Source organism: Bombina bombina, chromosome 2 (genome assembly GCF_027579735.1).
Source record: "Bombina bombina isolate aBomBom1 chromosome 2, aBomBom1.pri, whole genome shotgun sequence".
Taxonomy (NCBI): Eukaryota; Metazoa; Chordata; class Amphibia; order Anura; family Bombinatoridae; genus Bombina; species Bombina bombina.
In genome coordinates this window covers 1156131422-1156275600 of record NC_069500.1, presented here as the reverse complement: position 1 = coordinate 1156275600, position 144179 = coordinate 1156131422, and the positions used below count along the sequence as shown (strand labels likewise).

At 38.8% G+C, this 144179-nt stretch overlaps 1 protein-coding gene across 1 annotated transcript; it reads right to left on the bottom strand.

Annotated features, from left to right (window-relative positions):
• Positions 1 to 32688: 32688 nt before the first annotated feature.
• On the bottom strand, positions 32689 to 125985 carry SAP30 (Sin3A associated protein 30). The gene is made up of 4 exons (XM_053703832.1): positions 125544 to 125985; positions 94140 to 94265; positions 88685 to 88783; positions 32689 to 33859 (listed from the first exon to the last, which is right to left on the bottom strand). Exons 1-4 carry the CDS (start codon positions 125787 to 125789, stop codon positions 33737 to 33739), a joined length of 594 nt encoding a protein of 197 aa, XP_053559807.1. The 5' UTR covers positions 125790 to 125985; the 3' UTR covers positions 32689 to 33736.
• Between the last annotated feature and the right edge of the window lie 18194 nt (positions 125986 to 144179).

Here is a 144179-nt window from a genome sequence, read left to right as displayed (position 1 = left end):
ATCTGATTGGCTGATCCAATCAGCCAATCGGATTGAACTTGAATCTGATTGGCTGATTCAATCAGCCAATCAGATTTTTCCTACCTTAATTCCGATTGGCTGATAGAATCCTATCAGCCAATCGGAATTCGAGGGACGCCATCTTGGATGACGTCCCTTAAAGGAACCTTCATTCGTCGTTAGTCCGTCGGTGAAGAATGATGGCTCCGCGTCGGCTGCTTCAAGATGGTCCCGCTCCGCGCCGGATGGAAGAAGATAGAAGATGCCGCCTGGATGAAGATGTCTGCCGGTCCGGATGTCCTCTTCTGCCTGGATAGGATGAAGACTTTGGACCCTCTGGAGGAGCTCTTCTTGCTGGATAGGATGAAGACTTCGGACACTCTTCTGGACGGATCGGTGATACCCAGCGTGGTGAAGACAAGGTAGGGAGATCTTCAGGGGCTTAGTGTTAGGTTTATTTAAGGGGGGTTTGCGTTATATTAGGGGTATGTGGGTGGTGGGTTGTAATGTTGGGGGGGGGGGTATTGTATGTTTTTTTTTTTTACAGGCAAAAGAGCTGTTTACTTTGGGGCATGCCCCGCAAAAGGCCCTTTTAAGGGCTGGTAAGGTAAAAGAGCTTTACAATTTTTATTTTAGAATAGGGTAGGGCATTTTTTATTTTGGGGGGCTTTGTTATTTTTTCTGGGGGCTTAGAGTAGGTGTAATTAGTTTAAAATTCTTGTAATCTTTTTTTATTTTTTGTAATTTAGTGTTTGTTTTTTTTGTAATTTAGTGTTTGTTTGTTTTTGTAATTTAGTTTAGTTGATATAATTGTAGATAATTGTCGATAGTTTATTTAATTTATTTATTGATAGTGTAGTGTTAGGTTTAATTGTAACTTAGGTTAGGATTTATTTTACAGGTAATTTTGTAATTATTTTAACTAGATAACTATTAAATAGTTATTAACTATTTAATAGCTATTGTACCTGGTTAAAATAAATACAAAGTTGCCTGTAAAATAAATATTAATCCTAAAATAGCTACAATTTAATTATTATTTATATTGTAGCTATATTAGGGTTTATTTTACAGGTAAGTATTTAGCTTTAAATAGGAATAATTTATTTAATAAGATTTATTTTATTTTGTTAGATTTAAATTATATTTAACTTAGGGGAGTGTTAGGGTTAGACTTAGCTTTAGGGGTTAATACATTTATTAGAGTAGCGGCGAGGTCCGGTCGGCAGATTAGGGGTTAATACTTGAAGTTAGGTGTCGGCGATGTTAGGGAGGGCAGATTAGGGGTTAATACTATTTATTATAGGGTTTTTGAGGCGGGAGTGAGGCGGATAAGGGGTTAATAACTTTATTATAGTAGCGGTGAGATCCGGTCGGCAGATTAGGGGTTAATAATTGTAGGTAGGTAGCGGCAACGTTGGGGGTGGGCAGATTAGGGGTTAATAAATATTATGTAGGGGTCCGCGATGTTAGGGGCAGCAGATTAGGGGTACATAGGGATAATGTAGGTGACGGCGGTGTGCAGTCGGCAGATTAGGGGTTAAAAAAATTGAATAGAGTGGCGGCGATGTGGGGGGGGCTCGGTTTAGGGGTACATAGGTAGTTTATGGGTGTTAGTGTACTTTAGAGCACAGTAGTTAAGAGCTTTATGAACCGGCGTTAGCCCAGAAAGCTCTTAACTCCTGGCTTTTCTCTGCGGCTGGAGTCTTGTCGTTAGATTTCTAAGGCTCACTTCAGCGGCGTTAGAAAGATCCCATTGAAAAGATAGGATACGCAATTGGCGTAGGGGGATCTGCGGTATGGAAAAGTCGCGCCTGGAAAGTGAGCGTTAGACCCTTTCATGACTGACTCTAAATACCAGCGGGCGGTAAAAACCAGCGTTAGGACCCCCTAACGCTGGTTTGGACGGCTAACGCAGAACTCTAAATCTAGGCGTATATAAATATATTAAACCTTAGAGCTGCATCCCCAGTCAGATAATATATTTGCAATTTAATAAGCAGTTGGTTATATCAGCTGATATTAGGCAGTATTATTATTCCTACCATTCCCCCATCTCAACGTATTCACTCAGTCTAATCCAAATTTCCATGTGAGCTATGGGACCTACTCAATACTGCAAGGAGTTGAAAATAACTTTTGAGTTCCTGTATCCATTTAGCCACTAATACTACAGAAAAACATAAGAAACATCAGTTCTTGGAAGAAGTGCCGTTACTGCTCATTTATTGCAATGTTCCAGGTCTGTAAAAGTAAAAGTAAGTTACGATGAAAGCTGCAACAAGAAGCCAATCCTACACCAATGCAGCGCCGTTTCAACACAACCAGTATGAATTTGACAGGAGGACAAAGAGGACACACATCTCTGCATATTTATACAACAACATTTCTAAGGATACTAAGGCAATTAGCTAGTAAAAATACTCACCAAATTAAGAAATAAGTGGGTGTGGTTCCAACGGCCTGGGCAGCACTCTCTTTGCTGTTTGACTGAGCATGTGAATCTCCTCCTCGCCTCGACCGGCCTCTTCCCCCTCCCACACACACTGAGTCCAACCCCATCTCTCATCCCGGGCTAAGAGCTCCCCTAGATGGGCCTATCTATGCTGTCAGCTGAGCACTGTAACTACTGACTGCGGCAGCTGAGGCTCAGCTGTGAATGAGTCAGTGACTGTGGCTGTCTGAGCCTGTTAGTCTGTGTGCAGTGCAGTGCTGCTTGCTGCTGGCGGCTCCGACTGCCGCTGCACTCCCTCACACAACTCAAGTACTCAACAGTGCTAAGTTTCTTGCTGTGCTCTCTCTCCACTGCAGCTGTCTGAGCAGCCTCTGCCGGCCGGTGGCTGACCGGGATTTTTCCCGGTATCCCGGCGGCCCAATCCGGCAATGTGTAAAACAGTTTAGTGTTTAAACTTTACCACTCCATAAGCTTCCTTATCTGTGTGAATGCACTGATCCAGGCAGGGTTATAAATCAACAAGCTCTCGGTCCAGAGAGGGAGGGGGGAGAGAGGGAGGGGGGCACCAGTCTGTGGAAGAAAACACTGAATTAATCATGCTGCATATACTTTTACCTGATTTATTCAATACAATATTTGGTTTTATATTCATACATCTACATTAAATATACTGTATACAGTAATTTAGATGTATGAAAATAAAACCAAATATTGTATTGAATAAATCAGGCAAAAGTATAAGCAGCATGATTAATTCAGTGTTTTCTTCCACGGACTGGGGACCCCTCCCTCTCTGGACTGGGAGCTTATTGATTTATAACCCTGCCTGGATTTGTGCATTCACACAGCTAAGAAACGTTATGGAGTGGTAAAGTTTAAACACTAAACATTTTTACATACAAAAGGATGTTAATAAAATATTGAATTTCAGTAACATATTTTATGCATATTATTTGTTTAGGTTTTACATAACAGTCATATATCTTTAAATGTCTTATTGTGTATTTTATTGTATAATTTTTTTTAGACATGTAATTCTACGTATTTTATATTATATAGATATTCAGTTGAAATACCTATTTTATAAATATTTTATGAACAAAAGGCATAATATTTGGCCTTTGTGACACTGCTCTTAACATGTACCCCGAGTCTAAACACCCCTAACCTTACACTTATTAACCCCTAATCTGCCGCCCCGCTATCGCTGGCCCCTGCATTTTATTATTAACCCCTAATCTGCCGCTCCGTACACCGCCGCAACCTACGTTATCCCTATGTACCCCTAATCTGCTGCCCCTAACACCGCCAACCCCTATATTATATTTATTAACCCCTAATCTGCCGCCCCCAACGTCGCTGCCACCTACCTACAATTATTAACCCCTAATCTGCCGACCGGACCTCACCGCTACTATAATAAAGTTATTAACCCCTAATCCGCCTCACTCCCACCTCAAAAACCCTATAATAAATAGTATTAACCCCTAATCTGCCCTCCCTAACATCGCCGACACCTAACTTCAAGTATTAACCCCTAATCTGCCGACCGGACCTCGCCGCTACTCTAATAAATGTATTAACCCCTAAAGCTAAGTCTAACCCTAACCCTAACCCTAACACCCCCCTATAAATATAATTTAAATCTAACTAAATAAAATAAATCTTATTAAATAAATTATTCCTATTTATAGCTAAATACTTACCTGTAAAATAAACCCTAATATAGCTACAATATAAATAATAATTATATTGTAGCCATTTTAGGATTAATATTTATTTTACAGGCAACTTTGTATTTATTTTAACCAGGTACAATAGTTATTAAATAGTTAATAACTATTTAATAGTTACCTAGTTAAAATAATTACAAAATTACCTGTAAAATAAATCCTAACTTAAGTTACAATTAAACCTAACACTACACTATCAATAAATAAATTAAATAAACTATCTACAATTATCTACAATTATATCAACTAAACTAAATTACAAAAAAAAAACAAACACTAAATTACAAAAAATAAAAAAAGATTACAAGAATTTTAAACTAATTACACCTACTCTAAGCCCCCTAAAAAAAAAACAAAGCCCCCCAAAATAAAAAAATGCCCTACCCTATTCTAAAATAAAAATAGAAAAGCTCTTTTACCTTACCAGCCCTTAAAAGGTCCTTTTGCGGGGCATGCCCCAAAGAAAACAGCTCTTTTGCCTGTAAAAAAAAACATACAATACCCCCCCAACATTACAACCCACCACCCACATACCCCAAATCTAACCCAAACCCCCCTTAAATAAACCTAACACTAAGCCCCTGAAGATCCCTCCCTACCTTGTCTTCACCACGCCGGGTATCACCGATCCGTCCAGAAGAGTGTCCGAAGTCTTCATCCTATCCGTCAAGAAGAGCTCCTCCAGAGGGTCCAAAGTCTTCATCCTATCCGGGCAGAAGAGGACATCCTCATCCAGGCGGCATCTTCTATCTTCTTCCATCTGGTGCGGAGCGGGACCATCTTCAAGCAGCCGACGCAGAGCCATCCTTCTTCACCGATGGACTAACGATGAATGAAGGTTCCTTTAAGGGATGTCATCCAAGATGGCGTCCCTCGAATTCCGATTGGCTGATAGGATTCTATCAGCCAATCGGAATTAAGGTAGGAAAAATCTGATTGGCTGATTCAATCAGCCAATCAGATTCAAGTTCAATCCGATTGGCTGATCCAATCAGCCAATCAGATTGAGCTCGCATTCTTTTGGCTGATCGGAACAGCCAATAGAATGCGAGCTCAATCTGATTGGCTGATCCAATCAGCCAATCGGATTGAACTTGAATCTGATTGGCTGATTCAATCAGCCAATCAGATTTTTCCTACCTTAATTCCGATTGGCTGATAGAATCCTATCAGCCAATCGGAATTCGAGGGACGCCATCTTGGATGACGTCCCTTAAAGGAACCTTCATTCGTCGTTAGTCCGTCGGTGAAGAATGATGGCTCCGCGTCGGCTGCTTCAAGATGGTCCCGCTCCGCGCCGGATGGAAGAAGATAGAAGATGCCGCCTGGATGAAGATGTCTGCCGGTCCGGATGTCCTCTTCTGCCTGGATAGGATGAAGACTTTGGACCCTCTGGAGGAGCTCTTCTTGCTGGATAGGATGAAGACTTCGGACACTCTTCTGGACGGATCGGTGATACCCAGCGTGGTGAAGACAAGGTAGGGAGATCTTCAGGGGCTTAGTGTTAGGTTTATTTAAGGGGGGTTTGCGTTATATTAGGGGTATGTGGGTGGTGGGTTGTAATGTTGGGGGGGGGGGTATTGTATGTTTTTTTTTTTTACAGGCAAAAGAGCTGTTTACTTTGGGGCATGCCCCGCAAAAGGCCCTTTTAAGGGCTGGTAAGGTAAAAGAGCTTTACAATTTTTATTTTAGAATAGGGTAGGGCATTTTTTATTTTGGGGGGCTTTGTTATTTTTTCTGGGGGCTTAGAGTAGGTGTAATTAGTTTAAAATTCTTGTAATCTTTTTTTATTTTTTGTAATTTAGTGTTTGTTTTTTTTGTAATTTAGTGTTTGTTTGTTTTTGTAATTTAGTTTAGTTGATATAATTGTAGATAATTGTCGATAGTTTATTTAATTTATTTATTGATAGTGTAGTGTTAGGTTTAATTGTAACTTAGGTTAGGATTTATTTTACAGGTAATTTTGTAATTATTTTAACTAGATAACTATTAAATAGTTATTAACTATTTAATAGCTATTGTACCTGGTTAAAATAAATACAAAGTTGCCTGTAAAATAAATATTAATCCTAAAATAGCTACAATTTAATTATTATTTATATTGTAGCTATATTAGGGTTTATTTTACAGGTAAGTATTTAGCTTTAAATAGGAATAATTTATTTAATAAGATTTATTTTATTTTGTTAGATTTAAATTATATTTAACTTAGGGGAGTGTTAGGGTTAGACTTAGCTTTAGGGGTTAATACATTTATTAGAGTAGCGGCGAGGTCCGGTCGGCAGATTAGGGGTTAATACTTGAAGTTAGGTGTCGGCGATGTTAGGGAGGGCAGATTAGGGGTTAATACTATTTATTATAGGGTTTTTGAGGCGGGAGTGAGGCGGATAAGGGGTTAATAACTTTATTATAGTAGCGGTGAGATCCGGTCGGCAGATTAGGGGTTAATAATTGTAGGTAGGTAGCGGCAACGTTGGGGGTGGGCAGATTAGGGGTTAATAAATATTATGTAGGGGTCCGCGATGTTAGGGGCAGCAGATTAGGGGTACATAGGGATAATGTAGGTGACGGCGGTGTGCAGTCGGCAGATTAGGGGTTAAAAAAATTGAATAGAGTGGCGGCGATGTGGGGGGGGCTCGGTTTAGGGGTACATAGGTAGTTTATGGGTGTTAGTGTACTTTAGAGCACAGTAGTTAAGAGCTTTATGAACCGGCGTTAGCCCAGAAAGCTCTTAACTCCTGGCTTTTCTCTGCGGCTGGAGTCTTGTCGTTAGATTTCTAAGGCTCACTTCAGCGGCGTTAGAAAGATCCCATTGAAAAGATAGGATACGCAATTGGCGTAGGGGGATCTGCGGTATGGAAAAGTCGCGCCTGGAAAGTGAGCGTTAGACCCTTTCATGACTGACTCTAAATACCAGCGGGCGGTAAAAACCAGCGTTAGGACCCCCTAACGCTGGTTTGGACGGCTAACGCAGAACTCTAAATCTAGGCGTATATAAATATATTAAACCTTAGAGCTGCATCCCCAGTCAGATAATATATTTGCAATTTAATAAGCAGTTGGTTATATCAGCTGATATTAGGCAGTATTATTATTCCTACCATTCCCCCATCTCAACGTATTCACTCAGTCTAATCCAAATTTCCATGTGAGCTATGGGACCTACTCAATACTGCAAGGAGTTGAAAATAACTTTTGAGTTCCTGTATCCATTTAGCCACTAATACTACAGAAAAACATAAGAAACATCAGTTCTTGGAAGAAGTGCCGTTACTGCTCATTTATTGCAATGTTCCAGGTCTGTAAAAGTAAAAGTAAGTTACGATGAAAGCTGCAACAAGAAGCCAATCCTACACCAATGCAGCGCCGTTTCAACACAACCAGTATGAATTTGACAGGAGGACAAAGAGGACACACATCTCTGCATATTTATACAACAACATTTCTAAGGATACTAAGGCAATTAGCTAGTAAAAATACTCACCAAATTAAGAAATAAGTGGGTGTGGTTCCAACGGCCTGGGCAGCACTCTCTTTGCTGTTTGACTGAGCATGTGAATCTCCTCCTCGCCTCGACCGGCCTCTTCCCCCTCCCACACACACTGAGTCCAACCCCATCTCTCATCCCGGGCTAAGAGCTCCCCTAGATGGGCCTATCTATGCTGTCAGCTGAGCACTGTAACTACTGACTGCGGCAGCTGAGGCTCAGCTGTGAATGAGTCAGTGACTGTGGCTGTCTGAGCCTGTTAGTCTGTGTGCAGTGCAGTGCTGCTTGCTGCTGGCGGCTCCGACTGCCGCTGCACTCCCTCACACAACTCAAGTACTCAACAGTGCTAAGTTTCTTGCTGTGCTCTCTCTCCACTGCAGCTGTCTGAGCAGCCTCTGCCGGCCGGTGGCTGACCGGGATTTTTCCCGGTATCCCGGCGGCCCAATCCGGCAATGTGTAAAACAGTTTAGTGTTTAAACTTTACCACTCCATAAGCTTCCTTATCTGTGTGAATGCACTGATCCAGGCAGGGTTATAAATCAACAAGCTCTCGGTCCAGAGAGGGAGGGGGGAGAGAGGGAGGGGGGCACCAGTCTGTGGAAGAAAACACTGAATTAATCATGCTGCATATACTTTTACCTGATTTATTCAATACAATATTTGGTTTTATATTCATACATCTACATTAAATATACTGTATACAGTAATTTAGATGTATGAAAATAAAACCAAATATTGTATTGAATAAATCAGGCAAAAGTATAAGCAGCATGATTAATTCAGTGTTTTCTTCCACGGACTGGGGACCCCTCCCTCTCTGGACTGGGAGCTTATTGATTTATAACCCTGCCTGGATTTGTGCATTCACACAGCTAAGAAACGTTATGGAGTGGTAAAGTTTAAACACTAAACATTTTTACATACAAAAGGATGTTAATAAAATATTGAATTTCAGTAACATATTTTATGCATATTATTTGTTTAGGTTTTACATAACAGTCATATATCTTTAAATGTCTTATTGTGTATTTTATTGTATAATTTTTTTTAGACATGTAATTCTACGTATTTTATATTATATAGATATTCAGTTGAAATACCTATTTTATAAATATTTTATGAACAAAAGGCATAATATTTGGCCTTTGTGACACTGCTCTTTCCTGGATTCACTCCTATCTTTCTCACAGGTCTTTCTCTGTGTCATTTGCCAGTGACTCCTCCTCTCCAATGCCTCTGTCTGTTGGAGTACCTCAAGGATCTGTTCTGGGTCCTCTACTCTTCTCCATTTATACTTCTTCGCTGGGTAAACTTATCAACAGTTATGGCTTCAAATATCACCTCTATGCTGATGACACCCAGATCTACCTCTGCACCCCTGCTCTCTCTCCCTCTGTCCTTTCTCATGTCATCGACTGCTTATCTGGTATTTCTTCCTGGATGGACTCTCACTACCTAAAGATTAACATGTCCAAGATTGAGCTCCTTCTACCCCCCCCCCCCCTCAAGCTCTACACCTATTTCTGACTTCTCTATTCCTGTTGACGGCATCACCATTTCCCCATCACCCCAAGTCCGCTGCCTCAGAGTTACACTTGACTCAAATCTATCCTTCGCACCCCATATCCAATCGCTTTCTACATCCTGCTGCAACCATCTACGCAATATTTCCAAGATTTGACCTTTTCTGTGCGCTAACACCACAAAGCAAATAATCCACTCCCTTGTTATTTCCCGACTTGACTACTGCAATAACCTACTTTTTGGCCTTCCTCTTTCCTGCCTCTCCCCCCTTCAATCCATCCTAAATGCCTCTTCCAGGCTGATCCACCTTTCCAGTCGCTCTGTATCTGCTGCACCTCTCTGCAAGTCCCTTCATTGGCTCCCCATTCACAGCAGAATTAAATTCAAAATTCAACACCGCTCCCCTCTACCTATCCTGTCTAATCAACAAGTATACTCCAGCCCGCCCACTAAGATCCAACAATGATCCTGCTCCTTGCACCTGTGACTATCACCTCCTCTCATGCTAGACTGCAGGACTTCTGTCGTGCAGCACCTACCCTCTGGAACACTCTCCCTCGTGCTCTCAGGCTTTGCCCTAATCTTTCTTCCTTTAAATGCTTTCTGAAGACTTTTCTGCTCAGAGAAGTCTACCACCCAACTCAATAATATTTATCTTACCTAACAACATTTCCCTCATCTAACTCTGCATTAACATCTTTCTCAATCTTGCAGTCCTCACCTCCTGTTTCTCAATCTCCTAAGCTTCTAGATTGTAAGTTCCAACGGGAATAGGGCCCTCAATTCCTCCTGTATGTGTTTGTAAATTTTGTCCTGTCTCTTAGAAGTTTTATATTATTGTTTAATTTAAATGAACTGTATCCATGGACAGCGCTGCGGAATATGATGGCGCTTCATAAATAAAGTATAATAATAATAATTGTGAGCTCTATCCCTGTAATACCACCTTAACACTGAAAATTAAAAATGTCCATTCAGAATCAAAGAAAGCTTATTTAAAAAGGAGACTCAGTGACAGACATATATACATCTTGATAAAGCCTGGGGCGAAACACATAGACCACCAGGACACCTTCTGTCACTCAGCATATTTTTAAGAACTCTGCTTGTTCATTGCTCACCCTGTGGAGTTTTATTGAAAACGGATGGAGGCAATATACAATTTATTATCTGCAAAGACTGGTTTACATACAGATCTTCAGATCTCTAATTGAGAGAGGTAAGCTGTTTTGTTAATTGGATCCCAAATTTAGGTATTTGAAAAGAAACGTCTATTACCTAATTGTGACGCTTGTTTACATATAGAGTTTCACAATACCACCACCAAAACTCTTTTCTGGTCCTAAGTTATAAATATTTAATCATACCTGTAGTAAACTATCTACAGTGCAGTACTCCATACCCAGATTGATGAGACATTTTAAATCTAGTTTTTATGGGAGACGTCCCACAGTGTTTTAAATATACTTATTTTTCTTGTGTATATAATAAATAATCACAGATTTGAATTTTACTATTCGAGTTTCTATTGAGATTTATTTTAGGATGCTATCTTTATAAAATCTCTTATATCTGTATACAGGGAGTGCAGAATTATTAGGCAAGTTGTATTTTTGAGGATTAAGTTTATTATTGAACAACAACCATGTTCTCAATGAACCCAAAAAACTCATTAATATCAAAGCTGAATAGTTTTGGAAGTAGTTTTTAGTTTGTTTTTAGTTATAGCTATTTTAGGGGGATATCTGTGTGTGCAGGTGACTATTACTGTGCATAATTATTAGGCAACTTAACAAAAAACAAATATATACCCATTTCAATTATTTATTTTTACCAGTGAAATCAATATAACATCTCAACATTCACAAATATACATTTCTGACATTCAAAAACAAATCAAAAACAAATCAGTGACCAATATAGCCACCTTTCTTTGCAAGGACACTCAAAAGCCTGCCATCCATGGATTCTGTCAGTGTTTTGATCTGTTCACCATCAACATTGCGTGCAGCAGCAACCACAGCCTCCCAGACACTGTTCAGAGTGGTGTACTGTTTTCCCTCCTTGTAAATCTCACATTTGATGATGGACCACAGGTTCTCAATGGGGTTCAGATCAGGTGAACAAGGAGGCCATGTCATTAGATTTTCTTCTTTTATACCCTTTCTTGCCAGCCACGCTGTGGAGTAATTGGACGCGTGTGATGGAGCATTGTCCTGCATGAAAATCATGTTTTTCTTGAAGGATGCAGACTTCTTCCTGTACCACTGCTTGAAGAAGGTGTCTTCCAGAAACTGGCAGTAGGACTGGGAGTTGAGCTTGACTCCATCCTCAACCCGAAAAGGCCCCACAAGCTCATCTTTGATGATACCAGCCCAAACTAGTACTCCACCTCCACCTTGCTGGCGTCTGAGTCGGACTGGAGCTCTCTGCCCTTTACCAATCCAGCCACGGGCCCATCCATCTGGCCCATCAAGACTCACCTCGCCGCTACTCTAATAAATGTATTAACCCCTAAAGCTAAGTCTAACCCTAACCCTAACCCTAACACCCCCCTATAAATATAATTTAAATCTAACTAAATAAAATAAATCTTATTAAATAAATTATTCCTATTTAAAGCTAAATACTTACCTGTAAAATAAACCCTAATATAGCTACAATATAAATAATAATTATATTGTAACTATTTTAGGATTAATATTTATTTTACAGGCAACTTTGTATTTATTTTAACCAGGTACAATAGTTATTAAATAGTTAATAACTATTTAATAGTTACCTAGTTAAAATAATTACAAAATTACCTGTAAAATAAATCCTAACCTAAGTTACAATTAAACCTAACACTACACTATCAATAAATAAATTAAATAAACTATCTACAATTATCTACAATTATATCAACTAAACTAAATTACAAAAACAAACAAACACTAAATTACAAAAAATAAAAAAAAGATTACAAGAATTTTAAACTAATTACACCTACTCTAAGCCCCCTAAAAAAAAAACAAAGCCCCCCAAAATAAAAAAATGCCCTACCCTATTATAAAATAAAAATAGAAAAGCTCTTTTACCTTACCAGCCCTTAAAAGGGCCTTTTGCGGGGCATGCCCCAAAGAAAACAGCTCTTTTGCCTGTAAAAAAAAACATACAATACCCCCCCAACATTACAACCCACCACCCACATACCCCTAATCTAACCCAAACCCCCCTTAAATAAACCTAACACTAAGCCCCTGAAGATCTCCCTACCTTGTCTTCACCACGCCGGGTATCACCGATCCGTCCAGAAGAGTGTCCGAAGTCTTCATCCTATCCGGCAAGAAGAGCTCCTCCAGAGGGTCCAAAGTCTTCATCCTATCCGGGCAGAAGAGGACATCCTCATCCAGGCGGCATCTTCTATCTTCTTCCATCTGGTGCAGAGCGGGACCATCTTCAAGCAGCCGACGCGGAGCCATCCTTCTTCACCGACGGACTAACGATGAATGAAGGTTCCTTTAAGGGATGTCATCCAAGATGGCGTCCCTCGAATTCCGATTGGCTGATAGGATTCTATCAGCCAATCGGAATTAAGGTAGGAAAAATCTGATTGGCTGATTCAATCAGCCAATCAGATTCAAGTTCAATCCGATTGGCTGATCCAATCAGCCAATCAGATTGAGCTCGCATTCTTTTGGCTGATCGGAACAGCCAATAGAATGCGAGCTCAATCTGATTGGCTGATCCAATCAGCCAATCGGATTGAACTTGAATCTGATTGGCTGATTCAATCAGCCAATCAGATTTTTCCTACCTTAATTCCGATTGGCTGATAGAATCCTATCAGCCAATCGGAATTCGAGGGACGCCATCTTGGATGACGTCCCTTAAAGGAACGTTCATTCGTCGTTAGTCCGTCGGTGCAGAATGATGGCTCCGCGTCGGCTGCTTCAAGATGGTCCCGCTCCGCGCCGGATGGAAGAAGATAGAAGATGCTACCTGGATGAAGATGTCTGCCGGTCCGGATGTCCTCTTCTGCCTGGATAGGATGAAGACTTTGGACCCTCTGGAGGAGCTCTTCTTGCCGGATAGGATGAAGACTTCGGACACTCTTTTGGACGGATCGGTGATACCCAGCGTGGTGAAGACAAGGTAGGGAGATCTTCAGGGGCTTAGTGTTAGGTTTATTTAAGGGGGGTTTGCGTTATATTAGGGGTATGTGGGTGGTGGGTTGTAATGTTGGGGGGGGGTATTGTATGTTTTTTTTTTTACAGGCAAAAGAGCTGTTTACTTTGGGGCATGCCCCGCAAAATGCCCTTTTAAGGGCTGGTAAGGTAAAAGAGCTTTACAATTTTTATTTTAGAATAGGGTAGGGCATTTTTTATTTTGGGGGGCTTTGTTATTTTTTCAGGGGGCTTAGAGTAGGTGTAATTAGTTTAAAATTCTTGTAATCTCTTTTTATTTTTTGTAATTTAGTGTTTGTTTTTTTTGTAATTTAGTGTTTGTTTGTTTTTGTAATTTAGTTTAGTTGATATAATTGTAGATAATTGTAGATAGTTTATTTAATTTATTTATTGATAGTGTAGTGTTAGGTTTAATTGTAACTTAGGTTAGGATTTATTTTACAGGTAATTTTGTAATTATTTTAACTAGGTAACTATTAAATAGTTATTAACTATTTAATAGCTATTGTACCTGGTTAAAATAAATACAAAGTTGCCTGTAAAATAAATATTAATCCTAAAATAGCTACAATATAATTATTATTTATATTGTAGCTATATTAGGGTTTATTTTACAGGTAAGTATTTAGCTTTAAATAGGAATAATTTATTTAATAAGATTTATTTTATTTTGTTAGATTTAAATTATATTTAACTTAGGGGGGTGTTAGGGTTAGACTTAGCTTTAGGGGTTAATACATTTATTAGAGTAGCGGCGATGTCCGGTCGGCAGATTAGGGGTTAATACTTGAAGTTAGGTGTCGGCGATGTTAGGGAGGGCAGATTAGGGGTTAATACTATTTATTATAGGGTTTTTGAGGTGGGAGTGAGGCAGATAAGGGGTTAATAACTTTATTATAGTAGCGGTGAGGTCCGGTCGGCAGATTAGGGGTTAATAATTGTAGGTAGGTAGCGGCAACGTTGGGGGTGGGCAGATTAGGGGTTAATAAATATTATGTAGGGGTCCGCGATGTTAGGGGCAGCAGATTAGGGGTACATAGGGATAATGTAGGTGGCGGCGGTGTGCAGTCGGCAGATTAGGGGTTAAAAAAATTGAATAGAGTGGCGGCGATGTGGGGGGGGCTCGGTTTAGGGGTACATAGGTAGTTTATGGGTGTTAGTGTACTTTAGAGCACAGTAGTTAAGAGCTTTATGAACCGGCGTTAGCCCAGAAAGCTCTTAACTCCTGGCTTTTCTCTGCGGCTGGAGTCTTGTCGTTAGATTTCTAAGGCTCACTTCAGCGGCGTTAGAAAGATCCCATTGAAAAGATAGGATACGCAATTGGCGTAGGGGGATCTGCGGTATGGAAAAGTCGCGCCTGGAAAGTGAGCGTTAGACCCTTTCATGACTGACTCTAAATACCAGCGGGCGGTAAAAACCAGCGTTAGGACCCCCTAACGCTGGTTTGGACGGCTAACGCAGAACTCTAAATCTAGGCGTATATAAATATATTAAACCTTAGAGCTGCATCCCCAGTCAGATAATATATTTGCAATTTAATAAGCAGTTGGTTATATCAGCTGATATTAGGCAGTATTATTATTCCTACCATTCCCCCATCTCAACGTATTCACTCAGTCTAATCAAAATTTCCATGTGAGCTATGGGACCTACTCAATACTGCAAGGAGTTGAAAATAACTTTTGAGTTCCTGTATCCATTTAGCCACTAATACTACCGAAAAACATAAGAAACATCAGTTCTTGGAAGAAGTGCCGTTACTGCTCATTTATTGCAATGTTCCAGGTCTGTAAAAGTAAAAGTAAGTTACGATGAAAGCTGCAACAAGAAGCCAATCCTACACCAATGCAGCGCCGTTTCAGCACAACCAGTATGAATTTGACAGGAGGACAAAGAGGACACACATCTCTGCATATTTATAGAACAACATTTCTAAGGATACTAAGGCAATTAGCTAGTAAAAATACTCACCAAATTAAGAAATAAGTCGGTGTGGTTCCAACAGCCTGGGCAGCACTCTCTTTGCTGTTTGACTGAGCATGTGAATCTCCTCCTCGCCTCGACCGGCCTCTTCCCCCTCCCACACACACTGAGTCCAACCCCATCTCTCATCCCGGGCTAAGAGCTCCCCTAGATGGGCCTATCTATGCTGTCAGCTGAGCACTGTAACTACTGACTGCGGCAGCTGAGGCTCAGCTGTGAATGAGTCAGTGACTGTGGCTGTCTGAGCCTGTTAGTCTGTGTGCAGTGCAGTGCTGCTTGCTGCTGGCGGCTCCGACTGCCGCTGCACTCCCTCACACAACTCAAGTACTCAACAGTGCTAAGTTTCTTGCTGTGCTCTCTCTCCACTGCAGCTGTCTGAGCAGCCTCTGCCGGCCGGTGGCTGACCGGGATTTTTCCCGGTATCCCGGCGGCCCAATCCGGCAATGTGTAAAACAGTTTAGTGTTTAAACTTTACCACTCCATAAGCTTCCTTATCTGTGTGAATGCACTGATCCAGGCAGGGTTATAAATCAACAAGCTCTCGGTCCAGAGAGGGAGGGGGGCACCAGTCTGTGGAAGAAAACACTGAATTAATCATGCTGCATATACTTTTACCTGATTTATTCAATACAATATTTGGTTTTATATTCATACATCTACATTACATATATACAGTAATTTAGATGTATGAAAATAAAACCAAATATTGTATTGAATAAATCAGGCAAAAGTATAAGCAGCATGATTAATTCAATGTTTTCTTCCACGGACTGGGGACCCCTCCCTCTCTGGACTGGGAGCTTATTGATTTATAACCCTGCCTGGATTTGTGCATTCACACAGCTAAGAAACGTTATGGAGTGGTAAAGTTTAAACACTAAACATTTTTACATACAAAAGGATGTTAATAAAATATTGAATTTCAGTAACATATTTTATGCATATTATTTGTTTAGGTTTTACATAACAGTCATATATCTTTAAATGTCTTATTGTGTATTTTATTGTATAATTTTTTTTAGACATGTAATTCTACGTTCATTGCAGTATTCTATATTATATAGATATTCAGTTGAAATACCTATTTTATAAATATTTTATGAACAAAAGGCATAATATTTGGCCTTTGTGACACTGCTCTTTCCTGGATTCACTCCTATCTTTCTCACAGGTCTTTCTCTGTGTCATTTGCCGGTGACTCCTCCTCTCCAATGCCTCTGTCTGTTGGAGTACCTCAAGGATCTGTTCTGGGTCCTCTACTCTTCTCCATTTATACTTCTTCGCTGGGTAAACTTATCAACAGTTATGGCTTCAAATATCACCTCTATGCTGATGACACCCAGATCTACCTCTGCACCCCTGCTCTCTCTCCCTCTGTCCTTTCTCATGTCATCGACTGCTTATCTGGTATTTCTTCCTGGATGGACTCTCACTACCTAAAGATTAACATGTCCAAGATTGAGCTCCTTCTACCCCCCCCCCCCTCAAGCTCTACACCTATTTCTGAATTCTCTATTCCTGTTGACGGCATCACCATTTCCCCATCACCCCAAGTCCGCTGCCTCAGAGTTACACTTGACTCAAATCTATTCTTCGCACCCCATATCCAATCGCTTTCTACATCCTGCTGCAACCATCTACGCAATATTTCCAAGATTTGACCTTTTCTGTGCGCTAACACCACAAAGCAAATAATCCACTCCCTTGTTATTTCCCGACTTGACTACTGCAATAACCTACTTTTTGGCCTTCCTCTTTCCTGCCTCTCCCCCCTTCAATCCATCCTAAATGCCTCTGCCAGGCTGATCCACCTTTCCCGTCGCTCTGTATCTGCTGCACCTCTCTGCAAGTCCCTTGATTGGCTTCCCATTCACAGCAGAATTAAATTCAAAATTCAACACCGCTCCCCTCTACCTATCCTGTCTAATCAACAAGTATACTCCAGCCCGCCCACTAAGATCCAACAATGATCCTGCTCCTTGCACCTGTGACTATCACCTCCTCTCATGCTAGACTGCAGGACTTCTGTCGTGCAGCACCTACCCTCTGGAACACTCTCCCTTGTGCTCTCAGGCTTTGCCCTAATCTTTCTTCCTTTAAATGCTTTCTGAAGACTTTTCTGCTCAGAGAAGCCTACCACCCAACTCAATAATATTTATCTTACCTAACAACATTTCCCTCATCTAACGCTGCATTAACATCTTTCTCAATCTTGCAGTCCTCACCTCCTGTTTCTCAATCTCCTAAGCTTCTAGATTGTAAGTTCCAACGAGAATAGGGCCCTCAATTCCTCCTGTATGTGTTTGTAAATTTTGTCCTGTCTCTTAGAAGTTTTATATTATTGTTTAATTTAAATGAACTGTATCCATGGACAGCGCTGCGGAATATGATGGCGCTTCATAAATAAAGTATAATAATAATAATTGTGAGCTCTATCCCTGTAATACCACCTTAACACTGAAAATTAAAAATGTCCATTCAGAATCAAAGAAAGCTTATTTAAAAAGGAGACTCAGTGACAGACATATATACATCTTGATAAAGCCTGGGGCGAAACACATAGACCACCAGGACACCTTCTGTCACTCAGCATATTTTTAAGAACTCTGCTTGTTCATTGCTCACCCTGTGGAGTTTTATTGAAAACGGATGGAGGCAATATACAATTTATTATCTGCAAAGACTGGTTTACATACAGATCTTCAGATCTCTAATTGAGAGAGGTAAGCTGTTTTGTTAATTGGATCCCAATTTTAGGTATTTGAAAAGAAACGTCTATTACCTAATTGTGACGCTTGTTTACATATAGAGTTTCACAATACCACCACCAAAACTCTTTTCTGGTCCTAAGTTATAAATATTTAATCATACCTGTAGTAAACTATCTACAGTGCAGTACTCCATACCCAGATTGATGAGACATTTTAAATCTAGTTTTTATGGGAGACGTCCCACAGTGTTTTAAATATACTTATTTTTCTTGTGTATATAATAAATAATCACAGATTTGAATTTTACTATTCGAGTTTCTATTGAGATTTATTTTAGGATGCTATCTTTATAAAATCTCTTATATCTGTATACAGGGAGTGCAGAATTATTAGGCAAGTTGTATTTTTGAGGATTAATTTTATTATTGAACAACAACCATGTTCTCAATGAACCCAAAAAACTCATTAATATCAAAGCTGAATAGTTTTGGAAGTAGTTTTTAGTTTGTTTTTAGTTATAGCTATTTTAGGGGGATATCTGTGTGTGCAGGTGACTATTACTGTGCATAATTATTAGGCAACTTAACAAAAAACAAATATATACCCATTTCAATTATTTATTTTTACCAGTGAAATCAATATAACATCTCAACATTCACAAATATACATTTCTGACATTCAAAAACAAAACAAAAACAAATCAGTGACCAATATAGCCACCTTTCTTTGCAAGGACACTCAAAAGCCTGCCATCCATGGATTCTGTCAGTGTTTTGATCTGTTCACCATCAACATTGCGTGCAGCAGCAACCACAGCCTCCCAGACACTGCTCAGAGAGGTGTACTGTTTTCCCTCCTTGTAAATCTCACATTTGATGATGGACCACATGTTCTCAATGGGGTTCAGATCAGGTGAACAAGGAGGCCATGTCATTAGATTTTCTTCTTTTATACCCTTTCTTGCCAGCCACGCTGTGGAGTAATTGGACGCGTGTGATGGAGAATTGTCCTGCATGAAAATCATGTTTTTCTTGAAGGATGCAGACTTCTTCCTGTACCACTGCTTGAAGAAGGTGTCTTCTAGAAACTGGCAGTAGGACTGGGAGTTGAGCTTGACTCCATCCTCAACCCGAAAAGGCCCCACAAGCTCATCTTTGATGATACCAGCCCAAACCAGTACTCCACCTCCACCTTGCTGGCGTCTGAGTCGGACTGGAGCTCTCTGCCCTTTACCAATCCAGCCACGGGCCCATCCATCTGGCCCATCAAGACTCACTCTCATTTCATCAGTCCATAAAACCTTAGAAAAATCAGTCTTGAGATATTTCTTGGCCCAGTCTTGACGTTTTAGCTTGGGTGTCTTTTTTAGTGGTGGTCGTCTTTCAGCCTTTCTTACCTTGGCCATGTCTATGAGTATTGCACACCTTGTGCTTTTGGGAACTCCAGTGATGTTGCAGCTCTGAAATATGGCCAAACTGGTGGCAAGTGGCATCTTGGCAGCTGCACGCTTGACTTTTCTCAGTTCATGGGCAGTTATTTTGTGCCTTGGTTTTTCCACACGCTTCTTGCGACCCTGTTGACTATTTTGAATGAAACGCTTGATTGTTCGATGATCACGCTTCAGAAGCTTTGCAATTTTAAGAGTGCTGCATCCCTCTGCAAGATATCTCACTATTTTTGACTTTTCTGAGCCTGTCAAGTCCTTCTTTTGACCCATTTTGCCAAAGGAAAGGAACATCACCTAATATGCTTAATTGGTAGTAGGCTTTCGAGCCTATACAGCTTGGAGTAAGACAACATGCATAAAGAGGATGATGTGGTCAAAATACTCATTTGCCTAATAATTTTGCACTCCCTGTAAATACATTAAGTTATTAGTTGAATCACTATATTTCCATCATTTCACTACCTATAATACAATCAGTATATGCAATACTTTAGATTAAATTCTATCCTAACTTTTTAGAGCTGCCTCACTTGTTCTATTTTGTATCTATTAGTTACTTTCAGAGGGGATTAACTGAGTTGCAGCATGATACTTTATATCTTTAGCGTTCTTTTCCTTAATTTTTTACTTATTTTACTACATAGCAAGTGTCAAAGCCAGCTCTTAAAATATGTTCTATGTTTTACCAAAGGTAGCTGCTACTTGTGGTATACATAAGATACTGCAAAGTTTTACTGCTCCTGCACCGCCTCTTACATGCTCTAGCGCCCCCTGGAAGGCCCAGCTCACACTTTGAAAACCACTGTACTAAAGTGATGATATCTTTTATACGTATATGTAGAATGCAAAAAAGGTGCCAACAAAGAATCTTGAAGTCTTTGGAAACATTACAGATTAAGAAAAAACATAATTTATGCTTACCTGATAAATTTATTTCTCTTGTGGTGTAGCCAGTCCACGGATCATCCAATACTTGTGGGATATTATCCTTCCCAACAGGAAGCTGCAAGAGGATCACCCACAGCAGAGCTGTCTATATAGCTCCTCCCCTAACTGCCACTACCAGTCATTCGACCGAAGACAAGCAAGAGAAAGGAGAAACCATAGGGTGCAGTGGTGACTGTAGTTTAAAAATAAAAAACACCTGCCTTAAAATGACAGGGCGGGCCGTGGACTGGATACACCACAAGAGAAATAAATTTATCAGGTAAGCATAAATTATGTTTTCTCTTGTAAGGTGTATCCAGTCCACGGATCATCCATTACTTGTGGGATACCAATACCAAAGCTATAGGACACGGATGAAGGGAGGGACAAGGCAGGCGCTTAAACGGAAGGCACCACTGCCTGCAAGACCTTTCTCCCAAAAATAGCCTCCGAAGAAGCAGAAGCATAAATTTTATAGAACTTTGAAAAAGTATGAAGCGAAGACCAAGTCGCCGCCTTACAAATCTGTTCAACAGAAGCCTCATTTTTAAAAGCCCATGTGGAAGCTACCGCTCTAGTAGAATGAGCTGTAATCCTTTCAGGAGGCTGCTGGCCAGCAGTCTCATAAGCTAAGCGTATTGTACTCCTTAGCCAAAAAGAAAGAGAGGTTGCCGAAGCCTTTTGGCCTCTCCTCTGTCCAGAGTAGACAACAAACAATGCAGATGTTTGACGAAAATCTTTAGTAGCTTGTAAATAAAACTTTAAAGCACGAACCACGTCAAGATTGTGTAAAAGACGTTCCTTCTTTGAAGAAGGATAAGGACACAGTGACGGTACAACAATCTCCTGATTGATATTTTTATTAGATACTACCTTAGGTAAAAAAACAGGTTTGGTACATAACACTACCTTATCTGCATGAAAAATGAGATAAGGGGAATCACATTGTAAAGCAGATAACTCCGAAACTCTTCGAGCCGAGGAGATAGCTACTAAAAACAGAACCTTCCAGGATAAGAGCTTAATATCTATGGAATGCAAAGGCTCAAACGGAACCCCTTGAAGAACCTTAAGAACTAAATTTAAACTCCAAGGCGGAGCAACAGGTTTAAACACAGGCTTGATTCTGACTAAAGCCTGACAAAACGCCTGCACATCTGGAACCTCAGCCAGACGTTTGTGCAAAAGAATAGACAGAGCAGAAATCTGTCCTTTTAAGGAACTAGCTGACAAACCCTTCTCCAATCCTTCTTGGAGAAAAGATAATATCCTAGGAATCCTGACCTTATTCCATGAGTAACCCTTGGATTCACACCAATGAAGATATTTACACCATATCTTATGATAGATTTTCCTGGTGACAGGCTTTCATGCCTGTATTAAGGTATCAATGACCGACTCGGAGAAACCACGCTTTGATAAAATCAAGCGTTCAATCTCCAAGCAGTCAGCCGCAGAGAAATTAGATTTGGATGGTTGAAAGGACCCTGAAGTAGAAGGTCCTGCCTCAGAGGCAGAGTCCATGGTGGAAATGATGACATGTCCACCAGATCTGCATACCAAGTCCTGCGTGGCCACGCAGGTGCTATCAAAATTACCGATGCTCTCTCCTGTTTGATCTTGGCAATCAGACAAGGGAGCAGAGGAAACGGTGGAAACACATAAGCCAGGTTGAAGGACCAAGGCGCTGCCAGAGCATCTATCAGCACTGCCTTGGGATCCCTGGACCTGGATCCATAACAAGGAAGCTTGGCGTTCTGGCGAGACGCCATGAGATCCAGTTCTGGTTTGCCCCAACGTTGAATCAACTGTGCAAACACCTCCGGATGGAGCTCCCACTCCCCCGGATGAAAAGTCTGACGACTTAGAAAATCTGCCTCCCAGTTCTCTACTCCTGGGATATGGATAGCTGATAGATGGCAAGAGTGAATCATTGAATTATCTTTGAAACCTCTAACATCGCTAGGGAACTCCTTGTTCCCCCTTGATGGTTGATGTAAGCTACAGTCGTGATGTTGTCCGACTGAAATCTGATGAACCTCACTGCCGCTAGCTGAGGCCAAGCCTGAAGAGCATTGAATATCACTCTTAGTTCAAGAATGTTAATTGGAAGGAGTGCCTCCTCCTGAGTCCACGACCCCTGAGCCTTCAGAGAGTTCCAGACTGCACCCCAGCCCCAAAGGTTGGCATCTGTTGTTATCTGGCCTGCGGAAGGTCATACTTTTGGACAGATGGACCCGAGATAGCCACCAGAGAAGAGAATCCCTGGTCTCTTGATCCAGATTTAGTAGAGGGGACAAATCTGTGTAATCCCCATTCCACTGACTGAGCATGCAGAGTTGCAGCGGTCTAAGATGTAGGCGGGCAAACGGAACTATGTCCATTGCCGCTACCATTAAGCCGATTACTTCCATACACTGAGCCACCGAAGGGCGAGAAGTATAATAAAGAACACGGCAGGAATTTAGAAGTTTTGACAAACTGTCCTCTGTCAGGTAAATCCTCATTTCTACAGAATCTATCAGAGTTCCCAGGAAAGAAACTCTTGTGAGAGAGGATAGAGAACTCTTCTTTTCATTCACTTTCCACCCATCGTAAAGATTCTTGGTGCCATAGCTAACCCAATGTGAAGAGCCACAAACTGGTAATGCCTGTCTAGGAAGGCGAACCTGAGAAACCGATGATGATCTTTGTGTATCGGAATGTGAAGATAAGCATCCTTTAAGTCCATGGTAGTCATGTATTGACCCTCCTGGATCATAGGTAGGATGGTTAGAATAGTCTCCATTTTGAAAGATGGGACCCTGAGAAATTTGTTTAGGATCTTGAGATCTAAGATTGGTCTGAAGGTTCCCTCTTTCTTGGGAACCACAAAGAGATTTGAATAGAAGCCTTGCCCCTGTTCCTCCTTTGGAATTGGGTGGATCACTCCCATAACTAAGAGGTCTTGAACACAATGTAAGAATGCCTCTCTCTTTATCTGGTCTGCAGATAATTGTGAGAGGTGAAATCTTCCTTTTGGGGAAGAAGCTTTGAAGTCCAGAAGATATCCCTGGGACACAATTTCCAACGCCCAGGGATCCTGGACATCTCTTGCCCAAGCCTGGGCGAAGAGAGAAAGTCTGCCCCCTACTAGATCCGTTACCGGATCGGGGGCTGATCTTTCATGCTGTCTTAGAGGCAGCAGCAGGCTTCTTGGCCTGCTTACCTTTGTTCCAGGCCTGGTTAGGTCTCCAGACCGGCTTGGACTGGGCAAAATTTCCTTCTTGTTTTGCATTAGAGGGAGTTGATGCCGCGCTCGTCTTAAAGTTTCGAAAAGGCACGAAAATTAGTTTGTTTGGTCCTTAATTTATTAGACCTATCCTGAGGAAGGGCATGACCTTTTCCTCCAGTAAAATCAGAAATGATCTCCTTCAGTCCAGGCCCGAATAGGGTCTGCCCCTTGAAGGGAATGTTGAGAAGCTTAGACTTTGAAGTAACGTCAGCTGACCAGGATTTAAGCCATAGCGCCCTACGCGCCTGTATAGCAAAACCTGAGTTCTTAGCCATTAGTTTGGTTAAATGAACAACGGCATCAGAAACAAATGAATTGGCTAGCTTAAGCGCTTTAAGCTTGTCAAGTATATCATCCAATGGCGTTTCTACCTGTAAGGCCTCTTCCAGAGACTCAAACCAGAAGGCCGCAGCAGCAGTGACCGGGGCAATGCATGCAAGAGGCTGGAGAATAAAACCTTGTTGAATAAACATTTTCTTAAGGTAACCCTCTAACTTTTTAGCCATTGGATCTAGGAAAGTGCAACTGTCCTCGACGGGAATAGTTGTACGCTTAGCTAGGGTAGAAACTGCTCCCTCCACCTTAGGGACCGTTTGCCATAAGTCCCGTGTAGCGGCATCTATTGGAAACATTTTCTTAAAAATAGGAGGGGGAGAGAACGGTACACCTGGTCTATCCCATTCCTTAGTAATAATTTCTGAAAACCTTTTAGGTATTGGAAAAACATCAGTGTAAACAGGCACTGCATAGTATTTATCCTATCTACACAATTTCTCTGGCACTATAATGGTGTCACAGTCATCCAGAGTAACTAAAACCTCCGCGGAGGTGTTCAAGCTTAAATTTAAATGTAGACATATCAGAATCAGGTTGAAGCATCTTCCCTGAGTCAGAAAAATCACCCACAGAAAGAAGCTCTCCTGCCTCAGCTTCTGCATATTGTGAGGGGATATCAGACATAGCTACTAAAGCGTCAGAGAGCTCTGTATTTTTTCTAATCCCAGAGCTGTCTCGCTTTCCTTGTAACCCTGGTAGTTTGGACAATACCGCTGTAAGGGTATGATCCATAACTGCCGCCATGTCTTGTAAAGTAAACGCCATGGGCGCGCTAGATGTACTTGGCGCCACTTGAGCGGGAGTCCCTTGAGCGGGAGTCAAAGGTTCTGACACGTGGGGGCGAGTAAGTCGGCATAACTTCCCCCTTTTGTCAATTTCCTCTGGTGATAAATCTTTTAAAGACAGAATATGATCTTTATAACTTAAAGTAAAATCAGTATATTTGGTACACATTCTAAGAGGGGGTTCCACAATGGCTTCTAAACATAATGAACAAGGAGTTTCCTCTATGTCAGACATGTTTAAACAGATTATCAATGAGACCAGCAAGCTTGGAAAACACTTTGATAAATGTAAACAAGCAAAAAATAAAAACGGTACTGTGCCTTTAATAGAAACAAATTTTGTCAGAAATTGAAAAACAGTGATAAAAAGCAGTAAATCTTACGAAATTTTTACAGTGTGTATAATAGACTAACAGAGCATTGCACCCACTTGCAAATGGATGATTAACCCCTTAGTTTCAAAACCGGATAAAAAAAAACGATATAAACGTTTTTTAACAGTCACAACAAACTGCCACAGCTCTGCTGTGGCCCTACCTGCCCATACAACAACTTTTGGAGGCACAAAAACCCTTTGTAGAGGTCCTAACTGTTCAGGGGACTCCTTCAGGGAAGCTGGAAGTCTCAAGCTGCAAAAACTACTGCACGATTTAGGCCTGAAATTAGGCCCCTCCCAACCTGTACTCACAGTGAGAGGGCCATAAAAAACTATCCCTAGGCAAAATCTAGCCAGCCATGTGGAAAAAACTGGGCCCCAAAAAGTTTTATCACCAATATGTATAAAAAAACGTTTAAACACTTCCAGCAAACGTTTTATGTTTCAGTAATGTCAGAAAGTAATAAGAATATTACCTTTCACAGCAAGCATGATACTAGTCGTTATTAAATCACTGTAATCAGGCTTACCTTAAATAAATCCGGTATTAACAGCATTTTCTAGCATATTCATTTCTCTAGAAAAATTTAATCTGCACATACCTCATAGCAGGAGACCCTGCATGCCATTCCCCCAGCTAAAGTTACCTCATCTCTTCAGTTATGTGTGAGAACAGCAATGGATCTTAGTTACAACCTGCTAAGATCATCAAAAACCACAGGCAGACTCTTCTTCAACTTTCTGCCTGAGGCTAAAACAGTACAACTCCGGTACCATTTGAAAATAATAAACTTTTGATTGAAGATAAACTACATAAATTAACCACATCTCTCTAGCTACTTCCTATCTAGTCGAGAGCTGCAAGAGAATGACTGGTAGTGGCAGTTAGGGGAGGAGCTATATAGAGAGCTCTGCTGTGGGTGATCCTCTTGCAGCTTCCTGTTGGAATATCCCACAAGTAATGGATGATCCATGGGCTGGATACACCTTACAAGAGAAATATATTTTTCAATCACTACTCTGGTTAATGGGAATCTTGTAAATTGTGCAGAATATCTTTAACCCACGATCTGTATGGATTTTACATACAAAATATTCCAATTTCACTGCAAACTGAGCAGCTAAGAACTAACAAACACAATTTGATGTGTATAGATGAATATCCTCACTAAGGGTGGTGGAATCACAGACAAAGAGGACGATTGATCAAGCTCTGTATGGAGCTTGATGCCCCTGTTTCGGGAAACAGAAGTTATGAAGCAGCGGTCTCTATAACTTGTCCGCCTGCTCTGAGGCCGCTGTCGGCATTTATCGATGTGCAGCGGACATGATACGCTACATCGTATCATGTCCGCTCGCACTATGACATATCTACCCCAAAGTGGTTACTGCATCAGATAGATTATGTTAAAAGATTTAAAATTACAATGTTTTGCTTTGCTCCACTCTGAACCAACTAGAGTACAGACTGGTAAAGACAAAATGATTTTATTACAAACACAGAGACTCCTATTTTGCTTTCCGTTTTCTTTTACTACTAATGCAGCTTTTCATAGACAATAAGACATATTACAGGTAAATAACAATAAAAAACAAAGAACCAGATAACATCCAATGTAGAACAAGTATTTAAATGAGCAGATTAAATCAACCAATGAGCAGTGTCATAATGCCCATATACAGTCCAAATAGTCTCTAATCTTTCTCTTTCACTTTTGCTGCTCACAAAGATAAGTACTTTATTTTCACAGTATTTAATTGTTTATTTTTCATAATAAAAATGTTCCCTTTTGTGTTTATTGGGGTAATTTGGAATTGTTTTCCTTTAGGTAAAGCTGCTCTCCTTTTACAGCTTATTTTGTTTTTCGTTTTTTCTACCTGTTCTTTTTTCCAGTTTTGGGTCATTCCACTTCCTTTATCTAACCTTCCGTTTTACTTTTCCAGGGTTAGGTTAACCATTTGTCATTTTACCTACCTACCTTTCTTTCTCCTCAGTCTGAGTTCTTCCTTGTCCCTTCTGATCCGCAATGTCATGCGATAGGCCACGCCACTTTTTCAATCCATTTTTTTCTTTCCCACCCTCTGTGTTACCTCAGAGGCTACGCATCACTGACCAACTCTCCACCTTCATTCCTCAACCATTTCTTACAAGCTTCAAGCTTGTAAGAAATGGTTGTAAGCTTTGCAACATTGTAAGCATGTAATTACATTTTTATTTGCCTTTTTTACACTGCAATTCTGTTTTCTGGCCAATAAGTGTCCCCATTGTTCCTTTTATTTCTGTTTTTTTTCAACGTTTGGCATTTTTTGCATTATACACTTAGACATAAATAAGTTGTTATATTTTTCTCACACAGTTAATTTGTTCAACATTTAACATGTCCCAGTCTGATAATACTATAGAGGACTCTGTTAGTTCATTAAATGACAAACTGTCATCTTTTATTACTAAAATTGATGATAAAATGAACTCTTTAATGACAGTCATAAATTCTGAACAAAATGCTCCTAAAAAATGTAGAGCAAAAACAAAGCATTTTTTCACAATCTAGTGTAAATAAACCTGCTTTGAGGAAATCCACCTCTGACCTTTTGAAAGCTCATAAAAGACCATATAATGACATTTCCTCCTCAGATGATTTTCTCAAATATAAAAGACGTAAAAAGGTCCACTTAAACAAATCTTGTGAAGAGAAAATTTTTCTAGACTCTCTAGGCAAACCTTTTACTAAACCTGACAACTACAACACCCCCATTCTTCTGAATGGTTCCATTCAAGGGAAATTGCTGATTTTATGTGAATTACTTAAGAAATTCTTTAAAGAAATCAGCCCGATCCAAACTCAGAGCTGAATGCCCCGTCCCTCCCTACCTAGTAATTCCACCATTACCCCTGAAATTGATACTGACATTTTAAAGTTTTTAGGTTCTCAAGGAGCCAATCTTAAAAAAGGTTCAGACAGATTACTAAGAGCTTGTCAGGATAAACTCCTGGATACAACTGGCCCTATTGCAAAAATTGTTGACCTCTCTGAAGAATCTATTGCCTCTAACTCTTCTCTTGGCCCTTATGTTATCAGAGAGTGGACTTTAAGGTCTATTGCCTTCTTAGGTAATGCTAATGAAGCCATAGTTGCAGAAAGAAGACACAATATAATACGCAGATTAGACCCCAAATTGTCAAGATTTTGCTTCCTCCCAACGTTCCTCAGATCCCAATGGCCTCCTTTTTGGAGAAACTTACCTTTTTAAAAAGAATAACTATGCTAAGACTTTCAATACTTTATCAAAAACCAAATCCACTATTAAAAAGACACTTTACACAATGCTTTTGACAGGGCCGAGAAAAAAAGGGGCCTATTTCCCGGCCGGTCTTCCTATAATTCCTATAACACCAGGTCCCAATATTATTATTGCAATCAATACCAAACACAAAACCCTACGTTCTTTCGCTCCAGAAGCCGACCCTGGTCTTCAAGATCTTTCCGCACAAGAGGACATTCCAGAAACCCCCACGGTAATTCCTTTTCTTTCCAATCTTCCCCTTTTTTCCCCTCAAAAAATAGGTGGCAGGCCCGCCTGTTTCTTAACAAACTGGCATCGAATCACCTCAGACCCATGGGTTCTCCAAACAGTTGCTGGGGTCTTAATAGAGTTCACATCACCTCCCTTTGAAACCTTACCCTCCCAGACCTATTCAGTTCTCAAAGCAAGACAAGCTCACCATAGACTCAGAGATTTCTTCTCTAGCCTCAAAACAGGCTATAGAACTTGTCATTTTGGACAGAGACAGTTACTTAAGCAACATTTTCCTTGTAAAAAAGAAAAATGGGCAATTTCGTCCCGTCATCAATCTCCGGACCTTGAATGCCTTTGTTCTGTACCAACATTTGAACATGGAAGCCATTCAACTTCTAAGAGATTCTCTTCTAGATCAAGACTGGTTGGTTCGCCTCGATCTTACAGATGCTTATCTAATTGTTCCCATCCATTCTTCTCACAGGAAATATCTCTGTTTTTATTGGAACAACATCCTTTGGCAGTTCACTTGTCTTCCTTTCGGATTATCCTCCGCTCCTTGGATATTCACAAAAATCCTAAAACCGGTCGTTGCCTGGCTGACATGCTCTGTCCTCTCACCTGAATTTAACTATTTCTTTCTTAGAAAACCTTGGATTTTTAATAAACAAAATAAAATCCATCCTGGCTCCCACTCAGAATCTAATTTTCTTGGGTTTTCAAATAGACACCCTCAGTCTTCCCCAATAAAAGATCTCTGCAATAAAAAAGATCTCATCTGTCCTAAAGAAATCTTCTTTCCCTCTGAGACTCTTAGCTCGCATTATTGGTCTCCTTTCATCCTCTATCCAAACTATATTTCCAGCTCCCCTTCATTATCGGGCTCTTCAATGCCTCAAAATGTATTTTCTTCACAAGGGCCTATCATATGCTCATCCCATTTCTTTTTCTCAAGAAGCTCGTCAGGAATTACTTTGGTGGCTAATTCACATGGATGCCTGGAACGGAGGAGCAATCTTCGAGAACTCCCCAGAATTAGTTATAGAGGCAGATGCAAGCAACTCTGGATGGGGAGCCTGATGTGGTTTTCTTATCACCGGTGGCAAATGGACAAATGCGGAGAGACTTCTTCACATCGATTGCAAGGAGCTACTTGCGGGTTCCTTTGCAATCAAGAGCTTTATAAAACATTAAGCTCCTATTTCTGTGATCCTTCGCATGGACAACATTTCCGCCGTGATATACCTGAACAAATTGGGTGGTACCAAATCAAAAACTTTTTCAGAGATCACCAAGGATTTCGTTCATCACTGCTTACAGAACAACATTTCCATTATAGCTGAGTACATTCCAGGTCTTTCCAATTCAGCAGCGGATTGGGGATCCCGCTATCTTCAAGACTCCAGTGATTGGAAATTACTTCCCAACATTTTCCTTTCCCTTGCCTCCCTGAGAGGTCCCTTCACTATAGATCTGTTTGCCTCCAGATCCAATTATCAGAGGAAACCTTTTTTCAGTTAGCGTCCAGATCCAGAAGCTGCAGCTGTAGATGCCTTCCTTCAACTTTGGCCCACTCAAAACGCCTATGCTTATCCCCCCTTTTCCATGATCCCAGCACCCTTGCTCATCTTCGCAGAGCTCAAATTTCCTTTCTACTAATAACTCCCCTTTGGCCGACTCAATGCTGGTACCCCTCGCTCCTGGAATTGTCTTTTCTCCCTCCCCTCCTCATTCCATCCCTCCCCAATTTCCTCCTAAACCCATCCGGGAACACTCGCCCTCTCCACCTACATGGATCCCTCAATCTGGTAGCATGGGCAATTTCAGGGGCCCTTGGGCCTTCAAAGGACTTTCGGAAAGGTCTCAGTCCCTCCTTCAGGAGTCCTGGGCTCCAGGTACCAAAAAATCTTATCTCTCAGCCTGGTCTAAATGGTCTAGCTGGTGTTCACGGAGACACCTGGATCCCATTTCAGCCCCTCTTCCTGAAGTAATGAATTACCTTTCTTCCCTTTTTGATAATGGACTCACTTATAGATCCATTTATTTGGCTCGTTCGGACATTTCTGCTTCTCACGACTTCTTCAATGATATTCCAATCGGTCGTCACCCTTATATTTGTCGTTTATTAAAAGCCATCAGATTAAAAAATACCCCTGCTCCTAAATATTCCTTTTTCTGGGCTGTAGATCTTGCCATCCCTTTCCGTAATAATTGGCCCTCCAATTCTGATCTTTCTCTCAAACAACTCTCTGCTAAATTAGCCACTCTTCTCTGTCTCTTATCCTTTCGCAGAGTTTCCGATGTAAAAGCTATCGATATAAATTCCAAAATGTTTTCCCCCTTTGGTGTCACCTTCTTACTTTCTCGCAGAACTAAATGTCTCTCAAAATCAATCTTTTATCCATTTTTTCCTGATCATCCCAATCTCTGTGTGGCCTCCTGTCTAAGACAATATGAAACCAGAACTTCTTCTTTCAGATCTTCTTCATATCCCCAACTCTTAATTTCTTTTGTTTCTTGAAATCTTCCTCTCTTCAAGATATCCTTTCTGCTGCTGACTGGTCTTCAGAGTCTACTTTCAAACAGTTCTATTTCAAACCTATTTCTAATGCTGCTTCTTCTTTAATACTTTAATCTTTTTGCTTTAAACTAGCAAAATAGGAGTCTCTGTGCTTGTAATAAAATTCAGATGATCCTAGTTTTGTGAAGAATAATCTAGATTTTATTAAAGACACAGACAATTCTTTTCCCTCCCTCCCTTAAGGGCATATATAAAAACGTTTAGCACTGATAAAGTATATATATATATATATATATATATATATGTTATTGTATTTCATCTTCTCTACTCTTATTTTCCAGGTTTTCCAAATATACAACACCCCAATTAGGAAATTCTTATCCTGGTTTTGGATCTTCTTCAAAGCATTGATTCTTCTATCAAGTTTATTCATCACGTTGCTGCCTAATTGTTTATCTCTGTTATACAAAATGTTCGTTTGTCTCATATATGGTTTTTCCAGTTTCTTCATTGGTGGATCCTTCTTCCTGATGTTTCCTTTCCTGTTGAATCTTCTTCCAGTTCGCAGGATTAGGGACTATTTTGACTGTATATGGGCAGTATGACACTGCTCATTGGTTGATTTAATCTGCTCATTTGAATACTTGTTCTTTATTGGCTGTTATCTGGTTCTTTGTTTTTATTGTTATTTACCAGTAATATGTCTTATTGTCTATTAAAAGCTGCATTAGTAGCCAAAGAGAAGGAAAGCAAAATACTCGTCTGTGCCTTTAATAAAATCTAGATTATTCCTTCACAAAGCTAGGATAATCGTAATTAACTACCAACAACAAACCACTAGAGGGTGTGAGAAACACTATGGCTGACATGTTTAGGAGTGACAAAAAGCTTTCCCTGTGCTCTAGGTAAGGGAAGTATCAGGAGGCGGACACATAAAATAAGAACATATACCAGAAGCTAACCCACAGAAACAGGCGTCTCCCCTTTACTCAGTAATGTTAAATTGTTGTCATACTGTTCATAGTCTTGTCATTGAAAATCCTTATAGGGACTGTCTACTTGATTTGTTATTGTTTAAAAAGATAGATAACACCGTTACTACCCATTCCATAGCTTTGCACAACCAAAATTGTTATATTAATATATTTTATAACCTCTAAACCTTTGAAGCCCCTGCAGGCCACCTCTTGTTATGCATTTTATTAGCTTTTAACAGCCAGACAATGCTAGTTCGTGTATGCCATATAGATAACATTGTGCATGTTTTGATAATGGAACTTTTTTTTACATTAAATGCTTTATCTGAAACATGACTTTTGTGGCCCTTTAAAATAACATTAAACTACAAAGTATATATAAATTATGCAACTATGTAAAAAATGATGCAACAACAAAACAAACTAATGTGTTTACGTTTATAATAAATACCAGCTGTCAAACATTTTTATTTTTTTTAATTTTATTAAAGCCATCACTATTTTTTACATTCAGGGTATGTCCAGAGATCTCTGCCACTATCATTTACATGCCAGCAATATTTAAGGGGTGAAAAATCCCAGGATCAGGAAAGTGCAACTTCTAGAATATATTATACAGCAATTTTGATATACTTTCTATACAAAGAAGCAAAATGAATGCTCTACAAAACATATTTACTTATTCTTGGCATGTTGGAATTAAGCTTTGGCTCTCAATAAAACAAAATTTACACAAATGTTATTCAAACAGAGAGATACTTTCCCACATCATTTACAAATGTCTATAATTATAATTATGTTTTATATATAAATACAGCACTGAAACTGTAATTTAAAATAACCCCCTTCATGGTCTGATATTCCATAGATAATCCATAGAAAAACTCTCCATTTAGTCGAGAACTGCGTTATTTGTTGTGCTCAGTATGTCAGCATTTTAGTAGCGCTGTTGGAATCTATTACTTTTATGGAGATGTGAAATCATTTGTTCATGATGTTTTTCCCAATTGCTGTTCCACAAGATGGTGGAGATCTACCTGTTATCTCTTGGTATTTCAGCTTTAAAATAAAGCTATATTGTGTTGAGGTTGATGTTCTTGTTTGCAAGAAAGCTTACATAATGCTAAAAGAAAGCAGCCACGGGACTAAGCGAGCAAATATCAAGTAAACATTACAGCAGCATGCTTTCAATTTTAGATTAACATGAACATCATTTCTGTACATATCTACTGCACATTCTGCAGAATAAGTCATACAACAAATGAGTGCCCTATACCTCATGATTAGGCCATTCTAGGTAACAAATATATTTAATAATGTTATAACAAACATACATAATAGAAAGAGCACTCTAATGTAGCTTTGGGAAGAAAAAAATAAATCTGTGAGACATGACAACAAATACAAGATTCACACACGAAAAAATAATCTAAATTTATGTTGTTAATGTTTTCCCATAGGAAAGCTTGTGGAGATGTAAGATTGTCCATGAAAGTTTATATCACAGGAATTCTAGTGAAGTCCACCATCAGATTTGTGGTCTAGTTTGCTCTTGTCATTCTTGACTGAGTATATGAAATATGTTAGTGTGTCCTTTTCATTCACAGGCAGTGTCCTGAAATGGCAACCGATTATCTATAGAGGAAAACAAAGCCAACAGTGCAGATTTTAGAACACTCATTAGTATGCAAATCAGTTATATAAAAATTCAGAATTATTTTAGATAATTATTACTTTACAAAGCCATAAAGGAGCACTAAAACAATGATTTAATGTGCTAGAACATATTCTTATTGTTCTGCTTCTTGCAGAGAACTACTGCAAAGGGGTAAAAAAACATAGATAAATTTAGCTCCAATTACCATCCATGTTCAGCTCAAGATCAGTCATGTATTGCTGGTCTACAGATGACAAACTCATTTACAGGTGTTTATTAACACATAGTACTCCACAATAGTGCAATAAAAAATACTCTAAGATTAATGACATTTTAACCACACAAAAATTCAATAAGTATTATACAAAGATAGGAGTATATACACATTAGTATTTTTGTTAAATTTAATGTAATTTCAATATCATCAGTGCAAAACAAAGCTACATTAACAGCTAGTTTTTGTAGAATTCAAGTTTGATGCCTCACTAAACCCATAATACTTCAGCTGCTCATAAGAACAATGGTACTTCCTTTATGACACTATATACCAAATGTAAACCTAAATGCCAGGTCATGAGCTTGGGATTTAGCTATACCATAAATATTAACTACACTACTGGATTCCTGTTATCTAATTTATGAACAATACAGAACCATATAAAAGTAACTTTCAGACCAAGTATAATTTAACTGGCAATGTTGCAAATGAACCAAACTTTGGTAATATGAGATAGGCAACATGGTCTTTGATGTGTTCCTTAACCCCTTTAACATTTAGAATGTTTAACGTTACAGACTTCCAGTTGCTTGCATGTCAGGACAGGATATTCCTTCCTTGAGATATGTCTGGTAGCTGTGACATATAGAACTCTATGTACCAGTCCTGAACAGGATTTATTAACGCTATGCTTGGAATACACTTAATCTGTTTGATGGTTCCTCCACCTTTACAGGAAATGGTATTGGTAAGATGTTATGCATAAGACACAGTATAACCACAGCAGAAAGACCACTTTTAAAAAAAAAAAAAAAAAGACACAAGTATCCCTTCATAAAAGAAAAGGTCCTAATTTGGGGAGGGGGATTTCCGGTGGGCGGTAACATCGGAGTGGCGCGCAGCTAGCGTTTGCTCCGTGTATGCTTCGTGTATACGCTAACCGCCAGTCACAGGCTCCAGGCCCAATAGAGCCGAGCAAAGAGTACCAGTTTGGAAGCGCTTTCACCGACCATCGTGAAGCCGTGGCAGGCTACGCTCAGCGGGTACGTGACACAGAGACAACAAAGGCGCTCCACCGAACATATCCCTCAGCCAGTAAAGCTCCTTGGCAGGAGCAACGCTGCTCAGGAAAATGCCCATGAACATGGACATGGTGCTACAAGACTGATGATAACAGAAGATAAAGCCATCCTCTCAGATAAGTACTCACACATCAGACTATGTGCTGTAAAAGCCGCTGCAAGGTTAATTTTCTTCTCTGACTATGAGGATATGAATAGGATGTGTACAGTTTTATTAGTCTGGGAGCAGGGAAGTCTGTGTCTGATATCTGGTAGCAATTGAGAGAACATTAAAGGCCGGAGGTATTCATCTGTCTTATCGGCCTAATTTCTATTATTGCTGGCTGGGAAAAAATAACTAAGACAAAGAACTCAGTTGGAAACGTGATCCTTGGTTTTGGTACTCTATAGGGGGAAGTTATAGTGATGGCCCATATCTGTGTGACTACATAAAGTGAGTCACGGACTCAGGTTTCTGGAATCCAACAGGCTGTTTTTCTTTCCCCTATAGGAAGGTGTTATATATTGCCCCAGTGAAGAAAACTGTTACACACTAATCTGTTTCAACAAACCCTACACTTGCATATTTTGAACTCACTGCGCTGTTGAAAGAAAAAAAGGAAAAGGAAAAAGGAGGGAAGGGAGGAAAAAAAATAAAGAGAAGGAATACAGATATACTAGGAAAAGGAATTCCGGGGGCTAATTGTTCAGCTCAGAAATATAATACACATAAAAGTGCAACTCCATAGGCATTAAGCAAAACCCGAGTTTGAGGGGACTTAACTGCAACTCACCATAATACACTATTCTGAAGAATATACTGTGTGCCTAGTGTGTAAGTCTGGGATAAGTATGTAAGAATCTTGTGCCTTGCCTGAGGCCTGAAGCTCCCAGTGAAGAAACTGGTACTAGCTGGTATTTGGACTGATAGTAGTCACAGATCTTGGTCGTGATAATAGTCTGATTAATAGTTTTACTATACTAACAGGAAGAAAAATCTGAAAGCCTGGTGTGCAAGTTTGGGATTAGCATGCAAGTGGACTGTATTGTGTTAAAATGCTGAACCCAGTGAATTGAGGGGACTTAACTGCAATACACCATAATACACTATTCTGAAGAATATACTGTGTGCCTAGTGTGTAAGTCTGGGATAGGTATGTAAGAATCTTGTGCCATGCTTGAGGCCTGAAGCTCCCAGTGAAGAAACTGGTACTAGCTGGTATTTGGACTGATAGTAGCCACGGATCCTGGTTGTGATAACAGTCTGATTGGGAGTTTCGCTATACTAGCGGGAAGAAAAATCTGAAAGCCTGGTGTGCAAGTCTGGGATTAGCATGCAAGTGGACTGTATTGTGATAAAAATGCTGAACCCAGTGAAGAACTAGGTAGTTGGTGACACTTGGAAAGACTGCTATGTCCTTCTGACAAAGATATATTAACCCAGGACCAACTGTGCTGTATTTGATTAAGCTTTAGAGTTTTGTTATATGTGGCAAAAATACCCATGGTTTCACCTTTGTGAAGAATGTACAGTGTGGCTAGGGTATAAGTCTGGGTCCCTGATCCAGTGGGCTTGTGTTGTGAACAGAATGTAGAGACTGCAGTGAAAAATCTGGTAGTTGGTTCAAGGTGGTTTTTTTCTTTTTTTTTGTGTTTTCTTGGAAGGCTTGATAGGCTAGATTGATAAAATAGAAGAGTGTAAAGTAAATTGAACTCTGTTTTTGTTCTCTTAGTTTTTGTTTTTTAAGATTGAAGGCTTCATAACGTTTAAAAGTAGTTAAGAAGTTAAACTCAAAGGAATAATTTAGCTTAGAAAATTGTATAGCGCTTAACATTACAATCTATCCCTTGTTGGGTACTTGATATATAGATTTTCCTCTCCCTTTTTTTTTTTTTTTTTTTTTTCTTCTCTTCACTCATACACTCCTACACTAATTACTCACTTTTGATTTAAGACACCATCTCACATTTTTTTTTTTTTTTTTTTTTATTCTCTCTGTAGACTTTGGTTTTGTCCCTGATCACTTAGATTTACACCGGCCCAAGTGGCTCATACTCACTATTAACACTTCTCCACATTAGTTTTACTCATACACTTTCCCCTTTCTCCTTGGGGTTTTTTTTTTTTTTTTTTTTTTTCTTTCTTCTTTCCCTTTTACTGTGGTATATTTTTTTTAAAAAAAAAAAAAAAACAAGTGTTTATTAATGGATAAGTTTATCCAGAATTCAAAAGATAAGTCCCCAGCTGTAATGTCGGCTAAAACCAGGGAAAGAAATAAGAACAAGAATACAATCGACCCCATACAAGAGAATTTAGATAGTGTGAACACACCTCATGTTAACATAGATACACAAATGTTAATAACTCAAATTTCTGCTTTATTGATGCCACAGTTTGATAATCTCAGACTAGAAATATCATCGGTATCGAATGAGCTAAAACATTTTAATGCAAGAATAGGAGAAATAGAAAACAGAATATCGAACCTAGAGGATCAACTGACTATTAAAAGTAATAGGATAGAAGAGTTAACCGGACAGATTGTAAAATTACAAGTCAGAGCAGATGTTGCTGAAGACAGATCAAGAAGAAATAATCTAAGGTTCATAGGTATATCTGAAAAATATGTAAATAGAGAGTTAGAAGCACTTATTACCAAAGAAATACCAAGGAAACTGGGCATGCAAAGGGAAGGATTAGAAATCATAGCTGAGCGGATACATAGACTGGGTTCAAGTAAGCAATACTCGGGTGAAGACCCTATGGGTAGATCCCGCAATAGGCCAGTGATAGCAAAATTCTTGAACTATAAGGACAAAACTGAAATCTTAAAATACTTTAAAAAACTCTCAGAACCTCTCCTGCTGGATGACAGGAAAGTCCTTATCTTTCAAGACTTTTCAATGGAAACCTCGAATAAAAGGAAAATAATGTCACAAATGTGCTCGCAATTCATTCAAAAGGGGTTACAGGCATTTGTAGTTTATCCTGCTATCTTAAAAGTAGGAGGTAAGGATGGCTTTAAATCTTTTCAGAATAACGAAGAAGCTAAACAGTATTATGTCACAGTTTGTCAGGATTGATGACATAAAGGAGAACAGCGTTAAAATTTTAACTGGTTTTGATTTATATTTTTTCTTCTCTCTTTTTTTTTTTTTTTTTTTTTTTTTTTTTTCTTTGTCCTCTTATCAGCCTTTCATAAAGTTAAAGATATGTCTAGTCGTGATGGAAATTTTGTGGTTGGTTGCTTGCATAGAATAAAATTAGGAACTTACTAGGTCTTACATCTTGGAATGTTGGTGGTATTGTTTCCCCTATTAAAAGAAAGACAATCTTAAAGCATCTTAAAAAATTAAATACTGATATTGCCTTTCTCCAGGAAGTCAGGTTATCGGCAACAGAATTAGCTAAATTAAAAGTTAATTGGGTAAAAGAAGTAGTCGCCACTCCATGTTTAGAAAGGAAAAAGGGTGTAGCTATACTACTTGGCAAGAATCTAGAATATAAAATTCTTGAAGTTAAAAAAGATGACAATGCACGCTATATTATTATTGAAATAGAAATAAAAAAAAAGATTTATACTTTGTGTAATGTCTATGGTCCAAATAATCTGGACCCGGAATTTTGGAACAAATTGCAGGTATTAATGCTAAAGCATAATGAAAAAAATCTAATAATTGCGGGTGATTTTAATTTAACACCTAGATTCCCACTAGATAGGAAAAGCACAAAAGGTAGGAAAAAGGATTCTAGAATATCGAAGGAAATGAGAATCCTGCATACATTTAAAAAATCACTCAAAGTCCATGATATTTGGAGACTCCAATATCCAGATTTAAAAAGATTTACATGCTTATCAAAATCACTAGAATCACTATCGAGGATTGATTTTTTCCTGATATCCGAGTCTTTATTGTTGGCTAACCCAAAGGCAGATATAAAAGACGTAATCATATCTGATCACGCTCCTATTACACTAGAACTTACCCTAGAGGAAATATTAACTAGAGCTCCTAAAAGAAACTTCTTTCACTTCCCGAAATACATGCTGAAAAATGCATCTTTTGTAGCTATGCTAAGAGAAAAATTCAATATTTTTATAAATTTGAACAGAGAATATCTAGATAGGATAGAGATACTGTGGGAAACAGCTAAATCAGTGTTAAGGGGAGAAATAATAAGCTATATGGCCACATTTAAAAAGAAAAGAAAGAGAAGGGAAGAACAATTAACGAATCAAACTATAAATTCTTATAATAGATACCTATCAAGCACTACAAAAAAGAACTGGTTCAGGTATACCCAGGCAAAACAAGAAAGGGACACATTCTATATACAAGAAACTACTAGAGAAGATCTCAAAAGTAAAGCTAAGTTTATGAAATTTGGTAATAAAACAGGTAGTCTTCTAGCGAAAGTAGTTAAATCTGAAAAAAAAACTAATATAATACCGGTAATAAAAGTGGAAGATACATATATACATGACCCGTTAGAAATAAACGAGATCTTTTACCAAATATACAGCAAATTTTATGGGGCAGCTGAGCTAGACAGCTCAAATAAAAGGCGATTCTGGGATTCAATAACTACTCCTAAAATAACACTGGAAGAAGTTAATACAATTAACCAGCCTATTACGATAGAAGAAGTAGAAACAACAATTAATAAGATTAAACTAAATAAAGCACCCGGGCCGGATCATCTGCCAGCCGAGTTCTATAAAATTTTAAAAAAAGAAATTGCACCATATTTGACCAAATTATATAATTGGTATTACTCCGAGAATCCTAGCATGTCAAAGAACTTCACTAAAGCAAATACAATTCTGATATATAAAAAGGGAAGGGATCCTGAGAAGCCAGACGCATACAGACCTATTTCCCTACTAAATGTGGACTATAAGATCTTAGCAATAATTGTCGCGGAAAGATTAAAAAAATTTTTTGGTAACATCATACATACAAATCAAGTAGGGTTTATGAATAATCGAAGTTCTGTGGTCAATATACGTAAAGCTTGCATTATTATTGAATATTTCAACGATCTGGCAGATAAACACCAAGAGATAGGAGAAGATGCAGCCTTAATAGCCATAGATGCAGAAAAAGCTTTTGATGCGGTACAGTGGGATCATCTTTTTACATCACTGTCTAAGTTTGGTTTCTCGGGCCCCTTTCTAAATTATATCAAAGCAATATACAAAAATCCGATATCTGTTATTTCAGTGAATGGAGTGGAATCTGCAGATATTGCTCTGAAAAGAGGTACAAGACAAGGTTGTCCCTTGTCACCCTTCTTGTTTAATTTGTCCATTGAATCATTAGCCATTAAAATTCGTCAAGAGATGCAAGGGATTGTTTGTAATAATATAGAGGAAAAGATCTTGCTATATGCTGATGACGTTCTGATATTCCTGAGAAATAGCAATCGGAGCATACCACAACTTATGGACATAATAGAGCTATATAGCTCCTTTTCGGGTTATAGAGTTAATTTTAGTAAAACCGAACTCTTATGGCTTAATAAACAAAAAGAATCTAATACTTTGTTCCCCTATAAAGTAGTAGACCAGATTACATATCTTGGAATTAATCTCAGTAAGAACCCTAAGTTGTGGTATGACTTGAATGTTAAACCAATTCTACAGAAAATTACTGACCAGTTAAACGTGTGGAAACATATTCCCTTGGCCCTGTCAGGTAAAATTAGTTTAATCAAAATGATTATTTTTCCGAAGATATTGTATAAAATGCAGAATTTACCTTTACTCATTAAATCCACAGATATTAAAGTGTTCAATAAAAATATTACCGATTTTCTGTGGGGTAAGAAAAGAAAAAAAATCTCTCTCAAAATATTGTCTCTTTTAAAGGAATCTGGAGGATTTGCTCTCCCAGATATAGGGAAATATAACTTAGCATGCCATGTTAAAATCGCAGCGGAATGGCTGCTAGATAAGGAATATTATACAGCAAGGTCATTGGAAGAGGGAATAGTGAAACCCTACTCTCTAAAGGCTCTTTTACATACTAAAGTTGCAGATATTCCCAAAAAGATCAAAAAGATCAGCTCAGTTATGAGTATTATAAATGCGTGGCAGCAGTATTGCAAGAAATTAAAAGTTAATTATACAATATCTAATTATTTAACAATTACTGGCTACCCCCTTTTTCCGGAAGCGTTAAAATCTGCAGTTTTCCATAGGTGGAAAAGCAAGGGATTGATATACATTGGTCAAATGATTAATTTCAACACAGAAAATCCGCACATTAAGACGTTTGAGGAATTAAGAGCTGAATTCGATTTACCCAATAAAATTTTTTTTGCGTACCTACAAATAAGGAGTCTAGCCAATAAGTTATTACACCTCCAAAATAAGGACTGGGACTGGCCCTCACTTATGTTGAATTTTAATTTAAGTAAAGCAGGAGATTTCTCGATTAGAAAATGGTACAATGAAGCTCTGAGACAGGAGGGTAGTTTAAACTTAAATCTTATCGTCAAAAAATGGCAACTGAAGGGGTTTAGAGAATGTAATGAAGATCGTATATATAACAGTATTAATAAAATAAATAAGATCTTCACTGCTACTAATTTTAGAGAAGCACATATCTTCCTACTCAATCAAACATACCTGACACCAAGTGCCATGTCAAGATGGAACAGCCAAATTAAGGATAAATGTGCGAAATGTGGTAACAGTGGGGCCGATATCATACACTATTTTTGGGAATGTACATTAGTTAGGCAGTATTGGAATAAAATAAGTTTTCTACTCTCAAGGATAGTTAAAACAGGGATATCAATCTCCCGAGATACAGTCTTTTTCCTATTTCAGGCAGATTCCAGAATAAAAAATAAATTATTTATCGAACTAGTGATAGGGGTGGCAAGGTTTCTATTGCTGAGAACCTGGATCTCCAAAAAATTACCATCCATAGCAGAAGTGAGTAATTTTATCTTTAAACAAATGACACTAGAACAATGTCTGATAGAACAAGATAAAAGTAAGGAAGTTGAGACTTTCTTTAAAAAGTGGGAAACTTTCATATACTCCCAGGCAATAGATATACAGAAGAAAATTATTTACCCGTTAAGATCAACAGAATATGTTATGAATGCAATACTAAGAGGGGAATTGCCACAGGTATAACAAGTCATTACTTTAGAGAATTGAATGCGATCGTAAACTCGAAGGCTGATAAGAATACACAAATTTTTGCGTATCTAAATTTTTTTTTTTTTTTTTTGTTTTTTTTTTTTTGTTTTTTTAGTTTTATGTGTTGTGTAGCAATCTTTATTAGAAAATAAGTTCACAGATGAGACATATTGGAAGACATAGTTGGGACAGAGAGTGAAGAGTCCAGTTTATCCTAGCTACAGAGTCGATTGTTATGATTTGTTTAATGTATGGTTGCTGGATTTCTCCTTTTGTCTCATGGTATTCCCCTTTCTTTTGAAGGGAACGCCATGACAGATATTTCTTTTATTGTTATTTTATTGAGACTGTTCCCCGTTGTTATTGTCTTCACCTCTTTCTTTTTTCTGTACCCCATCTGTGCTCTCAATAAAAATATTTAGAAAAAAAAAAAAAAAAAGAAAAGGTCCTAATTTTCTTATTAGCATAATTCTCATAACCCTGTTAATTACATGGAGATAGTGAGGGGGAAGAGGCAACTATATCACATCCCTAGCTCTTTAGTGGTGCAGTAGAAGCAGAATATAAAGCTGTAAGAGCACACAACAAACAAAATGTCAAAATTATTTCCATTTTCAAATTTTGCACAATATTTTTATATGCACAGTTTTTGAGTCACCAGCTCCTACTGAGCATGTGTAAAAGCTCACAGGGTATATGTATACTAGTCTGTTTTTAGCTGATGTCGGTCACAAGATACAAATAGCAAATGGGAGAAAAATTACATTTGCCAGAAAAAAAAAAAATCTACTGCTTTTGTGAAATTCAGAGTGTTGTTGCAGTGTCATTGTTTTATGCACGTGTTAAAAATTCTACTGTATTTAGTGATCCTTTAAGGTTTAGAGGCCACAAACCATCTAGCCTTTGCTTTTGAAAACGGTGTAATGTGTCTCTGAACCATGGAGTTATTTTGCAATAAATTTCACTAGGATTACATAGCTATTGTACCTCTAAACCCGGGAAAAACACCACCACAGGTAAAGTAAGAGATACTGTGCCTGTCTGTATACTCATATACTATTGCAAATTGGAGTTTTGGTGATGTGAAACCAGGACTTTTAAATAAATATTTTAGTAAAATATTTTCAGCAAACACATATGGCTAAGATGCTTCTCAACAAATCTAAAGTATACTGCTGTATAATTCAGATTTTTATATCGGATAGTATAAACTGCTACATTAGAAAAACTGAATGTTCTGATCATTTGATTATTTATAGGCAGGTGAGATTCATGACCTTAAAAACGGAATTTATGCTTACCTGATAAATGTATTTATTTCTTGACACGGTGAGTCCACGGATCATCTCTAATTACTATTGGGAATATCACTCCTGGCCAGCAGGAGGCAAAGAGCACCACAGCAAAGCTGTTAAGTATCACTTCCCTTCCCACAACTCTAGTCATTTGACCAAAGGAAAAGGAGAGAAAGGAAGTAACACAAGGTGCAGAGGTGCCTGAAGTTTATAAAACAGAGCCTGTCTAAATAAACAGGGCGGGCCGTGGACTCACCGTGTCAAGAAATAAATAAATGTATCAGGTAAGCATAAATTTCATTTTCTTTCTATTGACACTGTGAGTCCACAGATCATCTCTAATTACTATTAGGACCAAGCTAGAGGACACAGATGATAAGGGAGGGACAAGACAGGGAACCTAAACGGAAGACACCACTGCTTGAAGAACCTTTCTCCCAAAAGAAGCCTCAGCCAAGTATAAAATTTATAGAATTTTGAAAAACTGTGTAGAGAGGACCAAGTTGCAGCCTTGCAAATCGGTTCCACAGAAGCTTAATTTTTGAATGCCCAGAAAGAGGAAACAGCCCTCGTGGAATGAGCCGTGACTCTCTCAGGAGGCTGGTGTCCAGCAGTTTCATAGACCAAGCAAATTATACTCTTCAGCCACAAAGAAAGAGAAGTAGCCGTAGCTTTCTGACCCTTGCATTTCCTAGAGAAAACAACAAAGCAGAAGAAAATCCTTAGTCGTCTGTAAATAGTATTTCAACGCACGCACCATGTCTAGGTTGTGCAGCAGATGTTCTTTACGAGAAAAAGGGTTAGGACAGAAAGAAGGAACAAAAATTCCTTGATTAATGTTCCTATCCTAAACCACTTTAGGGAGAAATCCTAACATAGTACGCAGAACTACCTTATCCAAATGAAAAATAAGGTAAGGGGATTCATACTGCAACACTGAAAGCTCTGAGACTCTACGAGCAGAAGAAATTGCAACAAGAAACAAAACTTTCCAAGATAAAATCTAACACCTAGATTTAGAGTTCTGTGTTAGCCATCAAAACCAGCGTTAGGGGATCCTAACGCTGGTTTTGGCCGCCCGCTGGTATTTAGAGTCAGTCAGGAAAGGGTCTAATGCTCACTTTCCAGGCGCGACTTTTCCATACCGCAGATCCCCTTACGTCAATTGCGTATCCTATCTTTTCAATGGGATCTTTCTAACGCCGGTATTTAGAGTCTTGGCTGAAGTGAGCGTTAGAAATCTAACAACAAGACTCCAGCCACAGCAAAAAGACAGGAGTTAAGAGCTTTCTGGGCTAACGCTGGTTCATAAAGCTCTTAACTACTGTGCTCTAAAGTACACTAACACCCATAAACTACCTAAGTACCCCTAAACAGAGGCCCCCCCCACATCGCCACCACTCTATTAAATTTTTTTAACCCCTAATCTGCCGACCGCACACCGCCGCAACCTAAATTATCCCTATGTACCCCTAATCGGCTGCTCCTAACATCGCCGACCCCTATATTATATTTATTAACTCCTAATCTGCCCCCCCCCAACGACGCCGCTACCTACCTACAATTATTAACTCCTAATCTGCCGACCGGACCTCACCGCTACTATAATAAATGTATTAACCCCTAATCCGCCTCACTCCCGCCTCAAAAACCCTATAATAAATAGTATTAACCCCTAATCTGCCCTCCCTAACATCGCCGACACCTAACTTCAAGTATTAACCCCTAATCTGCCGACCGGACCTCGCCGCTACTTTAATAAATGTATTAACCCCTAAAGCCAAGTCTAACCCTAACACCCCCCTAAATTAACTATAATTTAAATCTAACTAAATAAAATAAATCTTATTAAATAAATTATTCCTATTTAAATCTTATGTAAAATAAACCCTAATATAGCTACAATATAAACAATAATTATATTGTATTTTTATTTATTTATTTTAACCAGGTACAATAGCTATTAAATAGTTATTAACTATTTAATAGTTACCTAGTTAAAATAATTACAAAATTACCTGTAAAATAAATCCTAACCTAAGTTATAATTAAACCTAACACTACACTATCAATAAATTAATTAAATAAACTATCTACAATTATCTACAATTAAATCAACTAAACTAAATTACAAAAAAAAAAACAAACACAGCTCTTTTACCTTACCAGCCCTTAAAAGGGCCTTTTGCGGGGCATGCCCCAAAGAAAACAGCTCTTTTGCATTTAAATAAACATACAATACCCCCCCCCAACATTACAACCCACCACCCACATACCCCTAATCTAACCCAAACCCCCCTTAAAAAACCTAACACTAAGCCCCTGAAGATCTTCCTACCTTGTCTTTACCACGCCGGGTATCACCGATCCGTCCAGAAGAGGGTCTGAAGTCTTCCTCCTATCCGTCAAGAAGAGGTCCAGAAGAGGCTCCGAAGTCTTCATCCTATCCGGCAAGAAGAGGAGATCCAGACCGGCAAACATCTTCATCCAAGCGGCATCTTCTATCTTCTTCCATCCGGCGCGGAGCGGGACCATCTTGAAGCAGCCGACGCGGATCCATCCTCTTCTTCCGACATCCTAAGTCCGAATGAAGGTTCCTTTAAATGATGTCATCCAAGATGGCGTCCCTCGAATTCCGATTGGCTGATAGGATTCTATCAGCCAATCGGAATTAAGGTAGGAAAAATCTGATTGGCTGATTGAACTTGAATCTGATTGGCTGATTCAATCGGATTGGCTGATCCAATCAGCCAATCAGATTGAGCTTGCATTCTATTGGCTGATCGGAACAGCCAATAGAATGCAAGCTCAATCTGATTGGCTGTTTGTAATTTAGTGTTTGTTTGTTTTTGTAATTTAGTTTAGTTGATTTAATTGTAGATAATTGTAGATAGTTTATTTAATTAATTTATTGATAGTGTAGTGTTTAATTGTAACTTAGGTTAGGATTTATTTTACAGGTAATTTTGTAATTATTTTAACTAGGTAGCTATTCAATCGTTCTTAACTATTTAATAGCTATTGTACCTGGTTAAAATAAATACAAAGTTGCCTGTAAAATAAATATTAATCCTAAAATAGCTACAATCTAATTATTATTTATATTGTAGCTATATTAGGGTTTATTTTACAGGTAAGTATTTAGATTTAAATAGGAATAATATATTTAATAAGATTTATTTTATTTAAATTATATTTAATTTAGGGGGGTGTTAGGGTTAGACTTAGCTTTAGGGGTTAATACATTTATTAGAGTAGCGGCGAGGTCCGGTCGGCAGATTAGGGGTTAATACTTGAAGTTAGGTGTCGGCGATGTTAGGGAGGGCAGATTAGGGGTTAATACTATTTATTATAGGGTTAGTGAGGCTGATTAGGGGTTAATACATTTATTATAGTAGCGGTGAGGTCCGGTCGGCAGATTAGGGGTTAATAATTGTAGGTAGGTGGCGGCAACATTGGGGGCGGCAGATTAGGGGTTAATAAATATAATATAGGGGTCGGCGGTGTTAGGGGCAGCAGATTAGGGATACATAGGGATAATGTAGGTTGCGGCGGTGTACGGAGCGGCAGATTAGGGGTTAATAATAATATGCAGGGGTCAGCGATAGCGGGGGCGGCAGATTAGGGGTTAATAAGTGTAAGGCTAGGGGTGTTTAGACTCGGGGTACATGTTAGGGTGTTAGGTGCAGACTTAGGAAGGGTTTCCCCATAGGAAACAATGGGGCTGCGTTAGGAGCTGAACGCTGCTTTTTTGCAGGTGTTAGGTTTTTTTTCAGCTCAAACTGCCCCATTGTTTCCTATGGGGGAATCGTGCACAAGCACGTTTTTGAAGCTGGCCGCATCTGTAAGCACCGCTGGTATTGAGAGTTGCAGTGGCGTTAAATATGCCTGTATGCTCCCTTTTTGGAGCCTAACGCAGCCCTTCTGAGAACTCTCATTACCAGCGTTGTTTAAAAGGTGTGGGGGGGGGGAAAGCACGCGTAGCTAACGCACCCCTTTGGTCACAGAACTCTAAATCTAGGCGTACATATCTAAGGAATGCATAGGCTCAAACGGAGCCTGCTGAAGAACTTTAAGAACAAGGTTAAAACTCTGAGAAATAGTAACAGGTTTGAACACCGGCTGGATTCTGACTAAGGCCTGACAGAAAGATTGCACGTCTGGTACATCCGCAAGACGTTTATGCAACAAAATAGACAAGGCAAATATTTGACCCTTCAAGGTACTCACAGATAAACCCTTCTTCAAACCCTCCTGGAGAAAGGACAGAATTCTAGGAATCCGAACTCTACTCCAAGAGTAGCTTCTGGCTTCATACCAATACAGATATTTACGCCATATCTTATGGTAAATCTTTCTAGTGACAGGCTTACGAGCCTGAATCAAGGTCTCAATAACCGATTCCGAAAACCCGCACTTAGATAGAATTAAGCGTTCAATCTCCAAGCAGTCAGCTTCAGAGAAACGAGATTTAGATGAAGGGCCCTTCAAGTAGAAGGCCCGGGCTGAAGCTAACTGAGGCCAGAAGAGCATTGAAGATTGCCCTCAGATTTAGGATGTTTATGGGGAGAACAGACTCCTCCCGAGTCTATGTCCCCTGAGCCTTTAGAGAGCCCCAGACTGCTCCCCATCCCAGCAGGCTGGCGTCCGATGTCACTATCAACCAGGTGGGTCTGTGGAAGCAGGTTGCCTGTGAGAGATGATCCTGAGACAACCACCAATGAAGAGAATCTCTTGTCGCCTAATCCAGATGTAATCGCAGAGACAGATCTGCATAATCCCTGTTGCATTGCCTGAGCATGCATAACCGCAGAGGTCTAAGATGGAACCGGGCAAACGGAATGATGTCCATGGCAGCTACCATTAGACCAATCACCTCCATACATTTGGTCACTGTCGACCGAGGAGAGGACTGAAGGGCAAGACAAGAGTCGAAGATCTTTGTTCTTCTGACCTCTGTCAGAAATATTTTCATTGATAAGGAATCTATTATTGTTCCCCAAATTCACCTTCCATCCGTGAGAACGCAGAAAATATAACAACAACTCCTTGTGGAAATTTGCTTGCTGAAAGGATGGCGCCTGAACCAGAATGTCGTCCAGATAAGGCGCTACTGCAATGCCTCGCAACCGGAGCTCCGCCAACAAAGATCCTGGGAGCTGTGGCAAGGCCGAATGGAAGAGCCACAAACTGGAAGTGTTTTGTCTGAAATAATCTCAGCCAAACCTGGCACAAACAAAATCTTACCCTTGTAGGGAACTGTCAAAAGCTTAGACTTAGACGACACATCCACAGACTAAGAGGCCCATTTATAAAGGTCCGTACGGAGCTTGTGGGCCCGTGTTTCTGGCGAGTCTTCAGACTCACCAGAAACACAAGTTATGGAGCAGTGGTCTAAAGACCACTACTCCATAACCCTGTCCGCCTGCTCTGATTATGCGGACAGGAATCGCCACAATTCAACCCGATCGAGTACGATCGGGTTGATTGACAGCTCCCTGCTGGCGGCCCATTGGCCGTGAGTCTGCAGGGGGCAGCGTTGCACCAGCAGCGTAAGCTGCTGGTGCAATGCTGAATACGGAGAGCGTATTGCTCTCCGCATTCAGCAATGTCTGGCGGACCTGATCCGCACTGTCGGATCAGGGCCGACAGACATTTAATATTTCGGCCTCCAGGACTTCAACCATAAGGCTCTGCGGGCCAGTACGGCAAAACCAGAAATCTTTGCTCCCAGCTTAATAACCTGTAGGGAAGCATCTGTAATAAAGGAATTGGCCAACTTAGAAGGCTTGATCCTATCCTGGATCTCTTCAAGGGGAGTATCTGTCTGAATAGAATCAGACAAAGCATCAGACCAGTATGCTGCCACGCTGCTGACGGTAGCAATACACATCACAGGTTGCCATTGTAAACCCTGGTGTACATACATCTTTTTAAGTAACCCTTCCAACTTCTTATCCATAGGATCCTTAAAGGAACAGCTATCCTTTATGGGAATAGTGGTTCTCTTAGCCAAAGTGGAAATTGCCCCTTCCACCTTGGGGACCGTCTACCAAGACTCCTTAATAGAGTCAGCTATTGGAAACATTTTCTTAAAAATTGGGGATGGAGAAAAAGGGATACCAGGTCTCTCCCATTCCCGAGCAATAATCTCTGTAGCCCGGTCTGGTACAGGGAAAACCTCCACCATGGAAGGTACATCAAAGTACTTGTTTAGCTTATTAGACTTCTTAGGATTGACTACGACAGTAGTGTCGGAGTCGTCCAGGGTAGCCAAAACGGAGGTGTTCCAGCTTAAATCTGAATGAAACAACTTCAGCATCAGAAGAAGGAATTACACTGTCTGAGTCTGAGATTTCACCCTCAGATGCTACCGAAGTATGTTCCTCTGCAGACTTCTGGGAGGGAACTTTCGGAATAGCCACGACTGTGTCAGAAACCTTATATTTCCTCTTGCACTTTCCCTGCAGCATTTGAAAAGCCAACAGCGCATCAGTTACCGAAGAAGATATGTGGGTAGCAATGTCTTGCAAAGTAACTCCAACTGGAGTGTGAGAGGAAGCGCAGGGCACTGCAAGTGAGGACGATAATGTTTGGGACACTTGAGGAGAAAGCTGCGGCATCTCTTGATCAGCATCTGCCTTAGATAATGGTGGCTCAGAATCAAAAAGTCTGTCCCTGAAATTTAATTTTCTTTCAATACAAGAGGGACAAAAAGGGATTGGTGGTTCCACACTGGAATCAAAACACATCCTACATGTAACGTTTTGCAGGACCTCTTGGTCCATCTTACCCAAAAAACCCAACCAATTAAAGAAACGTTACTGTCACTTTAAATGTTAAAACGTACTTTTTATTTTTAGCCCCAGCAACAGCACAATAAAAAACCTCAGGCCTCAAAGCCTCTTCACCTCAGCACTATTTGCTGAGGTGCCTACCTGTCCTGCCGGAAACCCGGATTAAGCTTACACAAGATCCGGACTTCCCAGTGTAATCACAAATACAATATTAGCTGCTGCAATGGTACTCCGATCCGGAACGTCCAAAGAAGAGAAAACGGAAGGCGCGCAAACCAACTTGCCGCCTCAGAAAAGCTTGCCTTCTAATCATGGGCGTACCCAAACTGCAACCCATCCGCCATTACTGAAAATCCGGTGACGGATCGCAGCAGAGAACTATCCTCATGTTCTCCTAATGTAAAACACCTGTTTGCTTGCTACAAAAAAGTACACACATACACCCGGACTAAAAACTGAGCCACAATAAAGATTTTTAGTCCCCAGTGCCTGCAGCCACTGCATTCCTCAATCCTAGGATTACTGGTATTCCATGTCCCATTTAACTGTTGAAGTGCCATGTATTCCTGAGTCCCCATAAATAAAAATTAGGCACTTACCTGAATATACATCTGCCCGGCAGCAGGGCAGCTAACCTGGTTTGAGAGGGCCTCCTCCCTCACATAGACCTGTGGACAAATAGGAAGACTGAATAATCCTAATCAGGCTTCCAAGATAGGGCAGCAGCAACAACAGTTTGGGAGGCGTGGTGAGGATTATACCCCACAAGTTCCCAATTGCTTAAAAGCCACCACTGCTCTACTGAAGAGACTGAAGTGGACTACGGCTAAACCCCAGGAAAGATCAGAGCCAATCTGCTCTGCTTTAAAATAAAAAAAAATCTTGATTGAAGAAATTTATATCAGACACCTAAACTTTACCATCCACCTTGCAACACAGGCAAATAGAATGACTGGGGGTTGTGAGAAGGGAAGTGATACTTAACAGCTTTGCTGTGGTGCTCTTTGCCTCCTCCTGCTGGCCAGGAGTGATCTTCCCAATAATAATTAGAGATGATCCGTGGACTCACTGTGTCATTAGAAAGAAATTGGGGTTGCTAACAAAGGTTGTCACAATTCTACATATGCTGGGAGTCGTTTTCTACTTGTTATTCCTTGTTATGTCATTTAAATGGCCCTGTTTTTCAATTTAGCTCTCTCCTTGTCAGTCCTGCTAGAATAAAGAACATGTATTAAGGGGGTACTATCTTACAAAATCATGGCGTTCACACTATAGAGAATTGGGATAAGCTGCAATAATGTTTGGGGGAGCCTAGCACCTCCGGTTCCACTTGAATAGAGCAGCAAACCTTTGGCATGAGTGCCTAAGGTGGTCCTACAAATTTACTGAAATTCCACCACAGGGCTGTATGTCATTTCTAGTTGAGATATTTTTATAAATATTTTATACTAAAAAATCTACTAAATTATTATTATTACTACTATTTTACAGTTTAAATACTGAAGAGTTCATTCACTTGGTAAGTAGTTGGTATTTGCAGAGCTCAGGTTCAGAGGAAACAGTGTCCCAATAAATGTGACAACTAAATGAATGAATAAGATTGTCAGAGAGGGGACTGCAACTATAGTGGGCAGATCTAAGTTTTAAGTATCAGCCTGTCATATACAGTATATCTCCCTAACAGGTGGTTTACCACTACACTGCTTGGTTTCACTGGCTGTAATTGCAGTCCTTAAAGGGACAGTCCAGTCAAAAAAAAACTTTAATTTTTCAAATAGGGCATGTAATTTTAAACAACTTTCCAATTTACTTTTATCAACAATTTTGCTTTGTTCTCTTGGTATTCTAGTTGAAAGCAAACCTAGGAAGGTGCATATGATAATTTCTAAGCCCTTGAAGACTGCTCATGTAGGCCATATAGATAGCATTGTGATCACGCCTGTGGCTAGTGGCAGACACTTCACTAATTGGCTAAAATGCAAGTCAATAGATAATGACTAAAAGTCATGTGATTAGGGGCGGTCATAAGATGCTTAGATACAAGTTAGTCACAGAAATAAAAAGTATATTAATATAACAGTGTTGGTTTTGCAAAACTGGGGAATGGGTAATAAAGGGATTATCTATCTTTTTAAACAACAAAAATTCTGGTGTTGACTGTCCCTTTAATACATTATTTTCTCATGATTCCATGAATGAATCAGGAATTGAAGGGACGTGAAACCCATACATTTTCTTTCTGGGTTAAAACAGAGCATATCATTTTAAACAACTTTCTACTTTACTTCTATTTTCCAATGGGATTCATTCTTTTGGTTTTATTTGTTGAAGGAGAAGCAGCTAGCTCAATATATCAGGAAGACAAGAGGCATATATTTGCAACCACCAATCACCAGCTAGCTCCCCATTGTGCATTGCTGCTTCTACCTAGATATGTTTTTCAGCAAATTTTACAAAGAGAATAAAGCAAATTAGATAACAGAAGAATTTGGAAAGGTGTTTAAACAGTGCATGCACTATCTGAATCATGAAAGTTTTTTTTTTGCTGTCCCTTTAAGATTGAATTGATTACATATATTATGCATTTAAAAGAAAAAAACACAATTTATGCTTACCTGATACATTCTTTTCTTTCAGAATGATGAGAGTCCACAAAGCCTTGATATGTAGGATTGAATTCCCACCACTATGAGGAGGCAAAGATCCCCAACAACAAGAGCCTTCAATCCCTCTCACCTCCCAGCACTACTCAGTTTAACATATAGCTGAGCAGAGAAAGAGGAGACAAATAGGTAGGAAAGACAAAAGCAGGGTCTCTATAGGTCTCAAAGAAAACAGGCAAGCATACATTTTGTTTTCTTTCATTTGATGATGAGAGTCCACAAAGCCTTGTGTGGGATTTAAAGGGCCATTATACACCCATTTTTTCTTTGCATAAATGTTTTGTAGATGATCTATTTATAAAGCCCATAAAGTTTGTTTTTTTTAAAAAATGTATAATTTTGCTTATTTTTAAATAACATTGCTCTGATTTTCAGACTCCTAAAAAAAGCCCCAAAGTTTTATTTGAATACCGTCAGCTACCTTCTCCAGCTTGCTCCTTTTTGTGTAAAGGGTCTTTTCATATGCAAAAGAAGGGGGAGGGGGAGGTGTCTTATTTCCCACTTGCAGTGGGCTTTCCAACTGCCTTTTCCACAGAGCTAAACTGAAAGCTTCTAAGTACGTTTTTAAACCATTTTATACTAGATTTTTATATCAGTATCTGTGCATCTTATTCTTTATAGTAGTGTCTATTACATGCAGTTATATGAAAATGAGTGTATACTGTCCCTTTATTACCCAAGCTGTGAGTCAATGACATGGAAAGGGTGGGACAAAATGAGGCAGTTCCTATTTGCTGGACACTATGGCCTGAAGGACTTTTCTGCTAAAAGCCACTTCCAAAGAAGTAAAAACATAAAAACTGTAAAATTTGGAAAATGTATGTAGAGAGAACTATGTTGCAGTTTTGCAAATCTGATCCAATGATGTGTCTTTCTTGAAAGTCCACAAAGTAGCAACTGATCTAGTGGAATGAGCTTTGATGTGCATTGGGGGAGACTTTCCTGTAGAAAGTAGCTCCATCCACTTTAGGAATAGATTACCATAATTCTACATTCTGTTCTGGAATCAGATACATATTTTTAAACCTGGAAGAAGCTCCCCTCCACTGAGTTTACCAGCAAGATCTGTAGCTGGATACAGTAGAGAGTTCATCCAGTTCTGTACAGGTAACTACAGAGGTTATGAGAGGAAGTACCTTCAATTCCACAGGAGGATGCTAAGAGACATGTCCCAGCGACACCTGAGGGGAGTTATGACTTAAATCCCATAGGGAGAAACTGTGCACATAACCTGGTACTCCTGTACCCCATCTTCTAAAGTGGTATGTCCAAGGGGTATTCAATAATACAAGATTGAATAGCTGGGACACCTATATATTCACCTTTACACCAGGGAGGCAAAGTAGTAGTGCTGTGAGGTGGAAGGGATTGAAGGCTCTTGTTGGGGTTCTTTGCCTCCTCCTAGTGGTAGGAATTATATCCCACATGTCAAGGTTTTGTGCACCCTCATCATCATATGAAAGAAATGATCTTTAAAGTTTCATTAATTTCAGCGATATCTGCCACATCTATTTGCAGACACCACCGTCCCGGAAAAGTTCTGTATTAGGCTCTTACTACAGGCTTCAAACAACATATTCCATGGTGCAACCAGCAGAACCAAGGTACACATAGAGTAAGTAGGAAGAACAGTTGCACTCAGGTGAAGGAGATAATTTAAAAAGTTAATATGAAGAAAATTATCCCATAATTCTCATGTGTTTTGCACTTATATGAGAACTTAATCATAAATAAAATGAATACGTTTAAATAAATTTAATACATTTTTCTGTGATGTAAGAGTTAACTTTAAAAAGGAAATGACGTTATCAATTTTATCTACAATTCAGCATCTGCAGGAATGTGTCAGAATAATAGGAAAATAATCTCCATGTTAACTTTTTAATGGTTACTAAATATAATTTTTTAATACTAACTCCTACACGAGAGTGCAACAATTCTTCCAGATGATTCTTTATTGTCCCTTTACAGTTTAAAAAGGTGATGGGCACTTGAATATTTTTTCTTTTGAAGATTATGGCCACTTTGCCCAAAAAATGTTTGCTAACCCTGGCTTTGAATCTCCACTTGGCTATAGGTTGGATCTATCTAATTTACTACATGGCTTTATAAAGGTTTAGGCTCCAGTTCTACCCCCTCTAGTATGACATAATTCCTCTATTGCTATACATGTCTGTTACAGTATAAATAAAAACTAAGGTTGGCTTTTTTTGTTGTTAAATGTGCACATCTTTACTTATCACTGAGTTCTCTATTCTCCTTAGAATATATTACTACTGGGTTCATAGGTACTTTCTCTAATGCGCTAATAGTGCTTGCATTTATATAACCTGCTTATCTTCTTTATCATTTGTTTCACATAGCTGAGTGTTGGCTGATATGCCCAATAATGGACAATGAAGAGCAGGGAAGTGAGAATTCTACTTTTTATGATTTATATAGAATGTACAAGATCAGATCAAGGGGAGTTCACTTCTGAATTGTATGCGTTGATACAATAACCCTTAATCCTGACTGGATACATGGACTCAGTTGCTTGTATTTATAATAATGGTTTACATTGGGTCTTCAGAAGTGCTACATTTTAAAGTGATATTTTGGAGTGCACTCAAGCTCAACACTTGTGATACGAGCGCAATGAGTGCACTAATATCACCTCCTGACCTATCCATTAAAATTATATATTTGGTTAAAATATTTAAGTATCCACTTACAATACAGAATGTGCATTATTCTTTGCACAAGGTTACACAAAATATAATGCACCCTGCTCTATAAATTGTGCTCCGCTTGTAATCTCACTATGTATTTATAATGTTGTTAGATAAGTGCATTTGGATCCTTTGTGAGGATCCAAATGTGGAAGTAGGTGGCTGCTCATGCTGTTCAGCTATTCTCAGAACCGGATTTATTATTGCAAATGATCACCACAATAAATCCGGCTCCCCAAAGAGCCGAACGGCACAAGCCTACCTCTGCATTCGGATCCTCACAAAGGATCCAAACGCACATATCTAAATGTTATAAAATTAAAAACAGAAGCAAATCAGATTTTTTTTTAATTGTATTATCTATATAAATTATGAAAATGAATTCTGACTTTTGAATACCTACCAATATGGGTGTTCATTTTAGAATGTGACACATTTCTCACCTGACTCCAACCTGTTTGACATAACTTCATATTTTACTAATTTATATCCTATTCTCGGTGCCATGGCTACTTATAGTTCTTACTCAAGCTACAAATATGAGTTTGTTAAATTGATAAGAGTATGTGGGGTATTGAAATATATAAATATAATCTTGCTGCCAAAGATATGTAAATTACACCTGTGTGCATACAAAGAAGTGGTTTATGCACAGTCACAAAGTAGTTGGGTCAGCATCTAATGCTTTGTTATGCTAATTAACATTAAATGCCACAGCCCAGATTAACTAAATCACAAACAAAAACCTCTTACTGGATACAGACTGTTTAATTCAGTTTAATAGAGTTAGCTGCAGGGGTGAACAAATGGAATGCAGTAGCGACACGTATATGCCATATCTATATGTGAACACACTCTTGTGACATCCAAGAACTTAACCAAGGAAAACAGGCTAGGAATTTAAACTGCACAATCAAAAAGTCTTATGTTCTTGGATTTATTAGAAAATACAGTGTAAAGCAGTGTGACATTAAAATAAAGAACACATATCTTTTATATGACTAGTTCTGGTGTCCCTAGACTATAATAATAAATTGGAGAGACATATACAAATGCATACATTAGCAAAAGGCAGCGAGCATCATTTTTTTATGGTTACCCTGTTATCAACATGATGTTTGGTTCTTTTGGACCTCATATTGAACCCATGGCAAAAACTACCCTATGAGAGGGAGAGAAAGGATTACATGAGAGCATATGTGTTTTCTGGAGTTAAAAATAGGACATACTTTCCTGGAGTAATGCACCGTTATCGTCTTTGCCAAGGAGATTAAAGGGCTTTAGAGAAGCATTATAAAGTAAAGATCCCTTTTACAGTACAGCAGAAGCATCATTATATTTTAATTGTAATCAAAAGGCAAGATACTTTTATATACAGTATATAAGAGCGCAAAATAATACACTGCATACTGAATGACTATGGAAGTAAGAAGCTAATTTTATTACAAGCACAGAGACTCCTATTTTGCATATCTTTCTTTATACTACTCAATGCAGCCTTTTAAAGTAATGATACAGAAGTGAATAAAAACATTAAAACAATACAGATAAAACATGTAGAACATAAGTAGCCAATGAAATGGGTACTTTAGAGAAAACAGAAAAAATTGACCAATAGGATGTATCATAGCTCCCATAAACTGTCCAATACGAGCCCCAACTTCCTCTTTCTTTTGCTGCTCAATTGCAGATAAGTTATATTTAAATTTGCTCCATATGATTGTTATTATATGTATCTTTGTTCGTATTTATCTAAATAATTTTGCCATTCCTATATCGTTTGATGTTTTATTTTATTGTCACTCTGCGTTTTCTTATTTATTTCTTTTAGTTTTTTCTCTTGACTTTGTTTACTTTTTCGTCTCTTTATTTCCCCCTTGTTTCTAGCAATTCTACCGCCACACTACTCGTTGGTTTCGTTTTGTCTCTTGCGTTGTTACCCTCTTACCTTTCTTTCTTCTTCCAAAAGTATTTTTCTCTGCTGCGTCTCGAGCGGCCGCCCGCCATCTTGTGACGTCACCGCTTCTCTCTCCTTTCTTCCCGCCTCTGTTTTCCCGCCCCCTGACGTCGTCACTCAATAGTTTCACTTTATCTGAGCCTCCCTCACGACGATTGCCTTTAGGATACAACTGCATAAATTTAGTATCCATTTTTCCTCATACACATTATTATTATTGCTACCACTAGATGGTGTTACAGGCTTATTTATTATACTAAGCCCTTTCTTTGGTACACAGTTTTTCCTTTTACAAATGTTTGCTAAGACTACAAAATTTATAACGTTTATTGACTGAAGTTCTTTTCTTTTATAAAAATTTTTTATTTGACACATTTCATTATTTTTACATTTATTTACAAATTATTTTAGCATGTCACAAATTCCTCAATCAAATGAACCCCTTTCTGCACAATCAGTGCAGACTATGATTGATAATTCCATGGGGAAAATGATGTCACACATGACTCAGCTCTTATCCCAACAGCCTATTCCAAAATCTATATTTAAAAGAAAAAGACCATTTTCTGCCTCTGTTTTAGCAAGCAAAAAATTATTATCTAAGTCTCGTCAGACTTTAACTGACTCTGCAATTCCTGGCGGCAAAGGAAGGAAAACATCCGCTAAACCTTCCCCTAATCCCAAGGGGTCACATATGGGATCAAAAATTTCTGAGTCTTTATCTCTGAAAAAATCAAAAAATGTGGTCTTATCCTCCGATTCAGTTTCCTCTACTGAAGAAAATTCTGATTCTAATTTTGAGGATATATCAGATAATTTATCCTCAGATTCTGATTCCCCTAAAGCTAAAAAATGTAAAAAATCTATTAAAAAATCTATTAAAAAATCTAAGTCCTCAAAAAATGGAAATTCTAAATTTTTTGATTGTCTTGGTAACCCAAGATTTTGTGCGGATGATCTTCATCACCCTAGATCCTCCGAATGGTGCCCTTCTTTAGATGTGGCCAATTTTATTGATTTCCAATTAAAATTTCCCCTCAAAAAAGACTCTCGCAACAAAATGAGAGCTGAATGCCCTCGTCCCCTTCTTCCAAAAAATTCCTGTATAACTCCTGAAATTGACCCAAAAATTATTAAATTTATTGGCTCCCCTGGCTATAAAGTCAAGAAGGGCATGGATCGGGCATGGAAAACATGCCAGGATAAACTTTTAGACTCAGTTGGCCCTATTTCCAAACTTTTTGAAATTTCTGAGCAGGCTGTTTTGGAAAATTCCCTTCTTGATCCATTTTTAGTTAGAGAATGGGTTCAAAGAATCCTCTCTTTTGTTGGAAATGCTAATTCAGCAATTATTATAGAACGTAGAAAGAACATTCTACGGAAAATTGATCCCAAGATTTGTGACAATGCTAATAACGAAATTGACTCTGATGTTAATGGTCTTCTTTTTGGGGATATTTTCCTTAAAGACCTCAATAATTATATTAATACTTTTTCAAATCTTAATAAAGTCAGAACTTCAGTTCGTAAAATTTTTTATCCTAATAGTTTTTCCGACAGGGCCGGGAAAGGCAGAGGTCGCTTTCCTGGCCGCACAAACTATCAGACAAGGCCTCAATTCCAACAACAACAGTTTCAAAAAAAAAAAAAAAAAAAAAAAAAAAAAAAACCCCTTCAAGTAAGTCCACTTTTTCCTTCTTCTCTTCCTTCTTTCCCAGAAAATGTTGGTGGCAGACTCTCTGTTTTCGTTCAAAATTGGAATTTAATAACTTCAGACCCTTGGATACTTCAATCAGTTCAAGGTGTCCTGATAGAATTTTCCTCCCCTCCTATTCAGATCTTAAGACCTCGTCCCATTCAATTTTCAATAGAGGATCAAAATCTCGTTCAATCAGAGGTTTTAAGTCTTTTTCAAAAACGGGCTATTCAAAAAACAGAATTTTCTCAAGACTTATTCATCAGCAACCTTTTCCTGGTAAAAAAGAAAAACGGACATTTTCGTCCGGTTATAAACCTAAGAGAACTAAACTCCTTTGTTTCCTACCATCATTTCAAAATGGAAGGAATTCATCTGTTAAGAGACTGTCTCAGGGAAAACGATTGGTTAGTTCGTTTAGACCTCACAGATGCTTACTTGACCGTCCCAATTGCACCGGAACATCGGAAATTCCTAACTTTTCCCTGGAAAGACCAATTGTGGAGCTTTACTTGCCTTCCTTTTGGTCTTTCTTCAGCTCCTTGGATATTTACAAAATTACTAAAACCAGTTATGGCCTGGTTGAGACTCAGAGGAGTCCGTCTAATTATTTACTTAGACGACATTCTGATCATGAACCAAAGTTGTTTGTCTCTACGAGATCAATTATCCCTTACCATTCATCTTCTGGAGAATCTAGGTTTTATTATAAACAAACAGAAATCTGTTTTAACTCCTTCTCAATCTCTAATTTTTCTGGGATTCTCCATAGATACTTCCAAATCTACTCTCAGTCTACCTCCAGACAAAATAAAGAATATCAAGAAAGAAATATCTCGTACCCTCTCAGCTCAATTTGTTCCCATCAGGAATATAGCCAGGATAGTAGGGTTACTTTCATCCTCTATTCAGGCTATATTTCCTGCTCCTCTACATTATCGAGAATTACAACGACTAAAAATTTGCCATTTACAAAAAGGTTTCTCATACTCTCACTTAATTCAACTTTCACCAGAAGCCAAAGAGGAACTCTCCTGGTGGCTCTCTCACATGGAAGCATGGAATGGGAGAGCTATTTTTGGCAATTCCCCAGACCTTATCATCGAATCAGACGCCAGCAGATCCGGTTGGGGTGCTCGATGCGGTCCTTCCATCACAGGAGGAAAGTGGTCTCTCTCAGAAAAGAGATTCCATATAAATTGTCTAGAACTGTTAGCGGGTTCTTTCGCTGTCAAGAGTTTTGTAAAAAACTCTTCTCCAGTTACCATTCTCCTCCGCATGGACAATATCTCTGCAGTTCGTTATCTGAACCGTTTAGGAGGTACGAAATCCAGAGACCTATCCAATATTACCAAAGAATTCATTCACTTGTGTTTAGACAGGAATATTTCTGTGAAGGCAGAATATATTCCGGGTCTTTCAAACACCGCTGCGGATTGGGGTTCCCGTTTTCTGACGGATTTCAGCAACTGGAAACTCGACAGGAAAGTTTTTCTTTCTCTCTCTCATCTCAGAGGTCCTTTCAATTTAGATCTCTTTGCTTCTCGTCTAAATTTTCAAATTCTTCCTTATTACAGTTGGAGACCGGATCCAGAAGCAGCTGCAATAGACGCCTTTCTCCAACTCTGGCCTCCTCAGGGAGCATATGCCTTCCCTCCCTTCTCGATGATTTCGAGAACGATTTCGGTAGTTCGCAGGGACAAAATTTCTCTCCTGATAGTAACTCCACTTTGGCCAACTCAACCGTGGTACCCTTCTCTTCTGGAAATGTCATTCAAACTTCCCATTCTCCTTCCTCATCTTCCTCATTTACTGTCCAACCCAGAAGAAGATTTTCACGAACTCATTCTTCAAGATTCTCTCCGTCTCATAGCTTGGTCAATTTCGGGGATTCCTGCCCTCTCGAAGGACTTTCTGAAGGAGCTAAATCTCTCATGCAAGAATCTTGGGCCCCAGGCACCCGGAAATCTTATTTTTACGCATGGACAAAATGGTCTCGCTGGTGCTTGGCTAGGAACTTGGATCCCCTTTCAGCTGATTTAAATCATATTATCAATTTCTTGTCCTCCCTTTTTGAATCGGGTTTAGCCTACAGATCTATTAATTTATATAGATCTGCTATTTCGGCTAAACACACTTTATTGAATAATTTTCCTATCGGTCAACATCCTCTCATTTGTAGACTTTTAAAAGCCATTAGACTTAAACGTCCTCCTACTCCCAAATACAATTCTTTCTGGGACGTGGAAAAAATTTTCTCTCTTTTTAAATCTTGGCCTTCCAATAACCTTCTTTCCCTAAAACAACTTTCTGCTAAATTAGCTACCTTATTATGTCTCATTTCTTTTCGTAGGGTTTCTGATGTTGGTGCTTTGGACTTTAATTCTAAAGTTTTTTCTCCTGAAGGAGTTACATTTTTTCTTATCTTGAAGAACAAAAACTTTTTCTTCTTCTATTTTCTATCCCTTTTTACCTTCTGAACCTTCCCTTTGTGTGGTTAAATGTCTCAAAGAATATGAATCTAGAACTTTTCCTTTCAGATCTTCATCTTCTAATCAACTCTTTATTTCTTTTGTTCCTCCTCATTCTCCTGTCTCTAATACTTCTATTTCACGCTGGGTGAAGTGGGTTATGAAAGAAGCAGGTATTGATATTTCAATATTTTCTGCTCACTCTGTTAGAGGTTCCGCTGCTTCTAAAGCCTTTCTCAAAGCGGCTCCTTTACAACAAATTTTATTTTCTGCAGATTGGTCCTCGGACTCTATTTTCAAACAGTTTTATTTCAAACCCATTCTTCATCCAGCTAACAATTTACTTATTTAATATTTGCTTTAAACTTGCAAAATAGGAGTCTCTGTGCTTGTAATAAAATTCCGATTATCCTAGCTTGTGAAGGTATAATCTAGATTTTATTAAAGACACAGAGACGAGTATTTTCCCACCTCTACATGTACCCTCCCATTTGTTGTTTTATCATTATTAACATTATGTTTGGTTTCAGTTACCAACTAATCATGAAGACTTATTGAAAAGTGGTTTCATCCCTCTTCATTCGTCTCTACAATCAATCCCTTCAAATCCTCAGAAGTTCTTCTCCAAGTTCAAAGAATCCTGGTTTTCTGCTTCACCTCAAAGTTTTGGATTTAAAAGAAGTCTCCTCAAGTCCTTTTGGATTGCTATTTTTCTGTTGGTTCTCGTTTTCATATTGGAACTGGTTTCTGTTGTTTGTAATCTCTGGATCTTCAGCTTCAAGCAAGAAAGAGGAAGTTGGGGCTCGTATTGGACAGTTTATGGGAGCTATGATACATCCTATTGGTCAATTTTTTCTGTTTTCTCTAAAGTACCCATTTCATTGGCTACTTATGTTCTACATGTTTTATCTGTATTGTTTTAATGTTTTTATTCACTTCTGTATCATTACTTTAAAAGGCTGCATTGAGTAGTATAAAGAAAGATATGCAAAATACTCGTCTCTGTGTCTTTAATAAAATCTAGATTATACCTTCACAAGCTAGGATAATCGGAATTATTAGACAATTGTAATCTACAAGCTGGCAACAAAAACACTGAGCTGCTGACCTTACTATCCGCACTGCATTGGCAACTGAACAATAGATTGTAATCACATCAGAAGCCGTGCTACAGAGATGTTACAACAGTACAATGCAGGAGATGCAGAGGTTTTTTAAAGGAGGGGCCATACTGCAATTATTTCACACCCAGTGAAAACTGTTTACAAACTCTACAGAAAAGGACCGTTATGCGGCAGCAGAGGTGCTGCAAGTCTTTTTATCAACAGGCCACAGTCAAATAAACCAAGTAGAAAAGAAAGCAGATAGGTCATGTGTGCTGCAAGTGTGTGAACTAGTGAGTAGTATAGGAAGATTGGTGCAAAGCTATACAGAACGCACTTTATAAAACTGTGTGCCTTACACTGGGCAAACCAGCTGTAATGTATGTACTATTACTTCTTAAAGGGACAGAAAGCACTATAAAATTGTAATATAACTATGTGTAGTTTAAAAAACTACTTTACAATACACTTTTATTTTGTCCCTTTTCGTATCATTTAAAGGGACACTAAACACCTAGTAATTACAAGACATTTCTAATGCCTAGCTATGTACTAACATACCAGCCACAACAAATAATTTTTAAATAAAATTAACAACTTTTTGCTGCAATTGTTTTTCAATAACCAAACTCCACCAACTGCTTGCCCTATTTGAGCAGACAATACAGGCTTGAGAATGCAAAAGACAAGGCTAGCTTTAAGTTATTAAAAACCTCATTGTTTAGCAAACAATGAAACCAGTTGGGGCAGATATAAAGCAGGGTTAAGCAGCAGGTTGCTTTTCCAACTCTGAGAAAAATCCAAAATTTTCAGATTTAAATTAGAAAAAAGGGGACAAAATAAATAAGGAAAGTTTATGGTTTCATTATGCAGATTTCTTAATGTTATGTCATATGTGTTTTGTATCGTTTTAAAATATAGTGATGCAGGCGCTAAACACTATTTAAAAGGTAGAACAATTTTTAGTTAGGGTTTTTAAAATGTATACTTCTCTGACTGTCTCTGATGAATATAATAGTATTTATGCATTTCTGTATTATTACACTAATAACTGCAAAGTTTGCAATTGGTTAATAATTTATTTGGCATTTGTGTGTATGCCTGTGATCCTGAAGATTAAAAAAATAAAAAAGGTTGTAAAATGTGGACAATTTCTTACATATCTTCCACTTATGAATACATTACAAATGATGCGCTATTTAGCGCATGTTAAACTTCACTAAAAGTATGCTTTTTGCGTGGGTGTTACAAGTTGAAAGAAAAAAAGTCTTGTCACAAGCGCTAATCCAAAGCACGCAAAAAGCCTAACTTCGAACATCACAACATATATAAGATTTTTTTTTATTTTTATAAAAAAAAAAAAATATCTGTACCTAAATATCTATATGATTATATATAGATATATATATAGGAATATCTATTTATACATACTTAGACATATTCCCCTATGTGAAGACCATTGGAATCTGACATCTTTACATAAACAGTTAAACACTAAATATGAATATTGCATAAATATGATTTTACATGTTTTCGGCTAACCTGATAAATTTATTTCTCTTGTCGTGTATCCAGTCCACGGATCATCCATTACTTGTGGGATATTCTCCTTCCCAACAGGAAGTTGCAAGAGGATCACCCACAGCAGAGCTGTTATATAGCTACTCCCCTAACTGCCATATCCAGTCATTCGACCGAAGACAAGCAGAGAAAGGAGAAACCATAGGGTGCAGTGGTGACTGTAGTTTAAAATTAAAAAATACCTGCCTTAAAATGACAGGGCGGGCCGTGGACTGGATACACCACAAGAGAAATACATTTATCAGGTAAGCATAAATTATGTTTTCTCTTGTAAGGTGTATCCAGTCCACGGATCATCCATTACTTGTGGGATACCAATACCAAAGCTAAAGTACACGGATGAAGGGAGGGACAAGGCAGGTACTTAAACGGAAAGGTACCACTGCCTGTAAAACCTTTCTCCCAAAAATAGCCTTTGAAGAAGCAAAAGTATCAAATTTATAGAATTTTGAAAAGGTATGAAGCGAAGACCAAGTTGCCGCCTTGCAAATCTGTTCAACAGAAGCCTCATTTTTAAAGGCCCATGTGGAAGCCACAGCTCTAGTAGAATGAGCTGTAATCCTTTCAGGAGGCTGCTGGCCAGCAGTCTCATAAGCTAAGCGTATTAAACTCCTTAGCCAAAAAGAAAGAGAGGTTGCCGAAGCCTTTTGGCCTCTCCTCTGTCCAGAGAAGACAACAAACAAAGCAGATGTTTGACGAAAATCTTTAGTAGCTTGTAAGTAATACTTTAAAGCACGAACCACGTCAAGATTGTGTAATAGACATTCCTTCTTTGAAGAAGGATTAGGACACAATGATGGAACAACAATCTCCTGATTGATATTCTTATTAGATACCACCTTAGGTAAAAACCCAGGTTTGGTACGCAGAACTACCTTATCTGCATGGAAGATCAGATAAGGAGAATCACATTGTAAGGCAGATAACTCGGACACTCTATGAGCCGAGGAAATAGCTACCAAAAAAAGAACTTTCCAAGATAAAAGTTTGATATCTATGGAATGAAGAGGTTCAAACAGAACCCCCTGAAGAACTTTAAGAACCAAATTTAAGCTCCAAGGTGGAGCAACAGGTTTAAACACAGGCTTGATTCTAACTAAAGCCTGACAAAATGCCTGAACGTCTGGAACATCCGCCAGACGCTTGTGCAAAAGAATAGACAGAGCAGAAATCTGTCCCTTTAAGGAACTAGCTGACAATCCTTTCTCCAATCCTTCTTGGAGAAAAGATAATATCCTGGGAATCCTGACCTTACTCCATGAGTAGCCCTTGGATTCACACCAATAAAGATATTTACGCCATATCTTATGATAGATTTTCCTGACTGACTCGGAGAAACCACGCTTTGATAAAATCAAGCGTTCAATCTACAGGCAGTCAGCCTCACAGAAATTAGATTTGGATGGTTGAAAGGACCTTGAAGTAGAAGGTCCTGTCTCAGCGGCAGAGTCCATGGTGGAAAGGATGACATGTCCACCAGATCTGCATACCAAGTCCTGCGTGGCCACGCAGGCGCTTTCAAGATCACCGATGCTCTCTCCTGCTTGATTTTGGCAATCAGACGAGGGAGCAGAGGAAACGGTGGAAACACATAAGCCAGGTTGAAGGACCAAGGCACTGCTAGAGCATCTATCAGCGTTGCCTTGGGGTCCCTGGACCTGGATCCGTAACAAGGAAGCTTGGCATTCTGGCGAGACGCCATGAGATCCAGTTCTGGTTCGCCCCAACGATGAACCAATTGTGCAAACACCTCCGGATGGAGTTCCCACTCTCCCGGATGAAAAGTCTGTCGACTAAGAAAATCCGCCTCCCAGTTCTCTACACCTGGGATATGGATAGCTGATAGGTGGCAAGAGTGAATCTCTGCCCAGCGAATTATCTTTGAGACTTCTAACATCGCTAGGGAACTCCTTGTTCCCCCTTGATGGTTGATGTAAGCCAGTGTCGTGATGTTGTCCGACTGAAATCTGATAAACCTCATTGTCGCTAGCTGAGGCCAAGCCTGAAGAGCATTGAATATCGCTCTTAGTTCCAGAATGTATATTGGAAGGAGTGACTCCTCCTGAGTCCACGATCCCTGAGCCGTCAGGGAGTTCCAGACTGCACCCCAACCTAGAAGGCTGGCATCTGTTGTTACAATTGTCCAATCTGTCCTGCGAAAGGTCATACCTTTGGACAGATGGACCCGAGATAGCCACCAGAGAAGAGAATCCCTGGTCTCTTGGTCCAGATTCAGTAGAGGGGACAAATCTGTGTAATCCCCATTCCACTGACTGAGCATGCAGAGTTGCAGCGGTCTGAGATGTAGGCGTGCAAACGGCACTATGTCCATTGCCGCTACCATTAAGCCGATTACTTCCATGCACTGAGCCACCGAAGGGCGAGGAATGGAATAAAGAACATGGCAGGAATTTAGAAGTTTTGATAACCTGGACTCCGTCAGGTAAATTTTCATTTCTACAGAATCTATCAGAGTCCCTAGGAAGGAAACTCTTGTGAGGGGGGATAGAGAACTCTTTTTCTCGTTCACCTTCCACCCATGCAACCTCAGAAATGCCAATACTATGTCCGTATGAGACTTGGCAATTTGGCAGTTTGACGCCTGAATCAGGATGTCGTCTAAATAAGGGGCCACTGCTATGCCCCGTGGCCTTAGGACCGCCAGAAGCGACCCCAGAATCTTCGTAAAAATTCTTGGGGCTGTAGCTAACCCAAAGGGAAGAGCTACAAACTGGTAGTGCCTGTCTAGGAAGGCAAACCTGAGAAACCAATGATGATCTTTGTGTATCGGAATGTGCAGATAAGCATCCTTTAAATCCACTGTAGTCATGTATTGACCCTCCTGGATCATAGGTAGGATGGTACGAATAGTCTCCATCTTGAATGATGGAACTCTGAGGAATTTGTTTAAGATCTTTAGATCCAAAATTGGTCTGAAGGTTCCCTCTTTTTTGGGAACCACAAACAGATTTGAGTAAAATCCCTGTCCCTGTTCCTCCTTTGGAACTGGATGGATCACTCCCATAACTAGGAGGTCTTGTACACAGTGTAAGAATGCTTCTCTCTTTATCTGGTTTGCAGATAATTGTGAAAGGTGAAATCTCCCTTTTGGGGGGGAAGCCTTGAAGTCCAGAAGATATCCCTGGGATATAATTTCCAACGCCCAGGGATCCTGGACATCTCTTGCCCACGCCTAGGCGAAGAGCGAAAGTCTGCCCCCTACTAGATCCGTTACCGGATAGGGGGCCGTTCCTTCATGCTGTCTTAGAGGCAGCAGCAGGCTTTTTGGCCTGCTTACCCTTGTTCCAGGTCTGGTTAGGTCTCCAGACCGTCTTGGACTGAGCAAAAGTTCCCTCTTGTTTTGCATTTGAGGAAGTTGATGCCGCACTTGCCCTGAAGTTTCGAAAGGCACGACAATTAGACTGTTTGGCCCTTGATTTGGACCTATCCTGAGGAAGGGCATGACCTTTTCCTCCAGTGATATCAGCAATAATGTCCTTCAAACCATGCCCAAATAGGGTCTGCCCCTTGAAGGGAATGTTAAGCAGCTTAGATTTTGAAGTAACGTCAGCTGACCATGATTTAAGCCATAGCGCTCTGCGCGCCTGGATAGCAAAACCAGAATTCTTAGCCGTTAGTTTAGTCAAATGAACAATGTCATCAGAAACAAAAGAATTGGCTAGCTTAAGTGCTCTAAGCTTGTCAAGTATTTTATCCAATGGAGTCGCTACCTGTAAAGCCTCTTCCAGAGACTCAAACCAGAATGCCGCAGCAGCAGTGACAGGAGCAATGCATGCAAGGGGCTGTAGGATAAAACCTTGTTGAATAAACATTTTCTTAAGGTAACCCTCTAACTTTTTATCCATTGGATCTAAGAAAGCACAACTGTCCTCGACAGGGATAGTGGTACGCTTTGCTAGAGTAGAAACTGCTCCCTCCACCTTAGGAACTGTCTCCCGTGTGGTGGCGTCTATCGGAAACATTTTTCTAAAAACAGGAGGGGGAGAGAACGGCACACCTGGTCTATCCCATTCCTTAGTAATAATTTCTGTAAACCTTTTAGGTATTGGAAAAACATCAGTGCACACCGGCACTGCATAGTATTTATCCAGTCTACACAATTTCTCTGGCACTGCAATTGTATCACAGTCATTCAGAGCAGCTAAAACCTCCCTGAGTGATCTCTGACTTGGACTTCCGACGGAAGTGGTCATGTGAACAGGCGCGCAGCTCAGCGTCTGCAGAGAACCATCGGCGAAAAGCCAAGCTCCAGTATTTGATCCTCTAGGCGGTTGGGATTACACGCTGAGACCAAACACCAAGGAGCGGTACAACGGCAGAGGTCAGGTGTGAGACCGGAAAGTGCAGGAGGAGAGAGAGCGCACATAGCATCAAACAGCACGCTGACCCAGAAGGCCCACTTGGACAACGTGGGCAGAGAATACCGGAGTATCCCTTGGCTATACTAAGCCACTTGGCCATATACAGGCGTCCCAGACAAAAGCATCACTGGCGGGCCCCAGCAGGGAACCTCATAAACCGCCGTCAAGTCAAGGAAGTAAGCGGAACAACAGTGCAGGTACATTGTTGCACAGAGGGTAGAAGGGACAGACTGAAACTTCACGCAGCGCAAATGGCGACCAGGAAAATAAGATAAGTACCTTGTTTGGTGTATGAACGGTATATATAAAGTAAAGGGTAACAGGTACAGACGTGGGAGAAAATACTACAGCAGATCGGGGAATATAAGTAAACGGGGCTAACTGGGTGCAGAATCCTTAAGTCTAGTGAGAGGGATTACCTGCTATATGTAGGGCCCAGGACCTGTGGCTTAGTATTCAACATAAATACCCCCCAAGCTATGGTCTAAGAAACGGACAATATCAAGTTAACTTACTCTATGCTGATATCTTTTTTGGTAGTCTGTCCCTGCTGTTACCCTAACTGGATGTACATCAAAATGATACAAACCGCAGGAAGCATATAAAGAGGCAGAAAACAGTCTTGGATTATACATATAGAAGGGTCTGGACTAATATAGTTAAAGGACTGTACAGAGCAAAAATACACTTCCTCCTCCTAAACCAACATAAAGAAACAAACAGCTCCCTTTGCTATACACTTTGCTGACACTTTTTAACTTGGGTCTGCGGGGAAAAGGGGACAGAAGTGGACTAAACATCCTTTGAAGAGGAATTAAAATTTAAGACAAGTAAATTCCCCACAGGAACTAATATAAGGGAAATAAGTGGTACCCCCAGAGCTGGACATTAAGAGGAGAAATTAAAAGAACTATTAAGGGGCTACAACAACCCCTCCCTTAAAGCTATATTAAGAAGGGTGTCTAAGATATAGCAACAGATATTTTGAACGATCAGAAAACATAATATATAGTGTATAGCTATAAGAAGGATAATAATGTAATAATCTGCATGGGAAAACGCTTATTTTTGTCTATTTGCACTGTTGCTTTTTACTTATCCTTTTCTCTTTAGCGTTCTTTAATTGTTTCTTGCTTATTTTTCCCTCTCTTCAATTGTTTTCCCCTGTTGCTCATATCGAATACGCATCTTCCTAAAAGTTAGACTTACTAGAATAGATTGTGTATAGTAAGGTAAAGACAAGAGAAGGGAGGAATCTTTCTGGTTGAATATATTCTTGAAAAAAACTGTATTTTCACTCGGTAAACCTCCAGTGAACAATAGTGATACAAAGGCTGAGCTGGGGATAGATTAGTTTAAGGCTAAAAATTGTTGTTGTATTTACTTTAATAGATAAAGGCAATAACCTCCTTTTAGGTAAAACAAAATTCCTAAAGTTGAGAGGTCTGATATTACAAGTAAGTGTCACTAAAATGGTTGAACATTGACATGAAATAGGAGCAAAATAATTAAAACTGACAAATTCCCTATAGAACAGTAAATTGGTGAAACTAAGAGATAATTAGATTACAGAGATTTAATTGTTCTAAGCAAAATGGTTGATATATAATCTATAAGACTCACGGTTGGGTTTTTTTTTTTTGTTTTTTTTTTTAACTAATTAACAGGTGACACGTAAGTAAATACACACACTCTTTTGGTATAGAGATAGAAGCACACATAAATCTATACATAGATATACATATGTATATAGATATACACACAGATGGACAAATATATGACTAAAAATAAATTGAACTCACCCACTATGTCATCTAGAAATAGAAATCACGAAAAAAAAAAGTAATAAATATGCACCAGAGACTCAAGATGGGACGGAGGAAAGCACTACACAGGGCACAAATAATAAGGAATTAATTAAACAACTTAATGCACTTTTTTCACCAAAATTTGAATCAATACAAAGCAGCATAAAAGATTTATCTAATGAAGTCAAACATTTTGCAACCAGGCTTAGTCATATGGAACAGAGGATTTCTGATGTGGAAGATAGGGAAATACAAAGAGACCAATTAACTCAAAGTATGTCAAATCAAATAGAAGCAATTAAAGCAAAATTGGAAGACCTCGAAAACCGTAATAGACGGAATAATATCAGACTAATAGGCCTAACGGAAAGTATCACAGAAAGAGAACTTAAAAAGTTCGCAGAGGAGGACTTGCTACATCTGCTGAAAATAGATAAAAATGAGACCACAATGAAGATAGAAAGAATCCATAGAATAGGCCCTGTAAGAACAACAGTTAAAGGAGAACAAGTCAATAGAGTAGTTATTATGAAGGTATTAAACTTTCAGGATAAAATCAAGATATTTAACGCATATAGAAAATTAAATAATGAATTAGTGTATGAAGGGAAAAAATTATTACTATTTAGCGACTACTCAATTGAAATTTCTAATAAAAGGCGGGTCATGGCACCACTATGTACAAAATTAATACAGGCAGGGTGGAAAGCTAGGCTACTATACCCAGCTAAAATAAATATACAAACGAAGGAAGGAAACAAACTATTTACAGAAGAAGCAGAAGTCAAACTATTTTTAGAAGGAGATAACGATGCAAACAATAGACAGGGAGAAGAAGGACAGTAAAGGGGAGGGAAATCGCAGGTACAGACCCTATCAGCAAAATGTATATAACAGGAGGGTTTTAAGTCTGGCACCCAAGAATTTTAGAATAAAATTTGTTAATAGTCTCATGTTGGGAAAGGCGAAGACAAAAAGGTCTGAGGAAGTATATCCGGGCCTACGTTTTAATATGAATAGAATAAAATGTCTCTTAAAATTATATCATGGAATATAGGGGGAATTACGTCCCCTATTAAAAGGAAAGCTATACTGAAACATGCAAGGAAATTAGGCGCCCAAATAATTTTTCTCCAAGAAACACATCTAAAAAAAGAGGAAGCAATTAAATTAAAGGGAGGGTGGATTAATGAAGTAATTTTTACTCCATGTAGTAAAAGGAAAAGGGGAGTTGCAATTTTATTTAAAAAGTCCCTAGAATACACTATAAATAAAAGTATTATAGACCATGACGAAAGGTTTATTATTGTATCAGTGAGTATTAATACGAAAGAATATATTTTATGTAATGTATATGGACCTAATAATCAGGACCCAGGCTTCTGGAAGGAGATAAGAGACCACCTAATCCCATACGCCAACAATTTATTGATACTTGGAGGCGATTTCAATCTCACACCAAATACACTTTTAGATAGACAAAAAGAGATAGAAATACGACAACCTAGAAATAAGGCAGGTGAAGAGAGTATGAGGGCAAAAAGGGAAAGCAAAATTCTTAAAAATCTGAAGAATGACTTGAATATTATAGATATATGGAGATTAATGAACCCTGATGGTAGGGAGTTTACATGTCTCTCCAGGTCAACACATTCTCTGTCAAGAATAGACTTCTTTTTGACATCAGTTAAGTTGATAAATGTAGTTCAAGAAGTCAAAATCGAACAGATCACCCTATCTGATCACGCTCCCATAAGTATTATACTTAACGCACTCCCAATAAAACAACCAGGCGCATTCTTTTTCCCAAAATACCTCCTAAATAATCTTAAATTTACTCACTTTTTAAAAGAAAAATGGAGAGAATATGAAAGATTCAATATTGAGTACAGAGATAAAACTAACATTTTTTGGAATACTGCTAAAGCAGTACTAAGGGGGGGAATTATTTCTTTTGTAAGTAATTTAAAGAAGAAGCTAAACCTCAGGAAACAACAAATAAATAAAACTCTAATGAATGCATATTCAAAATTTTTGGATAATAGAACCAGGATTAACTGGGAGAAATATATCAAGGCAAAGCAGAATAGAGATGACTTCCTTACTGAGAATGAAGTCAAAGAAAATATGAAAAGGAACTCAAAATTTTATAGATTTGGTAATAGAGCTGGGAGATTCCTGGCACAAATAGATAAAAACCAAAAGAATACCATATTCATCTCCAAAATAAGAGAGGGTGGCAGGGAGATAAACAAACTTGAGGAAATTCAGAATTTATTTTACGAATATTTTTCTAATCTTTACTCACCATACCCCATAGATGAAGAGAGAAAGAAACGGTTCTGGGAAACTATAGAAGTTCCCAAAATTGAAACGGAACAATTGAATAAACTAAATGAAATTATTACAATAGAAGAAATCGCACAAACAATTAAAAATTTAGCAAATAACAAAGCTGCTGGTCCTGATGGACTCCCCTCAGAATTCTACAAAATATTAACAGAAGAAATTACACCGACATTAACAAATCTATATAATAAATACTGGACAGGTAAAAATATGCCACCGAAGGAATTTGCTGAATCTAATATAATAATTATACCAAAACCAGGGAAAGATCCCCAATTGTTAGAATCATATAGACCAATATCACTTTTGAATATTGACTATAAAATAATAACCAGCATTATAGCTAAAAGATTTCAGCAAATACTAGAGGGGGTAGTCCATCAGGACCAAACAGGTTTTATGAAAGGGAGATCATCTAGTATAAACCTGAGGAAGTTATACCTAACAATAGCAGACGTATGGTATAATAAGAAATATACTAAAAAAGCAATAGAATCAGACTTGGCAATAATAGCACTTGATGCACACAAAGCATTTGACTCCATAGTATGGGACCATATTTTCACAACATTAAGTAAATTCGGATTTTATGGAAACTGTTATAATATGATTGAGTTATTATATAAAAAATCGCAAGCATCCCTAATTATAAATAAGAATAAAACAGCAGGTTTCCCCCTTTTGAGAGGAACACGGCAAGGTTGCCCTTTATCCCCCTTAATATTTAACCTAGCCCTCGAACCACTCCTTATGAGTTTTAAAACAAGGATACCAGGAATAAGTATTCAGAATAAAGAAGTCAAAATAGCAGCATACGCAGATGACCTATTATTATTCACTAAACAATCACCTAAAACCTTCCAACAAATCTGCCAGATAGTAGAACAATTTGGATCATTTTCCGGTTACCAAATTAATAAAAATAAATCAGAGGTACTGTGGCTACACAAAAACAAAGAGTCAGATAGACAAACTTTTAAAGAGATAAAACAATCCTTCGTTTATCTTGGACTAAAATTTTCCGAGGACCCAGAAGACATATACTCCTTAAACTTGAAGGAAGCGGTCAGGAAATTCGCAGACACTCTTAAAAAGTGGGAGACTCTCCCTCTATCTTTATATGGCAAAATTAATTTATTAAAAATGGTAGCACTACCCCGACTATTATATATTTTTCAAAATCTCCCTTTGCTATTGAAAAACCTAGAAAAAAAGAAAATCAATTCAGCTATTAAAACATTCTTGTGGGGTAAGAAGAAAGCGAAAATAAGTCTTAGAACATTATCATTACCAAAACAAATCATGGGAATGGCCTTACCCGACATAGAATTATACAATCTGGTGACTACAGGAAAAATAGCAATAGACTGGATGATAGACATAGGACACTTCTCTATATTAGAGATAGAAAAGCAATTAAGCAAACCCCTCTTTCTAAAAAATATACTACATATGGAAATTAATAAACTACCTCTCTACTTTAGGAGAATAAAGGTATTTAAAGACTCAATAATAGCATGGCATAAAATTTGTAACAAATTAAATTTGAAATTTGCAGTATCTAGATATCTCACAATTAAGGGAAATCAAAATTTTCAATTAGGGTTCTCAACAGATGTTGGCTCAAGATGGGAAGAACATGGATTAATTAGGGTGACACAAATGATAAATAAGGAACAAAATAACCGAATACACACTTTTATGCATACATACAATTAAGAGATTATTGTTCAAAACTTATAAATCAATATGGGACAGACTGGGACTACCCAGTCCTATTACCAGTATTTAACGCATATAAGAATAAGAAATACTCTATTTCACTTTTATACAATATTATAAAACAGACAGAATATGAAGCTCCAATAACTAAACTCACACTTAAATGGAGAACTATGCACTTTCCCAATCTTACATCAGACATTATTTTAAAAAGCACCAAGGCGGTAGAAAGAGCTACACTAGCAATGTCCCTACGTGAACAACATGTTAAAATATTATGGATGACTTACATAACACCTGAAATAATGTCTAAATGGGGAAATGAGCATAATAAATATGTGTGAGAAATGCAAAAAGGACAAGGCTAATTTAATTCACTGCTTATGGCTATGCCCCAAATTACAAAGATTTTGGAGAATGGTTTCATTCTGGGCTAACAAAATTTGCAAAATGCAGTTGTTACTACAAGCAGAACATGTTATATTCTTAAGTTTTAAGAAAACAGAAGTAATAGAATGTAAAACATTTATAGTAATGCTTATAATTCTAAGTAGAAATTTGATTTTAAAAGGGTGGAAAAGCGAAAGGGCACCCTCACTTAAAATATTGAAAAAACATAATTTATGCTTACCTGATAAATTCCTTTCTTCTGTAGTGTGATCAGTCCACGGGTCATCATTACTTCTGGGATATTACTCCTCCCCAACAGGAAGTGCAAGAGGATTCACCCAGCAGAGCTGCATATAGCTCCTCCCCTCTACGTCACTCCCAGTCATTCGACCAAGGACCAACGAGAAAGGAAAAGCCAAGGGTGAAGTGGTGACTGGAGTATAAATTAAAAAATATTTACCTGCCTTAAAAACAGGGCGGGCCGTGGACTGATCACACTACAGAAGAAAGGAATTTATCAGGTAAGCATAAATTATGTTTTCTTCTGTTAAGTGTGATCAGTCCACGGGTCATCATTACTTCTGGGATACCAATACCAAAGCAAAAGTACACGGATGACGGGAGGGATAGGCAGGCTCTTTATACAGAAGGAACCACTGCCTGAAGAACCTTTCTCCCAAAAATAGCCTCCGATGAAGCAAAAGTGTCAAATTTGTAAAATTTGGAAAAAGTATGAAGCGAAGACCAAGTTGCAGCCTTGCAAATCTGTTCAACAGAGGCCTCATTCTTGAAGGCCCAAGTGGAAGCCACAGCTCTAGTAGAATGAGCTGTAATTCTCTCAGGAGGCTGCTGTCCAGCAGTCTCATAAGCTAAACGAATTATGCTACGAAGCCAAAAAGAAAGAGAGGTAGCGGAAGCTTTTTGACCTCTCCTCTGCCCAGAGTAAATGACAAACAGAGAAGACGTTTGTCGAAATTCCTTAGTTGCCTGTAAGTAAAATTTTAGAGCACAGACTACATCCAGGTTGTGCAGTAGACGTTCCTTCTTTGAAGAAGGATTTGGGCATAAAGAAGGAACAACAATCTCTTGATTGATATTCCTGTTAGTAACTACCTTAGGTAAGAACCCAGGTTTAGTACGCAGGACTACCTTATCCGAATGAAAAATCAAATAAGGAGAATCACAATGTAAGGCTGATAATTCAGAGACTCTTCGAGCCGAGGAAATAGCCATTAAAAATAGAACTTTCCAAGATAACAACTTTATATCAATGGAATGAAGGGGTTCAAACGGAACGCCCTGTAAAACTTTAAGAACAAGGTTTAAACTCCATGGTGGAGCAACAGTTTTAAACACAGGCTTAATCCTGGCCAAAGCCTGACAAAAAGCCTGGACGTCAGGAACTTCTGACAGACGTTTGTGTAACAGAATGGACAGAGCTGAGATCTGTCCCTTTAAAGAACTAGCAGATAAACCCTTTTCTAAACCTTCTTGTAGAAAAGACAATATCCTAGGAATCCTAACCTTACTCCAAGAGTAACCTTTGGATTCACACCAATATAGGTATTTACGCCATATCTTATGGTAAATCTTTCTGGTAACAGGCTTCCTAGCCTGTATTAAGGTATCAATAACTGACTCAGAAAACCCACGTCTTGATAAAATTAAGCGTTCAATTTCCAAGCAGTCAGCTTCAGAGAAGTTAGATTTTGATGTTTGAAGGGACCCTGTATCAGAAGGTCCTGTTTCAGAGGTAGAGACCAAGGTGGACAGGATGACATGTCCACCAGGTCTGCATACCAAGTCCTGCGTGGCCACGCAGGTGCTATTAGAATCACTGATGCTCTCTCTTGTTTGATTCTGGCAATCAATCGAGGAAGCAACGGGAAGGGTGGAAACACGTAAGCCATCCTGAAGTCCCAAGGTGCTGTCAGAGCATCTATCAGGACTGCTCCTGGATCCCTGGATCTGGACCCGTAACGAGGAAGCTTGGCGTTCTGTCGAGACGCCATGAGATCTATCTCTGGTTTGCCCCAACGTCGAAGTATTTGGGCAAAGACCTCCGGATGAAGTTCCCACTCCCCCGGATGAAAAGTCTGACGACTTAAGAAATCCGCCTCCCAGTTCTCCACTCCCGGGATGTGGATTGCTGACAGGTGGCAAGAGTGAGACTCTGCCCAGCGAATTATCTTTGATACTTCCATCATAGCTAGGGAGCTTCTTGTCCCTCCCTGATGGTTGATGTAAGCTACGGTCGTGATGTTGTCCGACTGAAACCTGATGAACCCCCGAGTTGTTAACTGGGGCCAAGCCAGGAGGGCATTGAGAACTGCTCTCAACTCCAGAATGTTTATTGGCAGGAGACTCTCCTCCTGACTCCATTGTCCCTGAGCCTTCAGAGAATTCCAGACGGCACCCCAACCTAGAAGGCTGGCGTCTGTTGTTACAATTGTCCAGTCTGGTCTGCTGAATGGCATCCCCCTGGACAGATGTGGCCGAGAAGGCCACCATAGAAGAGAATTTCTGGTCTCTTGATCCAGATTCAGAGAAGGGGATAAGTCTGAGTAATCCCCATTCCACTGACTTAGCATGCACAGTTGCAGTGGTCTGAGGTGTAAGCGTGCAAAGGGTACTATGTCCATTGCCGCTACCATTAAGCCGATTACCTCCATGCATTGAGCCACTGACGGGTGTTGAATGGAATGAAGGGTGCGGCAAGCACTTTGAAGTCTTGTTAGCCTGTCCTCTGTCAGGTAAATCTTCATTTCTACAGAATCTATAAGAGTCCCCAGGAAGGGAACTCTTGTGAGTGGAACGAGTGAACTTTTCTTTTCGTTCACCTTCCATCCATGTGACCTTAGAAATGCCAGCACTAACTCTGTATGAGACTTGGCAGTTTGAAAGCTTGAAGCTTGTATCAGAATGTCGTCTAGGTATGGAGCTACCGAGATTCCCCGCGGTCTTAGTACCGCCAGAAGAGCACCCAGAACCTTTGTGAAGATTCTTGGAGCTGTAGCCAATCCGAATGGAAGAGCCACAAACTGGTAATGCCTGTCTAGGAAGGCAAACCTTAGGTACCGATAATGATCTTTGTGAATCGGTATGTGAAGGTAAGCATCTTTTAAATCTACAGTGGTCATGTACTGACCCTCTTGGATCATAGGTAAAATTGTCCGAATAGTCTCCATCTTGAACGATGGAACTCTTAGGAATTTGTTTAGGATCTTTAAGTCCAGGATTGGTCTGAAAGTTCCCTCTTTTTTGGGAACCACAAACAGATTTGAGTAAAACCCCTGTCCCTGTTCCGATCGTGGAACTGGATGGATTACTCCCATTAACAAGAGCTCTTGTACGCAGCGTAGAAACGCCTCTCTCTTTGTCTGGATTGTTGACAATCTTGACAGATGAAATCTCTCTCTTGGAGGAGAGTATTTGAAGTACAGAAGGTATCCCTGAGATATTATCTCTAGCGCCCAGGGATCCTGAACATCTCTTGCCCAAGCCTGGGCGAAGAGAGAAAGTCTGCCCCCCACTAGATCCGATCCCGGATCGGGGGCCCTCAATTCATGCTGTTTTAGGGGCAGCAGCAGGTTTCCTAGTCTGCTTGCCCTTGTTCCAGGACTGGTTAGGTTTCCAGCCTTGTCTGTAGCGAGCAACAGCTCCTTCCTGTTTTGGTGCAGAGGAAGTTGATGCTGCTCCTGCTTTGAAATTACGAAAGGAACGAAAATTAGACTGTCTAGTCTTGGCTTTGGCTTTGTCCTGAGGCAGGGCATGGCCTTTACCTCCTGTAATGTCAGCGATAATCTCTTTCAACCCGGGCCCGAATAAGGTCTGCCCTTTGAAAGGTATATTAAGCAATTTAGACTTAGAAGTAACATCAGCTGACCAGGATTTTAGCCACAGCGCCCTGCGTGCCTGAATGGCGAATCCTGAATTCTTCGCCGTAAGTTTAGTAAGATGTACTACGGCCTCCGAAATGAATGAATTAGCTAGTTTAAGGACTCTAAGCCTGTCCGTAATGTCGTCCAGAGTAACTGAACCAATGTTCTCTTCCAGAGACTCAATCCAGAATGCCGCTGCAGCCGTGATCGGCGCAATGCATGCAAGGGGTTGCAATATAAAACCTTGTTGAACAAACATTTTCTTAAGGTAACCCTCTAACTTTTTATCCATTGGATCTGAAAAAGCACAGCTATCCTCCACCGGGATAGTGGTACGCTTAGCTAAGGTAGAAACTGCTCCCTCCACCTTAGGGACCGTTTGCCATAAGTCCCTTGTGGTGGCGTCTATTGGAAACATTTTTCTAAATATCGGAGGGGGTGAGAACGGCACACCGGGTCTATCCCACTCCTTAGTAACAATTTCAGTAAGTCTCTTAGGTATAGGAAAAACCTCAGTACTCGTCGGTACCGCAAAATATTTATCCAACCTACACATTTTCTCTGGTATTGCAACTGTGTTACAATCATTCAGAGCCGCTAACACCTCCCCTAGTAATACGCGGAGGTTTTCCAGTTTAAATTTAAAATATCTGAATCCAGTCTGTTTGGATCAGAACCGTCACCCACAGAATGAAGTTCTCCGTCCTCATGTTCTGCCACCTGTGACGCAGTGTCTGACATGGCCCTAATATTATCAGCGCACTCTGTTCTCACCCCAGAGTGATCACGCTTACCTCTTAGTTCTGGTAATTTAGCCAAAACCTCAGTCATAACAGTAGCCATATCCTGTAATGTGATTTGTAATGGCCGCCCAGATGTACTCGGCGCTACAATATCACGCACCTCCCTCTGAGCGGGAGATGTAGGTACTGACACGTGAGGCGAGTTAGTCGGCATAACTCTCCCCTCGTTGTTTGGTGAAATTTGTTCAATTTGTACAGATTGATTTTTATTTAAAGTAGCATCAATACAGTTAGTACATAAATTTCTATTGGGCTCCACTTTGGCATTGCAACAAATGACACAGGTATCATCCTCTGAATCAGACATGTTTAACACACTAGCAAATAAACTTGCAACTTGGAAATACAATTCAATTAGAATAATATTAAAACGTACTGTGCCTTTAAGAAGCACAGAAGATCTATGACAGTTGAAAATTAATAAATTGAAACAGTTATAGCCTCAATCCTTGTAAACAACACAACTTTAGCAAAGGTTTAATCCCATTAGCAAAGATAACAAATTCTGAAAGCAGGAAACAAATTACAGAATAAATTTTTATCTCAGTCAAACTATAATTCTCACAGCTCTGCTGAGAGAAATTACCTCCCTCAAAATAAGTTTTGAAGACCCCTGAGCTCTGTAGAGATGAACCGGATCATGCAGGGAATACAATGAGTTGCTGACTGAAATATTTGATGCGTAGTAAAAGCGCCAAAAAACGGCCCCTCCCCCTCACACACAGCAGTGAGGGAGAACAGAAACTGTCAGAAAACAGATTAAGCAACTGCCAAGTGGAAAAATAGTGCCCAAACATTTATTCACTCAGTACCTCAGCAAATGAAAACGATTTTACATTCCAGCAAAAACGTTAAACATAATCTCTAGTTATTAAACAGCTTTATGTATTTCTTACAGTGTAATTCTGGTGAAGTACCATTCCCCAGAATACTGAAGTGTAAAGTATACATACATGACATTATATCGGTATGGCAGGATTTTCTCATCAATTCCATTGTCAGAAAATAAAAACTGCTACATACCTCTATGCAGATTCGTCTGCCCGCTGTCCCCTGATCTGAAGTTTACCTCTCCTCAGATGGCCGAGAAACAGCAATATGATCTTAACTACTCCGGCTAAAATCATAACAAAAACTCTGGTAGATTCTTCTTCAAACTCTGCCAGAGAGATAATAACACACTCCGGTGCTATTTTAAAATAACAAACTTTTGATTGAAGATATAAAACTAAGTATAATCACCAAAGTCCTCTCACACATCCTATCTAGTCGTTGGGTGCAAGAGAATGACTGGGAGTGACGTAGAGGGGAGGGGCTATATGCAGCTCTGCTGGGTGAATCCTCTTGCACTTCCTGTTGGGGAGGAGTAATATCCCAGAAGTAATGATGACCCGTGGACTGATCACACTTAACAGAAGAAATATAGTACAGAAGCAATTCTTGATTGAGCAAAATGATATTTGGGATAATGTTGAGGTAAACGTTAGCAGGTTTTTTGAAAAATGGAAATTCTGGATTAAGAACCAAGATAGAGAGTTCCAGAGAGAGCTTATTACAAGGTTTGAAAATACACTGTATATAATGGAAAGTAGGCTCAGAGAAGAATGGTTATGAATGTACAAGGGAAAGGGGAAAAAGTTAGGGGAAAGGAAGGAAAAGGTACCAACCCCTCTGATATAAAATATTGTTTAAGGTTTGATTATTGATAATGCACTTTCTTTTTCCTTATATCTGTTTCCTTTGTTTGCACAAATATACCTGGATAAACATTGTATGAATTATGACAAAGTAAATGTCTGTATAATTATGTTAAACTACTAATAAAAATTAATTAAAAAAAAAAGTAAGAGTAACACGCGGAGGTGTTCAAGCTTGAATTTAAATGTAGAGATATCAGAATCAGGTTGCATCATCTTCCCTGAGTCAGAAACATCACCCACAGAAAGAAGCTCTCCTTCTTCAGCTTCTGCATATTGTGAGGCAGTATCAGATATGGCTCTTAAAGCGTCAGTATGCTCTGTATTTCGTCTAACTCCAGAGCCATCTCGCTTTCCTCTAAATTCAGGTAGTCTGGCTAATACCGCTGACAGTGTATTATCCATGACTGCCGCCATGTCTTGTAAAGTAAACGCTATGGGCGCCCTAGATGTACTTGGCGCCATTTGAGCGTGAGTCCCTTGAGCGGGAGTCAAAGGGTCTGACACGTGGGGAGAGTTAGTCGGCATAACTTCCCCCTCGTCAGATTCCTCTGGTGATACATTTTTTAAAGACAGAATATGATCTTTATTGCTTAAAGTGAAATCAGTACATTTGGTACACATTCTAAGAGGGGGTTCCACCATGGCTTTTAAACATAATGAACAAGGAGTTTCCTCTATGTCAGACATGTTTATACAGACTAGCAATGAGACTAGCAAGCTTGGAAAACACTTTAAAACAAGTTAACAAGCAAATTTAAAAACGGTACTGTGCCTTTAAGAGAAACAAATTTTGTCAGAATTTGAAAAACAGTGAAAAAAGGCAGTAAATCAAATGAAATTTTTACAGCGTGTATAATAAGCTAACAGAGCATTGCACCCACTTACAAATGGATGATTAACCCCTTAGTTCAAAAAAACGAATCAAAAAACGATAGACGTTTTTTTAACAGTCACACCAAACTGCCACAGCCTTGCTGTGGGCCTACCTTCCCCAACAAACGATTTTGGAAAGCCTAAGAGCCCTTTAAAGATGTCCTATAGCATTCAGGGGACTCTTGGAGGAAGCTGGATGTCTCCGTCTGTAAAAGTTACTGCGCAAAAAAGCACTAAATTAGGCCCCTCCCACTCATAGTAACACAGTGGAAAGCCTCAGGAACTGTTTCCAGGCAAATGTAAGCCAGCCATGTGGAAAAAACTAGGCCCCAATAAAGTTTATCACCAAAGTATATATAAAAACGTTTAAACATGCCGGCAAACGTTTTATATTGTAAATATAAAAGAGTATTACCTCAGAAAGTAAGCATGATACCAGTCGCTATTAAATCACTGTATTCAGGCTTACCTTACATAAATTTGGTATCAGCAGCATTTTCTAGCCTTCACATCTTCTAGAAAAAACTTAACTGCACATACCTCATAGCAGGATAACCTGCACACCATTCCCCCGCTGAAGTTATCTCTCTCTTCAATGTTATATATGTGTATCTTGCAGCGCCAAGATGTCAACCATACAAGCTGTGCTCTTGTTGCGGAATCTCCTAACCAGATCCCAAAATGTCAATATATAGAAAGTGCTTAGTGAGTACAGCGCTACAAAATCCCAGATAGAAGGATTTGTGGCTAAAGATGGTGTCCACGATTGGTATAAATATATGTGACGAGTTGCTGATAATGCAAATAGCCTAAAGGTCTAAGTGCATGGGTATTATGATATATATATACGAACAATAACAACTTATAATGGATCAGATGCTCCTATATGTTAAGTTAAAAATCATTTATTTTACTGATAACATTCGACAATGTGTGTGTACATAAAATACATAAAAGTCCTTTAAAACACAGTTCTATGACAGAATGTAAAAACAAATCTATGGTACCAATATGTGCACATAAAAATTGGGGGGTTCCGGAATACAGTCTTAGTACTGAAGAATGGTCATGAGATCCTATGTTATATCGACTTGGTAGAGTGTTCCAATAAAAATACAAAAAATGTTTTGTGAAAAAATGTGAAAAAAATTAAAATTATCGAAAAAATATCAAAAATAATCAAAAAATATAAAATTGAAAATACAAACTGTGTGATATCACAACTGTGAAAAAATATGAAAAAAATATATATGAGGTGTTTCCAAAAAAATATACCTTAGTGATAGTCAAATATATCCTTAAAAATAGTGATATATATAAAATATTGTAACAAAGGTGTAACAGATGTTCCCAAAAAATTGCTGATAACTCCAAATTAAATGGTAATGAAAAAGTCTATTGTGACTTAAATGTGTCCAAAGCATATATCCAAACAGGTGTAGTTGTACTGTGTGGGTCCTCTTCTTGAGGTGTGTATTTAGAACTTCATTATAATATCTTGAACCTAAAAAAATAACGAGAAAACGGACATAGTGCAATAAAGCTACTAACAAATAATTATAGAGAAAATGAACTCACCAATATGATCCTGAGCCGTAATACCAGTTAGCCAACGCGTTTCGGTTCACATAGAACCTTTCTCAAGACTGGTATCGGCTCTATCGTATGTCTGCCTTAAATGTGTTTGTATGGCCAATAGGATTGGGTTAATTTTTGCGCCAAAAATTTGTGCGCCAAAAATTCCCGCCAAAATGTGCCGTTACGAAAAAAGGCATTTTTTAGTTATATATGAGGCTTAATCAATGCTTTCCTTCTTACATGTTTTATAGTCATATATTTGTTCCATTATCGTCCTTATCCTTATAGTTGTTATATCTTGTTAACCGGATGTTTATACCGGAAATGGGGATTAACCGGAAGTGACATCATAGTCCGTATGCGCACTTCCGGTTAGCGCATATTATACTTCTTCCCACAGAGAATATGTCTCTGTAGATAACGGTTGTTGGTATTTGGCTCAGGATCTGTATACATGTTAAAAAATGTTAAAAAATGTTAAAACATGGTGGATTTCATTAAACACAAACTTCAATGAATTGGTCCATTCAGGAGCACTAAAATTATATACAAATAAATATAGAAATACAGAAGGTCCATTCTGGAGTAACAAAAAATACATACATATATATTAAAAATACAGATGCAATACAATAAAGATACATAGTTATATAAATGGAAATACATATCTATATTAAAAAAGGGAAATACATATTTGTATAAAAAACGTATATATATTAAAAAATGGATTGTGTGTATAGCTATTCAAATGGATCCAATAAAATCATATATGTTATTATTTCATCGGTCTGTTATCCATTAATTAGGAACATACAGATATATATAGAAAAATAATGATCAATAGGGACAGATGTAGGCCTATAAATACACTTAAAGACCTATAGGAAGGAAATACGTTTCCTGTGTTACTTAGAGTCTGAGTCTGATGGTCCAACTGTACGTTGGTCACAGTGGACCCTAATTCTGATATACAGGTTATATGTGTACGTATGTGTGTAAGACAATGTCTGTATATAAAAGTATATGAGAATGACTTTCTCGATATTTGTATAGAGAGACATACATATAAAATTTTTTATAAAATATAAAAAATATATAAGACTGAGAGTGGTGGGATAGGGACGGGAAGAACAAAAAGCAATAAGTTACAATATTAAAACAGAGGTAAAACTGCTAGGTTAAAACATGGGTTAAGACATCGGTTTTTCTAGGAAAAATGTCAGTGGTGTCTAAAATGCCAGTGATTTCTAAAATCTAAAATTTTAAAACTTAAAACTCCAAAGAACCAAACTCTCACAATACACAAGTTTTTTTTAGGTTCAAGATATTATAATGAAGTTCTAAATACACACCTCAAAAAGAGGACCCACACAGTACAACTACACCTGTTTGGATATATGCTTTGGACACATTTAAGTCACAATAGACTTTTTCATTACCATTTAATTTGGAGTTATCAGCAATTTTTTGGGAACATCTGTTACACCTTTGTTACAATATTTTATATATATCACTATTTTTAAGGATATATTTGACTATCACTAAGGTATATTTTTTTGGAAACACCTCATATATATTTTTTTCATATTTTTTCACAGTTGTGATATCACACAGTTTGTATTTTCAATTTTATATTTTTTGATTATTTTTGATATTTTTTCGATAATTTTAATTTTTTTCACATTTTTTCACAAAACATTTTTTGTATTTTTATTGGAACACTCTACCAAGTCGATATAACATAGGATCTCATGACCATTCTTCAGTACTAAGACTGTATTCCGGAACCCCCCAATTTTTATGTGCACATATTGGTACCATAGATTTGTTTTTACATTCTGTCATAGAACTGTGTTTTAAAGGACTTTTATGTATTTTATGTACACACACATTGTCGAATGTTATCAGTAAAATAAATGATTTTTAACTTAACATATAGGAGCATCTGATCCATTATAAGTTGTTATTGTTCGTATATATATATCATAATACCCATGCACTTAGACCTTTAGGCTATTTGCATTATCAGCAACTCGTCACATATATTTATACCAATCGTGGACACCATCTTTAGCCACAAATCCTTCTATCTGGGATTTTGTAGCATTATCTCTCTCTTCAGTCATGTGTGAGAACAGCAATGGATCTTAGTTACAACCTGTTAAGATCATAGAAATCACAGACAGATTCTTCTATTTTTCTGCCTGGAACAAAATAGTACAACTCCGGTACCATTTAAAAATAATAAACTCTTGATTGAAGCAAAATAACAGCTACATTTCACCACTTCTCTCTTACTACCTCCATGCTTGTTGAGAGTTGCAAGAGAATGACTGGATATGGCAGTTAGGCGAGGAGCTATATAGCAGCTCTGCTGTGGGTGATCCTCTTGCAACTTCCTGTTGGGAAGGAGAATATCCCACAAGTGATGGATGATCCGTGGACTAGATACACCTTACAAGAGAAATAAATAAATAAATAAATAAATATAAATATATATATATATATATATATATATATATATATATATATATATATATAGGTGTGTGTATATGTGTATTTATGTGTTTTTATGTGTATAATACATCAATACATATCTATATACACAGTTAAAGCCCTATATATGTAAACATATGCATTTATGTGTATAAATGCCTATAAATACATATATTATACACATGTGAATACATATGTACACACACAAGCATATAAATATCTATATATACATATTTAGACATGTATATATCTCAATGTTAAAGCCCTTTGCATGCAATTTTTTTTCTTCTAACACCTCATATCTTTAAAGCCCTTATAACAATCTCATCTCCATTAACCCACAGCGCATATCCCCTTTCTTTTCTACTGCTCTCTGGAACGCTCGCTCTGTCCGTAACAAACTTAAAACCGCTCAGAACCTGTTTGTTTCCATCACTTTCAACCTTCTAGCAATTACTGAAACATGGCTATCTATTTATACAACTGCTTCCATTGCTGCTCTCACACACAGTGGTCTCCACTTTAGCAATATCCCTAGGCCAGGTGAGAGGTATTGTGGCGGTGTTGGAATCTTGCTCTCTCCCTCCTGCTCCTATCAGTACTTGACTCCGCTCTCATCTCGCACCTTTCTCTCCTTTGAAGTTTACTTCATTCGACTGTGCTCCCCACTCTCCCTCAAAATGGCAGTCATCTGTCGCCCTCCTGGACCAAACTTCCAACTCCTTGACAACTTTGCAGTCTGGCTTTCTCACTTTCTCTCTCCAAATATACCTGCTTTAATTCTGGGGGACTTCAATATCCTCATTGATAACCCATCTGCCCCTAAACTTCTCTTACTCACAAACTCCTTCAGTCTCTCACAATCCAACCCATTCCCTACTAACTGCCAGGGACATTCTATTGATCTGGTATTCTCCTACCGCTGCTCTATTTCTGACGTCACCTGTCACCCATTTCAGACCACCACCTGCTCACCTATAATCTTAAATGTACAGGCTAAACCTACTTCTCCCTCTTGCCCCCGCACCTGTAGAAATCTGCACAGTGTGGATCCTCTCCAAAGTTTCCAAACATATTCAACATCTCCTCCCCCACACTTCCACAATATCCTGCCCTGACCTTGAAACAACCCACTACAACAATACTATTTCCTCTGCAACAGACACTCTTGCTCTTCCCCAACTAAGCAAAACTCTACGATGTCAGTTACAGCCCCGGCACTCTCAGCAAAATGTGCTACCTGCCAAAATGCTCCTGCACTGCTGAGTGTGCCTGGATGAAATCTCGCTCTAAACCGGATTTTATCCACTATCAGTTAATTCTTTATTCTTACACATCTGCCCTTAACTTAGACAAGCAAACCTACTTATTTTCTCTTATCTACTCAATCCTCAAGCCCTAAACGACTCTTCTCTACTTTCAACTCTCTCCACTACCCACTGGCACCACCCCCTTCATCTGCCTTTAGTGCTCGAGACTTGGCAGCCTACTTTTAAAAAAAGATGCATACTATTACTGCTAAAGATATATTGTACTCACTTAATTTCATGATTTAGCTTAGTAAATTTAAAAATAAAAAATTCATATTACTTCTATTAGTAAAATTGCCTCATTTTGTGGGTATCCACTGTGCAAACTAAGCTACTTTCCATGACAGCATACTGAGGTAAACTCAGGAGCGTACATGTTTGGCATCAGTGTTTGTAACAATGTTAAACATATGCTCAAGATACATATGTGTTCCTCAGCCTTCTTCAGTATGCGTTGAAGGAAATGAGACACATTTCAACAAATTATCCCAAGTGAAAGATGTACATTTGATAACGTATGTTTTTAAGTTTGGTCTGCCTTTTTAAAAAAAAAAGGCTGATACCGAAATAAATCATAATATTATTATAAAGTTACATTTTATTACCTATGTACAATTTATTGCAACATTCCCACGTCCCCCCAGTCAGCATTATCATCACAATCTTCCTACATGCTGAGTGTCATCTACATTCTGACCCCACATATTTTTTTTCTCTTTAGGACCATGTGTAAATAGAAAGGGGATTGAGTGGCACATTTCTTTTTTCTACAGTTTGCTACACTAATCACCATACTTACTTCAACAAGCTGAGCTTTATTTAGTCCTGGCCTTGCTTGAAGTTTAAAATGCCTCTTATATCTTCTCAGTGTATTTACTTGTAATTGAAAGAGATCAACCTTTAAAGCAGAAAGTAAAAAAAGATTGTTTTTTAAACCAAACAGCAGTAATTGTATAATAGGCATGTCTGCTTTATAACAGAGACAAAAAGCCCATTTTAGTCTCAGATGACACAACTGACATTTGGCACAACCACATGCATAGAAGAATGATATGTTTGATTTAAAGAATGCTAATATGATTTTTGTAGGGCTAGTAGGACGGTAATATGGTGATAAATAATGCCCTTATAAGAGGTTTAAATGCTTTTTTTGCTTTGCAGCAACTTGGTGAATTTTAAATCTTATACAGGTTATTTTTGTTCCACTCTAAGTGGCTTTTATGGTACAGTGCTTACACAAGTGGCATTAAAATAATGTTCCTAGTTTCTTACTAAACAGACATAGAAACATAGAATATGATGGTAGATAATAACCAAAAAGCCCATCAAGTCTACCCATATCACTTGTGCCCCAAGTATCATTAGTTTTGCAGGTGTCTTCAATATTTGGAGTTAAAGAGACATTAAACCCCAAATTTTTCTTTCATGATTCAGATAGAGAATACAATTTTTAAAAAGTTTCCAATTTTCTTCTATTATCAAATATTTTTCATTCTCATGTTATTCTCTGTTGAAGAGATACCTGGGTAGGTAGCGTGCACATGTCTGCAGCACTACATGACAGGAAATAGTGCTGCCATCTAGTGCTCCTGCTAATGTATAACATTGTTGCAAAACTGCTGCTGCAGACACATGTACACTCTTGAGCTTACATTTCTGCTTTTTAAATAAGGATAACAAGAAAACAAAGAAAATATGATAATAGAAGTAAATTAGAAAGTTGTTTTATGTCCTATCTAAATCATGAAAGAAAAAAATTGGGTTTAATGTCCCTTTAAGTAACAAGGTACTGGTCTCCAGATATCTTACAGTTTCATTAGGCAAAATAATAAATGTCCTATGTAACACCAACCTATTTTGTGTAATCCACTTGAACCCAAGACGTTTTTTTTTTTTTAATAAATCCTGCAGAACCCCACCAATTTTCTATGTGACCATCCAAACCCGGCATTCTTTAAATGCATGGCCTGTTTGATCCTATCCTTTAATTTGAAGCACATTAAAACAAGCCCTGGAAATTGATCTTTCCCATGCATGCTTTCCCCAAGTCTGCACCCAAAGCCATCCAGGTCTCTGCTCTTCAATTGCTTGCAATTAGATAAACCCTACTTCTATTATTCCCGACAGTGAAGGGGTTAATCAGGTGGCTTGTAAGGTTAATTTTAGCTTTAGTGTAGAGATTACCCTCCCACCTGACACTTCCCACGCCCTGATCCCTCCTAAACAGCTCTCTTTCCTCCTTCACCCCCCATTGGTAACCCCCATCTTAGGTACTGGCAGTATCTTCCAGTATGCATTTTTAGACTTTTTTTTATTATTATTATTTTCTTTTTTTCTTCAGTGTATAATTACCCCATTACCTTCCCACCTCCCTGATCCCTCCCAAACAGCTCTCTAACCCACTAGTTCTAGTGCTGGAGGTCCTCAGAGGTAAAAGGTATATTAATATAAAAGTGTTTGTTATGCAAAACTGGGGAATGGGTAGTAAAGGGATTATCTATCTTTTTAAACAATAACAATTCTGGAGAAGACTGTCCCTTTAAGTGCCATGCAAACATGAACTGTGTAGATATCTAAAATGCTGGATTAGCAGTATTACTACAATTGATTTCTCTTCTGGTAATTCTATCAACGTGTTAGCCTTAAAAAGAAGGCTAAATATTAGCTTTGGAACCAGGTAATATTGCCTCCAAAAAACTCTTATGGCAAAATCTTCTGCCATCAAGCCTTTAACATTAAAAGGGAGTTTATTTTTGCGTTTTTTTAAAGGATGTACCTGTACTGAGAAAAAATGGTAATATGCTTGTGAGGGCTGTCACTGCTCATCACTAAAGTAGTAAATGTTCAGCCAACGAGCAAACAATTATGGTCCATACATGTACTTGTATGTAAAAGTCATTTTGAAGGAAAGAGATTAACATGTCTAAGAAGTGCTCTTCCATTTGTATAATAGACTAAAATAAAAAAATAAAAAATAAGTTTACTGTTCATTTAAGCTTTATCAGCTCTGCTATAGCTTCATCTAAAAATAGTACATACACAATGTACACTAACACAAGTGAGCCCATTGTCTGTTAGCAGAGGTGATGTAATGCACCGAGACAAAAAGCTTTCTCTTGAGATTAGACTTTTAGATTTTTTACTTTTATCTTTAGATTCCTTATAGCCAAAGTGCCTAGGGAATTGTGCGACCAGGTAACATCAAGGCCAGAGGGTAACCGCGCATTCTATTGAGAGGATGGAATAAAAAAAGGAGTAGTCTCAAAATGGTGACAGGAGTAAGGCTTTGTTTTCCTGTATAACAACCTTTAAAATGTGACACTTCACTGGCAAGCACTACAAGAGTGAATCAAGATAAATGTTTAGGGAGTGTTGACTCTGCATAAGCATTGATTGTGCACAGTTCACTGCTAGCTGTCAAAGCCAATGATGTATTGGATGTGTACATGCAAGCCAAAAGCATATGCCCATATTAGAAGCAGATTTGTTTCTTCTACAAGGAAAACAGGTTAAGTGGGAAGAGTGACTTTTACCATAACACAAAAGGAGACATTAAAATAATGAAAGTATAATGCAAAAGGTCACTGTAAACATTTGCTTTAATTCTCTTTAAAGGGACATAAAACAAGTGGGGATAGAGACAAAATAATATAATATGTACTTTAATTACTTTACCTGCAAATTTATACTGCAGTGCCTCGCCATTAACCCTTTCTTTTTAGTTTCTGAATTGTAAAGCTCTAACTCCCCCCACACAATTCCTTTTATGGCTGTATCTATGTTTATTGTTGTTTTGGTAGAATGCAAAAGTGAACAGGGATTATCTGCTGGAGAATGCCTAGAAGCTGCAAACTCAGTTGAAATACAATGCTTGTGTCTAAACACTGATAAGAGGGCTGGAGTTAGCTGCTCCAGGCAGTTTAGCTATGTAATTCATTTTGCTTTTTTTGTGAAAATTATTTTAAAATACTTGCCAGCAATTTTTAAACAAATTTTTTAAGCAAACTTTTTTAAATTAATTAGCCCTTTTAGGATATGCACAGATCTTTTATGGTATTTTAAGCAATAAAACTCTAGTTAAAGGTTTTAAACCGCAATGAGGTTTATTAATGTTTTTTATTCAGTAAGGAAAATACTGAACAACAAGTATATACTTTTAGCACTCATTTGCAGCACTTAGACATCATGTTAAATGAAAAGATATATTTTATATAATAAAGTTTATTTTAATAATCTCCTCCCGGAATACTGAGAGGCTGCTATAAAACATAACTTTTATAAAACCAAAATAAAATTTAAAATTATGGGTAAAAACTAATAAACGCTTTAAAATCACCAGAGTCTTATGTATTTATTCCTCAATATGTGTATGTATATTTTTATACATGCTATCAAAATTAATTTATGAATAATTTCAAAGGACTTGTTCTCTAGGTTGTGTAATTGTAAACAGTGGCAAATTAAAATTTGATGGAAAAATCCCCAACACCACCCAAAAGATTTCACAGTTAATAATACATGGGAATAGCAGTTCCAAATATAGAACTAAAAAACTGTTTCAAATATAGCGTTGTAGCAAGCTGTGAAAATAATCTATGATACATTTACCAAGATGAGCACCAAGTAACAGTTGAAAAAACACTCTAGATCAGGGGTCATCAATTGCGGACTTGCTGGCTGAGCATCATGGGAAATGTAGTTCCAAAACCTCTGGAAGGCCACAATTTATGACACCTGCCCTAGATTTTTAGAGAGACAAACAATGTTTAATTTTATAAAAAACATTACTAAATATGAAAAGAAACCCTCTGAGCAGGCGGACAGACATTGCCGCAATTCAACCAGATTGAGTATGATCGGGTTAATTGACACCCGATTGGCCGCGAATCTGCAGGGGACGGCATTGCACCAACAGCTCACAAGAGCTGCAGGTGCAATGCTGAATACGGAGAGTGTATTGCTCTCCGCATTCAGTGAGATCTGGCAGACCTGATCCGCACTGTTGGATCAGTTCCGCCAGACTTTTGATAAATATCCCCCATGTTCTATATTGCATCACCTCTTATTGTTCTTATATTTGTGTAATGGGGAGTGGTGCTGTGTATACGATTTACAATTATAAAGAAAGAAAAAGAATACACTTCTAGCACTCTAGCTTAGACTCAGAAAGGGAGAGGTGGTGCTAAAATGTTAAATGTTGTAAAATCAACTTTTTTTTAAGGGACATTGTACACTAAATTTTTCTTTGCATAAATGTTTTGTAGATGATCCAATTATATAGCTCATCTGGTATTTTTTTTGTAAAAAGTATAGTTTTGCTTATTTTTAAATAACATTGTGCTAATTTATAGACTCCTAACCAAGCCCCACAGTGTCAGATGTATACCCACGTTTACTAGGTAGATATAGACTAAACATAAGACAATACATGAATCTTAACTTACAAATAATTAATTGTATCATCTCAAATCGGTATGTCAAATCAGTACATTTTGGTTGTAATATTATTAGTGTATATCTCTTCTCAAATAAACCTCTTAACAAAATTGAAATCGATAAAAAATGTATATGTTAATATTTTATCCCAATAGTGTTAGCGTGTAACTAAACCCTCTGTCCACGTTAATGAAAGTCGCACATTGTATCTTATTTTAAATATTTTTTTTCTGCAAAATAGCAGATTTCTATATCCTTATAATACTGCTTGTGCGTGTATATTCATTCTATTTTTTACAAATCAACAGGATGCTAATGCAGCCATCCAAAAATTAGTATACGATGTAATAGCAGCGATGCCACGCTCATCCACTGTAAGAGAACAAAGGTGACCCTATTAAAAAGAAAACTTAATTAGTTCCTATAACACCCCCCTTACACATTTCGCCATAAAAGCTTTCTCAAAGGCAAAACACATAAGTGGGGTCTAATAGAGGAACTAATGGAATTTCCTTTTTAATAGAGAATCCTTTGTTCTCTTACAGTGATGAGCGTGGCACTGTCGCTCACGGTTATTACATAGTATATAAATTTTTGGAAGGCGGCTGTTAATTTGTAAAAAATAGAATCAATATACATACAAAAGCAGTATTATAATTGATAATTAGAAAGCCGTTTAAAATTGCATAGTCTGTCTGAATGATTAAAGAAAAGTTTGGGGTTTAATGTCCTTTCATTTATAATCAAAGTAAGGAATAATTCTATTTGGTTTCTAGTGAATATACAGCTTCTGATACATAAAATCAATAAAGACCTACCTCTGGTGTCTCGGTATCATGAACAGGAGAGTCACCTCCATCATCATCACTCGCTTTCCTTTTTCTTCTGTTCCTTACACTCTGAATTAAATTCTTGTGAAAATCACAAATATAAAGATGTCTTGCCTAAAAGGAAAATGAGAAATGTGTTACAAGGAAAGCAAAAGAAACAAGTCACACTTAGAAAAACAGTAGGAAGTTCAGCATTTTTTATATTTGGCTCTTATTTCCTTTGTTCTCTAAACAATAACTTAAAAAAGCAGAGAACATTTAAGTAAAGCGATCTTCAAAAAAACACTGCAGATAACAATGATCTGTGTATTACTGACACACAAGTTCAAATCACTATTGTATGTGTTACTAGCACAGAAGGCCACCAAATATGCTACTTATCAACCTTCACTAGTCAATCTCAGGTTATTCAGTATTTTTGTGGTGTGAAACTGGTTACCATTAGGGTTTCCAGGGGTCCAAGTATTTCTGCTACCCATCTTCAAATAAATGCAAAAAAAGACAACAATTATTGGGTCTGACTTGAAGACAGATGTGGGCCTACAAATGACAGATGCATCAGAGTCATAAGTCTGATCTGATATAACGAATAGGAGCTAGAGACTTTGGAGTATTATCTAAAGCTAAATGTGGGTATATGATTAACAACAGGAGTTGAACAATTATATGGTCTGAGATGAAGTCTGATCCCTGCCCTTTCTACCACTTTACCCAGATTGTCCCTGGTCATTCATTATTTTTTGAAGACATCTGGCAACTCTAGTGTGATTGTAGAAAAAATGTCTGCAGCAATAGGGGTTTAAAATATTTCATGGACTTCGCTTTGTGCACAGCCATACAGGAAAAGGAAAGGGCCTTCCCGAAACTGTTGCTACAATGTTTGAAGCACCAAATTCTATAAATTGTCTTTGTATCCTGTAGCATTAAGATGACCCTTCACTGGAACCAGGGGCCTAGCCCAAACCCCGAAAGGCTGCCCAAGCCATTATCACTTCACTACTAAACTTTAAAGTAGGTATTACACATTCTGGTAGGTAGCATTCTCCTGGCATCTGCCACACTCAGTTTCTTTCATTCGACTGTCAGATAGTGATCTGCGATTCATCATACAAAAAAACACTTTTCACTGCTCCAGGGTCCAGTGGCAGTGAGCTTTACACCACTCCAGCTGACGTTTGGTATTGCACATGTTGATGTGAGGATTATGAACAGCTGCTCTACTACGGAAACCCATTTCATGGAGATCCCGACACAACAGGCAGAACATAGTGCGATCTGCGATGTCATCGCAGAAAATGCAGCCTGTCTGCAGAAAGATCAGGTCCTAACATTACAGATGCAGAGCATAGAGCTGAAGCGTTCCTCTTTGCACACTATGAAATTCCTGCAAGTCAGTTCCTCCTCCTCCCCTCTTCGTGCCCTCACAGTACATACCTGATTATAGAGGCTTAACTGCTTGCCTTTTAACCCCCATCCTATGGCTAACAAAGGTCGCTGCAATGTATTTCTGTGAAATACACTGCAGCTATTTTGGAAGCCATGGGGTTAACATCTGCATTTGTTTATTAGCTGTGGAGGAGGGTTGCTCCACACGCGGGCACAGGACTACTGAGCCTTTCCAGTGAGGAGGGATTTTAAGAGTTGCTACTTCCTACAAGCCAGCTGAGGCTTGATTTATACCAGTTCAGTACAACAGCCCTCACTTCAAAGAAACAGTGTCGGTGGAACGGTGAGGCTCTTATCAAATAGTTATGCTGAGCTTATATGAGATGTTGATGTTACCGTGTGGAGAGTTGTTTTTTTGTTTGCTGTTATAGCAGTCTGATTTAAGAAAGACTACAAATGTTTAAAATGAGCATTTTGAAAATGTGACAAAAATGTTGGTAGGGGGCGCCCTTGTTATAGCTAGAACAATAGTTTATAATTGTGAGCAATAGGTCAATAAGGTAAGTTTAACACTAAGATATAACAGTTCTATGATGGTGGAGGCAGCTATCTGTGGTGGATCAAGGCCACGATCCAGGATCAATAATCTGCAGTAGACATAAAAGGACAGAAGCGCCACATGGCCCAATATTGTTGGATACAATCAGAATAATATGTGTAACAATTGCACTCACATGTCGTAAGACACCCCTGATGGTGTAGAGGAAGCGGTCTGGGATCAAAAACAGTCACCCAGGAGACTGACCTCCAGTAGGTAATCAGTAATCTGTAGAGGATAATACAGAAGACAAGGGGTGCCTATATGGCCTAGTACTGTTGGTACAAGCAAGGTATGGTATAGTAAGAAATGCACTCACATTTAGTAGAGCACCTCCCTTGGTGCAATAGAAGCAAGCTGGGATTAATTTAGTTACCTAGTAGACTAATTCTCCAGTGATCAGGAACTCCAAGCTATCCAGTAGCAAGATAATGGTGTAGAGATAGAATATAGTTCGGCAGCAAGTGGTAAGTGTAAAACTTACTTTATTAAAATATTAAAATATTTAGCAACGCGTTTCTCAGCCAACCAGTGGCTGTTTCATCAGGCTTAATAAAATGAATAAAACACTTGCTCTATATGCCTTACAAACACACCTAAATAATCAAAGCAATGGATTACACCTGAAATGGGTGTTACTTCGTAGTAGCATCAAATGAGTCATAACCAATCATATGAAACCACATTCTATGACATCACGATGTAAACAAAACACAAATACAATGTCAAAAACAGATAGAACAATAATATATGCAGTATATTTGTAGTTAGGAGAGATCATCATCCCAAGTTGTCAACTCGTTTGGGACAAACTAATGTTTAAGGATTGCGATATAACATATTGAAGTGTTAGCTAAAACATAATTAAAGGAGGACCCAAGGAAAATGTTAATTTGATTCCTATATGAATGTTAGATATACTGTATTAAGAATTATTGCCCTAAATATAAACTGACACCCTAAAGCCAATCAGACAGCCCTTTATATGTCAAAAAGTGCAGTAATGCAAAGCGATACCTGCACAGTTGTGCGTATCACAATGACAATCATTCAGGGCAGACATTTGTCAGTTGTGGATATCTAACAAACAGGCTTCATGTATAAACACTAATATACCGCACAAGGATGTTTTTTTTCAAAGGGCCGTCTAATAGATGATCATTAGAGCCACGTATAATACTTACTGGGTATGTGTAATCAAACATTATATTGTTGTTGTTGCTGTCTATGTCGGCGTATTAGGGAGATATTCTGCGCCTGTATGTGAAAGTGTGAGTCATATGACGCAATGGGTGCGTGGCAAATGGTGATAAGTCCTGCACTAGCGTTTGTTTAGCGGGTATGTAATTGGCCTAAGCAGTCAACACGTCAGAGAGATAAGCGGAGCTTAATCGGACCGGTACAGATATCTTTATTTATTTATGGTCCCAATACAGATTATCCTGCAGAGTTGAGGGTGACTAAATATCTAATAAATATGGTTAAAAAGATGCCCTATTTGTAAAATACAATACCATAAAAAATGTATTACTTGTTGTCTATTACTAGTACCGTCATATATATAGTAATGCGATTATATTGTAAATACTAGTATTAACAAAGCCAGTGGCTAATGTGCAAAACAAAGTGAATGCCCAATCAGAGAATGTGTATGTGTATCTGAGCAGCACTGCATAATACATGGAATGGTAGTTTTAGCTTATTCCAACCAACTTCTTATCATTAAAGGACCAGTCAACACAGTATATTTGCATAATCAACAAATGCAAGATAACAAGACAATGCAATGACACTTAGTCTGAACTTCAAATGAATAGTAGATTATTTTTCTGACAATTTTAAAAGATGTCTTTTTCCACTCCCCCTTTACCATGTGACAGCCATCAGCCAATCACAAATGCATACACGTACCATGTGACAGCCTTCAGCCATTCACAAATGCATACACACTTATTCTTGCACATGCTCAGTAGGAGCTGGCAACTCAAAAAGTTTAAATATAAAAAGACTGTGCACATTTTGTTAACGGAAGTAAATTGGAAAGTTGTTTAAAATGGCATGCTCTATCTGAATAAGGAAAGTTTAATTTTGATTGAGTGTCCCTTTAACTTCAGGACAAAAAGAGGGGTTATCTACACTAGGTGTTGTGAGTGGTGTTATCTAAGTGTTACTATGGAAATAAGAATATGAGGGGATGTGTGATGTTGGCTAAACTGGTATGTGAACCTAATAGGCAGCTGATAGTTAAGGTGATGGCCAGAAAACTATTATGTGGACGATGTATAACAGCAGTGTTATGGTTTGAAGTGTTGGTGCTGTTGTTAGTAGTATTAGTAATTGAAAGGCAACTATTAATATTCAACTAGTCATTAATTAGCATAGTGTTATTAATTATACATATAAAGCTTATACTAGTGAAGTATAAAGTGTGGTGAGACAGGGATATATGATGGCGAGTGATAACAGTTGTAGGGAAGGAATATACATAAGTGTGTGACAGGGTACATATTCAATGTAGTCGAGACTAATTAAGGAAGTGAAGGGGACGGTAACTAAACACAATGGGAACATGATTAAGTGCTAAACTGGAAAATCTCGACTAAATGGGAAGTGAGGAGTATATTTAATAGCCCTGGTTGTATGGTCAAATCAGTGGCAAATATAAGGGACAACAGAATATATTAAAATAAGGAGTGAGAAATTGAGTCGTGCCAACCAATATCAAAGGTCAAATGCTGCTAGATCCACGCATTCATTTAGACTATCAGGGGCCAAGGTATGTAGTTTGTGGATCCAATAGGTTTCCCTGCGACGAAGACTGAGCATGGGGTTGTGGCTGTTTCTAGGTATCTGTTCAATAGGGATAATAGACGTAGTTTTCAGACAACCCTTATGGGCGTAAGTGCAGAGCCTTGATAAGCTATGCTTCAAAAACTTTCTTTTTATATTGCGAGTGTTCTCGCTCCACCACCTTTTGATTTTGTGACACGTGCGCCCCACATATTGCACCCCACATGAGCAGTCGATCAAGTAAACCACATAAATGGATTCACAAGTCAGGCGTTTGTTTATTTTAAATTGTTCTCCTGTGTGATTCGATTGAAAAGTTTTGGTGCCACTATTCACCACTTTACACATATTACATCTAGGATTCAGGCACTTAAATACCCCACTTTGGGGAATAAAGTTGCCCAAAAAAGTCCTATTACTTTTAGTAATGCTGTTCATAATGGGGTTATCTAAACTTATTCTATCTCTAACAATTTTGCTAGGTGCTAATTTGTTTTTAGGCGTGGGGGCCCTCCTGAAAACTATCCTTGGTTTAGGGGGTATGTGGTGTTTGAGATATGGATCGTCACAAATTATCGGCCAATGGTTAGAGATGATTCTTTTTATCTCACGATGTTTGCTGCTATATCCAGTGATAAACAGAGGGGTTTTGATATCAAGTGAAATCAAAGGATGATATCAAAACCCCTCTGTTTATCACTGGATATAGCAGCCAACATCGTGAGATAAAAAGAATTAAGTTCCGCCTATCTCTCTGACGCCTTGACTGCTTAGGCCAATTACATACCTGCTAAACAAACGCTAGTGCAGGACCTATCACCATTTGACACACACCCATTGCGTCATATGACTCACACTCTCACATACCAGCGCAGAATATCACCCTAATACGACGACATAGACAGCAACAACAACAATATGTTTGATCACACATACCCAGTAAGTATTATAAGTGGCTCTAATGATCATCTATTAGACAGCCCTTTGAAAAAAACATCCTTGTGCGGTATATTAGCGTTTATACATGAAGCCTGTTTACTGTGCAGGTATCACTTCGCATTACTGCACTTTTTGACATATAAAGGGCTGTCTGATTGGCTTTAGGGTGTCAGTTTAATTATGATTTAGCTAACACTTCAATATGTTATATCGCAATCCTTAAACATTAGTTTGTCCCAAACGAATTGATAACTTGTAAGGCAGTATGTAGTGCGCTAAGTAACTTGGGATGATGCTCTCTCCTAACTACAAATATACTGCATATATTATTGTTCTATCTGTTTTTGACATTGATTTGTGTTTTGTTTACATCGTGATGTCATAGAATGTGGTTTCATATGATTGGTTGACTCATTTGATGCTCCTACCAAGTAACACCCATTACAGGTGTAATCCATTGCTTTGATTATTTAGGTGCGTTTGTAAGGCATATATAGCAAGTGTTTTATTCATTTTATTAAGCCTGATGAATCAGCCACTGGTTGGCTGAGAAACGCATTGCTAACTATTTTAATATTTTAATAAAGTAAGTTTTACACTTACCACTTGCTGCCGAACTATATTCTCTCTCTCTCTCTCTACACCATTATCTTGCTACTGGATAGCTTAGAGTCCCTGATCACTGGAGAATTAGTCTCCTGGGTTGCTTCTATTGCACCAAGGGAGGTGCCCTACTAAATGTGAGGGCATTTTTTACTATACCATACCTTGCTTGTACCAACAGTACTAGGCCATATAGGCACCCCTTGTGTTCTGTATTATTCTCTACAGATTACTGATTACCTACCGGAGGTCAGTCTCCTGGGTGACTGTTTTTGATCCCAGACCGGTTTCAAGCGGTGGAAGTGATTACTGCAATACATTTTTTACACACTGATGCAGAGAAAGCAGCTCTGTGGTCCTCTCTGCATCAGCCAGCGGTGGTGCCGATCGTTGGTGGGTGGGAGCTATTGCAAGGAAGCGGGTGGGCGACCCATCGCTGGCGAACTTCAGGCCAGCTGTGGATAATCACTCCAGTGTGCACACGGGAGCGCGCGGGGGGCATGTGCACGCACGCCCGCAATATGCCATATAAAGTGGTGCGAGAGGATGGTGGGAGGAGAGGGTGAGAGGGAGGGGGGAAATAATGATGGGAAAGGGATCTGGGAGGGGGTAGGGCATTGAGGGGGGCAGCTACTCTACAGAAAAAGTGGGAATAGCAGTAAAAAAAGCACAATTTTATTGCAAAGTGGGTACCCAAATGGTGGCAAATAGTTAGTGGGGGGAGGGTTAGAGAGCTGTTTGGGGGGGGCTCAGGGAGGTTGGGTGGTAAGGGGGATCCTACACTGCAGAAAATATATCATTTAAAAAAATAATAATTAAAAAACCCCAAAACAAAACCTTTTTATTTTTATACTGGCAGACTTTCTGCCAGTACTAAAGAAGGCGGTGACAATAGTGAGGTAGGGGAGGGAAGAGAGCTGTTTGAGAGAGGTCAGGGAAAGGTCAAGGGGTGGGATGTGCCAAGTGGGTGGCTGATCTCTACACTAAAGCTAAAATTACCCCTTCAAGCTACCTAATTAACCCCTTCACTGCTGGGCATAATACATGTGTGGGGCGCAGCGGCATTTAGTGGCCTTCTAATTACCAAAAAACAATGCCAAAGCCATATATGTCTGCTATTTCTGAACAAAGGGGATCCCAGAGAACCATTTACAATTTGTGCCATAATTGCACAAGCTGTTTGTAAATAATTTAAGTGAGAAACCTAAAGTTTGTGATAAAGTTTGTGAAAAAGTGAACTTTTTTTTATTTGATCGCATTTGGCGGTGAAATGGTGGCATGAAATATACCAAAATGGGCCTAGATCAATACTTTGGGTTGTCTACTAAAAAAAAAATATATATATATATATATATATATATATATATATATATATATATATATATACACATAGTATATACATACATGTGAAGAGTTATTCAGGGATCCCTGACAGATATCAGTGTTACAATGGAACTATCGCTAATTTTGAGAGAAAAATGGTTTGGAAATAGCAAAGTGCTACTTGTATTTATTGCCCTATAACTTGCAAAAAAAAGTAAAGAACATGTAAACATTGGGTATTTCTAAACTCAGGACAACATTTAGAAACTATTTAGCATGGGAGTTTTTTGGTGCTTGTAGATGTGTAACAGATTTTTGGAGTCAAATTTAGAAAAAGTGTGTTTTTTTTCAATTTTTTATATTTTATATATTTTTTATAGTAAATTATGGTGTCTTTAGATAGTCCATTTAATGGCGAGAAAAACAGTATATAATATGTGTGGATACAGTAAATGAGTAGAAGGCAAATTACAGCTAAACACAAACACCGCAGAAATGTAATAGCCCTGGTGCTTAAGGGAAAGAAAATTGAAAAATGGTCTGGTCCTTAACACATGTCCTTTTGCTTTGGAACATTTTTAAAATTTAGTGAAATAATTATTTATATATGTTTGTCATACCCCAATAACTGTGAACTTAACAAAAGATACCAGTGTCCACGTTGGTTGCTCACAATCTAACATTTACCATATGCAGTATGTTCATTTAGGAGCTTCTTATGAAGCACACTGTTTTCATAAAAGTACACAAATGATTAGGAACATTAACCCTTTGATGACAGGGTTAATTTGTCTACATCGGAACAACGTTCCGATTAAAAAATTGAAATCCTGCGATTGTGCACGCAATTGCAAGATTTCAATGATGGGATCGGGTCAGTGGGGCATCCCTGTGACGCTAGGCACGCCCTCCAGACTGTGATCACAGCCAACGGTTATGACGTTCTATTTCGTCCTAACGGCACTAAAGCCCAGTGTAATTATAACGGAATAGAACGGCATAACGGCTTTAAAAGGTTAAACCTCAGCCCTAATGTACTGTATTACTTTATATTACCCTAGCAGATGAAACTAGGTTATATTTTTTTTTCCTTTATTTGTAAACAAACAAAAAAAATATCATATTCCTGCAGACACATTCCATATTTCCATACTTTTAATGACAACTAATGCAGCAAATGATGCAGGCACATAACATGGCAATTTTAGTAATAAAATTATAAAATCTGCCATGTCCCTGCAATCATTACCAATATATATATATATATATATATATATATATATATATATATATATATATATACTACTTCCTCTGACGAAGAAGCATTCTCCACGCGTCGAAACGCGTAAGGATTTTTATCTTCAGAGTGTGGCTTTGCTCTTTTTTACTCAAGCGGCTGTGATTTGAAACAGTCACCCACAGCGGTCTTCACGATACCTATCAGGCGTATCCACCTGACCGTCTATAGCGGCACCTTTGAGTGCTCCATCCTTGCTACATATTTTCTACCACTGGGACAATTTATTCCACGCTCCTCATTTTTTAAACACTGACTCGCACTCACACAGCTTTACATAGCATTTGCCTCACGCATCAAGCGAGACATCAGGCTATGAAAGCGGCATACACCATCTTTTTTTAGTTGATTGGAACATTGAGTACTCCACGCTGATACGTGCCGACAGTACAGTTGCCTTAAATTATCAGACCACAGCAGGCTCTGACACCACCGATTGTTTCTAGCTACCTTGTTACATACACCACTTGTTTGTATCGCATATCAGGTACAGGGAAACTTGGTTTCCATATAAACTCTGTCAGATATAGCAGAAACTACAGCTGCTTTAATTTGCCTTAGCTGCAGGTTCAAGACATTCTAGGATTTCTTTATCATTCTTTACCAGTGTTTACACTGCCTATGGTCCTTACACAGTAAAAGTGTAACTAACAACTAGAGAACTTTACAAGCACCTATTTGGGACACATCAGGACACAACGTGAAGCTGTTTTACCATCGGGTTTCACGCAACAAGTCTATTATTATTATCAGACACCTGCCTCAAGCAACACCTGCTTAAGGTATATAAAAATATATCTACACACCATTACTTACCTCATACAGATTGAGGGTAATCAATGTGAGTGCATTTCTTATACCTGCCTTGTATTTAATAAATTTTTATTTATACAGTATCACACTATGTACTCTCTCTTTCTTTGCCATATTCCATCCCACACGGTGAGAGCCAAGATCCAGATTGAACTACCATACTGTGGAGAGACACCAAGTCAGCAATACCAGAGACCAGGAAGCTCCAAGGTTGAAAGTACCATACACAAGCCGGCATGAAATAAAAGACCAGGACATCTTCCAACACAGGAAAGACCACCAAGACATACCGGAGAGAAGTAAATCAGACACGCAGACATTACCTCATATGATTGAGGTACCCTCTGGTAAGGGCATACCACTTGTCTCCTAGTACATTGTTGCAGTTATTTTAGAGACTTATTATCGACTATTATTGCTCATAAGCAATACAACATTTTGAACTTATAAGATCCACCTAACATTATCCTTTCTATCTTTTGGACTACCTGTGTGAGATCAAGGTCACTTGTCTACTCCACCAGAGAGACATTTCACACATACATTTGATGTAACACCATTTATATATCTCTAGTATTTGTAGCGCTGAATAACTTTCGACATTTCTCTTGTATGTAATTTTTCTATCAGTGTCAGGGGTACACTGAATCGTATACGTTCATGCAGCTCAATACCTACACCCATCAAGTCTAAAAAGAGTTTACAGGGAACATATACATCCCAGACCTACATATCTCTTAGACAGGTGCAGAAATCTATATACATTTCCTTAATATAACACTACATTTATTTATCTGTTTGTGGAACAACTGAGCGCTGGTAACTCTCTTTAATATATTTATATATATATATATATATATATATATATATATATATATATATATATATATATATAACCTTGCCTTCTAGCCTTTGCAAAGCTCTTACTCCTGAATGTAAGCAAAGTTAATGTGAGCAATGCACCTTTTTTATTACACTTAACCTTCTAATTATGTAATGTTAGATCAAAAGCAAAGGGAAAAAGAAATATTTGAGACATTTTAAAAACATAACACAATTTTATTTTTTTATTTTTCTCTGCAGCTAATTTGCAATGCAATATATTATAAAAGCTTTAAAAACTTGCTTTACTCTCCAGTTAATCAACACATTGCTATTTAGTTGGTGCTTAAAGTGAATGTCAACTTTCACGAATGAAAGCCGTTTTTAAAAAAACTATTAAAAACAGGGGCACTTTCATTCATGAAAGTTTATATTGAAGCCGTTCTTTTAAAATACCTTTTTATTCCTAGCAAACGTGGAACATCGGAGCAGCGATTCCTCCGCCCCCAGGATGTCTCTTCTTACTTCAGAAATGACGAATTTGGCTTCCTCCAATCACAGTGTGGCCTCAGGCAATGTTTGCTCTGGGGGGGGAAGCCGTTATTGGAGGAAGCCGGATTCATAATTTCTGACGTAAGAGACGACATGGAGGCGGGGGAATCGCTGCTCCGGTGTTCCACGCTTGCTAGGAATAAAAGGAAAGTATTTTAAAAGAACGGCTTCAATGAAAACTTTCATGAATGAAAGTGCCGCTGTTTTTAATAGTATTTTAAAAAACAGGGCTTTCATTCGTGAAATTTGACATTCACTTTAAGTGTAAATGCCTAATTTAAAATCAAATTTCATTTCAAAATGACCTGCAGAAAAATATTCATTAAAAATAAATCTCCAATTCAATAAACCAGAGCAGACTTCTTCCCAAACTCTATGGGGGGCGCTAAAGGCATTTATTAGGGGATTCTGTATCTCTGAATTTTCCAGATTTAAGAAAAACAGGGGAGGCCCTTTGGGTCAACTGGGAGCCAACCTAAGAAACTTAGAGAAAAACAACATAAGTAATCCATCCGTTTCCGTGTCAGATGAAATTGGTATCCTTAAACAGCAAATTCTCCAGCTGGAACAAGATAAAGTTAAAGCTAATTTAGCAAAATTTGAACAACTAATGTATTACAAGGGCAATAAGGTGAATGAGCTTCTTGCGCGGAAGCTTAATGCTAGGACTGCTCATTCCAGGATTCAGGCCATAGATGTCAATGGGTCCAAAATCTTAGCACCTGAAGCGATAGGTGATGCCTTTGCCGATTACTATTATAAGCTATATAATATAGTGGAGGTAGAAAATTTAGCTACACCCCCTCAGGAGTTCAGCTACACCCCCACAGGGGTTTCTGGATACCCTGGATCTCCCTGAACTTTCGGAGGATGCAAGAAGCGCACTTCTGCTTCCATTCACCAGCAAGGAAATATGTAAGGTCATCTCCCAGCTCAAGCCCAACAAGTCTCCTGGACCAGATGGCTTTACTGGCTCCTTCTATAAGGAATCCAGGCGACACTTGGCTCCCATTTTGTGTTCCTTATTTACTGAAGTGGCCAATTCCGGTAGTTTCTCTAAAGAGTTCCTAGAAGCATCTATTATTGCAATCCCTAAACCTGGGAAAGATCCCTTGTACTGTACCAGTTACAGACCTATCTCGCTCATAAATTTAGATGTAAAGCTTTACTTTAAACTATTGGCTAATAGGATTGTCCATATGCTGCCCAATATAATCCAGATAGACCAAGTTGGCTTCACCTTTGGTAGGCAAGGGCCTGACAATACCTGCAAATTGCTACAGGTCTTTTCGGAATTAGCTAAACTGGGAATTTCCGTTGTGGTCCTGTCACTGGACGCTGAAAAAGCATTCGACAGGGTCCGATGGGAGTACATTTGGCAGGTTCTGAAGACATTTGGCTTTCCCCCACCATTCATTAAAATGGTTCAAGCACTATACTCTGCGCCTTTTGCAACTATTAGAGGAGTAGGCTTTAGATCTAAAACTTTTTCCATAGCGAATGGCACCCGCCAAGGTTTCCCTCTTTCGCCCTTGATTTTTGCGATAGCCATGGAACCTCTAGCTCAAGAAATTAGACGCTCCCAAAGAATTGAAGGAGTAATGATAGGTGAGAGGCTTGAGAAGATTGCTTTCTTCGCAGATGATCTAACGGTCTTGTTAACTAACCCAAGCTCTTCAATACCAGAAGTCTTAAAGACTCTAGAATTTTTGGGGACTCTAAGTCTTTATAAAGTAAATGTACTCAAGACTGAAGCCTTGGCTATCAATATAGACCCTGTGACCCTGACAAACCTCAAAACCCGATTCTCTTTCACCTGGCATAGGGAACTTATAAAACATCTAGGGATACTGCTTGGCCCAGATATCAATAAGGTCATTAAGCACAACTTTGAGCCACTGATCGCTGAAATCAAGAAACTTCTAAAGAGGTGGGATTTCAGGGAAATCTCATGGATGGGACGAATCTCTACCTTGAAAATGTCCACCTTGCCCAAAATCCTCTACCTCTTTCGGTACATACCTTTCACTATTCCAAAAGTCTCTCTCAGTTCCACTCCTTGTTCATTAACTATGTGTGGAAAGGCAAACAACCGAGAGTGGCAGATCGTATTCTCCAACGGCCTGTATGCAGAGGCGGCATTGCTTTTCCCAATATATACCTATATCATGACGCAACTAGATTGACCCATATTGCTGGTTGGAGCAATGAAGAAGAGAAACCTGTGTGGTTTCTGATTGAAGCTGCTGTCATTCCTAAGTATCTTCACCTAAAAGACCTAATTTGGGTTCCCAAACATAGGCTCCCTGATCTGTTAATCATGAACAGCATAATCCTTGACAATTGCCAGACCTGGCATAGACTTAGACACTATAAGGGAATAGCTCCACACCCCTCACCTATCCACAGTCTTCAGGGTCTTTTGACAGGCCTTCCGAATATTCATGTACAGTACTGGTCCTCATGGAACATTGCTTGTACAGGAGACCTCTATCACCAAAAGAGGATGCTGAAATCCAGGCAAATAGTGGACCAAGTGGATGAGGCTTCCAGGTGGCTTATGTTTGAAAGCCACAGAATATTGGGATATTGCCAGGCTTGGGGATTCCCCAAGACAAATCTTAGGGAGAACACTAACTGGGAAAAAGGATGGACATAAGGGACCAAGCTTATAAGACCTCTTACAAATCACCACATAATTCTTCTAAATGATTTTAGTGAGACAATACCATGGCAGATAAAGGCCTGGGGTCGTGAGATGAATGTCCAGATTACCCTAGAAGACGTAGACCATGCGACAACGATTACTAAATCGGCTATACATTGTGTATCACACTTAGAGACCTACTTTAAAGTCCTTCTAAAATGGTATCTAACTCCCCTTAAACTATCTAAGATCTATCCCTCTGCTTCTCAGCAGTGCTGGAGGGAATGCAGTCAACAGGGTTCTGATATTCATATATGGTGGTCCTGTGAAAAAATTGCCCCTCTGTGGAGCGAGACATTTTCCTTACTCACAGACCTGGGTTTTTAATTTCCCAGGTCTCCTGCTCTGGCTCTTCTGCATATAGGTCTACAAGATTTGCCAAACTTTCAACAAAAGTTAATAGCTGTAATTCTGATTGCTGCGAAAGTCTCTATTGCTAGGGCATGGAAAAAGATGGAGGCTCCTACTTTGGCTCAGTTAACACAACTTAGACTACTTAGCTTCTATGGAGCGGGGCTACTATAACGCGACTGAGCGTATGAACAAATACTGGATGATCTGGAGCATGTGGCTCCTTAAACCTCCTTAGGTTCCTGCAGGTACTTAATAACCACTAAGGTCTATGGACCGGTTCCCTCCCCTTCCCCCTTGGATGTACCCATACCCCTTACCCTATTTCCTCTCCCTGCACCCCCCTTTTTTTTTCTTCTCCCATTTCTTCTCTCTCTCCTTTCCTGCCTTCTGTTCTTTCAGTTCTGTACTGTACTCATGTGATGTGCAGGCTACACAGATTCTGCTGGGAGTAATGTATCATTATCATACATCACACATATAAACTGCAACATAGGGAATACACATCATTGCAATACTCAGCTACGGTATTGATTTATATTGCTCTAAGGATCTTTGCCTATGAGATGATAATACCTCCTATGAGATCTTTTACCCTAAGTACAAAAGAAAGTAAGTTGTTCCATTGGATACAATTGACTCATGTGAAAAGAAAAATAATTCATATGTTGGATATGTACAAAACTTTATTCTACTCTGTACACTTAAGTGAATTGATTTGTGTTATGTTATGTTTCTATTGTGTACTTTAAGCTATTCAATAAAGCTTTTTTGAAAATAAATAAATAAAAAATAAAAAATCTCATCGCAGAAAGTGAAAGAAAGTTCTGCATCTGGGGTGTTGATGTTGCTTCCAGAGGTAGTTTGAAAATCCAACAGACTTAAAGGGACAGTATACACCAATTTTCAAATAACTATGTAATAGACACTACTATAAAGAATAAGATGCACAGATACTGATATACAAATCCAGTATAAAACTGTGTAAAAACTTACTTAGAAGCTTTCAGTTTAGCTCTGTTGAAAAGGTAGCTGGAAAGCCCACTTGAAGTGGGAAATAAGACACTCCCCCCCCCTTCTTTTGCATATGAAAAGACCCTTTACACAAACAGGAGCAAGCTGAAATAGGTATCTGACGGTATTCTCATAAAACTTTGGGGCTTGGTTAGTAGTCTGAAAAACAGAGTAATGTTATTTAAAAATAAGCAAAACTATCCATTTAAAAAAAAAAAAAAACTTTATGGGCTATATAAATAGATCATCTACAAAACATTTATGCAAAGAAAAAAAATGAGTGTATAATGTCCCTTTAAGAATAATAGGGAAGGGATTTTACAAACTGAATTGTGGCAACAGTGGCATTCTATGAGTCACTGAGCTCTTCAGTATGACCCGTTGCACTGCCAATGTTTGTCTATGGAGATTATGTAGAAACAAAAGATTTTCAAATAAGAACCAGAGAGCCCATGTTGACTATGAATTCATACCTGAAATGTAGACATATGTAATACTAGATAACATTTAAAGTAATAAAATTTCCTAACCATTATAAGCTAAAAGTTAATTTAAGGTGCATTGTACACTAGAATTATCTTTCCATAAATGTTTAATAGTTGATTCATTTACTGTATACAAACCATCAGGGAATATTTTTGTAATAATGTTGCTTATTTTTAAAAACATTGTACTGAGTTTTAGACCGCAAACCAAACCCCAAAGTAAAAGGTGCATACGTTCTTAATATTGTATGCTTACAGACTCCTGCTCGCACTGGTTCGTGTAAGAAGCTGCTCATGTGCAAGGGTTCCCCAAATGTCACCACTACTGTGAACGCTGTAACATTGCCATGTTTGCTGTTCTTTTTTAATTTTGGATAATAAAGTGTTACATTTTGTTTTACTCTGTCAGGTGCATGCCATGTTTTGGATCTTGATGCAGTATGCAAGATGATTGCCATTCCACTGTGCACCTTATTGAGCGGTCTTACCCCACGTACAGTGGGCGTGTGCTTAGGAGATAACAGGAGTCCCGGATGTACTGTGGACGCTGCCTGACTGGAAAAAAAAAAGGTTTAATGGCATGCTCCCATTTGTGTAATAGGTCTTTGCACGCTCCTATACTTTTGATTGCTTGTGTGCAAGATTTTTATGTACAAATTATTTTAATATGAGATGTATTTGACTAAGGGGGCAGCTCCGCTCTTCGTTTCCTAGAAACTGCTATTTCGAAAACTCTGAACTCAATCTAAATTACAAGTCTGTATTTTGCTGTGATCATGCTCCGATTGCCACAACTGAATCACATTCTGAAGTTTACAACTATTCTCTGTTAAAAGTTGTGATTACTCAACATTCTGGTGCAACTAAAAATACTCAGAACTCTGCATATATATATTTCAGTTAACCAAGCTGTTTTCCTGTGATTCTCCAATTATTGCCACAACAGTCTTGTAACTTATCTAGAGCTACACTGCTTATATTACGTTGGCATCTGCTCTAACTTATATTGTGTACTGTGAACCCTGCATTACCCCTTTAACTTGGTAAAGCTATATTATACATTCTGAATCCTACAACACATTTCCAGTTTGCTTAGTGTGAATTCTGTCTCCTATCATTCGTATTGTATCTCTATGGATCTTTTGCCTTGTATGTCAAGATTACAGCCATGCTCTCTAAAGCGCAATACTACAGACTCGATTTATCAAGCCCTTCTCCTCCCTTCGACTGCAGGTTCTCACAAGAGAACCAACGGACCAGATTGTGACTGGCCATGTGCAGGTTGCACGTGAGCACAAAATAGCGCTCGTGGGCAATGTTAAATTCGGGCAGCGGATTGCTGCCCGCCACAGGAGACCTGGGGTGGATAGGGGCAAATATGTATGCCCCTGTCCACCCTTGATGGATAAATTGAGCCCTATCCGTTTCCTCTGAAGTCTGAATATGTTGCATAGATCTGTTTTACACTTCATGAACCATGCAATAACTCCTAGAAACTATGAATCACAGAATTAAACTATCCACGTCCAGAATACTGTTCACCAGGGCAGGGGTCGCTGTCTCCAATTCCCTACCACGGCCCAGAGGGTCTGTCTCCTGAGGAGTCATACATCGGAGCGTGACAGACAGGCTCCTATCAACCACCTGTGTCCCTCATACTCAGCCACAAATCTTGGTAAGTATGATATTATGAGCTTCAGTCTGAAATAGTAAAAGTGCTTTAATTTGTAAAAGATATAACAGGAAAATATAGCTAAACATATAATAACTAAGAGCATACTGAGGTTCAAAGTGTGCATGTGTTTTAAAAACACATGGCAATAATGTTTGTAACAATGTTACACATATAGTGCATATCCATAAACCTTCCTGAGTCTACTCTCATGGCACACATTTAAGTTTCAGTAAAAGATACCAAGAGAAAGAGGTAAATTTAATAACAGAAATAAATTAGATTTTTTTTACTAAATCATAAGCTCGCAGAATAATGAAATTTATGATTCAGTTAGACAGAGCATGCGATTTTAAATAACTTTCCAGTTTACTTCTACTATCAAATTTGCTTCATTTACTTAGTATGCTTTGAAGAAGAGTTGGCTCAGAAGCAGCAATACACTACTGGGAGCTAGCTGAACACTTCTGAAGCAATGCACTGTTAGTGCAGCTGGCTTCCAGCAGTACATTGCTGCTCCTAAACCTACCGAGCTATGCTTTTCATCATAGGATAACAAGGCAGCAAAGCCAGTTGTATAATAGAAATTAATTGGAATGTTGTTTTTATCAAATAATGAAAGTTTCATTTTGACCTTAACATCCCTTTGAAATAATTGAATATATTTAATACAATAATAAATAGATGTGCTGACCAGCCCCTCAAGGAGTAACGTTAGTTGTCAGGTTAAGCAGTTATTACCCATAAACACAGCAAGCTTTACATGTGAATGTCAGCCAGAAGTTGAAGCACCTTATCACATAGCTCTTCAATATTGCATGGGCAACCAGTTATGTTCCCTTATCCAGTACATCAGAAATTCCCATGCAAAATTCCTCCCATATCTTTAATCAGGGTTTCAAATTCAATGCCTTTCCATCTGTTTATAAACATTTTTATAATGTGATTCTGAGAGAACCCCTACATTGGACTGTAATAACACTGTAATAACACTGTAGAATCATCCCTAGATATCAGAAAACAATTTTCCAATAGCTTTTGTATGGTTTACAAAGGTTATTCGAATATTTAGCTATCTATTGATTTAATATGTGTGGTATAAATCAATGCAATATAGCAATATATTCCAAATTAGCAAATATATTGCTGACTATAGATGATTAGTTCTAAAAGGAATGGATATAAGTTTCATAAAGAGAAATATCTGAATATATAGTATATACTAATATATTTCCTTTGTGAACAATGGTACTGGCTTAAAAATCAGTTTATATCTAAACACCCGAGCATACGGTATTGCATTCTGTTTTTCATATTTGTGCAAAAACATCTTTCATGAAGCTGAGTTTTTTTCTAATGTAACTGTGGTATATGTACTTATTTTGTTATGAATTGCATGTAATGGGCCATTCAGGTCATATCACTTATCTGTATGTATCAGTGCGGTACCTTTAAAAGAAAATTTGTCTCAGCAGGACGAGATCAGCTAATGGCTATTTATGCTCCGACTGGTGATCAGCTGTTATGTCTATGAGTAAGGCTGTATTTGCCGAAACGCGTTAGCCACTTTCCTGTTGAGAAGCTTGATTTTAAAAGCTTTTTTATGCCTAATGTATTCCGTCTCAAATAAAGTATCACCTTTTTACTAAAGCGCCTGGAGGTTTGCCGGAGTATTTTCCTGTTCCACTTTACATGTGAATGTCAGCCAGAAGCTGAAGCACCTTATCACATAGCTCTTCAATATTGCATGGGCAACCAGTTATGTTCCCTTATCCAGTACATCCCAAATTCCCATGCAAAATTCCTCCCATAGCTTTAATCAGGGTTTCAAATTCAATGCCATTCCATCTGTTTATAAACATTTTTATAACGTGGTTTTGAGAGAAACCCCCCCATACATTAGACTGTAATAACACTGTAGAATCATCCCTTTATATCAGAAAACACATTTTCCAATAGCTTTTGTATGGTTTATTAATAGGGTTGCGCCGATACCGATACTAGTATCGGTATCGGTACCGATACCAAGTTTTTGCATGAGTACTTGTACTCGTGCAAATGCACCGATACTTAAACCGATACCTCCACTTCCTACCCATATGCTACCTTGTGGTGTTTTTTCAAACTGCATGTTCCCATTTCATTTTAAACTGGAGTGGAGACTAAACTAAAAATTGTTCACTACTGTTCTGCCAATACAAATTGCTGTTATTTGTATTATTGTAGTAGAGATCACTGTACCTCGTTCAGACAAACCCCTGAAGTACTGGGCAGTTAATAAACAGATTTCCAGCTCTGGCTAAAATGGGCCAAAAATATCTTTCTGCCCCATGCAGTATGGTGGAAAGTGAAAGACTGTTCAACTTAGAGTCGGACCTCCTGACAGATGTCAAATTGATGTTATATAACAGCCCTACAACCCAATTGCATCACCCCTTTAAATTTAATATTTTATTGTAATATTTTTTATTTATAAACATGTTCAGTAAACTTTTGACAAATAAAACTGTTTTATTATTTGATAATGTCTTTTGAATTACAGTCCTTTATAATTAAAAAGAAGAAATCTTAAAGGGACACTGAACCCAAAATTTTTCTTTCGTGATTCAGATAGAGCATGAAATTTTAAGCATCTTTCTAATTTAGTTCTATTATCAAATTTTCTTCATTCTCTTGGTATCTTTATTTGAAATGCAAGAATGTAAGTTTAGATGCCGGCCCATTTTTGGTGAACAACCTGGGTTGTCCTTGCTGATTGGTGGATAAATTCATCCACCAATAAAAAAGTGCTGTCTAGAGTTCTGAGCCTAAAAAAAACTTAAATGCCTTATTTTTCAAATAAAGACTGCAAGAGAACGAAGAAAAAGTGATAATAGGAGTAAATTTGAAAGTTGCTTAAAATTGCATGCTCTATATGAATCACGAAAGAAAAAATTTGGGTTCAGTATCCCTTTAAATAATTAGTCTGTATCGGTAATTGGTATCGGTGAGTATTTGAAAACAAGTATCGGTACTTGTACTCGGTCATAAAAAAATGGTATCGGTGCAACCCTATTTATTAACATTTCTAATTGTACAGCACTGTCTTTTTTCCAATGTTAAAGGGATACTAAACCAAAAATTTTTCTTTCATGATTCAGATGCTCTATCTGAATCATGAAAGAAAAAAAGTTGGGTTCAGTGTCCCTTTAAAGAGAAAAGTGCATCTGCCTCCAATAACTCTATTGTATTCTTCTTGCTTGATAAAAGCATACAGAAGTTGTATTATATATTGTTTGTTATAAAAGGCTCAAGGAAATGTACATTTTATTTTGATTAATTTTCTTAGATAGACCAGATATGGGAACTGGCCTGCATCATATTCAGAGTCTCCCAGCAGATGCTCTGTGAGATCTTATGCATTTCCCAGATCTGTTATGTCAGGGTTTGGTTTAGTATCCTTACCTGTGGATGTCTGGAAAACTGAGTTGAAGAATTCTGGCTTTTGAGATGTAGTGGTTGATGTTCTGTTAAAAGTTTTCTTTTTTTCAGGATATAATAGAGTCTGAGTTGTCTACTCAGCATAGATGCAAAAATAGTGTTTTTCTCTCAAACCCCATCAGTTTCTGAAATAATTATATTTTTGCATCAGAAGAACCCCTGGGATCTTGATGTGAATGTTCAACATACACACCTCTAAGTATGATCTGCAGTTTCTGGAGTTAAATGAGCCTTATGTCATTTTGAATATGAAATATTACTGCTTTTGATCACTTTACAACCCAGGATACATAGCATTGCACCTCTATGGGATCTTCCATCTGCTCTGAATTCTATAAAAACTTCTCCCAGTAGACCGCTGATGCAAACTTGCCTGTGGCTACTTCTTTAAAATGTGTTTCTTTTGACAATCACATCTGCTTGAGGAGCGTCTGATTTGTAAGTCCTTGCTTCTGCTTTTACATATATTATTTTTCACTCAGTTAAAGTTATACTCTAAACTTTCCTGATACTACACAAGGATGTTTGGATTTCCACCGCAGTCAAGAAGTTGTGCTGCCCACTTTTGTCACGGTTGTCGCTCGCCAGAGGAAAAGCATTTGTTTTTCTTAGATCTGGTTCACTATTTGATTGTGTACATATTACGTATGGGGAAAAAAAAAAAAAATCATGACCAGTTGCTGGAGACTCAATTAAAGGATACTGGATGAGGATTATGCCAGCCAAGAATACTACTGCAAAGTGTATTGTCTTGGTACAACCAAAGCACTTAAAAATGCATCATCTCCCAGTTCCGCTTGGTTTGCAAGTACAAACAGAATAGAATACAACACCTTCCTGTGTGAGTGCATGCTGTAGCTAGAACGTTGCAAATTCTGCACCTTCGCGTTTCCTCTTGGTTTGCAAGCATGTTCATCTAGGGTAGTTTACAATTCCTGGGCAGCAATACCATCAGAGTCTCCATTGGACCATTGTTGAGACACTGACTGCTATGAACTTTCTATTATTTTCATGGATTAAAGTGAGAAGAAATACTTTGACATTGTAATCTAAAATGTTTAGTTACTGTAGTAGAAAAAAAAACTTGCAATATAGTTTCATTATTAATTTTGCCCATTTATCCTGTCATTTAATTCTGAAAATTTCATTTTTCTCGGTTCTGGGAATACATTTTACAGATTTCACAAATATAAAGGGATATGAAACCCCTAAAAAAATATTTTGCGATTAAGACAAAGCATACCATTTTAAAAAAAGTTTCCAATTTACTTCTATTATCAATTTTGCTTCGTTTCAATGATATTGTGTGTTGAAGAGATACTTAGGCCTAGATTTGGAGTTTGGCGGTAGAAGGGCTGTTAACGCTCCGCAGGCTTTTTTCTGGCCGCACCATAAAATTAACTCTGGTATCGAGAGTTCAAAAAAATGCTGCGTTAGGCTCCAAAAAAGGAGCGTAGAGCATTTTTACCGCAAATGCAACTCTCGATACCAGAGTTGCTTACGGACGCGGCCAGCCTCAAAAACGTGCTCGTGCACGATTCTCCCATAGGAAACAATGGGGCTGTTTGAGCTGAAAAAAAACCTAACACCTGCAAAAAAGCAGCGTTCAGCTCCTAACGCAGCCCCATTGTTTCCTATGGGGAAACACTTCCTACGTCTGCACCTAACACTCTAACATGAACCCTGAGTCTAAACACCCCTAACCTTACACTTATTAACCCCTAATCTGCCGCCCCCGCTATCGCTGACCCCTGCATTATATTATTAACCCCTAATCTTCCGCTCCGTAAACCGCCGCAACTTACATTATCCCTATGTACCCCTAATCTGCTGCCCCTAACACCGCCGACCCCTGTATTATATTTATTAACCCCTAATCTGCCCCCCTCAACGTCGCCGACACCTGCCTACACTTATTAACCCCTAATCTGCCGAGCGGACCTGAGCGCTACTATAATAAAGTAATTAACCCCTAATCCGCCTCACTAACCCTATAATAAATAGTATTAACCCCTAATCTGCCCTCCCTAACATCGCCGACACCTAACTTCAATTATTAACCCCTAATCTGCCGACCGGACCTCACCGCTATTCTAATAAATGTATTAACCCCTAAAGCTAAGTCTAACACTAACACTAACACCCCCCTAAGTTAAATATAATTTAAATCTAACGAAATTAATTAACTCTTATTAAATAACTTATTCCTATTTAAAGCTAAATACTTACCTGTAAAATAAATCCTAATATAGCTACAATATAAATTATAATTACATTGTAGCTATTTTAGGATTAATATTTATTTTACAGGTAACTTTGTATTTATTTTAACCAGGTACAATAGCTATTAAATAGTTAGTAACTATTTAATAGTTACCTAGTTAAAATAATAACAAATTTACCTGTAAAATAAATCCTAACCTAAGTTATAATTAAACCTAACACTACCCTATCAATACATTAATTAAATAAACTACCTACAATTACCTACAATTAACCTAACACTACACTATCAATAAATAAATTAAATACAATTGCTACAAATAACTACAATTACATAAACTAACTAAAGTATAAAAAATAAAAAAGAACTAAGTTACAAAAAATAAAAAAATATTTACAAACATAAGAAAAATATTACAACAATTTTAAACTAATTACACCTACTCTAAGCCCCCTAATAAAATAACAAAGACCCCCAAAATAAAAAATTCCCTACCCTATTCTAAATTAATAAATGTAAAAGCTCTTTTACCTTACCAGCCCTGAACAGGGCCCTTTGCGGGGCATGCCCCAAGAAAATCAGCTCTTTTGCCTGTAAAAAAAAAACATACAATACCCCCCCCCCAACATTACAACCCACCACCCACATACCCCTAATCTAACCCAAACCCCCCTTAAATAAACCTAACACTAAGCCCCTGAAGATCTTCCTACCTTGTCTTCACCATCCAGGTATCACCGATCCGTCCTGGCATCCGGTGCTGAAGAGGTCCAGAAGAGGCTCCAAAGTCTTCCTCCTATCCGGCAAGAAGAGGACATCCGGACCGGCAAACATCTTCTCCAAGCGGCATCTTCGATCTTCTTCCATCCGGTGCGGAGCGGGTCCATCTTGAAGCAGCCGACGCGGATCCATCCTCTTCTTCCGTTGTCTCCCGACGAATGACGGTTCCTTTAAGGGACGTCATCCAAGATGGCGTCCCTCGAATTCCGATTGGCTGATAGGATTCTATCAGCCAATCGGAATTAAGGTAGGAATATTCTGATTGGCTGATGGAATCAGCCAATCAGAATCAAGTTCAATCCGATTGGCTGATCCAATCAGCCAATCAGATTGAGCTCGCATTCTATTGGCTGATCGGAACAGCCAATAGAATGCGAGGTCAATCTGATTGGCTGATTGGATCAGCCAATCGGATTGAACTTGATTCTGATTGGATGATTCCATCAGCCAATCAGAATATTCCTACCTTAATTCCGATTGGCTGATAGAATCCTATCAGCCAATCGGAATTCGAGAGACGCCATCTTGGATGACGTCCCTTAAAGGAACCGTCATTCGTCGGGAGACAACGGAAGAAGAGGATGGATCCGCGTCGGCTGCTTCAAGATGGACCCGCTCCGCACCGGATGGAAGAAGATCGAAGATGCCGCTTGGAGAAGATGTTTGCCGGTCCGGATGTCCTCTTCTTGCCGGATAGGAGGAAGACTTTGTAGCCTCTTCTGGACCTCTTCAGCACCGGATGCCAGGACGGATCGGTGATACCTGGATGGTGAAGACAAGGTAGGAAGATCTTCAGGGGCTTAGTGTTAGGTTTATTTAAGGGGGGTTTGGGTTAGATTAGGGGTATGTGGGTGGTGGGTTGTAATGTTGGGGGGGGGGTATTGTATGGTTTTTTTTTACAGGCAAAAGAGCTGATTTTCTTGGGGCATGCCCCGCAAAGGGCCCTGTTCAGGGCTGGTAAGGTAAAAGAGCTTTTACATTTATTAATTTAGAATAGGGTAGGGAATTTTTTATTTTGGGGGTCTTTGTTATTTTATTAGGGGGCTTAGAGTAGGTGTAATTAGTTTAAAATTGTTGTAATATTTTTCTAATGTTGGTAAATATTTTTTTATTTTTTGTAACTTAGTTCTTTTTTATTTTTTGTACTTTAGTTAGTTTATGTAATTGTAGTTATTTGTAGCAATTGTATTTAATTTATTTATTGATAGTGTAGTGTTAGGTTAATTGTAGGTAATTGTAGGTAGTTTATTTAATTAATTTATTGATAGGGTAGTGTTAGGTTTAATTATAACTTAGGTTAGGATTTATTTTACAGGTAAATTTGTTATTATTTTAACTAGGTAACTATTAAATAGTTCTTAACTATTTAATAGCTATTGTACCTGGTTAAAATAATTACAAAGTTGCCTGTAAAATAAATATTAATCCTAAAATAGCTACAATATAATTATAATTTATATTGTAGCTATATTAGGATGTATTTTACAGGTAAGTATTTAGCTTTAAATAGGAATAATTTATTTAATAAGAGTTAATTAATTTCGTTAGATTTAAATTATATTTAAGTTAGGGGGGTGTTAGTGTTAGGGTTAGACTTAGCTTTAGGGGTTAATCCATTTATTATAGTAGCGGTGAGCTCCGGTCGTCAGATTAGGGGTTAATAATTGAAGTTAGGTGTCGGCGATGTTAGGGAGGGCAAATTAGGGGTTAATACTATTTATGATAGGGTTAGTGAGGCGGATTAGGGGTTAATAACTTTATTATAGTAGCGCTCAGGTCCGCTCGGCAGATTAGGGGTTAATAAGTGTAGGCAGGTGTCGGCGACGTTGAGGGGGGCAGATTAGGGGTTAATAAATATAATATAGGGGTCGGCGGTGTTAGGGGCAGCAGATTAGGGGTACATAAGGATAACGTAGGTGGCGGCGCTTTGCGGTCGGCAGATTAGGGGTTAATTATTGTAAGTAGCTAGCGGCGACGTTGTGGGGGGCAGGTTAGGGGTTAATAAATATAATACAGGGATCGGCGGGGTTAGGGGCAGCAGATTAGGGGTACATAAGTATAACGTAGGTGGCGGTCGGCAGATTAGGGGTTAAAAAAATTTAATTGAGTGGCGGCGATGTGGGGGGACCTCGGTTTAGGGGTACATAGGTAGTTTATGGGTGTTAGTGTACTTTAGGGTACAGTAGTTAAGAGCTTTATGAACCGGCGTTAGCCCAGAAAGCTCTTAACTCCTGCTTTTTTTCTGCGGCTGGAGTTTTGTCGTTAGATGTCTAACGCTCACTTCAGCCAAGACTCTAAATACCGGAGTTAGAAAAATCCCATTGAAAAGATAGGATACGCAATTGACGTAAGGGGATCTGTGGTATGGAAAAGTCGCGGCTGAAAAGTGAGCGTTAGACCCTTTAATCACTGACTCCAAATACCAGCGGTAGCCTAAAACCAGCGTTAGGAGCCTCTAACGCTGGTTTTCACGGCTAACGCCAAACTCTAAATCTAGCCGTTAGGAAGGCATTTGGAGCACTACATGGTAGGAAATACTGCTGCCATCTAGTGCTCTTGTAAATAGCCATTTAGCCACAAATAAGCAAGCGTAACCCAGGTTCTGAATAAAAAATGGGCCAGCTCCTAAGCTTTACATTCCTGTTTTTAGATAAAGATAGCAAAAGAACAAAGAAAAAATGATAATAGGAGAAAATTAGAAAGTTGCTTAAAATTGCCTGCTCCATCTGAACCATAAAATAAACGAAAAATTGGGTTTACTATCCCTTTAAAGGGACAGTATACTCTACAATTGTTTTTCCCTTAATGCTTTTCCATTTACTTTTTTACCACCTGCAGAGTATACAATGTATGAGATTTGCTTTTTAAAGGCTTATTTGTGTATATGAATTAGCTGGTTTTGTGTTTTGAAGCCACAACCTAATAAAATGGGTTGAGCTTGTAGGTATAATCAGTTCTCACTACTTTATCACATTGTATAAATATTCCTGCTTCTTTATCTTATATCTGTCCATAAACCAATCACCAATAATTAGAGAGAACAATGGAAAATTAACATTGTATTACCTTATCTATTTTATAACCCACTGGGAGTGTAATTTCTGCTAACACAGCTTGGCTTTGAGGCCAAACATTTTCAGGATGGGTTGGGATACCATAGGCTAAATAAAATATTTTAAATGCTAATATAAGGCTAATGGAAATACTTGTAAACAATGTAATACACTCCAGCAGGTAAAGTGGATAATTGGGAACAAATTAAAAGGGATACATGTTTTGAGTAAACTATCCCTTTAAGGGCTTCATATAAATGTATTAAACATACAAATAATATATTTCCTAAAAATGTCTAGGAGGAACAAGTATAGAGTGAGTGCACCTAGTGTGTGTATATTAAGAGATAAATAATTTTTATCTAAAGAAAATAGTTTTTGTAACCTCGCTCTGTACCCTACAATAATTGACAGTTGTTCCTTCAAACGACTGTCTAATAAATGAAACGTGAATTAACCAAGGTGAGGGGAGCTTACGGTGTGGGTTAAGAGAGTTGTGTCAGAGTGTTTTTCACTATGTGTATTATCACAGTAGAAATGAAAATAAAAGTAATTAAGCTTATATATAGATAGTATTTATTTAAAACACTTAAAACAAGTTGAATTGTAAGTATAGAGCTCTAATACTTTAAAACATTAAAAACAATATACAATTAATATAAGGACAACATTGGAGAATTATGAACAGTCTTTTTGATTTGTTTTCAATTTGTTCATATAGTCTGATCAATTAATTTGATTGATTTCGTTTTTTGTTTAGAAAGTTTTTTATATATGAATGTTTTACTTTTACTCACGTTTTTGTCTTGAATAAAAAACTTTTAAAATGGCCTTAGTATATGTCCAGGATGGGCCGTTGAGGAGACAAAAGGAAATAGATGACAGTCTTATGTTTAAGACGCTCTTTATCTTAAAAGGTCAAAAATTGCAACTTATGAAAAGAAAAGTTGTAACGTTGTTTCAAATTTTTTGCAAGTCTTTTAAGAGGAGAGACAATTGGTGTTTCTATATTGGATATATCTGGAGAAATCGATTTGCTTAAGGTTTCTTTGCCAATTTCACTTGTAGATGTGATGTTTGATATTTGATAAAAGGAAGGACTTGTTGGTCTCCGAGACTTTTTACCCTGTTTGTGGTAGATTTGATGTATAGGGTTTGTAGGAGTCTCTAGGAGGCTTGTAGTGTTTGTTGGTATTTGGGTCTTTGGTCAAAATCGTGATCGTTGGTCTCTGAGACTGTTTACCCTATTAATATGGTGAATTTGATGTTCAGGGTTTGCTGGAGTCTCTAAGAGGCTTGTGGTATTTCTGGATAAATAATATCATCCAGAAATACCACAAGCCTCTTAGAGACTCCAGCAAACCCTGAACATCAAATTCACCATATTAATAGGGTAAACAGTTTCAGAGACCAACGATCACGATTTTGACCAAAGACCCAAATACCAACAAACACTACAAGCCTCCTAGAGACTCCTACAAACCCTATACATCAAATCTACCACAAACAGGGTAAAAAGTCTCGGAGACCAACGAGTCCTTCCTTTTATCAAATATCAAACATCACATCTACAAGTGAAATTGGCAAAGAAACCTTAAGCACATCGATTTCTCCAGATATATCCAATATAGAAACACCAATTGTCTCTCCTCTTAAAAGACTTGCAAAAAATTTGAAACAACGTTACAACTTTTCTTTTCATAAGTTGCAATTTTTGACCTTTTAAGATAAAGAGCGTCTTAAACATAAGACTGTCATCTATTTCCTTTTGTCTCCTCAACGGCCCATCCTGGACATATACTAAGGCCATTTTAAAAGCTTTTTATTCAAGACAAAAACGTGAGTAAAAGTAAAACATTCATATATAAAAAACTTTCTAAACAAAAAACGAAATCAATCAAATTAATTGATCAGACTATATGAACAAATTGAAAACAAATCAAAAAGACTGTTCATAATTCTCCAATGTTGTCCTTATATTAATTGTATATTGTTTTTAATGTTTTAAAGTATTAGAGCTCTATACTTACAATTCAACTTGTTTTAAGTGTTTTAAATAAATACTATCTATATATAAGCTTAATTACTTTTATTTTCATTTCTACTGTGATAATACACATAGTGAAAAACACTCTGACACAACTCTCTTAACCCACACCGTAAGCTCCCCTCACCTTGGTTAATTCACTAAAAATGTCTAGGGGCAAGGACCAGATTTACATAAAGTTGCAGAGTACCCCCCCCCCCCCCCCCCTGCAGAATGTTGTCCCCTCTGTAAACCTCTTTTCAGTTGTGGCCACACCTTACCACCTTATCTGGCCATCCAACAAAGTCCCCAAAGATCAAAGAACATTTTTGTTACACTTTTTTCCCCAAGATTACAAAACGTAGTGCAGAGGTTCACATGTGCCCAATACCTGATCTACCAAGTCCACCATGGGAAATATAATGTTACTGTTTGTGTAAAATTACATTCAGATCATAAATTTACAATTTAACCAATAGTAAAGGAAGGCTGATAAACCTTCTTAAATTAAAGTATTAACATCCCAGACTCTCATGTCCGTTTGAAAATGCAAGTTCACTGCAGCCCCTGCTTCAGTATATCACGTTTTTATTGGTGACAGGGGCGGTGATGTGGAAATCTGTGCAAAAGGGTCGTGCTAAACAAATGTGTACATAGATTAAAATTACAATTTAAAAAAATAAATTAAGTACAGTGAGTTTATTATATTGTTATTCTAAAAACTGAAACGGACAATAACTATTTTTAGATATAAATGTAGCATGTCTTTTTGGGAGGCTCAAACAAGAAAACAACTTCCTGCTTTGTATTCTGTCTCAATACTGAACAAAGGACTACAAGTCCCATGATGCCTTTGAGGAGAAAACAAAACAGACCGAATCACCATAAACTACAGACAGCAGCAGCATCTGATTTTCTGAACAAGCAGAAAACTAACACGTCCTAACCATAATAACGTACTGTATAAATAGTATTTACATTCAAATAAATACATATCTTAAGCTCATGTATTTTTATTTTGCAGGGCACTTCGTGATAGAAAAAGTTAAAAAGTATTAAAGTCACCCTCACTCTCCATAACAAGCATATAGTCTTGATCCAGCCAGGCAGCTAAAGCCCTTTGTAGTTTAGCCTTGTGCGGCTGTAGGCTGAGGGGGCGGCGCTGACTGTGGATAAATAAGCCCTTAGTTTTGTCACGGTGCAGCACATGATGAGGCCGGAGAGCTTGCACGAACGTCATCTCTCACATATTAATCATGCTTAGTTAATAAATACAAGTGGGTTATAAACTAAATACGACGCTCGGACGTGTGCTAAGTATGTTCTTAGGGCTTGTTTAGTATGCAGCACCGGTCGGGTTGTTACTCAGTCTCCATACCCTGACACATGCTGCAATGTACTATTGTAACATGCACAGCAGCAGCCCAAGTCTATCTACTCGAAGAAAAAAAAAAAACGTTACTATTTATTCATTCCTAAGCAGCCTTATTCCTCTGCCCTGCAAGCAGACAGGAGGTAGCACTAGCAGGGGAATCTGACAGTGAAACGACTGGAAGCACCAGGAACAAAAGCAAAGTAAATCCTCAGATGTTCCAGAGAGATTCTTGAATCTCTTTCTTGGTGGATAAAACTACTCAGCCCTGTCACGTTACATAAGATTAACCGCTTGATAGAGAGCGTTCGTTGCAGCCCTTCCCGACAGCAAACTAATGTGAAATAAGTAAAACGACACAGTTATCATATTTACAAATGGTGCAGCAGCTCTGGGTCTTTTATTTACTTATATTTTGTCTACAGCAAATGCAGAGGAAAAGCCTAAAATCACAGAGAGTGAACAGCAGACAAAGGAAAAGTGCAATGACAGCAAGCATGTGTAATGCGGTGAGAGCGATTCGTGCTGAATGTAATATTCACCCATTTAATGCGCAAGTGAAGAAAAACAGGACATTTTTTTAACTGTGATCTGTATCGACAAAACAAATAATATAATGGTACAAAACACCCATTGAAAAAATACACGCAGGTTGTATTTATTTAGAAAATACGTGTAGAGCAGGAACATTTAGTCTGGAAACCCTAACTTCATTGTTCAACAGGATAAAAAGTGAAGCACTTTTTTCTTTAGTTTATATTAAACATTGTGCAGTGGGAAGTGAAATTTGTGTGCTGATCCTGTGATCATCATCCTTGGAATCGCGGATGAGAGTTGACTACTTTGTTGTTATTGCCTATTGGCCTCGTATCTACACTGCAGAGACTGAGAGTGGGAAATGAAAGCAACAAAGTACACAAAGCTTCCTCATTAAAAAAAAAAAAAAACTCCCATAACACAACACACACACATTGATACTATTAGGGCCATTTAAACACCAATGTTCTCTAAGCATTTAAGACACACATTTAATACGTAGCTATAACTTACGTATGCATTTGATTTTCAGTCTTTTATAGATTAAAAAACAAGAACACAGACTTACTGTTTTGTCCAAATCAATCTTGACTTTCTTTTGGGAAATGCTTTTCTGGATCCTTTTACTAAAGCTGGCATTGCCTGCAGGCCGGTTGCACCTCTCCCCTTCATCTCTAAGACAGCAGAGCTGACCATTCAAGGGACCCAAACCCACCCCCACCACTGGTGGTGTTGCTGCTGCTGTTGTTGTAGGAGAGGTCAACTCTCCCCCTGTATCACGGTGTAACTCTTCAGATGGAAACCCATTCATCATCTTGAATAAATGCCGTGTGTTTCTGTGCTAGATTGTTGCTATGTAGTTCTAGCCAAGCAAATGTGTGTGAGAGAAGCTATGCATGTGCAAAGGCTACAATAAACATCAACAAACTCTGCAGTAACATATGCTGAGCCGCCTGTGCATGTGTCAGTCTGTGTTACACTGCAAATGCTTCTTGCAACGTTAGGCAAAGCTCCTCCCTGATCCGTCAAATACATTCCCTGCTCACGCCCCTATAAACTCTGCTCTCTATCCACAGAATAACAAACTTCTAAACAATGCTGATCCAATGATTTTCAGTGGTTTAAACTGCAGATAGTTATTATTTCAAATAAAGGATATATTGTGCTTTCCCACAAGTTCATTTAGCTGATAAAGAGAAATATGCTTTGTTTAGTGAGCACTTCCGTGTTTTTTTTACTTAGTGGCATTTCAATTTAAAGGGACACTGAACCCAAATTTTTTCTTTAGTGATTCAGATAGAGCATGACATTTTAAGCAACTTTCTAATTTACTCCTTTTATCAAATTTTCTTCATTCTCTTGGAATCTTTATTTAAAATGCAAGAATGTAAGTTTAGATGCCGGCCCATTCTTGGTGAACATCCTGGGTTGTTCTTGCTGATTGGCGGATAAATTCATCCACCAATAAAAAAGTGCTGTCCAGAGTTCAGAATAAAAAAAAGCTTGGATGCCTTGTTTTTTTAAATAAAGATAGCAAGAGAACGAAGAAAAATTGATAATAGGAGTAAATAAGAAAAATGCTTAAAATTGTATGCTCTATCTGAATCATGAAAGAAAAAATTTGGGTTCAGTGTCCCTTTAATATACTAGAAGTGGAATATGCAGACACAAAGCTATATTGTACTTATAGCCATACTCTCTGCAGGCCTAGGTATTTGCTTGGTTATTTATTTAGAAGTTCAACGTTTAGGTTAATAATTATAATCCTGGGGAAAATTTCTGACCAAAACATTGGATTCAATTATGGAACTACTAGAATATATTTTTTTCCCATGTATACAAACATTAAAGGGATACTGAACCGACATTTTTTCTTTCATGATTCGGATAGAGAATGCAGTTTTAAGCAACTTTCTAATTTATTCCTATTAGCAAATTTTCTTTGTTCTCTTGCTTTCTTTATATGAAAAAGAAGGCATCTAAGCTAAGGAGCCAGCTAATTTTGGTTCAGAACGCTGGACAGCACCTGTTTATTGGTGGTTGACCTTTATCCACCAATCAGCAAGAAGAACCCAGGTTGTTAACCAAAAACAGAATTTATGCTTACCTGATAAATTACTTTCTCCAACGGTGTGTCCGGTCCACAGCGTCATCCATTACTTGTGGAAATGTTCTCCCCCACAGGGAAAGGCAAGGAGAGCACACAGCAAGAGCTGTCCATATAGCTCCCCCTCTGGCTCCGCCCCCCAGTCATTCGACCGACGGTTAGGAGAAAAAGGAGAAACTATAGGCAGGGCCGTCTTTAATACTGACTGGAACCTGGGCAAACATTTTCTTGCCCCCCCCCCCCCCCCATGCAATTTCGCTCTCCACCCCAACATCCCAAAAAACAACTCAATTTATTTTATATATTTTTTTAAAATATTAGCCCAGCAGTGGATCATCCACTGCTGGGCTAATCATTAAAAAAATTGCAATATGTGAAACTGGACCTAAGCAGTACTAATAAGTAAATAAATATATGAATTCCTCCACTCTGGATTAATTTAATATGCTTTTGAATGTGATTCTGGTGTGAGGTTAGCTGGTTAAAGAGATTTAGGGCAGCCAGCAGGAGCAAAGCAAGGTAAAGACTGAGACGGAAGCATAGAAGTGCAGACAGATATAAGTTTACTGACTGGAACAGTAGAACTACTATGGGAAGCTGTAAAATCTGAAACAGAGAGAAATAAAAACTATAAAAATAAACCTTACCTTAATGTATGAAGTATCAGCATGACACTATACATCAGCCACAGCAGCACATGTCACTACTTTGCTAGGAACAAGTTCCCTCTCATCCTGCACTAGACAATGCTGCATGGGGGAGGGGCATGTGTACACTCACTTATTCTTCCCACTGACACCTTTCTACAAAGGACTGTTTTCCTAACAAACTTCAGTTAGTTGATCTTAGAGCCACAGCAGAAAGAGCAGGGCTAAGGGGACCAGCAGACTGGATGCTGTCTGCCCAAGGCTGCATGGATACAGACAAGTCACACAGCCTCAAGACTGAAGAGAGCGGTGTGTGCAGCTGCACAGATGCTCAAATCCTCACGTGCCTGCCACTCCAGCTTTCTGCTGCATGCGCCTATAGTGAGCCCTACCCTGAAACAATCCCCACCACCAGAGCAGTTACCTGGTAACCCCAGCAGGACCTTTTCTGATGCAGTTGGATTGACTGGATGGCTAGTTAGGGCTTAGCACCCAGTGCTGCACAGTGCACATCTAAAACAGCACATGGCACTAGCTTGGAATGTCACATGACATCAGCACGGTCTGGCACAGTTTCTCACAAATAAATATAAGCAGAGAACTTTTGACTGTGACAATATTAGGACTGACTGTGTGTGTGTGTGTGTGTGTGTCCCATGTCACATGACATCAGCAGTCTGGCATGAACTAAAAAAACAAAAAAAAAATTTCTTTTTTTTTTTAGGACTCTTGGGCCCCTCATCAAAGACTGGGCCCAGGGCAACTGCCCCTTTTGCCCTGTGCTAAAGACGGTCCTGACTATAGGGTGCCGTGGTGACTGTAGTGTATAAAGAAAAAAAATTTCAACCGGATTAAAAAAACCAGGGCGGGCCGTGGACCAGACACACCGTTGGAGAAAGTAATTTATCAGGTAAGCATAAATTCTGTTTTCTCCAACATTGGTGTGTCCGGTCCACGGCGTCATCCATTACTTGTGGAAACCAATACCAAAGCTTTAGGACACGGATGAAGGGAGGGAGCAAATCAGGTTACCTAAACAGAAGGCACCACGGCTTGCAAAACCTTTCTCCCAAAAACAGCCTCCGAAGAAGCAAAAATATCAAATTTGTAGAATTTGGCAAAAGTGTGCAGAGAAGACCAAGTCGCTGCCTTACATATCTGGTCAACAGAAGCCTCGTTCTTATAGGCCCATGTGGAAGCCACAACCCTAGTAGAGTGAGCTGTGATACGGTCAGGAGGCTGCCGTCCGGCAGTCTCATAAGCCAAGCGGATAATGCTTTTCAGCCAGAAAGAGAGAGAGGTAGCAGTAGCTTTTTGACCTCTCCTCTTACCAGAGTAAACAACAAACAAGGATGAGGTTTGTCTAAAATCTTTTGTTGCTTCTAAATAGAACTTTAAAGCACGAACAACATCTAAATTGTGTAATAAACGTTCCTTCTTTGAAACTGGATTCGGACACAAAGAAGGAACAACTATTTCCTGGTTGATGTTCTCGTTGGAAACAACTTTCGGAAGAAAACCAGGCTTAGTACGCAAAACAACCTTATCTGAATGGAACACCAGATAGGGTGGATCACACTGCAAAGCAGATAATTCAGAAACTCTTCTAGCAGAAGAAATAGCAACCAAAAACAGAACTTTCCAAGATAGTAACTTAATATCTATGGAATGTAAAGGTTCAAACGGAACCCCTTGAAGAACTGAAAGAACTAAATTTAGACTCCAAGGAGGAGTCATGGGTCTATAAACAGGCTTGATTCTAACCAAAGCCTGAACAAAAGCTTGTACATCTGGCAAAGCTGCCAGTCATTTGTGCAACAAGACGGATAATGCAGAAATCTGTCCTTTTAGAGAACTAGCTGATAATCCTTTATCCAAACCTTCTTGGAGAAAGGAGAGAATCTTTGGAATTTTAATCTTACTCCAGGAGAATCCTTTGGATTCACACCAACAGATATGTTTTTTCCATATTTTATGGTAAATCCTTCTAGTCACAGGTTTTCTGGCTTGGACCAGAGTATCAATCACAGAATTTGAAAACCCACGCTTGGATAAAATCAAGCGTTCAATTTCCAAGCAGTCAGCTGCAGAGAAACTAGATTGGGATGTTCGAATGGACCTTGTACTAGAAGGTCCTGTCTCAAAGGTAGCTTCCATGGTGGAGCCGATGACATATTCACCAGGTCTGCATACCAAGTCCTGCGTGGCCACGCAGGAGCTATCAGAATCACCGAGGCCTTCTCCTGTTTGATCCTGGCTATGAGCCTGGGGAGGAGAGGAAACGGTGGAAACACATATGCTAGGTTGAACGACCAAGGCGCCACTAATGCATCCACTAGAGTCGCCTTGGGATCCCTGGATCTGGACCCGTAGCAAGGAATCTTGAAGTTCTGACGGGACGCCATTAGATCCATGTCTGGAATGCCCCATAATTGGGTTAACTGAGCAAAGACCTCCGGATGGAGTTCCCACTCCCCCGGATGGAAAGTCTGACGACTCAAATAGTCCGCACCACAAACTCCTCGCCATCCCCGTGGTAGATGCTACTTGTTCAGAGCGGCAAGGAGAATGACTGGGGGGCGGAGCCAGAGGGGGAGCTATATGGACAGCTCTTGCTGTGTGCTCTCCTTGCCTTTCCCTGTGGGGGAGAACATTTCCACAAGTAATGGATGACGCCGTGGACTGGACACACCAATGTTGGAGAAAATGGTCCGTGTTCTAAATTTTGTCTTGACTTATATAAATTCCGGACCTACGTCACTTCCGGTGACGTGACATCAGCTGGTGGAGGCGAGTGGCACTCACTGCTCATGTGCAAGTGGCCCCACCTCCCCAAATCAGCTGTTTCAGTAGAAGCAAAGGGTCGAGGAGTTATATGGGCATTAGCCTTCGTTACGCATGTGCTCCCAACACACTCCACGCATGCGCTCACGGCCCAAATCCTCAGGTCCAGGATTTAAACAGGATTTAAATAAATAATATAAAAAATATGTGAAGCCTAAATTATCAACAGTTAAAGTATAGGGCGGATTACATTAAAAAACTTCATGTACAGTGTCCTGTGGCCCCAGGAAATGTAACGGTTGTCTTGATCAGACCTAAGGTTTATGGAATGAACCATCTACAGATTGAAATAAATGTATGTATTTGCAAAATTATTTCACTAAACAGAAACCATGGGGAGCTATGTACAACAATTAAGAAAACCTATATATTAAATGGGAGTGTTGGAGTTGGCAGGAGAAAAAATGTGTTCTTCCAACAAATAATTTTGCAAATACATACATTTATTTCAATCTGTAAATGGTTAATTCCATAAACCTTAGGTGTGATCAAGACAACCATTACATTTCGTGGGTCCACATGACACTGTACATTATTTTTTTTAATGTAATCCGCCCTATACTTTAAAGCAGTGATTTGCAACCTTTTTTTTGCCGTGGCACACTTTTTTTACATTAGAAAATTCTGTGGCACACCACCATCCCAAAATTTTACAAAATCACACATTGTAGCCTAATACAGGATAAATATACAGTGTGTATATATATATATATATATATATATATATATATATACACAGGGAGTGCAGAATTATTAGGCAAGTTGTATTTTTGAGGATTAATTTTATTATTGAACAACAACCATGTTCTCAATGAACCCAAAAAACTCATTAATATCAAAGCTGAATAGTTTTGGAAGTAGTTTTTAGTTTGTTTTTAGTTATAGCTATTTTAGGGGGATATCTGTGTGTGCAGGTTACTATTACTGTGCATAATTATTAGGCAACTTAACAAAAAACAAATATATACCCATTTCAATTATTTATTTTTACCAGTGAAACCAATATAACATCTCAACATTCAAAAACAAAACAAAAACAAATCAGTGACCAATATAGCCACCTTTCTTTGCAAGGACACTCAAAAGCCTGCCATCCATGGATTCTGTCAGTGTTTTGATCTGTTCACCATCAACATTGCGTGCAGCAGCAACCACAGCCTCCCAGACACTGTTCAGAGAGGTGTACTGTTTTCCCTCCTTGTAAATCTCACATTTGATGATGGACCACAGGTTCTCAATGGGGTTCAGATCAGGTGAACAAGGAGGCCATGTCATTAGATTTTCTTCTTTTATACCCTTTCTTGCCAGCCACGCTGTGGAGTACTTGGACCCGTGTGATGGAGCATTCTCCTGCATGAAAATCATGTTTTTCTTGAAGGATGCAGACTTCTTCCTGTACCACTGCTTGAAGAAGGTGTCTTCCAGAAACTGGCAGTAGGACTGGGAGTTGAGCTTGACTCCCTCCTCAACCCGAAAAGGCCCCACAAGCTCATCTTTGATGATACCAGCCCAAACTAGTACTCCACCTCCACCTTGCTGGCGTCTGAGTCGGACTGGAGCTCTCTGCCCTTTACCAATCCAGCCACGGGCCCATCCATCTGGCCCATCAAGACTCACTCTCATTTCATCAGTCCATAAAACCTTAGAAAAATCAGTCTTGAAATATTTCTTGGCCCAGTCTTGACGTTTCAGCTTGTGTGTCTTGTTCAGTGGTGGTCGTCTTTCAGCCTTTCTTACCTTGGCCATGTCTCTGAGTATTGCACACCTTGTGCTTTTGGGCACTCCAGTGATGTTGCAGCTCTGAAATATGGCCAAACTGGTGGCAAGTGGCATCTTGGCAGCTGCACGCTTGACTTTTCTCAGTTCATGGGCAGTTATTTTGCGCCTTGGTTTTTCCACACGCTTCTTGCGACCCTGTTGACTATTTTGAATGAAACGCTTGATTGTTCGATGATCACGCTTCAGAAGCTTTGCAATTTTAAGAGTGCTGCATCCCTCTGCAAGATATCTCACTATTTTTGACTTTTCTGAGCCTGTCAAGTCCTTCTTTTGACCCATTTTGCCAAAGGAAAGGAAGTTGCCTAATAATTATGCACACCTGATATAGGGTGTTGATGTCATTAGACCACACCCCTTCTCATTACAGAGATGGACATCACCTAATATGCTTAATTGGTAGTAGGCTTTCGAGCCTATACAGCTTGGAGTAAGACAACATGCATAAAGAGGATGATGTGGTCAAAATACTAATTTGCCTAATAATTCTGCACTCCCTGTATACACTGTACTGTGCTGTCATGCCATGCCTCCTACAAACTATACATGACATATTGACATTCATTCACAATCAATCATAATGATTGTCAGTCTGCCTTGGCACACCTGAGGATCTCTCACGGCACACTAGTGTGCCACGGCACACTGGTTGAAAAGCACTGCTTTAAAGGGACACTGAACCCAAAATGTTTCTTTCGTGATTCAGATAGAGCATGCAATTGTAAGCATCTTTCTAATTTACTCCTATTATCAAATGTTCTTCATTCTCTTGGTATCTTTATTTGAAATGCAAGAATGTAAGTTTAGATGCCGGCCCATTTTTGGTGAACGCACTAAGTTGTTCTTGCTGATTGGTGGATAAATTCACCCACCAATAAAAAAGTGCTATCCATGGTCTGAACCAAAAAAATAGCTTAGAAGCCTTCTTTTTCAAATAAAGAATGCAAGAGAACGAAGAAAAATTGATAATAGGAGTAAAATTGAAAAGTTGGTTAAAATTGAATGCTCTATCTGTATCACACAAGAAAAAAATTGGGTTCAGTGTCCCTCTAACTGTTGATAATTTGGGCTTCACATATTTTTTATATTATTTTAAATTGTATGGGTTTTTTTTTATTATTATTGTACGTCAGCATGCGCACTGAAAGCAACTCGCCTGTATAGATCCTGGACCTGAGGATTCGGGCCGCGTGCGCATGTGCGGAGTGTGTCGGGAGCGCATGCGCAATGAAGGCTAATTCCTATGTAACTCCTCAACCCTTTGCTTCTACTGAAACAGCTGATTTGGGGAGGTTGGTCCACATGCGCATGCACAGTGAGTGCCACACGCCTCCACCAGCTTATGTGACGTCACCGGAAGTGACTTAGGTCCGGAATTTATATGAGTTGAGACAAAATTTAGAACACAGGCATCTAAACGTACATTCTTGCTTTTCAAATAAAGATACCAAGAGAATGAAGAAAAATTGATAATAGGAGTAAATTAGAAAGCAGCTTAAAATTGCATGCTCTATCTGAATCATGAAAGAAAACATTTGGTTTCAGTGTCCCTTTAAAGCAAATATCACCTACATTTAACATAACAATACACGTCTGTCAGTCTTGAGAAACATATGACCAAAACTCATAACGTGCTTTGAATCCATTATACTAGCAAGTTAGCAACTAACAGCATAATCTCTCAACAGCAAAACACTAAAATAAGCCAGCTTTCCTCTACCATAATCATAAACACATCTTACCATTTTGGAAAACAAAACCCAAACATACTTTTATGGAAGTCTAAATATGAAGTACGTTAAATCTAAAAAGGTTTGCATTATTATTATGTCTATAATAATAAAACAGAACTAACAAGTAATCTTTGTTGTGTTTAAAGGCTGGTGGAAATAATGCTTTAAAGACACATAAAGGCATGCTTATAATATTTATATCAGCAATTAAAGGGACATTTTAATGCAAAAAATAAAATATTTTTAAGGGTCAAGCAAATAGCTAGATAAAATGTATCATGTTAGTTTAATATTGAAGAAAATAGGTGTAAACTTTAGTTTCTGTACAGTTCTATAAATTATTTCCCATAAAGTAATGGGTGCTGCCGTTTTGAAATCTAGGTTTTCCTTTATCTAATCTCTTCTGCACAATGGCTGTGTGCAATGTTAAAGTACTTATTAAAGTGACAGTTAATTCAAAATTAAACTTTCATGATTCAGATACAGTATGTAACGGCATTATCCATGACAGCAGTGTTTGCAACAATATATAACATTGTTACAAACAAGATTGCTACTAAAGAGTCATGAAGACATGTATGCCACTGAACTTCCATTAGCATACCTACATTTAGGGCTAGATTTATCAACGCTGAGGCGTATACCCGCCCCTGTACGCCTCAGCTCGCCTGTTGCGGGTCGAAATTACCCGCAGGTAATTAACATTGCACACAAGCGCAATTTTGTGCTTGCGTGCAATCCCGCCCCCTGCCCGCACACAGCCAATCACGCGCGGGCAGGAGCTGTCAATCTCCTCGGTCGGACTCGACCGAGGAGATTGAATTTCGCCACAATAGAGGTGGCGTAGATGTTAGGGAAGCAGAGGTCTGGTGACCGCTGCTTGATAAATCACGGCGAGCAAGTTCTTGAGAGAACTTGCTGCCGTAGGGGCTTAATAAATCCAGCCCTTACTGTTCAATAAAGCATACACAGAAAACACAGCATATTTGATAACATAATAAATTCTAAAATTTTTTTTCTATTTTTTTTTATTAAATGCTCTTTCTAAACTATGAATGCTTAAAGTGATGGTAAATCCAAGCGTATAACAAATGCTAGGATTTACCATCACTAAAATTCAAGTGGAGGTTCAGTGATCATATATGTAAAAAAGTGTGCTAAACTCACCCTTTCTGTGCCGATGCACATAGCTAAACTCAGCGGTTCCGGCCACCCACGGCACATCGCTCTTCTACCAATGAGATGCCGCTTGCACCTCTAAACCAATAGCAGCGTGTGCATACAGAAACCTGTCTGTTGACACGCACAGTTATTGGTTTAAAAGTGCAAAAGTCACCTCATTGAAGGAGACCGATGTGCCGTGGGTGGTCGGAGCTGATGAGTTTAGCACTGTGCATCGGCACAGAAAGGGTGAGTTTAGCACAGTTTTTTACATATATGATCACTGACCTCTCCTCTTACCAGAATAGAAAACAAACAAAGATGATGTTTGTCTGAAATCCTTAGTTGCTTGTAAATAGAATTTCAAAGCATGAACCACATCAAGATTGTGTAAAAGCCGTTCCTTCTTAGAAGCTGGATTAGGACACAGGGAAGGAACAATGATTTCCTGGTTAATGTTCTTATTAGAAACAACTTTAGGAAGAAAACCAGGTTTGGTACGCAAAACTACCTTATCTGCATGGAACACCAGATAGGGTGAATTACACTGCAAAGCAGACAATTCTGAAACTCTTCGAGCAGAAGATATAGCTACCAAAAACAAAACTTTCCAAGATAATAACTTAATATCTATGGAATGTAAAGGTTCAAACGGAACCCCTTGAAGAACTGAAAGAACTAAATTTAGACTCCATGGAGGAGCCACAGGTTTATAGACAGGCTTGATTCTGACTAAAGCCTGTGCAAATGCTTGAACATCTGGTACTTCTGCCAGACGCTTGTGTAAAAGGATAGACAGAGCGGATATCTATCCCTTTAAGGAACTAGCTGACAAACCTTTCTCCAATCCTTCTTGGAGAAAAGACAATATCCTTGGAATCCTAATCTTACTCCACAAGTAACCCTTGGATTCACACCAACAAAGATATTTCCGCCATATCTTATGGTAAATTTTCCTGGTGACAGGCTTTCTAGCTTGGATCAGAGTATCTATGACTGATTCAGAGAACTCACGCTTGGATAGAATTAAGCGTTCAATCTCCAAGCAGTCAGCTGCAGAGAAACTAGATTTGGATGCTTGAATGGACCCTGAATTAGAAGATCCTGCCTCATTGGCAGTGTCCATGGTGGGACAGATGACATGTCCACTAGGTCTGCATACCAAGTCCTGCGTGGCCACGCAGGTGCTATCAGAATTACCGAGGCCTTCTCCTGTTTGATTCTGGCTACCAGCCGAGGGAGAAGGGGAAACGGTGGAAAGACATAAGCCAAATTGAAGGACCAAGGCACTACTAGAGCATCTATCAATGCCGCCTTGGGGTCCCTGGACCTGGATCCGTAAAGAGGAAGTTTGGTGTTCTGATGGGACGCCTTCAGCTGAGCAAAAACCTCCGGGTGGAGTTCCCACTCCCCCGGGTGAAAAGTCTGACGACTTAGGAAATCCGCTTCCCAGTTGTCTACTCCTGGGATGTGAATTGCAGATAGATGGCAAGAGTGATCCTCCGCCCACCTGATTATCTTGGTTACTTTCTTCATCGCTAAGGAACTCTTTGTTCCTCCCTGATGATTGATGTATCCTACAGTCGTGATGTTGTCCGACTGAAATCTGATGGATTTGGCCGCCGCTAGCTGAGGCCATGCCTGGAGCGTGTTGAATATCGCTCTCAGTTCCAAAATGTTTATCGGGAGAAGAGACTCTTCCCGAAACCATAGGCCCTGAGCTTTCAGGGAGCCCCAGACCGCGCCCCAGCCTAACAGACTGGCGTCGGTCGTTGCAATGATCCACTCTGGTCTGCGGAAGCACATTCCCTGAGACAGGTGATCCTGAGACAACCACCAGAGAAGAGAATCTCTGGTTTTCTGGTCCAGTTGTATTTGAGGAGACAAATCTGCATAATCTCCATTCCACTGTTTGAGCATGCACAATTGCAGTGGCTTGAGATGAATTCAAGCAAAAGGGACTACGTCAGATGGCCGAGGAATGGAATGAAGAGCTCGGCAAGTACTTAAAAGCTTTAACTTTCTGACCTCCGTCAGAAATATTTTCATTTCTACCGAGTCTATTAATGTTCCCAGGAAGGGAACCCTTGTGAGCGGGGATAGAGAACTTTTTTTGGTGTTCAACTTCCACCCGTGAGACCTTAGAAAGGCCAGAACAATATCCGTATGAGCCTTGGCTCTGGGAAAAGACAACGCCTGTATTAAGATGTCGTCCAGATAAGGTGCTACTGCAATGCCCCGCGGTCTTAGCACCACTAGAAGGGACCCTAGCACCTTTGTGAAAATTCTGGGAGCGGTGGCCAACCCGAAGGGAAGGGCCACGAACTGGTAATGCTTGTCCAGAAAAGCGAACCTTAGGAACTGATGGTGATCTTTGTGGATAGGAATATGAAGGTACGCATCCTTTAGATCCACGGTAGTCATATATTGACCTTCCTGGATCATCGGTAAGATTGTCCGAATGGTCTCCATCTTGAATGATGGAACTCTGAGGAATTTGTTTAGAATTTTTAGATCCAGGATTGGCCTGAAAGTTCCTTCCTTTTTGGGAACCACAAACAGGTTTGAGGAAAAACCCAGTCCTTGTTCTGTAATTGGAACTGGATATATCACTCCCATCTTGAGTAGATCTTCTACACAGCGTAAGAACGCCTCTTTCTTTGTCTGGTCTGTGGACAGACGAGAAATGTGGAACCTTCCCCTTGGAGGAGAGTCCTTGAATTCTAGAAGATATCCCTGAGCAACAATCTCTAATGCCCAGGGATCGGGAACATCTCTTGCCCAAGCCTGAGCAAAGAGAGAGAGTCTGCCCCTACCAGATCCGGTCCCGGATCGGGGGCTACCCCTTCATGCTGTCTTAGTAGCAGCCGCAGGCTTTTTGGCCTGTTTACCCTTGTTCCAGCCCTGCAAAGGTTTCCAGGTTGCCTTGGGCTGTGAAGCGTTACCCTCTTGCTTTGCGGTTGCAGAGGTTGAAGCAGGACCGCTCCTGAAGTTGCGAAAGGAACAAAAATTAGCCTTGTTTTTAGCCTTAAAAGGCCTATCTTGCGGGAGGGCATGGCCCTTTCTCCCAGTGATATCCGAAATAATTTCTTTCAACTCAGGCCCGAAAAGGGTCTTTCCCTTGAAAGGAATATTCAGTAATTTTGTTTTGGACGACACGTCGGCCGACCATGATTTAAGCCAAAGCGCTCTGCGCGCTATGATGGCAAAACCAGAATTTTTCACCGCTAACTTAGCTAATTGCAAAGCGGCATCTGTGATAAAAGAATTAGCCAGTTTTAGAGCATTAATTCTATCCATGACTTCGTCATATGAAGTCTCCCTCTGGAGCGACTCCTCCAGCGTCTCAAACCAAAAAGCCGCTGCAGTAGTTACAGGAATAATGCAGGCAATAGGTTGGAGAAGGAAACCTTGTTGAACAAATATTTTCTTTAGTAAACCTTCTAATTTTTTATCCATAGGATCTTTGAAAGCACAACTGTCTTCAATTGGTATGGTTGTCCGCTTGGCTAGTGTTGAAACTGCCCCCTCTACCTTAGGGACCGTCTGCCACGCGTCCCGCCTGGGATCAGTTATGGGAAACATCTTCTTAAAGATAGGTGGGGGAACAAAAGGTACACCTGGTCTTTCCCACTCCCTAGCAACAATATCCGCCACCCTCTTAGGGATCGGAAACGCATCAGTGTATACAGGGACTTCTAGATATTTGTCCATTTTACACAATTTCTCTGGGACCACCATAGGGTCACAATCATCCAGAGTTGATAAGACCTCCCTAAGCAGTACGCGGAGGTGTTCCAATTTAAATTTAAATGCTAGTGAATCTGATTCTGCCCGCTGAGAAACTTTTCCTGAGTCAGAAATTTCTCCCTCAGACATTACATCCCTCGCCCCTACTTCAGAGTGTAGTGAGGGTACATCAGATAAACCTCCCAAAGCTTCCGACTGCTCCTCATCTGTTCTCAAAACAGAGTTATCGCGCTTTTTAGGGAAAACTGGCAGTTTGGATAGAAAGGCCGCAAGGGAATTATACATGACTGCCGCCAGTTGTTGCAATGTAATAGGTGCTAATGCACTAGAGGTACTAGGTATCGCTTGAGCGGGCGTAACTGGTGATGACAAATGGGGAGAGGAAGACGGACTATCCTCATTACCTTCAGTCAAAGAATCATCTAGGGCTATATTTTTAAGTGACACAATATGATCTTTAAAGTGTATAGACACATTAGTGCACTTGGGACACATTTTGAGTGGGGGTTCCACCATGGCTTCTGAACACATAGAGCAAGGCTTTTCCTTAGTGTCAGACATGTTTAACAGATTAGTATTATACACAAGCAGGCTTGGAAAAACACTTTATCAAGTAAAAAATACAATTTGCAATAAATGGTACTGTGCCTATAAGAAATAAAAGCGCACACCATTTTACAAAACGGTGAAAAATGAACCAAATCTCTTGAAATTTGTACAGTATGTGCCTAATGCTTCGATATGATTGCACAGCAAGTTTCAGCCTGATTAACCCTTTAATGCCCAAACCAGAGCCGCCTAAAGCAAACAACCGGTTAATAAACTACAGCACCTTGCCACAGCAGCCTGCTGTGGCCCTACCTTCCCTTAAGGATTGGATTTGAGAAAATCAAGCCTCCTGAAGTCCTCAAGCAGTCTCTGGACCCATGTGAAGCAGCATGCAAGGAAATCTGTCAGAATAAACTGCGCAACTGAGTCGCGAAATTAGGCCCCTCCCACTCCACTCCAGAGCTGTGGGGCCTTCAGAACCCAATTTAGGTGACTAAAAATAATGCCATGTGGAATAAAACCCCAATAAACACACCAAAAGTGCTTAAAAAATGTCAATAAAGAGTATTTTGCTAAATAAAATAATCGATTGCCCTGCAAAAGTGATAACCAGTCTATTGAACCCTCTTAAATAAGCCTCTAGTTCTATACTAAGTTTCAGAACATGGCTTACCCTTCCCACATGGGGAATCTTGTCAGTCTTCTAGCATTATCTTGTCTTGACTAGAAAAAAGATGACTGAAACATACCTCAAAGCAGTTAAGCCTGCAAACTGTTCCCCCCAACTGAAGTTTTCTGGTACTCCTCAGTCCTGTGTGGGAACAGCAATGGATTTTAGTTACAACATGCTAAAATCATTTTCCTCTCAGCAGAATTCTTCATCATATTTCTGCCAGAGAGTAAATAGCACAAACCGGTACTATTTAAAAATAACAAACTTTTGATTGAAGATATAAAAACTACAAATCTAACACCACATTCACTTTACCCTCCCGTGGAGATGCTACTTGTTAGAGCGGCAAAGAGAATGACTGGGGGGCGGAGCCAGAGGGGGAGCTATATGGACAGCTCTGCTGTGTGCTCTCTTTGCCACTTCCTGTAGGGAATGAGAATATCCCACAAGTAAGGATGAATCCGTGGACTGGATACACCTTGCAAGAGAAATGTGGGTTTAGTGTCCTTTTAATTTCCCTTAGCAATTAAACTCAAGTTATAGGTTACAATGCAATGATGTTTATCAATGTACTAGTAACATTTTATAAAATATTGTAAACATGTTTTAATCATTTTTATTTGTCACATTGCTTTGATTGCTGCTTTACATTGAGGATGCACAACCCAGTCTAAAATTAAAACATAATATATAGTATAATCACTCAGTATAAATAACAAATACAACCTGTGTAATAAAAATATAAAAAGTTATCATTACTACAATAGACCGACAAATATCCCGTCATTCAGACAGAGCATACAATTTAAAAAAAAATAATAATCACATTTTTCTTCTATTATCAAATTTGCTTTACTTCCATGGTATTTTTTGTTGAAGGGATGCCTAGGTAAGTGTCTAGAGCACAATATGGCAGGGAATAGTGCTGCCATCTAGTGCTAATGCAAATGGCTGCCATATAGTGCTCCAGACACGTGCACGAGCTTACGTTCCTGCTTTTTAACACAATATACCAAGAGAACAAATACTTTTCATAATAGAAGTAAATTAGAACTTTTTTTTTAATTGCATTTTCTATCTGATTAACAAAATAAAAATGTTGGTTTTCACACCCCTTTAATGCACTGTAACATTTTCTCTTTAAAGGGATATGTGCTTCAGAATTTAGGCAGAACAAACCATTTTAAAAAGTTTCCAATTTACTATTATCAAATTTGCTTCTTTGCCATGATATTCTGTGTTAAAGAGGTGCCTAGGTAGCATCTGGAGCACTGCATAGCAGGAACATAGTGCTCTTACAAATGGATAACATTCTTGCAAAACTGCTGCCATTTAGTGCTCCAGAAATAGGCCAGCTTGTAAGCATACACCCCTGCTTTTTAACAAAAGATACAAAGATAATGAAGAAAAATTGATAATAGAAGGGAATTAAAAAGTTGTTTAAAATTGCATGCTCTGAATTATATTTTTTTGTCTTTCATGTCCCTTTAATGTGTTTCCAATTATTCATTTTACCTGCTGGAGGGTAGTAAATAGCAAATATCACCTTTACTTTCATTTTTACATTTGAAATAGTTGCTTTTGCCTGGTGAAACTACCACCCATACTGAAAATTTAAATATTTCAGTACCGGCTACAAAAAACTATGTAAACAAGATACATCAGGAGAAATATACGTACTACATTTTTATTTTCAGTGCTTTTTCTATGGTCTGGTGAGATTAGCTATGAAATCTTGTCATTACTACAAGGTCCTTTAAAAAATTTTTAAAAGGCAAGTTCTGGACGTGAAGGTGAAAAATATACATTACAACATAATGCTCAAAATAACCCCAAAGATTGTGATTATATATCGAGGGTTAAGATAAGAACATTTGCACTCCCTGTAGGCTCAGCTCGTTTGAATGGGTTCTGCTGTCAATTAGGATCAACAGCTATTTTAAACACAAAAATAAACCTTAAGGATAATTTCCTCAAACATTGTATACTCTGCTGCTGAAATAACAAGTAATTAGAAACACATTAAGGGGTAATTAATTTTACAGTACAGTATCCCTTTAATCAGTACTGTGGGGTACATTTTTAAAATGAATTTGTAGCTTATGATGCTATGGGGAGCTGTGAACTAGAAACCACAATTTTAAGAAGCAGAAACTGCTTTCCTGTTCACCTATACACCTAATCAATTCAACCTCCAGCTGGGGACACACTATCATCTTAGTGATCACCTAAATATTATATAATGCCCTCAATAGTACCTAAATTCAAAGAAAGATTTAGCCTCCTATAAATAAGGTCTTTTGAGTATATTTATTCAACTTTGATCTGCTAAACGCTAGGGTTGTGCATCCGGCAAATGCCAAATCTGGCCATGGGTTTAGGCATATGGCTATTTTCAGAGCTGGATATATTCGTGTAAATCCAGATCTTTTTTGTGTTGCACTCTCACACAAATATAATTAGCTTTGAAAAGAGCTGAATGGCGTAACCCATGATCACCTGGCTATACAACCATATATATTGCCCTTATTTAAAAGAGGGGCTTCTTGACTTTCAAACAAGTGATCTTGGGTGTCGAGGTCTTTTAATGGCCTATAAGTCCTAGGGTTGCCTCCTCTGCCCTGTTTTCTTGGACACTTTTGAGTTACACATGCTGCAGGGTAAGGTGGTCGGAACATGTACTGTACCTCTGGATATCACAGGAATAGTGCTGATTGACATCATAAGGTGGCAATTTACAACTAATTCAGCTGAAAAGGGCTGAAAAAAAGAGTACAAATATAGCATTCACAACGTTTAATTGTATTTAGGTAAGTGAGCAAAGTATGAAAATATTTAAAACTTAACTTTCATTTAAGTATGGAAAAAATAAAAAATGTAATGTTAAAAAGTGCAAATGCTCCTCCTAATTACGGAGTGTAATTATAAGTATTTTAAGAGGTTATTCTTATTATTTCAGAGGATTCCCATATTATATTTGCCCCCAAGCTGTAAGCATAAAGGTGGCCAAAATTCATAAGGAATATTAAAAGATAACAATAATTTATCGGTATTAAGAGGTAATAATTGATTCAATCATATTCCTTATGAAGTTTGGCCACCTTTATGCTGATGTGGATTCCATTGGAATGCAAAATATTCATATTTTCATGTCGGGTTAGCACACTTAAGAATATGCAATCGGGTTTGATTGCGAGTGTGGTTTAGTTTTTTTTCCTGCTTTTTTTTTTCTCCATTGACTTCTATGGGTGAATACGTTAATTTGCACACAATATCCTAACCTCGTCTTTTTGTGCACATTGGGTGCAAAAAAAATACTTCTAGTGGAGTTAGCAAGCAAGCTGGAGGTTTAAATACCGCTCCACTTGTAATCTGGCCCTTAAAGGGACAGTCTACACTAGAATTGTTATTGTTTTAAAGGATAGATAATCCCTTTATTACCCATTCCCCAGTTTTGCATAACCAATACTGTTATATTAATATACTTTTTACCTCTGTGATTACCTTGTATCTAAGCATCTTCTGACAACCCCCTGATCACATGACTTTTTATTTATTATCTATTGACTTGCATTTTAGCCAATTAGTGCTATGTTATGCTAACTCTTAAATAACTTGTGAAAGGGGGCGTGGCCTGACCAAGCTCAGAAATGGCAGCTTAGAGTTTGAGCTCCGTGCAGCATCGCAGCAAAAACTGATCTTACCCTCATCTAATGCCACAAATATAGGCAAACTCAAAGGGGGACAACTCCTGCAGCTATTCCACTGGCACGGATACAAGAAAAAGGCGATGAGCAGATTAACACCCGGCCACCGGACAACTGCGCAATGAAATGCAATTGCTAGAGGCCCACACATCTGTAGAGAGAAATATGTTGTATCGGTTGCAATGCCATTTAGCGTGGCCCAGGTATCTATCAGGGAGTGGGATGTCAGGGACTCCTGCATTGATTTGATTATTCCG

Excerpts from the sequence above, each read along its gene's own strand:
- SAP30 (XM_053703832.1), bottom strand. The coding sequence starts at position 125,789 with ATGATGAATGGGTTTCCATCTGAAGAGTTACACCGTGATACAGGGGGA. Across the intron at positions 94,266-125,543 it reads AGATTGATTTGGACAAAACA|GCAAGACATCTTTATATTTG; the intron begins GTAAGTCTGTGT and ends TTTTCCTTTTAG. Across the intron at positions 33,860-88,684 it reads ATAAAGCTCAGCTTGTTGAA|ATAATCGGTTGCCATTTCAG; the intron begins GTAAGTATGGTG and ends TTTCCTCTATAG.